General features: G+C 43.8%; 1 protein-coding gene across 2 annotated transcripts; it reads left to right on the plus strand.

The window, feature by feature from the left end:
- The first annotated feature begins 23,688 nt into the window (after positions 1-23,688).
- Positions 23,689-98,563, plus strand: TAF4 (TATA-box binding protein associated factor 4). Of its 2 annotated transcripts, none has more exons than XM_081196058.1 (16): positions 23,689-24,173; positions 26,304-27,377; positions 63,502-63,680; positions 66,892-67,011; positions 68,045-68,164; positions 68,913-69,035; positions 70,838-70,927; positions 72,521-72,763; positions 74,835-74,982; positions 75,372-75,486; positions 79,866-80,035; positions 81,499-81,629; positions 83,510-83,635; positions 85,675-85,731; positions 85,890-86,009; positions 96,790-98,563. In XM_081196058.1, exons 1-16 carry the CDS (start codon positions 23,750-23,752, stop codon positions 96,955-96,957), a joined length of 3,408 nt encoding a protein of 1,135 aa, XP_081052184.1. In that variant the 5' UTR covers positions 23,689-23,749; the 3' UTR covers positions 96,958-98,563. The 2 variants fall into 2 exon arrangements, with proteins under 2 accessions (XP_081052184.1, XP_081052185.1); XM_081196059.1 differs by having other exon boundaries at positions 63,502-63,662.
- Positions 98,564-144,179: the final 45,616 nt, after the last annotated feature.

Here is a 144,179-nt window from a genome sequence, read left to right on the forward strand (position 1 = left end):
CCTGATAAGTTCCGTAGACCGTGCTGCAGGCAACTAACATCTCATGTTAAACATGACTTGCTGGTCTTCTTTTGGCTAAAAACTCAGGGTAAGGAAAGCTCTCTCATGTCCAGTTTATATCAATAGTTGCCTACTGATCTATATATTTACTGATTTGGAAAAACTGGGGCAGCTTAGAGTTGGATCGGTGCTTAAAATACCTGGTAAAAACCAGTAAGGTTAATATAGGACTACTTGTGGATCCTGAGGATCTTGATATGTATTGTCTGGTCCTGGGTCCTGTTGACGCTAGCAACTACGTACATAAGAAGAGCCTGCAGGATCAGGCCAAAGGCCAGTCAAGTCTAGCACTCTGTTCTCACAGTGGCTAACCAAATTTCATGCAGTACTTGAGCATCACAGCACTCTTCCCACCTGCCATTCTCAGCAATGGGTATTCAAAGGCATACAGCTTCTGACAGTGGAGACGGATTCCAGCATAGTCATTGTCATATGAGCAAGCAGTTGATAACCTTATCCTCCGTTAATGGGTCTGATGCACTTTTAAAGTTGGAGGCCATCACTCCCGTTTGTGGGAGAGAATTCCACAGTTTAACTAAGTGTGTGTGTGGAAAAGGTGTTTTCTTTTGGCTGCCCTGAATCTTAACTACCAATCATCCATTTGGGGAGAGGGGTAGTAGAACATGTTGTTCATTTCACAGCTCACTTAGACCACATCGGTTTCCATGCTGAAAGAGATGATCTGGTATACTTTGGTACCTGAGAACATCCCAGTGGCATCACTTTGGTTAAAAAATAATATGGTAAGTGAAACAAATGATTTAATTTTTTTGGTCCTTTAAGGATGCCTCAAATATGCTACCTGAAGCAGGCTACCTCTCTCAACCTAATGGTAGGGGTAGGCTAGCCCAGTTTCCCAGAATTGCATTAGCTCTGGCATGGTGCAGATATTGCCTGTGACTGTGTTGATTAACTACATCTGGAAATGAATGATGGAATTCTACAATCACGCTAGGCAGGGATCTTTGATACCAATGATCAAGAGGTGTTAGTGATGCACCAGGAAAGCATAATCAGAAACTACCAGGGTATCTAGAGAAAAGAGGGCCTGAACGAGGTTCCTGCCCTCCTGCCCGCAATTGCCATAATAATTGAGAATATGCATGAATATGCCCAATTTCTTTTGTGTGGCGTCTTCTGCGTAAAGTATGCATGCAATTTTTCTTCATGCGGCATCCTGGGTTGCCCCAGGTGATGCAGGTGGTGTATGCGTTGCCATGGGGACCAATGCCTGTATCACTAGGTGTCATCATCGTTGTGGGTATTTTCCATCCACGTCCCAGTGGATGCTCTTGTGTATGTGCTGCATTTGCATGGCTTTGTTGTGGGTGCTTTTAGTGGTATCGCTGGTGAGGCCTAATTTAATTCAATCTGGGGATTTTGCAACTCCCCTGCAAATTATGTAAAACAGAAAATGAAGGGGAAATATTGCTCTAGTGGCCTCTGATATACAGGGTATTTCTCTTCTCTATCTCACATTTAAGTTGCATGTCAGTGGTTTGAATTTCACTACAAGTAAGATAGTTATTAATTATGCCCCCCCCATAATAAGATTTTAAAAACTAGATTTGGCTTGATATTATTAAAAATAATAATCTGTATTGTGTTTTTTAAAAGCATTCTTAATTATATTTCCAATCTTACTACTTTCATAAACATTATTTCCTGTATTAAGTGACAGCTGAAATTCCTACAGATTTAACTTCTAAGCTAAGTTATTTTTATTATAAAAACTATTCATAATATTTATTGCAGTAAACCCCAATAAATCAGAAGAACAGACCAAGGTTTATCATGCTAGATATTGTACACAGCAAAGCACACCAACAGGGAACAGTGGTTCACTCTTTTATTCTTAAAAAAAAAAAAAGAACAAAAAACAATGCATTTTTTAACATATCAACCAGCCATGTAATGCTCTGCAGCTGGAAGCAGTTATGGCAAATCAGAGACCTGTATCCAAAAAATAAATAAGAAGGTTCTGCATAACGATGCATAAGCGGTTTGTTGGGAGACCAGGAATGGAGGTAAGTTCTAACTGTTCAAGCAAGTGCAGTAAGTTAATATTATATAAAATTATACTTCGGCAGCAATTTAATTTTGAAAGTTTTAATTATATAATTTTGTCAGATTACTATGTCTAATACTTCGGCCTTGATTAATGAAGACAATAGGAAAATATCATTTGTGATTGTTCTTAGACTCAGCTTTCTGAGTGAAAGGCTTTAGATCAGGGTGATATTTTTAAGGATCCTCAGATCACCTTTGTTTTCTTACTGCAACCTCAAGATCTAGCAACCAGAGCCAGGTGCAAAAAGCTACATAATTAGAATTAAAGGGCAATGCTCCACTGAGGACATTCTGAGTCTGTGTGCACACTTACCCATTTGTAGCGCAAAGAATAGCTTTCCTCAAAACGGAATAATATTTGTTTGTCCTCAGTACTCCACTTTCGGTCCAGATTGATTCTGGATCCTTTTATTTGGTTAATTGATACACATTTTAAACCTCTCCACTTAATTAGGTTATCTATGCCTCCTTCCACACTTCACATGCCCACAGCTAGTTAAGAAGGAGGTGGTGATTGTGATCCTGGGAGCGGCCGCCGAGACCACATAACACCAGTCTTGAAAGACCTACACTGGCTCCCAGTACGTTTCCGAGCACAATTCAAAGTGTTGGTGTTGATCTTTAAAGCCCTAAACAGCCTTGGCCCAGTATACCTGAAGGAGTGTCTCCACCCCCGTCGTTCTGCCCGGACACTGAGGTCCTTCTGGTGGTTCCCTCGGTGCGAGAAGCCAAGTTACAGGGAACCAGGCAGAGGGCCTTCTCGGTAGTGGCACCCTCCCTGTGGAACGCCCTCCCACCAGATGTCAAAGAGAACAACAACTACCAGACTTTTAGAAGACATCTGAAGGCAACCCTGTTTAGGGAAGCTTTTAATGTTCAAGAGACTATTGTATTTTAATATTCTGTTGGAAGCTGCCCAGAGTGGCTGGGGAAACCCAGCTAGATGGGCAGGGTATAAATAATAAATTATTATTATTATTATTATTATTATTATTATTATTATTATTATTATTATTATTAGACTTCCCATAGGCATCTGGTTGGCCACTGTGAGAACAGAATGTTAGACTAGATGTGCCACTGGCCTGATATAGCAGACTTATTTATGTTCCAGGTACAATGGATAATAAAACAACTGGGTGAGGATTACTATTCTGATCACCTGGTTGATGGCTGGAGGCCAGCCATCATGTCCTAGCTGCACTTGTTTACCAGCTCCATCTGGTACGCAGGCTGAGACCCTATCTGCCTGATGACTGCCTCGCCAGAGTGGTGCATGCTCTGGTTATCTCCCGCTTGGACTACTGCAATGCGCTCTACGTGGGGCTACCTTTGAAGGTGACCCGGAAACTACAACTAATCCAGAACGCGGCAGCTAGACTGGTGACTGGGAGCGGCCGCCGGGACCACATAACACCGGTCTTGAAAGACCTACATTGGCTCCCAGTACGTTTCCGAGCACAATTCAAAGTGTTGGTGCTGACCTTTAAAGCCCTAAACGGCCTTGGTCCATTATATCTGAAGGAGCGTCTCCACCCCCATCGTTCTACCCGGACACTGAGGTCCAGCACCGAGGGCCTTCTGGCAGTTCCCTCACTGCGAGAAGCCATGTTACAGGGAACCAGGCAGAGGGCCTTGTCGGTAGTGGCGCCTTCCCTGTGGAACACCCTCCCACCAGATGTCAAAGAGAACAACAACTACCAGGCTTTTAGAAGACATCTGAAGGCAGCCCTGTTTTGGGAAGCTTTTAATGTTTGATGTATTATAGTATTTTAATATTCTTTTGGAAGCCGCCCAGAGTGGCTGGGGAAGCCCAGCCAGATGGGCGGGGTATAAATAATAAATTATTATTATTATTGTAGCATCTGCGTGATGCTCACATCTTGATTGCGGAGATTGGTCCATGAGGGTGAACTGCCCCGCAGCCAGCCTTCCTACTTGCAACCAGTCCAATAAATGGAACCTTCCTACTCTGTAATGGTTGCCCATGTAGAATTCAGCAGGGAGGAGGATGGAGATGATTCACACCCCAAAGTTTCCATGGGATATAGTCTAAAATACGCTGCTCGCAAAGTCTGAAATATTGGACATTTTTAGGTCTAATAGTTGAAGTACACACTTCATAATAGGAAGCCAGTATTCTGGCACACAGCCAATCAAAACACACCTACTTATGAACATTAGTTTACAGTACTGTATTAGGATAGTGTGTTAAGATTGTGGGTTGAACCCCCGGCTGGGGGAGATGTAAGCGCGGAGTCTATGTATGAAAGGTCAGCTGGAAGGGAAGGCTACTAAGAGTCAGAGAGCTGAGTTTTAGAACTCGGGAAAAGACTAACAACATCTTGAGATGTTGGCTGTAACCCTGAAGATATGATGGAGGCACAGCAGATTGTTGGGTGCTTGTTGGACTGCTAAACTGTGAATTTCCACCAGTGCTTAATCTCTATCTGTTGTGTAAAAACACTATCCTCACTTGTGATTCCAGCAACAAATAATCAGAAGTATACTGTCTCTGACAGCAGAGGTGGAATATAGCCTTATCCCCCATTAATTTGTCTAATTAATTGGAAAGCCATCTAAGTTAGCAGCAACCACTATGTCTTGTGCAACTGAATTCCATAGTTTAATTATGCGCTGTGCAAATCACTGCTTTTACCCTGCAGATTTGTCTGTTGTTTTATATTGGGCTTATTCCTTGCAATTTTATTACTTTGTACTGTAAACTAGCCTGGGTAATCTTTGTTTGAAGGGGCTCTGCGGAAATCAATGAAGCAAACATACAAACAAAATGAAAGGTTCCTAAGAGGTCCCTGAAACAATTGAATTCTAAGGACCAAACTAGATATTACATCTTTGTAGTTAAGAGTCCAGGCACTGGAAAAATGCAAATAGCATGGGCGAGGGGGGTGGGGCATGATAACAATCAGGATCATAGCAGTTGTGGAGGGGGGAATTAACCCTTTCCTTCCACACTGGGGTCCTGAGAAAAATCCCTCTTCCAAAGCTTGCATTTGCCTGTGGAGTGGGGAATCCCCAATTTGGTGCCAATGGGGGATTTCCTCTCCTTGCAAATTGCAACCATCACTAGATTTCCCACTTTGCTGCAGTCCTGAGGAAAAAGAATGAAATTGCTCTTCTACGCCTGCTATGAATCTGATAATTACCACCCACTCCCCAGCTGATGCTATTTGCTTGTTAAAAATTCTGCATGTTAAATGCAAAGAGACATTAATGTCAAGTAGAGACTCAATCACACCTCATCAGAGCTGGGCTCAGGCAGTCCTACTTAGGTGAAGTATTGCTGTGAGTTTGGGCAGTGGGGAGGACATAGGTTGTACGTGAGATCCTTCTAACCTCTGAATCCAGCAAGCCTTAAAATATAAGCCAGTCTAGCTTCCTGTGTTGAGGTGATAGCTTGGGTGATGGGCCTTTAAGGGACACAAAGAAAAGGGTCTTTGTGTGAAATGGCAAATGGGTGCCATAAGTTCATGGTTAGAAGGAGGAAGCCAAAGTCTGGAGTTGAAAATGCAGTGATGTGACCTGGAAGTAAAGCAGCAAACTGGAGTGAGTGTCAGAGAAATGTTTGATCTGTGGTTATGGGAGAAACAAGATCAAGCCAGGATAAGTGCTTGGAGCCCGTGGAATCTCTAACCGCTCAGAGACTGGGGTGGCAGGTAACATTATTCCAAAAAAAAATGGCTCTGTGATTGAACTGGACAGAAGTGAGAGGCTGTCTCTTTTATTGGCTGAAGCCTGTGCTCCTCCTTGTGATCTCCTCCCTCCATGAAGCTTTTAAAATGTGTGTTTTCGTTTTTAAGGGGAACTTTCACAGCCAGTCTCTTTGGATGCTTACTGATGGGTGGCTTCTGGCAAAACCCATTTATTGCTTTCCCATTCTAACCTACAATCAGAATTGCAGCTGAATCGCTGTAGCCCTTCAGGTGTTGCTGAACTGCCATTCCCATCATCCCTGGCCATTGGCCATTCTTCCTAGGACCAATGGGGTTGAAGTTGAGCAACTACAACTGGAGGGCCAAAGGTTCCCTGCTCCTCCTCTAGACTAGCTTGAGTAGTAGTACTGTACTTCTTCTCTGTGTACATCCAGCTAAGTTCCTTCCAGGTACAAGCTGTGCAAATTCAACAGTACGGGCAGTGTCCAATGTCGTTTGTCCATTAGTGCATGGGTTACTATTTGCACAACAGAATTTCCCCTCTCTCTCCTCTCTCTGCACCTTCTCCAAATCTGCTCCAGAGGGCTGGAGGAAACCCCAGAACAGATCGAAGTGGTAATACACAAGGAAAGGAATTTAGACAGCACAGCTGGAAGTCCTTGCACTTAAGTTAGGTACAGTCATACCTTGGTTTTCAAACAGCTTTGTTCTCAAATGTTTTGGCTCCTGAACCCCGCAAACCCGGAAGTGACTGTTCCAGTTTGTGAACTATTTTTGGAAGCCAAACGTCTAATGGTGCTTCCATGGCTTCCGATTGGCTACAGGAGCTTCCTGCAGCCAATCAGAAGCCGCACTTTGGTTTCCAAACATTTTGGAAGCTGAATGGACTTCTGGAACAGATTCCATTCGACTTCCAAGGTACAACTGTACTTCATTGGATACGACCCCATGGGTTTTTTGGGGGGGAGGGGCAAATGTGTACATTAAATACCCAAGCCTTAAATTGTGAGAAGTATGTGAATCGCTCTCCCTGGGGATTGCTCTCGTCTGGCACATTCATTACATATCTTTAGGCACCTGGTAAAAATGTTTCTCTTCTACTATGACTTTGGCTGATTACAAAATTGATAGCTTTTAAAATGTGTGTGTGGGGGGGTTACTTTTTGCTGTCGTGTTATATATTTTGTGTGTTGGTATTGGCTTTTGAAGGTTGTAAACTGCCCTGTGATCTTTGGGCGAGGGGCGGAATATAAATTTAATAAATAATAATAGTGTGAGAATGGGAACGGCATAAGGATTTGTACTGTAAAAGTGACACTGTTGCAGACAAAAGAGAAAGAAATTTAATACATTAGGAGGGCTGTTTTTACAGTGTCACAAATTTCTCTTTCTGTTCCTACAGAAAGCTACCCTCTAGAATCTGGATACTGTGCATTGCATTTTTTTTTAAGGGATAAACTTGGCAGGTGAGAGTAAAAACAAAGGAATGAGTTGGAGTGCATGCGTACACGTGGTACATTAACCATTTTCTTTTCAAAAGAGGATCCTGAACGGCAGTGGTGTGTAATTATAATTACAGTTTTAAAGGGGCAGTGGATAATGACAGGCATTTTAAGGACGGTAATTATTGTGTTAGGCTTCCTAGTGAGACAGTGTGTTTCGAGAGCAGCTTCTCAGTGCCAAGGCAAACCTGAATTATGGTTTGACCCCCAATCAGACATTGCACAGATGCACCATGTGTTAGTATTCTGGTGGTGAGTGTTTCCATATAGCAATTGCCGGGGCTTTTTTTCAGCCGGAATTTGGGTCCGGCACCTCTCAGGTGGGTGTCATTGCCATTGTAAGAGAACAAGGGAGGTGTTCATGGTGAGTTCTGGCACCTCTTTTTATAGAAAAATAGCACTGGCGATTGCAACCACTTTCTCACTGGTTTAAGGTTGCGCATCACCATGCTGGCACATAAGAGCAGATATCTCAAAGTAATAATCAAAAGTTGCATGTGGTATTATGATTTCAGGCCATGAGGATAATAACCTCTCACTCAGCCAATGCTGACATTGCAGGTCCAGAATCGCCACACAGGAAGGATTGGTATACCATTACCAAGTGTCTTGGATTAGGAAGGGAAGTATTTACTTTCTGGGGAAGGGGATGCATTTATTGGTCATGAAACTGTAGCAGCTGTAGCGGCATCCTATTAATTTCGAATAAGCTGATGCTACAGAGTCAAAAACCCATATTCCAAACCAGCCTAGTAATCCATAGAAGTATGGATTGTTTCTGTAAAATTGTTTCTGCTTTTATTATGCATTTGCTGTTTTTTTTTCTACAGTGGTACCTCGGTTTAAGAACAGCCCTGTTTACGAACTATTCGGTATACGAACTCTGCAAAACCGGAAGTAGTGTCCCGGTTTGCAAACTTTACCTCAGTCTAAAAACAGAATCCGAATGGTGGAAGGGCACCAGCGGTGGGAGCCCTCATTAGGGAAAGCACGCCTTGGTTTAAGAATGGTTTCGGTTTAATAACAGACTTGCGGAACAGATTAAGTTTGTAAACTAAGGTACCACTGTATTGCGATTTTATGTTGTGAACCAGCCTGAGATATATGGGTTTAGGGCAGTACAGCAGCAGCAGCAGCAAAGCATAGCTGGATTATACAGTGGTACCTCAGGTTAAGTACTTAATTCGTTCCGGAGGTCCGTACTTAACCTGAAACTGTTCTTAACCTGAAGCACCACTTTAGCTAATCGGGCCTCCTGCTGCTGCTGCGCCGCCGAAGCACGATTTCTGTTCGCATCCTGAAGCAAAGTTCTTAACCCGAGGTAATATTTCTGGGTTAGCGGAGTCTGTAACCTGAAGCGTATGTAACCTGAAGCATATGTAACCCAAGGTACCCCTATATAGCTTTTCGGCTTGGCGGGGTCTAAAGGTAAAGGTAAAGGGGACCCCTGACCATTAGGTCCAGTCGTGGCCGACTCTGGGGTTGCGGCGCTCATCTCGCTTTCTTGGCCGAGGGAGCCGGCGTACAGCTTCCAGGTCATGTGGCCAGCATGACTAAGCCGCTTCTGGTGAACCAGAGCAGCACACGGAAACGCCATTTACCTTCCCGCCGGAGCGGTATCTATTTATCTACCTGCATTTTGACGTGCTTTCGAACTGCTAGGTTGGCAGGAGCAGGGACCGAGCAACGGGAGCTCACCCTGTCGCAGGGATTCGAACCGCCGACCTCCTGATCAGCAAGTCCTAGGCTCTGTGGTTTAACCCACAGTGCCACCAGCGTCCCTTGGCAGGGTCTACATTTTGTTAAAGTGCGGTGCAAATGTGCTTTAGGATTAACTGAGCTCACAACTCTTTCTGACCCAAATCCCCTGGACCTTTCTTTATTTCAGTTGCCTGATTTAGAAGAGGGAGGGAAGCTTTTTTGTTATTGTTAAATAATTGGGTGCCAGAAACCCTTTGCTGATTTGCTGCAAATTGGAAATAAAAACAAGTACTGACTGTGAATCTATCTTCTGCCCACCCGCTCCTCTTGAAGTATGGTATAGCAAAATTCCCAGTTTACAAAAGGTTATTTTTCCATTGCTAGCAGTGGTTTCTTTTCATCTCATTCTCTCTCATTAGCTATTGACTAATGGCACTGTGTGGTTGTCAACCATTAGCACAGGCCCAGTTCAATAATGTGAGATTTAATCACAACATATACAGACTGATCCTAAACATATTTACTTAGAAGCAAGCCGCACTCAGTTCAAAAGGACAAAAAGGGCAATCCTAGGCATGTTTACTTAGAAGTAAGGCTCACTGGGCTCAGTAGAGCTTGCTCCCAAGTAAGTGTTTATATAGAATTGCAGCAGAGATTCCTTGTAAGTATACTTAGGACTGCTGCCCCTGACCTTTAGGTCCAGTCGTGACCGACTCTGGGGTTGTGGCCCTCATCTCGCTTTATTGGCCGAGGGAGCCGGCGTACAGCTTCCGGGTCATGTGGCCAGCATGACTAAGCCGCTTCTGGCAAAGCAGAGCAGCACACGGAAACGTCGTTTACCTTCCCGCCGGAGCGGTACCTATTTACTTGCACTTTGACGTGCTTTCGAACTGCTAGGTTGGCAGGAGCAGGGATCGAGCAACGGGAGCTCACCCCGTCGCAGGGATTCAAACCGCCAACCTTCTGATCGGCAAGTCCTAGGCTCTGTTGTTTAACCCACAGCGCCACCAGCGTCCCAGGACTGCTGCTAGCATCAGTTAAAAAACCAAGCCAAAGATACCTGGGGTAAACTTTACTTCCACGAGACCACTGAAATTAACGAGGATACCCAAAGTAATATCTTAAGCATCTGTGTTGAAGGATCATGAGTTTAGCTTTCCAGCGAACCCCCACCATGCATTAAGACTCTACAAAAAAATTAGCAAAATGCTACTTCCTTTCATGTGGGACTTGCCTTTGCTTATAGACAGTCCATCCATGCTAGTTATAAGTCACCACTAAACAAAGATTCTCAAACAAAGACTGACCCCTAGATAGGGATGCTGTAAAAATGGGAGTGTAAATTGCCACAAACTGCAAGTTCATAGGAAGTCTGGAATGGAAATCATGCAAGCCAATAGCAGTGGCATTGGCTATGGTGTTTTTCCTTTAAATCTGCAACATGATGTAAATAGTTATTGTCATGTTCTGATGTTTCCTTTCCATTCATACAAGATGAATTACATCAGTTCTGGCATCGACATAGGTTTTAGAAGAAGCAAAACTGTAGCAGAATGGGAACAGTGCTGATTGCAATGAACGCAGGGCAGTAATCACTGCCTCCTTAAGTCCCAACCCTTAGAACATATTTGCATACCAACTCTGCCTCCATACTTGTGCAGGGCAAACTGTAGGAGTGAATAGTATCAGTAAGTACTATGAAGGACTTCTTTGTTATTGTGAATATTCAGTTTTGGGCTGGTTTGCAATTTGTGTGTTGTACTTCGGCTCTGTATACTTGAAGGAGCATCTCCACCCCCATCATTCAGCCTGGAGACTGAAATTCAGCTCCGAGGGCCTTCTGGTGGTTCCCTCATTGTGGGAAATAAAGCTACAGGGAACCTGGCAGAGGGCCTTCTCTGTAGTCGCACCCACCCTGTGGAACACCCTTCCGTCATATGTCTAAGAAACAGACTGACTTTTAGGAGACATCTGAAGGCAGTCCTGTATAGGGAAGTTTTTAATGTTTGATGTTCTACTCTTAACATGGAGGTAAAATATACCTGTATGGTTAGTATCTGTTGACAGCAGCCTTATCCAAGCTTCTGAGGGTGCTGGAACAACCAAGAGGGTACCCTCCACCCATCTTAGCACCAGAGAGGACCTGTAGGGAAGGAGGCGGTCGTTTGGCCAGACACTGCCAGTACAGACCCCATGAATGTATATGCAAAATTAAGATTCTTTTTGTCCCAATGTGCCTCACTTTACACTTGCTTGCAATTTTACATTCATTCACTCAGTTTGGAGAAGTCCTTTTGGAGGTCTTTACAATCCCTTGTAACTTGACTACTTCACTGCTCACCCCTTAATCTAAATCAGAGCTTGCCAAACTTTTCAGGTTGGTGACACGCTTTTTAGACATGCATAATTTCGCGACACAGTAATTCAGTTTTACTAGCAAACCGGACATTAAATTAACCCCTTTCCAGCCATTGGAGCATTCACGTGACACACCGACACACTGTAGCCGACACACTAATGTGTTGCAATACAGTTTGAAAAGCTCTGGTCTAGATAATTTATCAACAAGCTGAAAAAGGACTGCACTCTCTACATCCCTCTGGTTGGAGAAATATCCATTTATTCCTACTCACTTCCTGTTTCTGCAACAGTTACTGATCCATAAGAGGAGAGTTCATTTTCTCCCATGACTGCTAAGCTTACTCAGGCGTCTTTGGTACGGAGTTGATTACAGGACATCAACTTTTAAAAGATTGAATCGGATCCCTTTCAAAACAAGAGACAATAATTGGGACCTGTTTATATTGGCAAACATGAAGCCATTACATCCACAAGAATTTTTAATGACACAAGAATGAGGAAAACCACTTATGGTAGATGATGAAACCAATATTCTTAAACGGCTGAAGATGAAGTTGATTTAAAAAAAAATTATTTAGTTTTTTATTGGACAGTATGCTGAAAAGTTTCAATAAAACTTTTTTAAAAGAAGAAAATACCCAGCAGTAAGGGATAGGTTCTTGTCCATTAAATGAGCTGCGGTTTTGGGGCAGGAAGTAATGCAAAATCAACAAGCACATTTGAAGAATAAAAATTGGAATAGTGCAAATGCAGCAAACACGTTTGCAAACACTTTAAGTACCAGAAACGTCTCCAAAAGTTAAATCACTTCTGTATCCTGGAATGGCACAAGAGGGGAGGAAAATGGGTATAAATTTCACACACCCAACATGGTTGGCTGTTAGTAACACAAGGCCCTCAAAAAGTTGAGATTTAATATGGAACTGGGAGCCAAGGTGGATAAGCTTTGTAGACTATCCCGTTCCATTTTTGATTGTTTAAATGACTTTAAGAGTAAAAAGCTGAACTGTTTATCTGAGCAGTGGCGTAGCGTGGGGGGTGCAGGGGGGGCCGGCCGCACCGGGCGCAACATCTGGGGGTTAGGGTTAGGGGGCGCAAATTACTTGCCTTGCCCCGGGTGCTGACAACCCACGCTACGCCACTGTATCTGAGGCCCTTCTTTGTGTGCCTTTATGAGAGGTCCGGAAGGTGGCAACACAAGAATGGGCCTTTTCTGCAATGGCTCCGTTTGTGAGATGCTCTCCCAAGGGAGACTCACCTGGCACATTCATTACATATATTTAGGCACTGGGGGAAATGTTTCTCTTCAACCAGGTGTTGATTGGCTTTTTTTAATGTGTTGGGGGCTATTGGTTTTTATTATGTATATTGTATTTTCATTTTGTATTTTTCTGTTGTGAACTGCCCTGGGACCTTCAGATGAAGGGCGGTATACAAATTTAAGTAAATAAAAATTAATGTGTTGAGCGCAATAAGAGTCAAAATATGAGAACTCGAGTTTTTTTAGATGTGTGTATTTGGTGCAAGAACCAAATTTGGCATCGGATAGTGACAGCTGGTAGTATCAGCAGCAATCAAGGTTATGGGCTGGATTCAACTACTTAGTCTTGTTAGTGGAAGCCAGCACGAAGACTCCAGTAGGGCTTTCCCCACCCTTTGCTCCCATGTACCCCACAAATCTGTTCTGGGGAGGTGGTCAGAAACCCCAGAACAGTTTGTGGGGAGAGGAGAGGAGATGGTTCTATTATGCAACCAAAAATGCTTATGCTTACTGAACAACCTCCTAGTGCCATGCTGATTTCTACCCAAAGTGTTTATCTATAGATCAAGTACAAGTTTGATTCATTGTAATTGTGGTCACAAAGTGTTTGCAGTGACTTAAAGAACTGTGTAACCTGGCAATGTATCTTCAAGACAGCTGGAAGCAGCAGCAACCAAAATCATACATAAATTGTTATTCAGAAACTGGCTGCTGTAGAAAAGTAGCAGCTGTGTTGAGAAGTCCACTAGGCTCAATGGCTTGAGACTTACGATGCAATGCTTTCTCCTAGACCAGGCATGGCCAAACTTGGCCCTCCAGTTGTTTTGGGACTACAATTCCCACCATCCCTGACCACTGGGCCCTGTTAGCTAGGGATGATGGGAGTTGTAGTCCCAAAACATCTGGAGGGCCAAGTTTGGCCATGCCTGTCATAAACTCTTTCAAACAGACTAAATGGTACAGTTGTAATAAAGTTACATGAAAGCAACATGGGGACAATACAATTTTACTTGATTTGTTATATTAATATTCGGTAGATCTTTCCTCCCAAGTGCTGCATGACAAGCGGAATGTGAAGTCTATGAAACCTGCAAAATTCAGTATGCGGTGTCTACGTTGCAATTCAATTCACATTTTTCCCATGCTGCAACTCAAACTTGTCACCAACATTCATGTGAACCTGCACAAAAATCTGAACACTTCCACTCCAATGGAAATGGAATGGAAAATTCAACCATAAATAGAACTTGAAAGCTGGAGTCAAATTTCAAATCTGGATTTGGAATTTCAGAATTAGAATTTTGCATTTTAAATGATCACATGCATATTTGAACAAACTCTTTGAAATTCATTTCAGCGCTACTATTGCTTTAAAAATCCTTCATTTATCCCTACTCTTGCCCAAGTTCTGTTCCTTGAAACAATAAAACGACTTTTTTAAAAAAAGGAAATATATTAATTGAACTCAGGAAATACTTCTTATGAATCAAAGGACTTGAGCAGTCCCATTTCCCCCTAAGGAATATTCCTTATCCAAACATACAAGCTTTGAATATGAACGTAAACAGTCTTCATTTATTTATTGCTTATACCATGTGCTTCCTCTAAAGACCTCAAAGCAACTTACAGATGGTTCCCAGGTGGTCTCCCATCCAACACAGCTTTCAGAGCCAGATTATAGCGTTTATTCTATCCAATGTTAGGGAAGGATAGCAGCTTTACTTAATAAAAAAGAAGAAATCAACAGCCTACTCGAGGTTTTCAGAGAATGTAGTGAGAACATGATGACACAATCTCTCCTCCCCCTTATTAATTGCAGAATTGTAATTCAGGAGGTACTTTCTGCATTCCCTGCTCCAATGTCTTCTTTAAAGGGCTTTTCTGGATACTACACCTTCAGGCAAATGTACTGGAAGTTATTGGGCTTATGCTGAAAAATAGGCAAGGCAAAGTTGAATGCACTTTTGAGACAACTTTAAAAGAACTAGGCAACAAGGCCTGAGGTTGTAGAATGCATAAACTGGTCTTTGGAACGTTTTTTTTCAGAACCAGCTCAACCACATGAAGAAACAGGCTTTTTGTGCCTCCATTGCTCTTGGAATCTACTGTATACTGAGATGATTCAGGCAAAGATGTCTGCAATGAAGCATCTTGTGACTCCTTAAAAAACTAACACACCAATATTGTGTATAAGGTATTCTAGCCTAGAGTTCTCTTCCACAGACACGTGAAGTGTTGTTCTCAGATGGCTGATAACTGCCAACTGAGGATAACATTTCATGCATCTAGTGAAGTGGGATCTAAAAGCTTATGTCAAAACACCCAATTTGCACATAAGGAAATTTAGCACCAAGGCTGAATCTATATTATTATGATTAACCACCCTTCAGCCTAAGGTCCCAGGGCGCGTCACAGCATCAAAACTATAGTTTTGGGTGCCATTAGATCTGTGATGGCTGTATTATGCATACAAACCACCCATTTTATTATGGTCATCAGGTGATGAAAATGTATGCGGAAACGCCCCTTTGGACAACAGGCAGACAAAGCGTGTTGAAAGCCAACTTTTTGCTGTAAAGATATCTGCATTACAAGTATAAAGGTTGGAAATTATGGTGAATGTATTTGAAACTACCATCTCCCCCAGTACTGTTAAACAGCTGTGGTTCTGCCGTGCCTTGCATCTCCTAGTCTTGCTGCCCAAGATCTATTTAGGCCGTGGCATGGGTTTGTTGTGGGACCCCGTGCATGCATGTGCTCTACATCTCAGAACTCAATTCCTCCTCTAAATGGCTGGCAGGTCATCAGCTATTTACCCAAAAATGTATTGGTGTGGTTAACTATTAAAATAAAAAACCACAGGCTAAAGCAAAAAAACCCCAACCAAACCCCACAAATACAAAACATCTAGCTTTAAAATATATTTCTTGACAATAAGAACCAATTAAAGACCAACCCGTAGGTTAAAGGGCAATATTGAGTTCACCTCAGACCAAAGGTTTGCCCCCAAAACAAAACTGTTATAGAACTCAAAATTCTTGTATGTGAGGCGATTCATGTGTTACTTTCACCGCCTTCATGCTTGGCTGCGGAAATTTTTGGAGCAAGAAGATATACCTGTCAGTGAAGCCGTACACACATTAACTGCTTGTAGCACAGAAATGTAGTGTTTCTCAATCCAGAAGCATTCATGCTTGTATTCAACATGCTGCTTTCCATTTAGATTGATTCTAGATCTTGCTATACCTAAGGGTGGATGTAGCTACTTGAAACATGTTCTAAAGCCCCACCCTTTGATTAGGTTTCCCATGCCTTTTGCTCTTTCACATGACTCAGGCAAATGAAGTGGCGATTGTGGCTTTTGTATATGCCCACCTACAATGTAACTGGGGCAGGTGTGGGTATGCCCCCCACTGACAGGGCCAGTGGCGTAGCGTGGGTTGTCAGCACCCGGGGCAAGGCAAGTAATTTGCGCCCCCTAACCCATGGATTTGCGCCCCCTAACCCTAACCCCCAGATGTTGCGCCCGGTGCAGCTGGCCCCCCCTGCACCCCCCACGCTACGCCACTGGACAGGGCCCTCGACACCTGCTTTCAAATGGATACATTTGGGGGTAGGGCAGACTCAATTTGCAATGAGCTTTTATTTTTAGAATGAATCTGGTTTTCTAAAAGTGCTTTTCGTGGGGGGGGGGTGGAATAGGGAGAAGATCTGGATTTTGTGTATATACTACACAGGGAAAAATGTACTCAAGTCTCTATTGATTCTATAATAAAATGTGTGCATGCAGCTGAAAAATGTCATGTGTACGCAGCCCAGAAAGTTGCCTAGGCTTGCAAGGTTATAACAGACACAAAACACTAGCACAAAATGCCCCTATGTAAGAAAGCCACAAAAACAGCCCACAATTCAATTCAGCATGGAATAAGTTTAACTCTGCTCAGTTTGATAAGGTTAAGCAAACGTTAATGTTGAGATTATGGCTAGTGTGTAAATTGGCAGTTTGATGTTCTCACACTTCGCAAAAAACTTCTTAGAGATAGAGATCCCCCCCCCCCAATTATGGTTCAATGACGATGCTGCCTTGGATTTGAAAATAAGTTGTGGAAAAGCCAACTCCTTGAAAAATCCTGATACTATGACCTAATGTAAGGGAATCCATAGGGAAGTCAAAAAATCGAAACTGAAAAGAACTAAATTATGGCCTCTTATTTTCAGCTTTTTGTCAGCTTGCAAATGAAATGAGGTTCTAAAGCTTTGGACTGTATCACTTTGGGCTTCATGTTGGGGATTGCATATTTTAAAAGAGTTATTTCCCCATATATAACTTTCCTTGCATAGACCATTGTATCAGAGATATCCTTTGATGTGCTACATACAGGAGTCTTGTGTGAAAAAGCATTTAACTATGACTCTCCCCATCCCTACACTCTGAAATGCAACAGTCCAAAATTTTACCCTCTACAGTGGTGCCCCACAAGACGAATGCCTCGCAAGACGAAAAACTCGCTAGACGAAAGGGTTTTGCGGTTTTTGAGCTGCTTCGCAAGACGAATTTCCCTATGGGCTTGCTTCGCAAGACGAAAACGTCTTGCGTTTTTTGCAAGTTTGTTTCCTTTCTCTTAACACCGTTAATACAGTTGCGACTTGACTTCGAGGAGCAACTCATAGAACGCGGTGTGGTAGCCTTTTTTGAGGTTTTTGGTGATTTTTGAAGCTTTTCCAAAACTTTTCCGACACCGTGCTTCGCAAGATGAAAAATTCGCTAGACGAAAAAACTCGCGGAACGAATTAATTTCGTCTTGCGAGGCACTACTGTATATTTTGCATGAGGATATAAACTTTCCCCACTTATACTGAGAGCACGGGACCAAATACAGCAGGCTCCACAAACCGGATGCCTGTCAAATGTCTAAAGACAATTCCCATGAGTCTCAGCCAGCACAGCAGGCGGGTGAAGGCTGCACTACAGCATGGCTCCTTCATGTGGAGCTGGTATAGTGCAGCATGTCCTGACCTATATAGGAGAAGCTCAGGGTGTAAAGTGCAGCAGCTGGATTTCTTCCATATATCTCAGGGTGTTTGCATGGGAGCAAGATATGTGGCAGCAACACACTACCAACATTAACAGAGGGCCTCAGAAGCCACGTTGCCCACCACTCTTTAAAATATCGCAAATTAAATATTTATCTTACTGGATTATCCTCAATTTGCAAAAAAAGTTTAAAGTAATTTTATGCTGCAAGATTATTTCAACTCAGCATATTCTTCTTTGCAAATACACAGGAAACAAGATTTGTTAACACATTTACTATATTTACATATTTAGGTAAAACATCTTATGTGAACATCTGCACATATGAAGTAGCCTGTAAACCTTGAATTGAGTATTATTTAGAACAGCCTACTTGTACTTTTAGGGACGTGGGTGGTACTGTGGTCTAAACCACTGAGCCTTGGGCTTGGCGATCAGAAGGTCGGCAGTTTGAATCCCCACAACAGGGTGAGCTCCCGTTGCTTGGTCTCAGCTCTTGCCAAACTAGCAGTTTGAAACCGCGTCAAAGTGCAAGTAAATAAATAGGTACCGGGAAGGTAAATGGCGTTTCCCTGCGCTGCTCTGGTTCGCCAGAAGCGGCTTAGTCATGCTGGCCACATGACCTGGAAGCTATCTGTGGACAAATGCTGGCTCCCTTGGCCAGTAAAGCGAGATGAGCGCCGCAACCCCAGAGTCGTCCGCAACTGGACTTAATGGTCAGGGGTCCCTTTACCTTACTTGTACTTTTAGGAAACTGCCTCAGAGTAAGCCAGGGATAGGCTGACTCTGATTATATATGGTCTGGGCGGGGGGGGAGAAGAATACATTTATTAAGGGAGCAAACAAAACAATTAATTAAAAAGCCCCTCTAAAAACAATCATATATACTCATAGTTAATATTTGTAAGGTTGCTGGGATCAACATATTTCAGCCTGGGTGAAGAGTCTTGTTTTTAATTTCCTCCCAAATGTTAGATAAAGGGGGACAGATATATCTCACCAATGTGGGCATTCAGTAAATACAGAATTGCAACCAAGGCGGCCCTTTCATGTGTGAACACCTACAGTATTTTACAGCCCCCGGGAGGAGTACCACCAACAGGGCCTCACCTGCAGATTCTAGGGCCCATAATGGTTGATGATGAGGGAGATGTTGATTTAGGAACTTGGGCCCCAAGCTGTTTAGGGCATTGTACACAAATGCTAACATTTAATTGGGCCTCGTAGCTCATTGGCAGCTAGTGCAGTGCTTTCAGGACCAAGTTACACATGGTTCCACTAGGCTGTAAATGTAGCAGCAATATATTTTGCTAGCAGCAGCTTTTGGACTGTTTTCAAGGGCAGCCCCTACGTAGAGTAAATTGAAGTAGTCCAGATGGGTGGTCAACAGAGCATGGACAACTGAGTCCAAGCCATCCGAGTCCAGGAATGGCCATAACTAGCAAACCAACCCTAGCTGTGTCAGGTTGGCCTGGGCAGTTTTGGTGCTAAAAGCAGACCTGAAACCAGTTTGAGTCTAGATAATCTGCTTCTTCCAGGCATACCTGATGCCAGATGGCCATCTTGCCCAGGAAGGGAATATTAGAAACTGGTAGTTTCCTCAAAAAACTGTATCTCAGGAAGATCTTTTCAGGCGGGGAATGGGCATTCTTCCCATTCATTTAACCATCTCATACTATATTTTGCTAGTCAAATGAGTTGGGATCAAGAGGACTATAGTCAGCCTCACTGCTGCAAGTGTTCCCTACACTTCTTCAGGCTATACAACAATGGAAATAGACCCCACAGGCTGTAACAGTATGATGGTCTAGAACCTCCAATGGAACTGCACTAATTGTGGCATCAAGTTCGGCACAGATCCGAGCAATTTTGATCTCAAAGTGCTTCACATACCTCTCACAGCTGGCTGAGTGGTTGGTTGTTAATTATGATACTGATCTGAGCCAGCCAACTTACTGTTTTACAAAGCAAGAGCACACTTAAGAAGGACCTTGCAGCATGTTATTAAGGTCCACCTAGTCCAGGCTTCCTCAAACTCGGCCCTCCAGATGTTTTGAGACTACAATTCCCATCACCCCTGACCACTGGTCTTGCTAGCTGGGGATCATGGGAGTTGTAGGCAAAAAACATCTGGAGGGCCGAGTTTGAGGAAGCCTGACCTAGTCCATCAAGAATCCCAGGAACTAAGCAGTGTTATCAGATATTGGCTAGCAGTCCACTGACAAGACCATATTCTACCTTGTTCCCATCTCTGGACTAAGCCATACTGGAAGTGGCTTGCACTCTTGGACAGCAGTTCTAAGCATACACGCTGGCAAGTACAGTAAAAGCCACTTAAATCAATGGTACTGCTTTGTAAACATGGCTATGATTGGTCTGTTTGTAAAGTAGTTTGCGTCACATAAACAGTGCATTTTTCCTCCTTGAGGAGCTGTTTAAGATTTTAGTGCAAACTATTCTACTTGCTGCACAGATCACAGAAGTGGCAAGGTTTTTTCCCCCTCCCTCAGAGGTGATTAGGCTCACTAGTAATTTTGCTGCAAGAGAGATAGACAGGGCAAAGGTAAAAGGAAGCAGAAGCAAGAATAGGCAAGAATGACTAGCAACTTGTAACTATTGCTTCCTGACAACCTGGACTTTGGTAAGTAGCATGTCACCCCTTATTGCCATTGCTGTCTTAGAGGCGTTGGGTGTTATGATTTAAAATATTAAGTCTTTTCTGTTTTGTAAGCTGCTTTAAGTTCATTTTTTTTAAAAGGCAAGGTATGTTGTACATTTCTGACCTGGCTCTTTCCATTTATTTTACTAAACAAAAAACCTCTACTACCTGTTGTGAAGGCAGAGATTACCAAGCAGTATGTGTTGCTATCCAAAAGACAGGCAGGATTTAGGGTAGGGTAGGGTAGTGTAAAATGGCCAGATTAAAAGGACAAAGGGACAATAATATGACGGACATAAAGTTAATTCATATTAAGAGTCTTACATTCAAACTTGGGAAAACTGGGTGTCTGAAATGTGTAAGGGAAGCTGGTATGTCTCAGACACCATCTCTTGCAGTGGTGATCAGAATCAAGGGCATGGCATGTGTTCCCTCTGTCAAGAGAAAAGAAAGCATGAAGCAGATTTATTTACCGTATTTTTCGCTCTATGACACGCATCCGACCATAACACACACGTAGTTTTTGGAGGAGGAAAATCCATAGGCATGCCACCCGTAGGCATTTCCTCCATAACACACACAGACATTTCCCCTTACTTTCTAGGAGGAAAAAAGCGAGTGTTATGGTGCAAAAAAATACGGTAGGTTATTTTTTTCTAGCCTATGTAAAGGTTTACAGCTTTTCCTGAGATGTGAGGGGTTAATGACTTAGTTAGGATGCTCTCAAGCCATCCTTTCCCCCTGCCTTTTGTTGCTGAACTTTAAAGGGCAGTCTGAATAGCTACTGATCATACCCCCCCTTTTCTTTTTCTCCCAAGGCTTTAATATAAAAAACCCTTTCTCTGTGTATTTACATAGCTTGCATAAAGAATGGGGCTATCAGTTTGCAAAGTTTTCTAAATTCAAAATCAAGAATTTCATTGTCTTTTTGTAGAAATTCTTGACATAGGTTAGCAGCTTCCATGTATGCTACCCATTTTCAGTACTTCCTCAGCTAATCCTTAATTGGGAACAAAACCAGTTACCTGCTGCAAGGAGTGCAGACCCCCTCCAGTTGCCCAGAGAGGCACCTGAAATACCTGCCGTGCACCGACACTGACTGATAACAGGAAAGATTAGCCTTCTGAACTCCTTAAAACCGAGATGAAATATGCTGTAAAGCAAAACATAACCCCTCTGTCTTAAAACTGGGAGTTGTTCAAGAGCTTGACGCCTGGTATTAAAAGCCTTGGTGTTGGTGGATTCTTTTAATTGTCAGGTTTAAGTAGATGTTTCCATCCCCTCTAATTTTCACCACTCTAAAAGTCTCATTAGAAGTATAAATTATAGAATAAAGTACTGCCACCCATCCTGAACCCTCAGGATGGGGTGGGCTAAGCACAGAAATAATTAATAAAGGGCAACAGCAGCATAAGGTATCTCGGCAAGGGAGACAGTGACTAGCACAGCCTGATAGTACATACTTTCCAGATTAAATTGGTTAAAGAAGGCAGGGAGAGGAACACAAAGAGAATTCTGAATGATTCCATTTACAACTGACTGGTGATAAATTGTGATACGTAGCAGCACACATAGCTTGCACCTCTGCCAATCTGAGGAAGGAGAGCTCTGAGATCTTCACAGGCAGCTTTACGCTGCAGCCCAACCACACTATGACAAGGGCGGCACTAACAAATGTGACTTTGCAATGCAAAAGGACCACTATTGGAAGCTTTGGTGAGTTGTTTTGACCAAAAAACCACACCAAAATCTGATTATAAGTGACTTTAAGCCATGTAAAGGGGGGGGGAGATGTTAAGAACATGAAGGATAGCATTGTGGCGGGTTGGACTAGATGACCCTTGGGGGTTCCTTCCAGCTCTATGAAGTGACACCGAAAGAGGAATTGTACCCATCCCCAGATTTGGGGGTGAGGTCCTACATTCCTTCAGTCTCTGCACTTTAAAGCCTCTCTGCTACCCTTCTCCTTTCAACTTACTTTAGAAACAGGAGTTGTCTCCTTCAGAGAAATTCTTTACATGCAAAGTGGAGATCTCTCCTCTCTCTCTCAAATAGCAACTTAAAAACTGGAAGGTATGACGACATGGCTGCGATGTGAGCAGCCAGCTGCTCTCAGGACAGCATGAAATAAGAAAAAAAATAACGTCTGCGAGGATCAATTATACTAGAGAACTTCCTAAATGGAAAGGCGGCGGCTTGACGTGGTGGGGGGAAAAAGATTTCTTGCCGGCCTCGCAGAGAGAGTTAAGGAAGCGATTTGAAAAATAAAGGCGGGAGAGGAGGAGGGCGCTGATTTTGACACTGAAGAGGACTCTTTAAAAATATTTTTAAACAATAGGGAGGGGGCGCATTTCAACTGGGGCGGGGAAGCTTGTGCGTGTGTCTGCAAAACGGGGAGCCCCATGAGAAGGATTGGGGGGTGTCGAGAGGATGTAAAGGCGCCGGGGGGGGGGGGAAGGGTTCCCCCCGGGTTGCCGTGTGAGAGATCTCAAACTCTGTTAGAAACCAAGGCTGAGGGAAGGAAAGAGGCGGCAGCCGGCATGGCTAGGAAGCGAGCGCGGGCCCTTCTTCCCCCAAGGCCGAGGCGAGCGGGCGAGACCCCCCATCCCCTCAGCTAAGAGGCGAGGCGGGCGGACTTCCCCAGCGGGACGAGGCCCTTCTCACCCACAGGCAGGCGGGCCGCCGCCGGGTCAAGCCCGGCCCTCTTCCTCTCCCCTCACCGCCGCCCCTTCCCGCGGGTGTATCGGTTACAGCAGCTGGCACAGGTGCGGCGGGGTTGCCCTTCAGACCCGCTCCGCCGAGGGAAACCTCAGGGGCGCGCAGGCAGGGAGGGAGAAGAGCGGGAGCCGCCGCCGCCGCCGCGGAACATGCAGCCATTTTGGGCTTCGCCAGACAAAGAACTGCGACGGCGGCTGCTCGCCTCTGAGGCAGCGGCGGCGGCTGTCAACAGTGCCGCCTCCGCCACGCTCGCAAACCCCTCTCCGCCAACCGCGCGCGCACCCGCCGCTCCTCCCTTCCCCCTCCCTCTCCTCCTCCTTCCCCCCTTCGCTAGGCCGCAGCCGTGCCCGCCGCCGCCCGTCCCCTCACTAAGCGCTCGCAGCCATTTGCCCGAGCTTTTATAGCGACCGGCCGTCCAATCGGGAGCCGGCGGAATCCCTCTCCGGCCGCTGATGTGATGCCTCGGCTGCCGGCCCGCCCCTCCCCTCTTCCCCCCTCCCTCGCGCGCATGCCCAGTGCGGGAAGGCCGGGGCGGGAGGGGAGCTGGGTGTATGTGTAAAATGAGTGAGTGAGGGAGAGAGGGGAGGGGTGGCGAGCGCGAGGAGGGCGGGGGGAGGGAGGAGTGAGAGGAGAGGAGGAGGAGGAGGAGGGGGGCCGGCAGGCGGTCGGTCGGGCGGGAGCCTCTCACAGGAACCCTCCAAAAAAAAGATGGCGGCGGGCTCGGATCTGCTGGATGAGGTTTTCCTGAACCCTGATGTGGACGAGAAGGTGGTGAGCGACCTGGTGGGCTCCCTGGAGTCTCAGCTGGCGGCCTCGAGCCACCACCACCAGCACCACAGGGCGCAGGAGCCCCTCAGGGCCGCTGGGGGGCTGCTGGGGAACCATGTTGTGAGCAGCAGCAGCAGTAGCAGCAGCCCGAGCCCGAGCCCTGGAGGAGTAGGAGGAGGTGGCGGCGGCGGAGGAGGAGGCGGAGGAGGAGGAGGAGGCGGCAGCAGCAGTGCTCATGTCCACACCGAGAGCCCCGGCAGCGGCACCGGCACCACCACCGGCGGAGGCAGCGGCAGCAGTAGCGCCGCCGCCGCCACCAGCGCCGCCAAGATGGGACTCAGTGGCCCCGAGATCACCAAGCCAGGTAACCTGGCGAGGCGACGGGGGGTGGGGGTGGGAAGGGGCTGCCCCCTTTCCTCAGGGGGCAGAGGGGGCTTCCCTTCTCCCCTCCCCCCTGCTGCCCCCGTTCCCCCCCTACTCCTGCCTCTTCCCCCCTAAACCGGGACTGCTGGCTCCCCTCCTTGCTCTTTTCTCTTTCCTTTTCCTCTTTCCCATTCTCTCTCTCCCCCCCCCAGTTGTTGTTATGATAGGAATTGGAGTGTGCAAGGGGGTGGCTGGGTGGAGAGGGTCGGGGGCGAGGGAGGCCTTCCTAGAATGCCAACCTCTCACCCTCCAACCCCCCCTCGCTCCCCTCCCCGCAACATACTATTTTTGGCTGGGACTGGCCTCCCCTCCCCCCCTTCCTACTACATCTAGAGTGGAAATGGATTATTAAGGGGTTTTGTTGTGGTTGTATATGTGTGTATGTATGGCAGTTCTCCTCTTTAACACCGTCTCCACCCCCTCCTTTTTAATTATGTCATCCCTTCCCCCCCCACTTCAATCTCCTGGTAGCTGGGGTATTTGGGGTGCTCCTGATTGGTCGGGAGGGGAGACCCTTGGCATTTGACTTCTGCGCCTCCTCCCCTCCCCCCTACCCACTGCCTTGTCAAAGAAATAAGAAATTGTGTTGTTTACAGGGGAGATTCACCCGTCCTCTCTCTCCCTCTCCCTCTGTATATATATAATGCTCTTCTGGAGCTGTCTGAATTCTTCCTTGCCCTCCCCACTCTCTGTAGCCAAAGTACAAGGATTTTTGTGTGGGGGGGGGCATTGTTATTAATCATGACACCAGCTTCCCTTGAGAAGAGGAAGTGATGGGGGGACGTCGGGGTCAGGAACCCTTTTTAAATATACCTCTTTGCAAAGGCCGGTCTGTTTGGCTGCTTCTCCTTCCGTTGTCGTCGGGGTTATACCTCAACCTTTTGAGTATCTTCTTTCTCCTTAAACAATATGCCAGGCTGTGTGGTTTGCTTCGAATCTGAGGACAAGCCCCTCTTGCCCGTGGGGTTGGGAGAGATGACAGCCCATCTGTGAATGTTTTCCCCTTTATAGCAAGACAGTGGACTGTGAGGGGTATCATAACATTTGGTCCTGTCTTTCATTGCATGGCTAGAGGAGCATTGTAAGGGAAAGAAAACATTTCTTCTCTCCCCTTCCACCACCATGATTTACACTCCCCTCCCCCTCTATATATTTTTCCCTCGCTTTTGTGTGACTGAAATATTACAGGGATGCTGTTGCACGTAGGACTCCAGGTTAGTAAAGGGGGATCTTGGAGGAATAACCCTCCGGTAGCCCTGATTTGTGTGACGTTATCTATCTGATTACAGTCCTCCTACTTGTGTCTTCTAAATACGGGGCCTGTAAAGTCAGGGATGGTGTAACACATAATGCCAGACTTTGCTAGGGTCAGTGGGTTTTCTGGGTGCAAAAGAAGCATCTTTGCTAGTATTTGTTTTCCTTTGTAGGAGCAGCAATCAAAGCAGCGGGGTTTAATGTGTGTATGTTTAAGAGGGAGGGTGAAGTCCTCTAACATTGCCTTGCAACCTCTTGCCTTCTATCATCTCTCTGACAGCTGCTGTTCAGTCCCACTTTTCCACGTTGTTCCATTCAACAGGAAACATTTAGCCACTAAGTTTTCCTGTAGCAGATGAGGGGATTGTATGGAGGGGGTTGAAGCCTCTGGGCTGCCCCCTATTTACTTTTCTCTTTTTTCCTCCCTGCAACTGCTAGAGCAGGCTTGCAGTAGAGTATTATCAAACACAGTGCTATAGTGTCCGAAGAAGGAAAAAGAAACACATAATCAATCCCCTTAGGAGCTGATTTCTTATTGTGTGTGTCATATATATATATGGCTTTGGTTAATTATTAAGTTTACCGTTTGTGGGGGGATGGGAACAGTGAGATGATTTTTTTATTTGCCGCTCTGGAAATATTTTCACCTTTTTCATGTCATTCAATATAGAGAGTTTAAGACAAAGGAGAAGATTCCCACTGTTTTAGCACAGTTTGGCAGATGTTTTCTTCTTGGCTTCTCTAGTCAAAAGACTTCTTGGCTTCTCTCTTATTTTTGTATGTTCTTGTCATTTAATCGCCTTTGTTTTATTTGCAGGTGCTGGTGGAGTGCAAGGGAGTGTTATCAATCATAACGCCAGGTCCCAGGGTTCTACTTTGGACGGGACCACCACAACCAGCACCAGCACCACTGCACCTGTCCAAGGCGGATCTGAAGCTGCTGTCACCCCAGGGACCCTTAGCCAGGGTAAATCAGTGGTAATCAGCACCATGGCAACAGCTTTATCTACCAGGAATGGTAAAATTGGGACCACGACAGTGCAGACCTTGAATGGGAGTAACGTAGTGATGAATTCTCACGCTGCTTTCTCGGCCACGCCTGTAACAGCAAACCCTACCGTAATCCCTGCTGTCACCCCTCTTGTTAACAATGGACCTGGAAATGTGGGGAAAGTCAGTACCGTTAACGCCGTCTTGCCATCCGCTTCAAATACCGTCATCCAGACTTCTTTCCTTGGCACTGGGGTATCCTCCGCCTCTTCGCCCTCCCCAACGGTGATCTCCTCACAGCAGCCCCCAAGTATTGGAGCTGGGGGACCAACTGTAGCATTGGTGAGGCCACCCATTCACACGGCAGGACCCTCCGTGGCTGCAGCCACCCAGAACGGGAGCAATACTGTGATCAATTCGACCATCAACGTGGGGAGTTTTCCTCCCGCGGCTGTCGCTGCAGCCACCGTGGGGTCTGGTGTTTCCCTCCAGACCACCCTCGTGAACAGCCAGCCAGGTTCTGGGGTACCGGCTGCACCCACCACGCAGGTCATCAAATCGGAGTCTCCTAAAACTATTGTGCAGACGGTAACTCAACAGCAGACTCTGGCTGCTGGTGGCCAGCCCAGTACTACAGGGGGTAATATGATAATCGGGCAAACTATGCAAGCTGGCCTGCCCAACGTGGCCCCTAATCCTGGTGGGGTTCCTCCTGCGCCTCCAGGCACCCCCACAGGCCTGGCCAAGGGTGCTGCCAACACAGTGGCGCAGAGCCTACCAAGGACTCCGACGGCAACTACAAGTGGAATCAGAGCAACTTTGACTCCCACTGTTTTAGCACCTCGTCTGCCTCAGCCTCCTCAGAATCCAACAAATATTCAGAACTTTCAGTTGCCACCAGGTAAGGAAAGGCTTGAAGGAGTCCCCCCCCCCTCTTTCTTTTTCTGCGCTGTTGGTGCCTATTGCTTAAAACGAAGCAAATGTTCCGGATTTTACTGTAAATGCAGGGTCGGACAGATTGTACTGTGAAGGTCTCTTTGGACATGGAGTTACATGTGCTCTGTTCTGCATATTCCAATTCGTTGTAATTGGCATTATGCAGGTAGCTGTTCAGGAACCAGTTGATGGACATTTTGCAGCATCTGTAAATTTGAAATGGTTCTGGGTAGATTGCGCTGCTCTGATTGCATCTAGTCTGTTAGCAGCTTTTCCTTTAGGCTTTCCTCTGCCACCATGAGGGCTAGAAACACAACTTTGCTAAAAGAAGCAAAATCTGAGATTCTTTGGATTCCAGTAGAAGGTTTATGAGTTGCACAGCTTTAAATCATATTGATCTTTTCCCCAGAGTAGTACATTACATCCACATGGAGTTTGGTTTTTCAAAGGACCAGAGCATGCTGGTATTGAACCCTAGGAGAGAATGCACTGCTAGGTAAATTTTTACTTGAGCGTTAAGTGAGCAAAGCAGTAAACCTGCAGTACAGCAAAGTGCTTTACTACTGTGCTAAGCGAAGGAGATATGTCCTAGCATCTTCCTACTTCTTCTCCTCTGTTTCAGCCTGCCACTGTTGTCACAGAAGCAGCCAAAAGCAAGTACAATTTGGGAGCAGATCTGCTTTCTTTTTTCTCTTGATTAAAATGACACAAAAATGCTGTGCTTATGGCCCTTGATGGTTTTTAAAACTGCCATGTCTGGAATAGCATTCCAGCCTCATTCTGTCCTCACTTCACCCTGTTGTGGGTAGTGCTGAAGCACATGTAGTAGCTAAGATCATGTTTTGGTACGAAGAGGCAACGTGGGAAGGAGCTTCTCTGGTCCAAGACCTAATACAAGGCTGGATTAATTTCATTCTGCTTTTCCTTCCTTTTGATCCCAAAGTAGTATATCCTACGGCTTCAATAGCTTCAGTTTGTGACTTTAACTGAGATGTTTTAAATAATTAGTAAAAATGGTGTGTCTAGCTTTCTCTTCTTACTGAGTATTACATGGGCAACATTCTCTTCTAGTTGTTGCCAGCCTTTCACAGTGATGCACCTTTCCCCTGACATTCTTTTGTGGTGTAGAAATATGACAGCAGTAATCTGAACTGGCTGTTTCAGACCTTTACACCTGTCACTTCCACCTGAATTCCACATGCCTATGAGAATATGCAGCTCTAATTGACTCTTATAGTTGAATATTAGTATTCCCCCCAAAATAGTATTTCTTATTGCAAGGTGGTATTGCTACTACACAAAGCACATCTAATTATTCTCCCCCCCCCCGTTGCTACCTAATGAAATCAATGCGGTGCATGCGTTCTGTGTGCTTCATTTCAGTGGATCTCTGAGTAGCAAAGCCAATATGTTGGTTGAAACATACTTGGCGAACTGCTTAGATTGATATGTTTATCACATAAGAGAGACCAGCGGCCCTATTATATTGCTGTACTGTACTTTTCTTCTACAGTAGCATTTTGTATGCAGCAGCTGATGCTCTTGCTCAGTTCACTGAAGGCTGCCTGTTATATCCTCTATAGAGGCTGGCTAGATATTCAGAAAACTTAGGGTATTTGCATTGGACAGAAAGATACTGCATAGTAAGCTTAATTATGTCCATGGTTCAAGGCAGTTTTGAACTGTGCAAGAAAGCTTTCCACACCATGTAATTGCTGTTCTTCATTGCATTCTTAATTTGAAAGGGGGTGGGGGAGTTATTCACTCTGCCTCTCCAAAAGTTCTGTCTTCATTTTCTTTCACATTATAAATGGCTTGTATAGAACAAGGGTGCTTAGCTGTTAAAAGAAGCAAAGTTCCATTCTGATAACAGAATTGCTGGGGTACAGTTTAGAAGGTAGGGAACATAGGAAGCTGCCTTGTACAGAGTCAGACCATTGGTCAGTCTAGCTGAGTGTGGTCTACACTGACTGGCAGCAGCTCCTGGATTTCAGACAGGTGACGCTTGCAGCCCTACCTAGAGATTCAGGGGATCAATCCTGGGCTATTCTGTATGTGAAGCAGACACTGTACCATGGTGCTATGGCCTGTCCCTGTTCCAGTCCTCCCAGTCAATGTGTTCCAGACCAAATGTATCCCTATATTTCTGGCCCCACACAAAACCAGATAAACCTGGGCCTTTGTATTGGGGATGAACAATGCATCATGAATGTATTGATTTTACTGCCACAAGATGTGGAGACGGCCACTAGGTTTCATAAGGCATAGATATACACAGGTTTTAGCCACGTGGTTCTGAATCTATATTCATTTTCATTTGTTTTACCTAGCCACTTTGATTAGTGCCTTTCAGAGGGGAAAGCGAGATTTTTTTGGTACTGTATAAATTTAAAAAATGGGGACAAGAAGCAGGGTGTGATTGCTATCTTCATTCCCAGCTCTGGGGGTGGAATCTAACTGACCACTGTTGGAAACAAATTGCTAGACTAAGTGGACTTTGGTGTGATCCCGTTGTGCTGCTATTATGTTCTCATGCCAAAGGCACAAACCCATTTTTCCTGAAAAGAGGGTGGCTCATTGAACATCATTTCATTTGACGTCATTTTCCTAGTTAGTAGGAGTTGCAAACATATTGCAACAAATGCCCTCAAAACACAACAGCTTTTTCTGCACTGAAATCTTCAAGGGCAGGCCTTTGAAGCTTTGCTGAGGACTTTGCTGCCACTCTTTTTAGTTGCCTATTGAAATGTGAAAAGCTGCCCCTGTGGGGCTAGTAGTGTTGCAGAAAGAAAATCTTACCTAAAAACAACTGTTGTGTACCTTTTCAATAATCCGTTTTGCGATTTTAAAAAGGCTGTCCATTTGCAAAAAATACACGTGCTCCAGATCATGACAAGTGTGGCTTGCTCTCTAGAAGATTTGGACTTGTGGTTACAGCAAAATCCAAAAGTGCCACGACACGCCTGTCTTGTGGGAGGAAAATTATGACTTCAGTTCTATGCACCCTTACTTGGAAGTAAGCTCTGTTGTACTCAATGGGTTTACTGCTGTATAAACACCCACAGGACCAGGCTGCAAATCACTGAGATGCAGTTCTTATACTGTACTCATGATTTTTATAGTGTAAAAAAATACTTTGTACGCATACCGTACAAAGAGGCAGTCAGTTTCATTGCTTAAATTATTTACAATATTTAATCATCACTTTTTAATGAAAATGCCCAAAGTGACATATAACCAAAGATTAGAATACAACAGTATGCAAGCACTTAAAAAGATAGAACCATTAAAAAGTTGCAATAAAACACAATTGCTGCTAAAAGTCAGATGGAATTAAGACACCAAAATGTTTTTCAGCAACTGCCAGGAAGCATATTGACCCCCCAACCCTACTTTGCTAAGCAAGAAAGCCCTAAAGTTTGGGGGCTTGCCTATAACTCAGTGTCAGAGAGCATATGCTTTTCATGCCCAAGGTCCCAGGTTAATTTCTTTGTACTAACAGTTAAAAGATCTCGGGTGGAAGGGCTTTGAGTTTAGAAACTAATGTCAGAAATGGGTAATGGTGTTTTTTCTTCTTTGGTGCTTGTGCATGTGCAATCATGAAGGGGAGTCCTGTTGCCCTTTAGGACCATAAGGCCTGATGTTCTGAGAGGGGGCTATATGTAATGCAAGTTGCAGTATCAAGAGGCTATAGCAAGTTTGCTCCCAGGTAGAGGAATCTTCAGTATTTTATATATTTATTTGATGCATTTAAATCCCACCTTTTCCTCCAAGGAGATCAAGGTGGTGTACTCTGTCCTTGTTTAATCGCCACAACAGCCCTGTGAGGTAGGTAAGGCTGAGAGGCAATGACTGGCCCAAGGCCGATTAGCAAGCAGTGTTAGAAACTCAGATATATCAGCTAGGCTCCAAAATAGCCCTTAAACCAAGGTTACGGTTGCCTAAGACGGCTCTAAAGTCTTATTTTTCAAATGATGGACTGACTGTGATTGATTATCTGTTAAGCCTCAACTAGTTCAGATGACAACCTTGAGCTAGGTAAAGGGCTTGATCCATGGACAGTCCACGTATATATTGGCATGTTCCTGCCTCTTTTTTCTTAATAGTGATAGCTGCTGCTCAGGCTGCACAGAAAAAGCATTTTGGTTCCTGAAATTCATTCCAATTACGCAGATGAAGCACAACAGAGAGAATTCTGCAGGATGTGGTATTTGTGTGTGAAAATTCTCCCGATCCAATGATCCCAAGGCATGCACCTCCAGATGGTGGAGATGTCAGGCATCACCTTGGCTCGTGGGCATCTTCACTTGGTTGCAAGTGGTTGATAGCCAGATGCAGAACATGCCTGGCTAATTTCGAACACTGCAAGTGAGGATTTGAACCCAGGCCTCACATGTCGTAGTCTGATGCTCTACCACCATTATAACACACTGCCTCTGGCGCATCCTCTGACATGGCAGTTTAGTGTGCTGAAAACATGGTTCCTCAGCCAGGTGCTCTTTTGATGTTTTGGACTACAATTCCCATCAGCCCCAGCCAGCATGGTGAGCGGAGTTGTGGTCCAAATCCTTGGGAGGGGTACCAGGTTGAGGATGGCTAGCCTGAAATCATAAATGGCATTTTAGATATGTGCATATTACCAAGCACAGAGGCCCCCTTTAATGAGAACATGAATTATTACTAAGTTCCATATTGTGAAGCACCTGCTCCCAAGGAAGGCACTGAAAATCTAGCTGGAGTGGGATTCAGAAAAGGGGAAAATGTAGCTGTTTTGCCTACTTGCCTACTACAGCGTGCTTGCTAAGTGTAGCAGTGCTCATTGATGTGGGAGATAATGGGCCCAGAACTACTTGGAGCTGAGTAGAGTGCATTGCAGGGTAGGTGGCACACTTCTTTGTCCCAAATGGAACAGGTACTTAAACATCCTGAAGAAATTATGTGCTGGGAAAACAATAATGCTGAGACCTTTTTTCACTAGTTGCCCAGAAAAGCTGCATTCTTAGGGTTCATGCCCCCCCCCTCACCAAAGGGCACATCAAGCTAAGGAATACTAGCTGCTAAGCATCAATAAATCTAAAATGCAAATTGGAAGCTATTTCTGGAGGCTAGAAATTTTAAACTACTGGAATACTATCCCTAGAGTAGATCCAGGTAGACAGAGATAGTTTGTTTGTTTTCAAATGGCACCTCCCCTTTTACTTGGAAAGATTCCCCCCCCCCAAAAAAAACCCCCACCTTTGAGTATTTTTATCTTTACTACATCTTGAACTGTTGGATAGAATAGGCTTGTAGCTGAAATACTGTTTTCTTGGCGAGGTTAGGAGGTTTCATTTTGCTTTATATGGTACCTAACTGGTCATGAGATCAGAACTGTCAGTTAGTGTGTGGTTTGTTTGAAGTCTTGCCTGGACCAGAGGATTTAGCTGATTGGCTCATACTATTTGCATTTTGATTTATCAGAGCCTGGTGTGAAGTCTTGGTTCCTGTACATTGTGTGGTACACAATGTGGGTTCTGGGTTAATATTTGGAGTGGGCGGGATGGCTCTGTTTTGCAGATGAATTTTTATCTAATTCTGAATCTTGTAGGGGGTTGGACTTTCATTCTTTACTGAGTTTTTGTGAAGTGCAAAACCGCAAGATACTTGGGGTGGCACATAATACTATAAATCTCCGGAGCTTCTGCATAATGCCTCACTTATGCAAGATATAGCCATAAATCTGCACAAAGCAGCGTTAAGGTTTTCTTTCTGAAAAAGCTGTCACTCACTTCTAGGGCTGTCTTTTGAGTGTCCTCTAGTCTCTTCTGAGAGCACAATAAATTTAGGGACTTAATTTCATTATTAACATAACAACTAACATTACGCATATTCCACTGAAGAAAGCATTTCTTGAACTTCTTGAAGTAGCAAGAAATTCTGAAAGATTGGACCCTGAAATATTTTAACATGGGTCAGTGAAGTTAGTAGAATGTTTATTTGCTCATTTTTTATCGGGAGCGCTCATCTCTTACAGTAGTTGCTCCATGCAATTATATTTTCATATAAAAGTAGGCCCTAATAATATCCCATCTTTCTGTCCCCATTTGTCGCCATACCCTTGCCTCCTCCAATACTTATCAGACCTAGGCCTCATTTAAAAGTGATGTCCAAAGTAATAATGCAACCAGGGCACCAGCTGCTACATGTGCAGATTTGGCCTACAGGTGTTATTCCTGTCTGGATTGTGGATTCCTCTTGTGCTAGCACAGTGCATGTGTAGGTAAGGATGTGAAGATCAAACCCCACATTTCTTCCACGGAGCCTTTGACTTAACCCTCTTGACCCATATTTAACCCCCAGTTGAAAAAATACCTACCGGTATGTACATGTAATTGAATTTGTAGGTATTAATTTCTGTTTATTTTCTCTCTGTTCTTCCCTTCCCTCTGTAGTCTTCATCACTGTCAACACTGTAAGCTATATAGTTTCCAATTTGCCTTTTCCTCCTATTTATTCTGTAAAACATTGTTTGTGACTCTGTATATTATTATTAGCAGTCATTCTCTTCCCCGCCTCCCATAACGAATTAACAATCTTTAGCTCTTTTCTCCAAAAGAATCGGGGTTAGTTTTTAATATCAAATGCAGGTGTACGGAGAGATTAAGTGCCTGGTCCCTTGGGCAAGAGGTTTCATGCTATGTTCTAGCAGTTGTTAATATTTTAATCAACTCAGTGAAGCGTTGGCTCCTAAAAATTTCAGAGTGGCTGCTAGGTATTGAATATATGTTTTCAGCCCCAGACAAAGAATGATTGTGAATATAATGTCTTTGGGGAGTTAGAGAAGAAAAGATTGTTAAAAGATTTGTCAGGTTACGCCAAGTAGAAACCCATTGTCTCATTTAGATGGCTTAAGTTGCATGGTGGAGTTCTGATGCACAAAAGGTATCGTGTTAAACAATGGTCCCAAACTGGAACATGCAAGACAAAGTTCAGACTTTTTGTGAGAGAGGATTCTATGTAAACTGGACACTTTCTATGGCTTCCTCAGCAGCACCTCTCTGTCTGTCTCTCTGTCTGTCTGTCTCTCTGTCTCTCTCCACCTAGCCAGGTCTTCCAACTGTCCTTGCCTCAGCTGAATCACCAAACTGCTTCTACAGATTCTTCGATGTAAAGAGCAATTTGTGTGTGCTTGGTATGGCAAGGGAAACTATGAATATGGGCAAGGAAGTTATATTTTGTTTCTAGCAAACTGTAAGCAGCATCTCACTTGGTGAACCTTTTAGTGATTTCTCTTACACTCATTGCTCCCAACTCCCCAAGTCTTCCCTGAGAAATTAGATGATTGCTCCAGTACTGTATTCTATTTCTTGGACGCTGTACTTAACATGTGCTTATGGTTGACACTGCCCTGGTTGCTGTTCATGATATTCCTGGGTCACACGGAGACTTCTGACCACATGGTTCTTTCTAATGGCGTGTTAAGCAATACACAGGTGAGAATCTTTGTTCACACTGGACTCTGCATGGGCGCAACCATTAAAGAGATGCTGATCATGGTGGTACTGTGCAGGAATGCATAAAGTGAGTCTAAGGTGCCCCTGCTGCATTTGTCTCTTGATAGTAGGAAGTCTACGACAGACTAGTGGTTGAATTAAATGAGAACTTGCTGGTTGACAGCTGCCTGCCTCTAGCTTAAAGAGGGAACTCCAAGAAACACTTTGAGGTCAAATTAATATACCCCAAGTAGGAAATGCTATGCAAATAATTTGCATAAAAGTCCTTGTAGTTGGTTCTCTGGTAAGGTAAAGCTAAAGGGACCTCTGACTGTTAGGTCCAGTTGCGGACGCCTGGGGTTGTGACACTCATCTCACTTTACTGGCCAAGGAAGCCAGCGTACAGCTTCCGGGTCATGTGGCCAGCATGACTAAGCTGCTTCTGGCAAACCAGAGCAGCACACAGAAATGCCATTTACCTTCCCGCCAGAGTGGTACCTATTTATCTACTTGCACTTTGATGTGCTTTCAAACTGCTAGGTTGGCAGGAGCAGGGACTGAGCAATGGGAGCTCACCCCATTGCGGGGATTCAAACCGCTGACCTTCTGATTGGCAAGCCCTAGGCTCTGTGGTTTAACCCACAGTTCCACCCGCATCCCTTTGGTTCTCTGGTAGATTTTACTTAAACCTCATGGTAGTAGTAGGCCTCGTTTGTAAAAGGTGTGGATCAAACAAGAGTGTGTGTGGGATAGCAATTTTCTTGACTCTATATTGAAGGGTTTAATTTTACACCATAGCTCATTGATTTCTGAAATGATGAGGCATGGTAATGTTTAAAGTGTAGCATGTTGGGTTTTGAAATTATTCCTATGATGCATGTTATTGGATCAATTGTCTTGGACGGAATGAGTGATGAGTTGTCAAGTTGCATAGAACTCTGCTTTTCTGATGCGCAGGAATATGTTGCTGTTCAGCTTCAGAAAAAGTGTGTCTCAGACAAGCAGTATAAAAGGTATTAGAACTCCTTTGAACTCTATTTGCTTTTCTGTGGGTACCATTCAGCAGTCATACTTATAATTGCTGTGTTTGGTTTGGTTAGCAAGCTGATACTTCAATCCCACATTTTCCTCAAGAGAGTTCATAGTGGCACAGGTGATCTTCCCCTTTAATCTTGACAACAGCCCTGTGAGGTAGTTCAGGTCGAGAAAGTGACTGACCCTACGCCACTCAGAGTTTGGTGGTTGGGTAGGGGTTTGGGACTCGGTACCTTCCCAGTCCGAGCCTGATACTCTAACCACTGTGTGACACTGGCTCTCATCTGTGAGAAAGCAGCTTTCTGAGTTTTGCCACCTTCTATGCACACACTTGGCTTCACCATTTGGAGTTTGTATCCTCCACTTAAAAAAAGCAAAGCAAAGCAAATTGAGGTATTAAATTGTTTCTAGAGGCCTGGAGTTTGCTTAGTAAAATAATCTTTTTTAGTACTAGATTCACACTCTGAAAGACATGCAGATACACAAATTTACAAGCCAATCATTACCTCAACAATATGGGGACTAGCATCCTTGTTGTGAGTTTCCCACCTGCTGGCTGTATCCTGAGGCAAAACTCAGTTGTGAGTTTGAGACCATTATACAAGGAGTTTTCCCAGTTCTGATCCACACTAGGAGTGATCAACAATAGGGGCAGGGAAAAATCAAAAGGTGCGAAATCTGCTTCATGAAGATTCATCTTGTATCAAGTCCCCCCCCCCCCATTTCTAGGTTCTAAGAAACCGTTAGCTCTTCTGGAACTTATATACCAGAGGCAAACAACTTTTTCAGCATTCAGGCTTCTCAGAATTGTGCCTTAAGATGATTGCAATTTGAGTATTTGCCAAACATTAGACTTTGCAAATCATTTTTATGATTGGATGTGTCAAGTTTTAGACATATTGCCCATATCATAAGCTATATTTGTTTAAGTGGGGCATAAATGGGAGGGCAGGAGAGAACCCTACCTGAGTAAAAAAAATAATGACAGTGAGGTGTGGAAGCATTCAGAATGGCTTTGATGTGGCAGCTGTTATGCGAATTGCCTTTCAAACATTGTTGTGGTAGAAATTGCAAGGTGTGAGAAGGGCAGCTTGTTTGTCTTGCCTGTCTGATACTTGGTACTTAACTCATGATACTAAATAGTGCAGGGACACTCTTTGGTTAAAGTGGAAGCTGGGCATACCTCTTGCAGGCAGGAGATTCTGCGGCACCTTGATGAGCATGCCTTGAAGAGTGTACAGGAAACCACCCATGCAATGCCCCTGACAGATGCTCCAGATCATCATCTGCCTGCAAGGAGCTACCCAGGTAGTGGAAAGACCACCAGCATTCCTAAGAGAGTGGCCACCTTTGGATGATCAAATCTCTGCTTATAAGCGCGAACATAATACACCCTTCACTCCCTACCTTGCTGTGTGAGTGGTTTTGCCTTTGAAGCAGGAAACTGTGATGATGAATGGTTTCTAAACAAGCCAGATTATATGAAGCCAAAAGGTTTAGAGTTGCTTTTAAGAAGCCGGCTTGTTTGGAAGCCATTAACTATTGCTCCTTTTTCAGATATGATGGGAAGCTATGGTTGATGGCAGCTTCCTGACATGTTTGCTTGCTCGTGCAAAGGGAAGAGTGAGGTGGGAGCAAAGGAGCTGGGTTTTTATTAAGATGAGCTTTGATTGTCAGAACGTGGTCATTGCGTCAGGTGTGGAGGTGCCCGGGGTGTGTGTGTGTGTGTGAAGAGGTTGGTAGCTAAAAGTCAGTATAATCCCAGACATGCACCTGAAAATCCTGGTAATCTACCCTGACCTTCGCAGGATATTATTTACATTTATTGCTGTTCAGTGGTTTTGGTTCAGAAGGTGTCATCCTTTCTCAGAAAGAGATGCAGTACTGTATTAGCTGCATGAATAAAAGGGCCACTAGGTGGTATTGTGAAGAGAGTAGGAGAGGAGTTAATAGAAGTGGGTGTTTAAGTGAAATAAATTGCATGCGGGAGCAGGATCTTTGTGACATTATCATTAATTTCCCTAGGCCAGGGGTGCCCTCCAGATGTGGTGGACCACGGCTCCATCAGCACTTGCCAGCATGGCCAGTGGTCAGTAGTAGTATTAGAAACCAGGATAAATAAGCTAATTGCCAAATGGTATCTTTCACCTAAGTTACAGTCACCACAAGAGAACGTCTAGGTGCCTTTTTTTTTTTTACAGTGAAATTTATTATTATTTTCATTTCTATACCGCTTCATATTTTAAAGGGAAAAAATCTCAAAGTGGTTTACAACACATTAAAACATCAAATAAAACAATCTAGGATAAAAAATTCAAGCTACAAGGAAAATATTTCAGATCCTTCTCCAAGTGATATTTTGCTTTCCCCATATTTATTTACCTACCCTTTTTTTATAGCTGGCCCCATAGCAGAAGTACTCAAGCCAGTGTGGTTAGATTGTCAGACTTAGGACCTGGTAGATCAGGGTTCAAATCCCCACTCAGTCATGAAGGTCACAGGGTGACCTTGGAGTCAGTTGCAGCCTTTTAACCTACCTCACAGGGTTGTTGTAGGGATTAACTGAGGGGTGTGTGTGAACCATGTACTCTTTGGAAAAAAAGGTGAGAAATAAATGCAATAAATAAGCTCTTCTGCTTACCTGCTTAAGAAAGCTGGAGGGGCCAGCCAGATGGAGATGTCAGTTGCCAACCTGGCATTCAGAGATCTCCATGTGGTCACAAAAGGACCTGCGCCAGTCGCAAAACGCACCTGGCTAGTTTCTAACACTGGTACCATGTTGTGTACCCCTGCTGTTTAGGTTATTTTGGCTGGGCAGGGAGGGCAAGATAGGCTTTATAGTATTCGGCTGTTTATGTAAATAACTACATTGGGCTCTTACAAACATAATGGAAGTTATCTCTTTAGCCATGGTTAATATGCTTTTTATCGTCTGCTGTCTTCGATACAAGTTTTTCCCACTTACAAAGACTCTCCTGAAGATCTCGGATATCGGGCAGGGATGTAATTGATCAGGTGGTCCTTGAGATATCACGGACCCAAGTTGTTAAGGGCCCTTTAAATTAATGCAAAGGACCTTTAATCTGGCCTGGTGACATGGGCAGCCAGTGCAATATTTTAAGCATCAGGCATTTGCTTTTTAACTACAGTTAACAGAGGTGGAAGTGACACTTAACCTTGCTTAAGGTGAGTAGGGAGAATTTGCCCTAGGTAGAAAGTATGCTGTACCGAGGACTACTCCCAGTCTCGTAACCAAAATTAAGAGATCAACTCTGTCATATAAAGGAAATGCATTTTAGGTTCATTAAAAATATGTCTTGATCGCCACATATATTTTCAGAGTTACTGGAAGCTTAAACTAGCTGGTGTTTGTGGCATATTTCCTGTTGCCCACCATAGAGAATCATAGAATTGTAGCATTGGAAGGGACTCCAAGGGTCATCTAGTCCAACCCCCTGCAATGCAAGGATTCTGCCCACAGCCATCCCTGAGTGGGCTCGAACCGCCAACCTTCTGGCTAACAGCCACGCCAACACATTGCGCCACAGGAGGGCTGGATCAGATTTGTCTCCTTTCATCTTGGTAAAACTATGCTAAAGTGTTTGACTTCCCTACCTGCAGGTTAAGTATGAAGTCTCTGTTTATATCAGATTCAGGTCTGGCAAGCTTTGTTCACAACAGCAGAATGGAAAATTTCAGTGTTAAGTGAAAGCTTTAACTTCTAAACAACTTGATGGCTCTAATCTGAGACTCCTGAGGGTTTTCAAAAAGGAAGGGCATCCCCCTCCCCCCCCACAAGCTTTGCTCAGAGAGACTACAGTTTAAGATAGCACTTGAGTATCTGCTTAAACCCCCCTTTAAGCAGCAGTACTGTGGGCATGTCACTTCTTAAAATATGTATATGAATTCCTTTGAATACGTATTAAGGATATACTATATTTGTTCCCATAAGTTTTCAATCGAGCTGGAAATGCCACTGATATATAATTTTTCTGCTTTTAAATATTTGTGAGCAAAGTTGCACCTATGCTGTGGATTTGCCTAATATGGATAAATAAAAGAGGGGTAAACAAATTACCAGCCTTTTATATTACCAGTCCTTGGAGGTGCAAGCCGGGTAATGGTGGTGGGCAGGTGCAGGTGTTTTGCAGAGGGTGGCTGGCCTGCGAAGAAGATTCACCTTGGACTTTAATCCCACACACCACTTCCTGCATGCTGCCTGGTGTGCAAAGGGCCTGCACCTAAGAGATAGAATCATAGCATTATAGAGTTGGAAGAGACCTTGAGGATCATCTAGTTAGTCTACAATCCCCTGCAATGCAGCTGCGACCTTGCTGTTATCAGCACCACACTCTACCAAGATGAACTTACCTTTCCTGAGTCATGAAGCACAAAGAAGGAGCATAGGATAAAAAAATTCAGTGCCCCCCAATTCACCCAAGACTTTATTTATCCAAGGGTGGGAGAGGGGCAGCTCTTTATCAGGGGTCAGCAAACTTTTTCAGCAGAGGACCGGTCCACTGTCTCTCAGACCTTGTGGGGGGCTGGACTATATATATATTTTTTGGGGGGTGGGGAAATGAACGAATTCCTATGCCCCATAAATAACCCAGAGATGCATTTTAAATAAAAGGACACATTCTACTCATGTAAAAACATGCTGGTTCCTGGACCGTCTGCGGGCCGGATTTAGAAGGCGATTGGGCCGGATCCGGCCCCCGGGCCCTAGTTTGCCTACCCATGCTCTTTATTAATTATTGTACTTCCCTTCCTGTAGCGTGCATATACTGGCAGTTTAAATAATCTGTCTGTTTGATGACTTGGTTACACCTGTTTGATTACATTCATAGTCTAACTCAGACACATTCATGTACCCATTCATAGAGTTGTAGAGTTGGAAGGGAGGGACTAGCTAGGCACATCTAGTCCAACCTCCTGCAATTCAGGAATCTTTTGTTCAATGTGGGGCTCGAACCCACAACCCTGAGATTAAGAGTCTCATGCTTTACTGACTGAGATAGCCTGAGTTTTTGCTTGCAAGTTCAAAACTACTAGTCTGCTGCTGGTGTCATTCTGGAAAGTTGCCTAGTTGTGTGTGGGTTACAAGTAGGGCTGTGGTGTACAAAATTTGCTATCTAACAAAACCTCAGCTTGTATTTTGAGGAATAGTGGTGCTTGAAGTCAAGTTTCTATCTCTTACGTGGTTGCCCATAATACTTTCAAGTGTGAGTGGTATGTTGTTGTTATTACATTTATATTCCCCTTTTCCTCCATGGAGTTAAAGGTGGTGCACATTGTTCTCTTCCTCTCTCTTGGGAGGTAACTAAAAATTGCAAGGCAGCGATTGGCTGGAAGTCACAGCCTTATCTCTCCAGGTAGTATGTGTATTGGTAAGCAGCTTTTGAGGGATTCAGATAAGGACTTTCCAGCCCATAAGCAGAGATCCCTTTTTAAGTGGAGATGCAAGTGCTCCACAGCTCTACCACTGTTATGGACTTTCCCCCAACTTCCCATCTAGTCACGCATGGACAGTATCAATATCGTCCAATACCAACTAGAGATGTGAATACTCAGGGGAGAAAAGAAGAAAAATGTGAAATACTGTATAGAGGAAAATCCCTCTTCTACCCATTTTTCTCTGCACCTTCATAACTTTAGTGCACTCATTTATCTGATTATGGACTCTTATCTGGCCAAAACGGCACCATCCACACACAATAGTGAGGTATCTGCTTGCTGAACAGGAACATTTCATACTGCAATGTTTGGTTACAGCTCTCACGTGCCTTATTTTAAATACCAAGATTGAAAAACAAGATTGTGAGGAGTGTCTATTATTATTATTATTATTATTATTATTATTATTATTATTATTATTATTATTATTATTATTATTATTAGTATTATTGTACCACCCTTCAGCTGAACATCACAGGGCGGTTTACAATATAAAAACACAAAAGTACGCAACACAATAACAAACAAAAACAATTACCCCCCCCCAGACCCAGTTTGAAAGGCCATAAATTGTTTTATTTAGCCAAAGGCCTGGGGGAAGAGGAATGTTTTTTCCTGGCACGTAAATATGTCTTAAGTACCTACAAGTAGAAATCCTCCGTTCTGACATTCATGGGCTTCACTTACAGTCCCCCAGTTCATTCTGCCTTTTTCCTTTTGCGTCTTACATTCTTTCCCACCATGTTGTTAGTGTCCCAGATCTATGCAGCTGCGAGAGGGCTTTTTTAGTTCCACCTGTGCTGCTGTGTCAAGGAAACAGTAGTGCAAGGAGATAGCGGTCCCTCCACCAACCTGAAAAGGCGATTGGAGGACGAGAGAGAAGCTGTGCAACTGCCACTGTAGTTTTCCCAGACAGTAGAATGAACAGCTCTGTGCCTTGACTTTAAGGGCTGAAAAGAAGCTTTACATAGCAAAGGGACCGTGGAGGTGAGGGAAAGGAAGGGTATAGGGGGAGAAAGATGCAGCTCTCTGGGACTTTGGCAGTTCAACCTCAGGCCTCTTCCAAGGAATTACTTGTGCCACTTTGTAGACAGGACAGTGGAAAGTTTTAGACATATGCTAAACTTATCTTTAAAAACCCCCTCTCTTCTCTGCATAGCTGTCGTTTGTCCTCAATGTATAGTCAAGGTCTCTCTTGCCCCATTTTCACTCAAGATATCAGAACACACTTGCTGTTCTCCAAGAAACGTGGCTTTTGTAAAGCCATATAGCGAGTGCCCTTGAAGCGCTTAGCTATTGACCTGAATGCGCTGTAAGGAATTTGTTTATCTCTCTAGATGTAAATGGTATGCAAAATATTAATAGAACACTGAATATTGAAATGGCATTGCACTCCTAATATTCACCTACCAAAGTTTATGCTTCTTTAGACTCCACATCTGCTCAGTGCTACTTGTGTCTCTGTCAAGTGTAATTGTTTTGAAAATAGCTTGCCCCACATTTTAAAGGCTTGACAGTTATGAAAGCAGCTCATTGTCATACAGTTCGCCAGAAAGGTGTACTCCAGACATTAATCCTTCATTACAACAACCATAGTCTAGATTGTGTTAATTTAACTTAAAACCAGCAACATTATAGTGGCAGGAAAATAAAAATAAAACCACACAGTATAGTGGACAGAATGTATGACTTGGATACCAGAACTGGGAGACTTGGGTTCAAATCCCTGCTCAACCATGATGTTTGGTGGGTGATTTGGGGACAATCACTGTTGTGAAGATGATGGGATGATATTTGTGTAAGGTAACATGAGCTTCTTGAAACAAAGAATACAAATATGAAATGTATATTGCAATTGACAATGTGAATTTGGGAGCCATAAGGCGACTTCTCTTTGGTACAACCAGTGGTCTTAATCCAGCAGGTTTGTACCTGGCTGCACCTGCATGTGTTGGGCAAGACCTTTCAATTTGGTTTCTGTACACCAAAACCACCCACCCACCACCTTCCCCAAGTTTTTGGAAGTTTCTTTTAAAACTTGAGGGGGCAGAAACAATTGCTTCTCATGCTGCTCAGAAAGGAAGGCTGCTGTTTAGAAACAATTTAAAAAAGCTCCCCATGCAACACACCTGTAACGCTTTCTGCAGATTTTTTTAGTTGAGGCCAGGAAATTGAGGAGATTTCTTCCTAGTCCAAACAGGAATGATCCTTGTATGGATTCTGTATTATGCACAGAAGGTTGCTGCTGGAGCTGGAGAGAGAGGGCTGTTGTATTCAGCAGAAAGCATGTGCTGTAGGGTGGGTTCTGCTTCAGGCATCACTCTGTGGTGGGGGGTGAAATCGGATGTAGATATTTCTGTACATCTCTGGATTAGGGGTTGTTACCCAAGCACAGTTGTTGTCCAGCCACAGCTGTTGTCTGGTGCCATCAGCTGTTGCACTGTGAACACACGCAGGGTAAAAGTGAAACAACTGTGGTCAGCTAATCCAGAATATTGTGCTGGCATGTGTTGCAGCAGGAGCAGCAGCCACCATTGCAAGACGCGTGCAGTTGTGTTATGCAGAACTGTCATGTATAGGTCTGAACTGACTGAACAGAGGCATGTTTCAGCATCCTAGAAGCACTTCTGCCAGCATAGCCCTGATTCACAGTTGTGCAACTATACGCATTGTCAGATCTGGCTCCTTTGCTTTCAAAGGCAGGATGAAGTAAAGGCCTGAGTTGTATTTTGGCAAGAGCAGATCTCCTAGTTGTTCAGATGAATGAGCAAGTTTGACCCAGAAGCTTTTATAGAGGTCAGTCGTATTGGTGCAAAGAGATTTCCTTGGTTGGTGTGGCTGGTCTCTGTAGGGCTAGACAGAATCTTTGCTTGACAGCCCTCACGTCTTCCAAGAGTTGCTGTGGTCTTGAGTCCTGACAGCACCTAATATTTTGCAGCAGTCCTTCACAATACTTTTACAAGTAAATTTAAAAGACCCCTGGACAGTTAAGTCCAGTCAAAGGCGACTATGGGGTTGCGGCGCTCATCTCGCTTTCAGGCCAAGGGAGACGGTGTTTGTCCACAGACAGCTTTCTGGGTCATGTGGCCAGCATGACTAAACCGCTTCTGGCGCAACGGAACACTGTGATGGAAACCAAAGCACATGGAAATACTGTTTACCTTCCTGCCGCAGCGGTACTTATTTATCTACTTGTACTGGAGTGCCTTTGAACTGCTAGGTTGGCAGGAGCTGGAACAGAGCAACGGGAGCTCACCCCATCATGGGGATTCGAACTGCCGGCCTTCTGATTGGCAAGCCCAAGAGCAGGGGTCAGCAACCTTTTTCAGCCATGGGCCGGTTCACCATCCATCAGACCATGTGGCGGGCTGGACTATATTTTGAAAAAAAACAACGAATGAATTCCTATGCCCCACAAATAACCCAGAGATGCATTTTAAATAAAAGGACACATTCTACTCATGTAAAAACATGCTGATTCCTGGACTGTCCACGGGCCGGATTGGGAAGGTGATTGGGCTGCGTCCAATCAGGCCCACGGGCCTTAGGTTGCCTACTCCTGCCCAAGAGGTTCAGTGGTTTAGACCACAGCGCCACACACGTCCTTATCTTTACTTTTACCTTTGCCTATTTTATTTACTCCTTTATCTTTACCTGTTTTTACAAATAGCAGACATTGTAGTAGGTAGGGTGGATTTTGGTGGCCACAGGATGTCACTGCAGCTACACCAACCTGATGCTCCTTGTGTGTGCTCTCGCTCCAATGTAGTTGGGATACTGGATCTGTTTAAATCAGTGCTTTGTTTATATTTGCATTTCCCTGTGTGGTCAAAACAGTCTTTTTCCCTTTCATGAATAGAAGAAACTATCTTTTATTTTGAAATAAAAAAAATTCCTTCCAGTAGCACCTTAAAGACCAACTAAGTTAGTTCTTGGTATGAGCTTTCGTGTGCATGCACACTTCTTCAGATACACAGATACTTCTTTTATTTTGGGCTTTATAGTAAAATAAACTTAAAGCTCTTTTACAAGAGGTACGCTACTTTGTGGCATTTTCCTTGGCCTTAGTAAAAGTGTTACCATCCTGTGGCTTTGGGATTATTTCTGCAGGGGAAGGAGTTTCTGTGTTTTTCTGTCTGAGTCAACTGAAACTAGAAAGCTGCATGATGTAAATATTATTTAAGCTAGTTGAGGTCTGATGTAGAAATGTAGCTACAGTAAAGTCTGCAATCCTGTACCCGCTTACTTACTTGGATGTTACTTCTGAGTTGACATTTATCGGATTGTCCTGTGAGAGACTTACTATGTTTTCACCTGTGATAAGTAGTGTCTGCACTAATTCAGATTAATTAAATCTTAAACCAAGCATCCATTGTTTTCATGGAGGTTAGGCACTGGGTTCAAAAAGTCGAGAGGTATAGAGACAGCTTGTTTTATGTAACAAGATGTAAACTGGTATTATGCATTGACCATGCTGAAACAATGTGGAAAAAGCATACTGTGTTAGAGAATGAATTTGTGGATGTTCATAATTACAAACTGGGAACTTGGAATAGTCACATATTCAGCAAGGTCCATAGTTTGGTGATTGGAGCATGTGGTTAGAATGTAGAAGGTCCCAGGATCATTTGCATGCTTAAACGATCTTTGATAGCAAGACTTGGAAAGGAGTTACTACTAGATGGAGGAAATGAACCAGTGTGCCAACTTGGTATAAGAGACTTTGTCTGCTCATATAAACATATTTAGCCTTGCCCTAGGCAGACCTGCCAGGGATTCCAGAACTTCTTGTTGGGCAACAACTTGTGTGAGGATGGAAGCTGCATTTACACAAAAAGAGGAAAAGAGGGCACTGTTTACATATGCTTTTCACTTGGTGGTACTTTTTCTCTTGAAAGAGGGTCATCCTCATTGACATCAACTGAAGGTACCTAGGGGGTCTCCTTTACTCTTGTCTTCCAGTGAGTAAGCAGGGTCTCTGTACTGGAAACGGGTGCCTTTGGAAGAGACACTCTCATGTGACATTTACACGGACTAACAGTTCACATAGAAATATCCTGTTCCCACATACTCCTCTTTCAAGAGAGGCCAGGACAGGAGTTAAAACACACTAAAAGATTTTGTGACTAGGGCTTGAGTGTTATTTTAGCTGTAGAAGCTGTTTTCACAGCTGTGGAAGCCTTAAGTAGTGCTAATAAAGGCAAGACTCTATGAGAGATGCATACCGTTGTCAGGAATTGACCCAGGCACCTGTAGTTTTTAATAAGATTTAATAAGAGTATTATGTACTGTAGGCCTCCCTCACCACACTATCTGCACTCCCTCTAAGGTTGCTGAATTTTTGGTCTACAATATAGAGAAGTGCCAACCTTAATGAAGGCTCTAGTCTAGTTTGTGAGATTTGGGAACAGAACAACGTCGCTGGAAAAATAGAATCATAGAATCATAGAGTTGGAAGAGACCACAAGGGCCATCGAGTCCAACCCCCTGCCAAGCAGGAAACACCACCAGAGCACTCCTGACATATGGTTGTCAAGCCTCTGCTTAAAGACCTCCAAAGAAGGAGACTCCACCACACTCCTTGGCAGCAAATTCCACTGTCGAACAGCTCTTACTGTCAGGAAGTTCTTCCTAATGTTTAGGTGGAATCTTCTTTCTTGTAGTTTGGATCCATTGCTCCGTGTCCGCTTCTCCACTTCATCCGTGTTCATCCACTTTATAGAGAATACATTTTCTGTTGGCATTTTACAATTATAATAGAAGTCTGAAAGTCTAAATACGTTTATGTTCAAAGAGGGTGTAGTGGGTTGTTTGTTGGTTTTTTACCATTTTCTATTGTAAAGTTGGCCTTGAACAATTATTTCATAGAATCATAGAATCATAGAGTTGGAAGAGACCACAAGGGCCATCGAGTCCAACCCCCTGCCAAGCAGGAAACACCATCAGAGCACTCCTGACATATGGGATGGAGATGATTTACTCACTTTAATTTTGAGGAGCATTCAAGTGCTTCTGGTCAGAACTGCTGCTTAGCAGCCATGCAGACTGGCGGCTTTGTTTTCTGCTAGTTTTTCATCCGGTAAAAGGCATTATTTTCATGACCTAGCATGGCTGTCCTATGCGCAAGAAACAAGGCTCCTTCTTTCAAAAGTGTGTATTGGACTTTGGAATGCCATCCCTGCCCTCTGCTAGTTGCTGACCTGGAACTTAGATCTTTTTGTGGACTGTTTGACCCAATAAAAGCAATTGGCATTCACTTTTAATAGATGACTTAAGGGTCTTTGCTAAAGCTAGCATGTTTTTTTTGTACCATTGCATCCCCACTCCCCAAAACCATACAGCAGAAAAATGCCACTGCACACCTAAATGGACAAGGATGATATGAAACAGAAACCAAATGACTGTGCAGTGAAATGCAGTGTGCAATATTTCCAACCTCTTTAAAAGTCTGCAGTAAATATTATCATGAAAGAGAACTTCATTTTCAGGTTAAAAACAAGAGGCGAAGAAGAGAGGGCCTTCATAGAAGCATATGGAGCCAAGTGGAAGCAGCTAAAAAATTTAGAGGCCGAAGGAAGCCTAAAGTGAATAGGTATTATTCACAAATTGAACACATTACTGGTATATTTAATTGCTTTTTTAAAAAACTGTATTGCAACTCGAGGAAGTAGAGTCTTGATTTTGGCACACACTTGCTACTTAGACTTAAATTGTCCAAAAATGTAAGCTGAAAACCTGCCCAAAGCTATGTGCTCTGCAGGTTCATTTTGAAACTTAAAGAATTGCACATGCATAACCATGCCTAGGATTTTAGCCATGGCTACCATGCAGAGTAATTGTTGGGCACCAGGAAAATTCTGCACTAGGATATTCACACTAAATAGGCCATAAGCAGCTAACTCATTCCACAGCCTGTGACTATCCTGCAACCTGTCAAATTGTTGAACAGTCTTTTCCTGAGTAATTACATACATTTATTTGATGGACTACCATATACTTTATGTATCCAGTAGTTCACTGCTGTCTGCAGGACAGCTCCTCCTTCCGTTCACAAGGATACCAGAAGTCTGCTCCACAGTAACTCAAAGCAGGACTTTCAGTGTGGCTCCCCGTGTTCTGTGGAACACCATTCATGTCTAGATACGACAAATGCCCACCACCCAGGAACAATAGAATACATTTTTGTTCAGGCAAGCTTTCCGAGTAGAATTTGCCATGGTTGTCTGATTTATATTGCTTTGTAGTTAATTTTCTGGGTTTATTCCCCCCGCTTTAAACTGTTTTTAGCTGTTTCTATGTGGCAGGCAGTGTTAGAAACTCAGATACAGTGGTACTTCGGGTTAAGTACCTAATTCGTTCCGGAGGTCCATACTTAACCTGAAATTGTTCTTAACCTGAAGCACCACTTTAGCTAATGGGGCCTCCTGCTGCCACTGCACCGCCGGAGCACGATTTCTGTTCTCATCCTGAAGCAAAGTTCTTAACCTGAAGCACTATTTCTGGGTTAGCGGAGTCTGTAACCTGAAGTGTATGTAACCTGAAGCGTATGTAACCCAAGGTACCACTGTATAAGTTAGGTGCCAAATGGCTCCTTAAACCAAGGTTGCAGTCGACAAAACAGAATGCCTACTTGCCATTTTTGACTAAGACGTCTTTAGGACATAATTTTCAAATAATGGACTGATCGGGGTGGATTATCTGTTAAGCATCTGGCTAGTTCAGAGGACAACCTTGACCTAGGTCAAGAGATCTGAGAACTTAAAGAAGAAAAGTCACTTGATCCAGGAACAGTCCACATATATATTGGCTTCTTCCGACCTCTTTTTCTTAATGGCGACTGCTCCTTCTCAGGCTGCACAGAAAAATAAGATAAAATGTGTGAGAAAAGAACCATCTACTCTTCCCTCCTTTCCTCAGAGAAATGGCAGGATAGAAATTTTGTAAATATATACATAAATAATAAAATATGTGCACTGAAGCTTCCTCATCAAGACTGGTAGGTATATTGTTGTGGAGCTGAAGAATGCTGTGAATGCCAACTGCCTTGAAAATATACCTCTAATGGAGAAATAGAAAATGATTAGGCTTGGGATAAACTGCTAAAATGTACAAGGCTTACAATTGGTGGCAGGGAGATTGCTGCTTTTATAAAAGTGTCCCCCCTTCTCTTTAAGTACATTTGGTTATACCAGTATAGGAAATCATGGTATGCTTATGTTCTTATGTTTAGATCTCTACCCTCCCACCATTCTTCTAATCTTCATCTCCATGGTGTATTGCAACCCACAGAAATTCAGAAGCTTAACATATTCATTATTGAATCTTAATGTTACTGAGACATGGTCAGAATCTTTCTGTTATTTGGGGCCAGTATATGAGCATCAAACCACCATGAAAGCTAATATTTTAATGGCCAGTCTACTCAAATGAAAATCACATCCATAGGGAAGTGGGACAGGAGAAGGAGTTACATTTTTATTGATAATGACAATCCTTGCCTTTTTTTTCTGGCTTGAAACTTGGTATAAATAATTACGTTGGCCAGGATCCAAAGAATTGCACAACTAGTTCTGTGCGCTCAATGGGGGCTTGGGCTTGAATTTCTTGAATGGCAGCCTCCCCCGCTACCTCCCATGCCACAGAACGGGCCACTTTTGGAATTGTGGGGACTTTCCAAAGCCCCATGTGACCTGGAATTGAGGACTGCAGATCCAAGAAAAAGTCAATATTACTCGGCATATCAAAGCCTATAGGGAGTTCTCCCCTTGCTCAGCTCTTGGCTTCTCGGGCCAACGTTACAACGAGGCAGTATAGGTCCCTTCCTCCAGACTGAAAGAAGTCTTCAGGTATCTTGTAGTTGAATATAAAAGTTCCATCTTGCCTGCGTTATTCAGAGTTTGTTCTCCTTGGTGTGACTGCTGCTTGCCTTCAGGTAAGAGGCCTCTCTGGATATGGCATGGTAGAATAGGGATTGTGGGCCAGCAGGCTTGCCACCCTTACCTAAGGTAAGAGCCTGGGAGAGGGAAAGTTTGTTTTGGTGGTGGTCCTCCGAGCAAGAGACAGGGAGAAGTGTAATAGTGACACTACAGTCTTCTGTTCGACAGTGTGGGATGTGCTTACTTTTGGCTTATTATCTGTGGCCCTAATCTCCCATCTATATATTGTGATATTGAGCGATGGTGCTAGGTTGGGTGGGTAGCAGAGAGTTACAAAGATATGGTGTGCCAGTTTCAGTGGCGTTGCGCAGATTCTAGGTGTTTCCTACTGCCAATCGGATTCAGTCAAATGTTATGGTGAAACAGAGCTGAGTGCTGCCCATGTTCTAATGGCACCTTGCCCCGATTAAATAGCATTGAGGGTAAAATAGTGCCCTGCAGCGGATCATAGCATAATTGTCAGGAGGCCAGAAAGCACTTTCCCAGTGACACTCTCTGGGCTCCGTCCTGTTGGTGGGAACAGCACAGAACCCCAATCCTCATTTCATGGAGCCAGTCAAGGATGATGATGATGATGATGATGATGATGATGATGATAATAATAATAATAATAATAATAATAATAATAATAATAATAAATTTTATTTATATCCCGCCTTCCCCAACCGAAGCTGGGCTCAGAGCGGCTAACAATCGCATACCATTCACAGCATTGGGTGGAGATATAAGAATTTGGCTTTTAGAGAGTTTTATTTTTTTAAAAAAATGGAGAATACAGATTGAGCTAATTTTGTTTGTGCTTTTGCCTAAATATTTCTTTTTGGTCTCTCCCCACCCTCATAGCAACAGCAAATATTAGGGAGTTTTGTTTGCCACATAGATATCCAGCCTTTCTTTTGAGGAGCTCAGAGCAGTGCACATGGTTATCCCAGTTTATCCCCACAGCAACCCTGAGGTTGGACTGAGAGAAGGTGATTGACCTAAGGTCACCCAGATTGCCCCATGTCTGAAAAGGCATTTAAAACTGCCTCTCCCTGGTCCAGGATGATAAGCATTTGTCTACTTACTGAGGAGGAAGACTGTCCTTGTAGGTGGCCAACACTGAGGAAATTTTACAGTGTAATGGGGCATTTTCAGCTTACCAGAAGTGTTTGATAAGTGCAAACCATTGTTCCAACATTTGAGAGAAGATGAAGAAGAAGAAGAAAAGAAAAAGGAAGAATAAAAGGAAGTTATGCCACGGAGAAGTCATCAGGCATTGTAGACTCAAACTTAAGAGGACTGAGGAGGCATCCAATATTTTGGAAAAGGGGTGGGTTCTCCCCCTCCCCCCTTTACCACTTCCTCCTGTAATTCTGATCTAGCTTGAGCTAAATATACGAACACGCTTGCATTGTCTTAAATGGCTTTATATTATTGTATTGTTCTTATGTGCCACAAATGGTTTATGGTGATATGTATGGCATTTGAGCTAGTACAAATTGCTGATGGCTAGTCATTTTTGTGAACTTGTACGTGGTTGCAGAAACAGGAATGAGTGGGGGGTGGGTGTAATCTATAGTTGCAGTACATTGGTGTTGTTTCCTAGCTTGGCAGGCCCATCATGGCAAACTAAGATGCTGCCTGGACTGTTCTGGCATGTTTGATCACAGTGGGAATATGCTCAGAGACTTCAGTGTACTGCTGATGGACTTACAGTGATGAAAAGGCAAGTCTTCTTTTTCTAAGTCTAGCTTTGAATCTGATTGGCAGTGGAAAACGCTGAGCCAGGAGGGTATAACTTGGACTCTTTATTCACGAATCAGATTCCATAATAACACACACTGTACATTGGACACCTCATCTGGGTCTGTCATAACCATGCTGTCCCGATTGTCACAAAGACAAGTGACTTTGTCCTCAGAGTGCCTTGCAGGTTTCTGAGAGAGAGGTCCAACATTACTTTTGGCTGGGGTGGATGTTAGAAAAATCCTGTACCATTCAGAAAAACTGCTTGGTGGCTATTTGGGGATGGGATGGAGGCAAAAAAGTACAATTTCTTGTCATCTTTGTTATGAGTTTGATTCCGTCTGTGTTCCAGATGTCCTCTGGCTTGTTTCATTATCCACAGCTCTCCAGAAAACCAAGAAGCAATGTAGGCTCCTCTGTGTTAGAGAGGGCACTCAGGAGCAAACATGTTCATAGCACAACACATCTTTCTAATCTCTTGATTCCAAAATTATATTTTGCTGTCATTTTTGGTTTCAGGCTTTCTGTTCTCCCAGGCATTTTAAAACTAGCAGCGTTCAAAGCTTTTAGTTCTTTTAAGCTGCCTTGAAATCTTATTGGTTGGTGTTTTAGTCCTGTGCTGCGGTTTTGTCATTTATTTATTTATCTAATAAATCTGTATGATGCCCTGCATCCAAAGATCACAGCATATTTCTTAATTGTCATATTTGTATTTTGGGAGCACAGCCGTGGGATATGATTTTTAGAAATAAGACTAATAAATAAGAACATTTTGGCAAGGTGATAAAGCTTCTGGCTTGAAAGGCTATGCAAGATAAAGGGAGGCAGTCTTGTTTTGTGTTAGTAAATGTGCTTGTTGCGGGGGGGGGGGGTCAGAAATAGTACCTGGCCTCCTTTTCAGAGGGTCAGAAATAGTACCTGGCCTCCTTTTCCTCAGCATTTGCTTTATGCAGTTTTTCTTCACTTACAGGAAGTGGCAGGTGTGTGAGTGCCTTTCCAGGTGGCATGACATATTCTGTATTTCAGCTGTGCATCTAAAAATGTAACAAGGGAAGGTTGCAAGCGCCTGTTTACCAGTGTGTGTATCATGAAGCTGAATAACCAGGGAACAATTTGTTTTAAAAAGTTGGGTTAACAAGTGGTAACTTCCATGGCCTCATCATTTATTTCATGTATTGCACATATTTTTCACTTTAGAGCAGGGCTTGTCAACCTGGTCCCTACCGCCCACTAGTGGGCGTTTCAGGATTCTAGGTGGGCGGTAGGGGGTTCTATGACTCAAGCAATCCTCCTTCCATTGAGCACTGGTGGGCGGTAAGGAGAAAAATCAAGAAAAATGCATTAGTGGGCTGTAGGTATAAAAAGGTTGACTACCTCCAAAACGGAAAACTCTTTCGTCTAGCGAGTTTTCCGTCTTGCGAGGCATTCGTCTTGCGGGGCACCACTGTAAGTAGCCAGTTTTGGCTGAGTAAAACACTTGTTTTTGCAATTTTGTTTCTTTTTCAGATGTTGCTCTTGTAACATATTTTGGGGGAAATGATGAATGGAGGTGTTTGAGATATTGCCGCAAGTGGCCTACAGGAAGTACTGTAAAATATGAGAATTGTTGTGACAGAATTCAGACGTCTATAATTAAAATGAAGGACCATTCCTGACCAATTTGGGTAATTCTTTTTTAACGGTGAGGCTATAAATTGGCATTAATTCAGACTAAAGAACTAGGCTTTTAAAGTCTCCACTGTGTCTGCTTCATTCTAATGGAAAGAATCAATTTGATAACTAATTAAAAACGTTTTCTCTCTCTTATGCTTGCTTTAAAATGGAGCTGGGGAAGAAAACTACTGTAGTGCTCACATCTTAAATTCAACAAATTTGTGACACGCATGGACATTACCTGAGACTTGGTTAAATGTGTTGCATTTTAAGCAATTACTGAATAGAACAAGCACTAAGTATGTCTCCGGGATGTTTCTTATTCGGAGCTAATAGGAACAAAAAGGGATTTTTTTATTTGTTAGGGGGTGGTATATCTGGAAATTATTTTTGAGAACGGGGTGAACAGAGAAAACATTTGGGAATGGCAGCCTTTAACGTTTTGATCTTACAACTGCGTACTCAGAATTCAGTTCTATTTGATTCCAGTGGCACTTGCTCCAAAGAAAGATGTAGCCTAACTGGATTCATAAATTTTATGACCCAGTCCTAAATATGTAAACTGAAATTTACGTCTGAGGTTCATGTGCACTGGACTCTGGCCCTAGAACTTCATCCACACACTACATTTTAGTCAAAGAACAGAAAAAGTGTATGGCAAAAGATGTAGAGAGTCAATGTTACATGTTTTCAAACATTTATATAATATAGGGTACTCATCAAGGAAGGCAGGATTGGATGATCTGGTGACTTGTGGTTTGTTCTTCATAACATGTGAAATAGCTCTTGCTGTCACTGAACTTGGTTCTGCTTAAAACCAAATAATTTGGATTAAAATAGTTAATCATTTGGACTGAAGCTTCTTTGTTTGGATGTGAAATATTATCTGGAGTAGACTTGCAGTTGCTTTTTATCAAGAAATTAAAGATTTATTATAAAATGTAACAACAACAACATATTACTTATACCCCGCCCATCTGGCTGGGCCTCCCGAGCCCCTCTGGGCGGCTTCCAACAGGATATTAAAAACACAATAAAACATCAAGCATTAAAAACTTCCCTAAGCAGGGCTGCCTTCAAATGTCTTCTAATAGTCAGATAGTTGTTTATTTCCTTGACATCTGGTGGGAGGGCATTCCACAGGGCAGGCGCCACTACCGAGAAGGCCCTCTGCCTGGGTCCCTGTAACCTCACTTCTCACAGCGAGGGAACCTCCAGAAGGCCCTTGGCGCTGGACCTCAGTGTCCAGGCTGAATGATGGGGGTGGAGACCCTCCTTTCTAAAGCACATTGCAATCCTTTTGTGATGGGGTAGGGGCAGCAGGAACCAGCGAAGTGAAGAGCTTAACTTTGGGGATGCATGTAGCAAATTCAGGTTCAGTTTTCCTTCTGGGCTTGAAGTTCACTGGATGCCTCTGAGCAAGCCTTTCTCTGCCCCCACTTACCTCACGGGCTTGTGGTGAAAGTGAAATGAACACCCCATGTCAGCTGCTCACACAGTTTAGAAGAAGACGGATACAGATTTGGCCAATAAAAGTCTGAAAAATGAACAGTGATGGTTATCTGAGCAACTTCTAGTGAGTTAGTTGAATGCATTAGATCTGTTTGGTAATTTGCTGCAGGCATCTGCATGTGCTCAATGTTGGTAGCAATTAATAAATTCCTTGCTATGTTATGTAAGGGGGGATTTGTGTGTGTGTATATGTGCATATATTGTGTGTGTAGTGCTCTCCCTCTCTCCTGTTCCAAATTTCTGGACATAAAATGCATCAGCATCATTTAGGCTGGTTATGTTTGACCTTATCCTAACCTTGTCAGCCAGCCTGTCCCATCAGTGACTCTTTGCCTTGATCCTATTTTACTTGTAACTCTCCACTTGCTCTTTGTTTCGCTTGGAGCCCATCCTAAATTTGGAAACCTTATGCCTGCGATTGGCTTGGCTGTTAACCCTTCTTCCCATTGTGGTTATGGAGATTACAGTGATCAAGATTGTTTCCAAGTACTTCATGGGTAAAGTCACCCCCCCCCTTTTCCCCAGTGTAACAAGTGATATTTTGAGCACCAGAAGATGCCAACTTCTGTGTTGTTCAGTGCTCTTCAAAAGGCAGAATGGCAAGGCTGCAAATTTCATCACAGATATTGTATCTTACGTTGGAATTTAATTTAATGTCTCTTAGGGAGTGAAAGTTGCCTGAAAAACAGGGTACTAATGCATATAGCAATCTGCAGCTGCATAGAGAACAAGAGTTGTTAATAGGGGCATATGTTTTAAGTTTGGGACTATGGCATCATCAGCCACAGCGAGCATTATAGAAAGATACAGAACTGCAGTGATGGGAGCCTCTGGGGTTGCAAGATAGGCTTGGAGAGCTGCTTGGATCATCTTGGCATGTTACTTTTTGAGGAATAGTGTCCAATGCAAGCAAGTACATTGGACAAGAAGAGTGTCCAATGCAAGCAAGTATTGGGAGCACATTCACAAGAACATTTTACCTTGCAAAATTTGAAGTTTTGTGGTGACTTCTCCACTTCAGAAATCATAGAATCATAGAATTGTAGGGTTGGGGTTGTATGGTAAATTGTCCCTTATCTTGTGGGGCTAACATGGGACAATTTCCTGTGTCATATCATCACTGGTAAGGAATGCTAGTGATTTTTAAGCAGTGTAACCTGAAAATGGGTATTTTCTCTGTCTCCCTTTTCTGTGGAGTGCCCATATATGAAGAAGCAACTGTCAGTTGCTTCAGATGTCTTGTGAAGAATTATCTTTTTAACAAGGCTTTACGTGTTTTACACATTTGAATCCTGTGAATTTGTTTTCCCCCCACTTCCATATGCTTTTATGTGTGTTTATACTTTTATTGGTTTTAGGTTGTGTGGTTTTTTTTGTTTCTCATGTTTTAATGATATACTATTGGGGGTTTTTTAGACTGTGCACAGCTTTGAGTCTTTTGAAATATTAAGTGGCTTATAAATGCTTATAAGTAAATAGAATAGAAAAGCACCAGCAATGCTATTTGAGGAGGATTTCCACAGTCAAACCTCCTTCTGAAGTAGATTATTATCTTTGAAATTTAATGTTTTGTATCATATCCTTATATGGCAATAGCAGCCAATCCTTTATAAGAAGTTTCAAACACTTTAAATTTAACATCATGTTGAATTCATGTTCTATAATATTTTCTATAGGACTGTTTGAAGTGGGTAGCGGGTCCTGTAATTCTTAAAGTTATGAATATAATTTTATAACATCAAGGTGTGTATGCCAGTTTATGTATATCCTCCTCTTAATTCAGTCCAGGAAGAGCTTTGTTTTGACATACAATATGATATTTTTGCCATATATGACTACCTCTCCATCAGTGTTCCAATGCAGCTGAACCATGTAGCAGCTTTGAAACAGTTTTCAAAGAAGAATTGCTCACTATGTTGAAATTAAAGACAAATTTTAAATCCATTAGTTAAATGACCAGTAAATTTGGATTGCACTCTTAAGCATTTAAGTAATTGAAATAAGTATTGCAGCATCACTATCTTTATTACAGTACAGGCCTAAGCATGTTTGCTTAGAAGTAAGTTCCACTGAGTTAATTTACTACCCAGTATGATTGCTGAGAATCATAGCCTAAACGATTTAGTACAATCTGGATTAAATTAGTTGTTAGTGCATCCCAGTACTCCGTTGCAGGCATCTGATGCCCTTTACCCATGGCCTGGAATATGCATATTCTAGTTGTGAAATGTTTTTCAACCAGTAGTTTTCAGACTCTGTTCTGGGGAATCCAGGGGTTCTTCAGTGAAAAGATACTGCATTTTTTTCCTCTATAAAACTCACTTTTTCCCTCCTAAAAAGTAAGGGGAAATGTGTGTGTGTCTTATGGAGCGAATGCAGGCTGCGCAGCTATCCCAGAAGCCAGAACAGCAAGAGGGATTGCTGCTTTCGCTGCGCAGCAATTCCCTCTTGTTGTTCTGGCTTCTGAGATTCAGAATATTTTTTTTCTTGTTTTCCTCCTCCAAAAACTAGGTGCGTCTTATGGTCTGGTGCGTCTTATAGAGCGAAAAATACGGTATCTTGGTAAGCTTCCTTGTTTGCTGCTATTGATCTTGGCAAGAATGCTAAAGGTGCGTTTAAGTTCACACAGGGCAATGGTGAACTACAGGAGTCCCAGGCAGTGGGTGAATCTGCCTGCACTGGAATATGCCCCATAATTCTTGGCAAGGTAGAGAAGTTTCATTGCTGACGCTGAAGGTATCCTGAGCAGAAAAGGTGAGACGGAAAGCTAGAAAGCTTGAAAAATACATCACTCTAGGAGAGATGCTGAACCCTGAAGGCTCTGCATTGATTTCATATGTCCTAGACATGTACTGTATTTTCGTATATGTTACTACACTTTCTAACTGGAGGCATTTGTGTTTTCCTCTAGCCCTTCCAGTTTCACTTTGGGAGAATTGCTAATTCCTCTCTGAAGTCTTAGCATTGGTGACAGTTTTTTTGGTTTTTTTTTTAAAGTGCCACTTGATACGCATTTTCCAGAGCAGCAGGTGTTTGTTTTCCATTTTTGAGTATGCTGAAGATCTGTGCTGATTCAGTGTTTCGTTTTAGGCTTAATGAAGGCAAGAATATGACAGAGAAATGGGCAAAAAGTGTTTGTTTGCTGACTGTGCCATATTTATATGTTGGAATAAAAACATCAGATTCTGGGGATGGCAGGGGCGCTAAAGTTTTTATAGTTAACGCTTGTGATTTGTTGTACTCGAGGAGCAGAATCCAGGAAAAGTTCGGCACTTCCAAATCCCACAGATTTCAGTGGGATTCATTTAAGCATTTTTGCATCGAGACCAGTGTGACTTAAAAGTGGTTAACTTTGCCTGGTTCATACCCTTTGTGACTTATAATTACTAATTAAAAGAGGGCAATTTTGATTTTTGCTGAGAAAGCTGCAGTGTGTGCATATTGTACCATGATTAGAGAGAAAAACAAAATGATATTTGTTACCAATTAAACCTGGCTGTGGTTCAGTTTTCTTTCCTTCCTTTTCCTAAAGATTCTGGTAAGCATATTCCAGAAAATCCAGTATATTAAGGATACAATCTTATGCACACTTACATGGGAGCCAACTCTATTGACCACAGTAGAATTTTATTGTCAATTACCAGTCTTGAAGATTTCAGAATTATCCCAGAAAAGAGTTAGGGGGAAGGTCATTCACTGGCCAAATATCTTCCTTTGTAACTACTTTTGCATGGAACACATGCTTGTTGAAAATTATTCCCATTGGAGCTTTCTTTCTGTCATTCTTTTTTTAAATCAAGCCCTCATGGTTGCAGAGATATCCCCAAAGATATACTATGCATTGTTGGCATATTCTAAATGCTTAGGGCTTGAAGAGAAAGTAATATGAATCCTCCATCTGATATTTTTCAAATATTCGTTTCCCTGAGTTTCAAGTAGGCCATCTGTAGTATTTGTACATTACACTTACTCAATAGATGTTATAGTAAAACATCCCATTATTAGTGAATTTGCTTCATTTGCAGTCATTCAGCATGTTGAGCTTGGTATGTTAATTGCGTGTCATGAGGTGAGGGGGGAACGTGATGCTCGTGCCAAGTATGTTGCTTAGCCCTAAATTAGTGGAAGATGCTTAAGGCTGCTGTTCAAACATTTCAACTTTATCAGAATATCTGCAAGGAACATAGCTAATGTTTCTGTATGGACTGTGAAACTGATGGAGCTGATGGCCTTTTTTTTTGCTGACATGTGAAGGCTAATACAAATTTGAAACCTCCCTTTACCAATGCATGGCTACCAGTTTCAGAATATTGACTCAGATGGAATGATTAATGCCACTTTTCTTCCTAATTGTTACCAATGAACAGCCTCTGATCAATGGATGAGCTAATGTCCTGGAGATTTTTCGTTAGCTAAGGCAGGTGTTGAATTTTGACGAGTATTTTTGACGAGTAGAATGGGCTAGATGTCATTAGCTAAGTTACTTTCAGGGCTGGGGTGTATGTCTAGGTATGAATGGAGAAGATTTATGGTTAAATGATGTGGGTGCTGCCAGAATCTAGAAGCAGGTGGGTAGGATTTAGGAGAAAGATGTACAGTGGTACCTTGTTTTCGAACATCTCCGTTGACGAACGTTTCGGTTTTCGAACACCATAAACCTGGAAGTGCCGTATTTTTCTGTGTATAACACAGCCCCCATGTATAAGACGACCCCTATATTTGGGGACCCAAATTTAAGAAAATGAGAGAAGTACAGTAAATGCATCGGTTTTTGAACATGCCTCGGAAGTTGAACATGACACACGGCTTCCGTATTGAGTTTTCTGTATTGAGGCTTCTGTATTGAGTTTTCGGTTTTCAAACGTTTTAGAACTCAAATGCTCTTCTGGAACAGATTACGTTTGAAAACCGAGGTACCACTGTATTTAGTCATACAAAATAAGAATTATGTTCCAAGAAAACCTGAATTATGTGACATGTATACATTATGCAAATTAAGAACAATTGGGACTCATCCACACTGGAGTTTATTGTGGATTTGAAACTGCTTATTTATTTATTTCCCCCTGTGTTCACACAAGGTCCTTATTCAAGTGTCAACCCATACTTTACCTCTGCTAAATTCAGATTTTCCCAATCCGTGGATAATCCAGTAAGGGAAGAAAACCCAGTATAAAATTTCATTTTGCCCCTTGAAAGAAAAACGAGGAGTAACAATAAACAGCAAAAGAAAGAAGCAATGCCTCTGGATGGTACTGGCGGATGATATGGATAATAATAAGAACACTCAACACGTTCTGATTAAGACCTTATTCAGGAATGTGGGAGCATAGTTTTCCCTAGAAAGTTTGCCTTGTAAATGAGTCCACCAAACATACTAGCCTGTGAAGTTTTTTCACTAGCCTCCTGATAGTTAGCAGAGGAAGGCTAGAGATCCCTGTTGTTCCTGCAGCAGCCCATCCCCTTTCTACGCTGTGGAACGGGCAGTGGGAATCTTGCGCATCACTTGGTTTTTATGCTGAGCACAGAGGTGGGAGGAAGCATTCCAGCCCACTCACTTGCCTGCATGATGAAAATCCTTGTTGCCTACCTGGCTACCAGGAGGCTGCTTAAATACGTTTATTTATAATCTGCCCTTCACTTGAAAGTCCAGGGCTGAAATATACACAAAAATTAAACCATAATTAAACCATAAGATTGAAACAGCCTGGAACAAAATGCAGACTTCAATTACAGAAAAGCTGGGAATGTCCCTTTCTGGGTCATCACCCTGTGATATTCTGTAGTGCCATAACAAAAATTTCCCAGACCACCTGAGTGATCTTCTAGGGCTATACAGCGCTGAGCAGCACTTTGGGTGACCTAGCTAGCACCTAGCTAGCCACTGTGGAAAGTAACAAGCTGGTCCAGATAGATTTTTGATTTCACCTAGCCGGGCTCTTACATTCTTCTACATCAAGAATATGGAGGTGTTTCACAGGCTTCTTCGAAAAGCTGAGTTTTAAAGAGGGGCTTGAAAGAGGTAAAGGAGGTGGGTGCATGAAGGCATTCTGGGAGGCAGTTTTAGATCTAAAAGCACAAAGGGCAAAAGATTGGGAGTCATTTGAGGGGGAAAGAGACTTTTGAGTGGCGGAAGGTTGCGGGGAGAAGAGGCAGGTGGCTTTAAAGGTAAGGATGAGATGCTTGTTCAGGATTTTTGAGTGGACTGAAGAGTAGTGTAGGGATTTAAAGAGGGGCATCACATGGTCAGAGCCACAAGAAAGATGAATAATAATACCAAGTTAGGCAACTTATCCTGAGCTTGGTTGCATCTAGAAAGTAATGTTAGACTTTTAAAATTTGGGCAAATTCCTGTGGTCAGAGATAAAGGAGAGGCTCTCTGCTTTTTTAGTTGGGTGGTGTGCTTTCTGTGACTTTTGATGGATATTGCTATTGGCTGTGCTGATTATTGTAGAGACTCCCCAGGCCCCATAGAAGATAGCATAAAACTACCCTGTATTGCATTATCTTTGTCCTCCATCTAACCCTGAACTGGCGGTTTGGGCTGATAGAAGCTCTCCAGAGACTTCCACCTTCCTTTAGTGCCTGAGATCCTTTGGTTGCGCACACGGAAGGATGAGCCCTGATCCTTTAAGTGCAAGGGAGCATTTAAGCAAGAGGGAGAAGCAGGGAGAACTCCTCTCTTTAATACGTTAGGTTAAAAATGCTTTTAAAAAGTGAAATTGGAGAGCCTCGTGATATATTCTTTGTCAGATATCTTGTTTCTCCCTTCGATGTAGATAATGCTTGTCAACAGCACAAGCCATCCTTCTTCGCAGCCACGCTGAGCGTGTTTGTGCAGGCATGCTTAGACACTGGTTTATTACTCTGCACTTGATTATTTGTGGCTGAATGTGTGAACTGGCTCCATAGAAATTTTGCCTTGTTTTCTGAGGCGATGTGCAAATTCTGTCTGTTAAATAGGGCTAGTTCAGACATGCATGCTCATCATTTGCTCCAATTATTATGTGTGAACGGAGCGTGACGTATTTCTTTAGATGAGTTTCAGTGAATGAATGCTTCACTAACTGTGTTGGATTTGTTACATCCTAGTTCTGCCCAAAAGAACTGAGAACAGGTGTGAGTTTTGTTTTCAGCCCTTTCCCTACTGTAGCTGTTACAGCAGGTTAAGAGTGTAGATATGTGTGGTTAAGCAGGGAACGGCAGCTTTATTTGCCTCGTCCTTTTTATTTTTCTTTTGGGATGTAATTCAGCACTGCGCCGTCTGTTACAGATGCACTGGAGGCCAGTTATGGTTTTTATAACCACTTTTGTGACTAAATCTGTTATGGGAAATTAATTTAGAAGTTAGACAATTTGTGTTCCCTTTTCTGACGAAAACCTCTGTTTAATTGGTTGGTGGCTTTTAAGGCTGCCCTAATAGAGATTGAATTTAATAGTAGGTTTTTCCTTCTGCTGTTGTTTTCACAAGTGAGTTACAGGGAAGAAGCTCAATGGCTTTTCTAGACAAGTATCTACATAAGTATGAAAACTCACACAGTCTCCTAAACAGAATGCTAGACTTGGACTGGGGAGACCTGCATTCAGATCTGTTGCTGCTGCCAGTGCTGGGCCCGGTGGCAGCGTTGGCCTGGCTCTGCAAGGCATGGGGTGAAATCCACCCCAGTGCCTAGCCGAGCATGGTCATCTGGTGCTGTTGTCTTGCATCTAGTCAGTAACTAAGTGCCTACTCAGAAGACAGCCACACTGAGTTCAGTGGGCCTTACTCCCAGGTAAGGGTGTTTGGAGCTACAGTGTTTTATCTAGGCAGCCAGGGCTCCTCTGGATGACAAGATCTTTTTGCACCAGGTCAGTGAGGACCACTTGCTTTTTAAAATTCTCCCATATATACAAAACTCCCTGTGTGTCTTTTGGACTGTATCTGTAGATTTCCCCCTCTGTGTCAAATATCTGGGGTCAAATAAGTGTTGTTTACTTTTTATAATACATGGAGGATGGATCTGCCTTGGGAGGTTCTTGACTCTCTAAATGAAGGGGCTGGGGATTGGATTTGGGTCCTTCTGCATGCAAGGCACGCACAGTGTCATTCGACCATGTTCCCCATTGTGCAGTCTGGTAATGGAAATATTCTTTGGTTAATTTGAGCTTAACTATCCTGGGAAAACAATGCCAGAATCGCATTGAAACTCTTTTCACTGAACGGTGTCCCAAGTTGCATCTTCATTGATCCCGCATGTGGAATGACTTCCTGTTTCCCAAGGCAATCCTGACGGGCACTTTCTTCCCTCCCTTTCAGGCATGGTTCTTGTGCGTAGCGAGAATGGCCAGCTACTGATGATCCCTCAACAAGCTTTGGCGCAAATGCAGGCCCATGCGCAGTCCCAGCCTCAAACCACCATGACTCCTCGCCCTGCCACCCCTACCAGTGCTTCTCCGGTCCAGATCTCGACTGTGCAGGTCAGTTCACTGAGAAACGTAAGTAAAATAAAATCTTAAATTTCCTTACATTTGAGGGTATCCAAGCTGGCTGCCTCCAGGTGTTTCCCCTTGACATGCCCTGTGTTGTATTCTGCATGCCTGCTAAGTATGTCTGTGCTGGCTCTAGGTGGCAGGATTCTCAGTCCACTGAGAGACCTGCATTTACCCACCAGCCTTCCAGTGAAGCTTTTATTCCCGAAAACAAGCAGCTCCTAGTTATATCCTTTGCAAGTGCTTCCCATCCTAGAGCTTCACCCGCTGTGTTAAAAGCGGTCCAGGTTTCCATGGCCCTGAATCTCGAATTTCATAGCTGAAGCGAATGATCCAAATGTGGCAAATTTGCAAGGATTTGCTTAACATGCATACATAATATTGTTTGCATAGCTCGGTATTGCATTCGGCTTTTCATACTGTGAGCCAGTCGTAAAGGAAAGGGGAAAGCGTGTGCATCTGGAGACATGCATTTCCTGGCTGATAGTCGTGTCATGAAAACTCCCAGCGCCTTACGAGTGGAATTCCTGTCCAGAACTTTGTTTACGGCAAACACTTTCACTATGTAGAACCCTAAAGACTAGCAATGTTGCTTTCCTTCTTCATTTGTTTGCAAATTAAATCTGAGGCCTACTGCAGACTTTGTGCTTGGATCGTGACCCACTTTTCTGTAGTTAGATGGAGATCAGTTTGTTAATTTCCTCCTCCGAATCACTCCTTTTAAAAAAATAATGTGGAAGTTAATGGTCTGAACATGAAATGTGCATGAATATAATTGGCTACTGTGGTCAGAAGCAAGCATGAGACTTCAGGACTCCGACTGAGGCCGATGCTAGATGGTTCATGGGTGGTGCATGCAACTGTGTTATCAATGTGCTTTCTTTTGTTTGGTTTTCAAACAAAAAGAAAAGGCCGTAGGAAGTTGCATTTGGAAGTGGATGAATGGTAGAGAGGTGCTTGACCCTCTCCCCTCCACTGTGCTTTTTGCTCAGAATTGCCCCCTAGGTTAAGGCTACCAGATTTTTTTCAATGAATCTGGGGGCCCTTTAATTAATTAATTAATTAGTTAGTTACTACACGTTCTGGATGTTGATGCTGCAGCGACGGCAGTGACAGAGGGGCGGCCGTCGCCTTGACCTCAACCGCCACGTTTCCCCTTCCTCCGAGGCTTCTATCTCCTTTCTCCATGAGCCTGGGCAGCCCCTGAGTTGTTGGTTCTTCGGTGGTGGTGGTGGGGAAGCGGTGCGGGGTGGGTCAGGCATGGAAGGTGGAGAAGGAGGGCTGAGAGCGGCAGCTGCGGCGGTGACCTCGGAGCAGCCCCATTCCCATTCCTACTTGCGTGCAAGCAGGAGGGGGCGGGGATCCCTCAACTGAGAAGCGAGGCTTCACACTGCCTTTCGGAGCAGCCCCATCCCAACTCCTGCTTGCCAGCGTGATGCTTCCCTTCCCATCGGAGCCACCCCAATCCCATTCCTACTTGCATGCAAGCAGGAGGGGGCAGGCTTCCCTTTGCCTAACTGAGAGATCTCTGCCCCCTCCTGTGAAGCCTGCCTTCACAGCTCAGAGATCCCCACCCCGCTCCTTCTTGCACGCAAGTAGGAGTTGGGAGGCTGCTCTGATAGGCAGCATGAAGCCTCCCTTCACAGCATCTTCACCGATCAGAGTTTTATCTTTTTTTCTGTGCTGTATTCAATGCTTCTGTACGATTTTGTTTTTATTGTTTTGTAAGCAGCTCTGGGAATGCTAGCTGTGATATAAATTACAAAAATAAGCAGCCCTACCTGCTGCCCCCCACAGCTGCCTTTCAGTAAAAGAAAACGAAAACCCATTGGTGATTCTTAGCTTGGCCCTGAGCTTCAGGATTTTGTGCTGAGTGCCATCTGGGGTATTCTAAGGGAAGCTGAAACCCCTGGCCTGTGTTTAGTGTTGCATGATTTCTGTTCACCTCTGGTTTTTTTAAAATCCAGATTATGTGCTAGCAAACTCACATTCCTCAATTAACCTGCTCTTAGTTGTAGAAGTGTGCTTGCCTTAATTTCCATTTTTACAATCCATTGCAGTATTTAAAAGTCTGGGTCATAATTTAAAAGTCTTTGGCCATAATTAAGGATATTGGATATGTGGCCATAGTTTAGGGATGGATAGATAGGGACTTAAAGTTGAAGCAAGGATGGGGAGGTGGGGCTACTTTAAGGATCTGAAAGTCTGGATTTGGATAATTAATCATCTCATGTTTTCTGATTCTACCTCAACTGTTTAGTTAATACCTATTAGAACAATGCTGATTTAGTCTTAGAGCCATAACATTTTTATGCAAATTCAGGCAAGTGAATTAAACCATGTGATTTTTTATTTTATTTTTTTAAGAAAACAATAATACATTGCAGCTTCAAATTAAGATTAAAGGAGGATTTTTTCCAGCAGAAAATCAGCCTTTATCTCAAGGTTTTTTATTAGAGGCTTGGAGACCCGACATATTGCTTTTGGAATTTTAATAATAAAATAGCCTAATTAATAATGCCAGTTATCAAGTTCAGACTTCCCTGAAGTTACATCCTGTACTCTGTTAATCTTCACAGTAACTTTTGATGAAGATCTAACTTGCCATATCAATGTTGGGATCAAGATAGTAAGAGAAGCCCTGTGACTTTTCTGTGATTCCAGCCCTATAGCCCACAGAATCATGTAGAACATTGTCCAAAACTGGCTTGAAGTCCATATCATGATACTGGTTGTGTGTGCATGTGTGTGTGTGTGTGTGTGCATTCGTACTTGTGTGCTATGCAGAAATCACAATGTGGGGAAAACCATGAAGCCAGTCAACCTCTCTACATAGCTCTATCCTTATTTCAGACATTGTGATATATATGATGATTAGCTGGTGATATATTACAATGTTGAAAACCAGATATCGTCCAGCCCTAGTGGGTTATAAACCTGTTGGTTTAAAAACAAACAAACAAACAAAACACCCATGAAAAATCTAGACTAGATCCAAAGTTATGAAGATGTGCAGCTGAAACAACTCAAAGCTATAACTATTCGGGACTAAGTACTGGGTGTGGATTTGCTTTAAAGGATGCAGAACTGAAGAAAGTGCTGGGACTTAAAATTTCAGCCCAACTTACCTTAGGTTGGATTCTTGGTTAAACTGGGCATGTTATCTATTTATATGTGGCTACTTCTCTGTGAATGTACCTGGGATTCTTTTTTGCAGGCTCCTGGAACGCCTATCATTGCGCGGCAGGTGGCTCCAACCACTATAATCAAGCAAGTGTCTCAGGCACAGACAACTGTACAGCCCACGACAACGCTACAGCGGCCCCCTGTAGTTCAGGTAAGGTTGCCAACATACGTTTGCCGGCTAATCCTAAAACAGAACATTGGCTGAGACCCAGGGTGCTGTTTGGGCGCCGTTCATTTTTATGAGAATAGATGATAGAGATGTAAAACTAAGTGACACTGGGGCCAGTGGGGCATTCTCCCAAGTAGGTGAGTGGACGCCATCAAACACGGTGAGGCTTACATGTAGCTTGTAAAGGAAGAGTAAGTGCAATAATAAGTGCAAACAGAAATTACTGAATAGTCCAGCCCTTACTGAGGTTTAAAAAGCTGGTGCATTCAAATGATAAAGTGTCTTAATTCAGAAGGGATGTGGACTTTCTGCAGGAGCTGCACAACTATAGCATCGCTGAAGATTCTTTACACCTCTGAAATTATGTTACAGGTGGCCCAGGTTAGTACTTGTGGATAGTTATTGCAACTACTTTAGACTTTTGGGAGTCAGCGGATAGGTGGAACCAGCAAAGAGTTTCTCTTTCAGTGACTACGCTTCTAAACATTTCCCCCCGATAGCAGCTTTTAACTGTGCAATTTTTTCAGTGTGTTTTGATTTGCACCGATTCTTCCTTGACATATGTTGACTGTGTTACTGATGTGGGATGCAAACCATAGTCTCTCCCCCCCCCCCAAGATTTTACCCTCATGCTTGTTCTGTCTGCATGCACAGTGCCCTTATAATAATTGGGAGTGATTATTAAGAAGCAGAAGCAAAATAGATTTATTTCGCTGCACCACAAGGTCTGTAGCCCGTTTCATAGGCCCTGTGTTCTGCCGCCTTCTACCTTTTGCACCAAAAACACATGCTTTGTTTAATCAACTTCCAGTGTCTTGAATTCTGAATCCATAGGGCTTTGTGCCACCTGGTGGTTGTTTCATTTAACTGCGCCAGACGGGTGGCCAGAGCAAATCTCTCTCTTTTTTGGAGCCTGTTTTAACATCACTGTAAGGAGGATATTGCGTCTGATAAAATGCATCCTCCCTTCATTTGCAGCTCTGTATAATTGTCTGATATCTGTGTATCTTTGCAGCCTCAGATTGTTCTGGGTAATCCTGCACAAACGACAGCGTTAGGAACAGCAACTGCTGTGCAGACTGGAACGTCTCAAAGGGCGGTGCAAGCAGCCGCAATAGCCTCAGCTGCGGCCACAGTAAGCTCCCAATGACTGTTTGTTGCAAGTCAAAAGCCAAATCTTGCCAGCTTCCAAGAGAGGAACCCATTAACTTACCACCAAGTGCTCAGTGTAGGGCATACTGACTACTTCACTGGCACAGTATTGACACTCCAGTTTGTACCTTATGGGTATGAAACTGCTAAGTGAGGCAAATGTGCTGTGATCGTGTAAATGTTTGTGGGAATTATGGTAAACTTTACTGTGCCACACACATGCTGTAAAACAAAATAAGTACAAGTTCTGCACCAAAATGACCTAATTTCTGTGTTGGGGACAGCTGGATTAAATGATATAAGCAATTTGCTTATTTTGATCTTAATTTGCACAATTTATTCTACTCCTAGTGGTGATGGGAGAGGCAAAGAACTGGGCAGGACACTGAAATCGCTCAGCTTCTCCTTCTAGCTTCTAAGATTCAACAGGCATTGCCCCATAAGCTATGAAACATATTTGTAGTAACAAGGGCCATAAACTTTCTTTAAGACAAAAACAAGGAAGCCAGAATCCTTGAGAATCTGGCATGTTTCCATTATCACATCATGTGTTTTTTATGCATGGGCACAGAATAGCCACACCCCTGGCCAAATACAATTTGAATGGCAGTGTTGCCAATCGATAGGGTTGAAAGGGATTCTATAGTGTTCAGATTGAATTCAAATACATTTTTTTTAAAAAAACAAACCCTCTCCCTTCTCACTTTCTTTTCTATCTTTCCCTCCAATAGGAAACCATGGAAAATGTGAAGAAATGCAAGAATTTTCTCTCCACGCTAATAAAACTGGCCTCTTCTGGAAAGCAGTCTTCCGAGACTGCCGCTAATGTGAAAGAACTAGTTCAGCACCTGCTGGTAAGACAGACACCGGTTTAGTTCAGATCCTCATCTGAAACATAGCTTGGCTGACTGAGAATGAGTCTCTCCCCTCTCCTTTGCCTTTGCATATAAGAGAAAGAGAACAAAAGCTTCCGATTTAAAATAAACCACAGTTCACATGTTGTCTAAAACCCAAGGAACAGTGGTTTGTTCTAACTAAAATCAGTTAATAAGTCAGGATCTGAAACCATAGTTTAATCATTTGTTTTTAACAACTTCGCTTGGAACAAACCACTGTTCCTTGAGTTGAGGTGCAGCACAGAACCGCAATTTCTTCTAAAGCAAAACTTCCACTTTCCTCCTTGCATGTATGAAGGAGAAGATGGGGATGGAGGCCTTGGGAGCATGAGTCTTGCCGTATCTCATCTCCAGTCTGCTGGGTTGTCTGAACCAGGCCACAAACATACGGTTACGAAACGTAGTTTGAAAATAAGAGATTAAAATGTTGACTTTCAATACTGTTAGGCGAAACAAAGATTTGAGAAGCAGTAGACATAACAAGATGCTTTTCATGTGTTTACTCCTTTTGCTTAGGAAGAAAAGGGTTAATCCTTTTAGAAGCATAGCATACAAGCACAGAATTGTAGAGGTGAAAGGGAGTGTGAGAGTCATCTAGTCCAACCCCTTGCGATGTAAGAATCTTGTAGCCCAATGTAGGGCTCAAAGCCATGAGAGTCTCATACTCTACTGAAACTCCTAACTCTTGTCATCCTTGACTATTTGCCATGCTGGCAGGGTCTGATGGGAGTTGGGAGTTCAGCAACACCTGAGGACCACAGGTTAGCTACCCCTGTTGTAAAACCCGAAGAGCAAATTCTGAAGTAATGTACAAGGTGTTATGGATGCGACTCAGAACATCTATTTTTAGATATAAGGCCAATGAGCAGAGAAAGCTACAGAGAAGCAACCTGCTTCTCCACAGCAACCTGTCATAATTTTCCAGCGTCTTATTGCTATCCATTCATTTAAAACATGTCATCTTTTTTTAAGGTGAATTAAGGAAATAATTTCAAAACATTAAAAAGATTGACTGCTTAAAATGAAAATATGGGACTTTTCCTCCCCACCCCAACTTTTTTTTATTACAACAGTCACATGTGTATGGAATAACAAAACTTAGGCAAGATTATACCCTTCATGTGAAATGAAAACTATATGGATGTTCTCATTGCTGTCCAGTATTGAAAAACCACACTATTGAAAAAGCAGAGAAATAAAAACAATCCAGTCAAAATAACAGCTCTACCATTTGATGTAAATATACACTTTTTTGTGACTTTTTGAATTAGCATTCTGCTTATGAGCATAGAAAATAAGAGCAGTTCAAGTGTATTAAAAATGTATTTAAACTGAACTTCCTAGCAGATGTGTTATTTGTATTTTAATGTTGGATGAATATGTAGCATTCTTCTTGCAAAATGCCTTAAATAAATTTACCCAGTTAAGTACAGTGGTACCTTGGTTGTCAAACTCCATTCGACTCCCAGAATGGTTCAGAAACCAAGGTGTGGCTTCCGATTGGCTGCAGGAGCTTCCTGCACTCAATTGGAAGCCGTGTCGGACATTCAACTTCCAAAAAACGTTCGCAAACTGGAACACTCCTTTCCAGGTTTGTGGCGTTCTGAAGCCAAAACGTCCAAGTACTAAGGCATTTGGCAACCAAGGTACAACTGTATCTTGTTAAGAAGATATGTCCTTCTTATACATTTAAATTGTTGAGGGCTTAATATCTGGAATTCATTATCTGGAAAAATCTGAATCTGAATTTTATTCTTCAGGATGGAAAAATTGAAGCAGAAGATTTCACCAGCAGACTGTACCGGGAACTTAATTCTTCACCTCAACCTTACCTTGTGCCTTTCTTGAAGGTAACAACCTCTCTTCATTCTAGTTGCATCACTTGGCAGAGAAGCCTCTTGCCCTTCTCAGTAAAGAAGCGGGAAACACTATTAAAAATTGGTACCAAATTAAAGTAGTAAAGATGACTGACTACAAGAACAAAAAAATCTCTTTCTGTTCCTTCATAAGAGGAATCACAGGGGAATTTTCTTGATGTAAAAACCATAGAGTGCAGCTGTGACAATATTCTGTATGCAGAATATTGAATTACTGTGTTCACACAATCACTGCTGGAAATCTGGTAGATGATGTGTGATCCTGGGTATACACATGCATTCTTGCTCTCAGCATCCCTTCCTCCTAAAAAAGGTGTATATGGAGGAACTATAGGAATTTAACATGTGTGAATCCCAAGTCATATTGTATTGTGTGTGCAAGGTGTATGTAAACGTGGATTTTCAAGCTTGATATTATATCACTTGTTCTGATTTCCAACTAGCAATTATTGTGAAATGCCCTGGGTATGTTGTGAGCCGCTTTGGGATCTGCGGATGAAGGGCAGTATGCAAATTTTAGCAGCAGCAGCAGCAACAACAACAACGAATAATAATAATAATAAAATAATAATAATAATAATAATAATAATAATAATAATAATAATAATAATAATAATAATGGGAAGAATAAGAATTCTATGAGCCAGTTCCATTGGTTAAATATTAGCTAGCACCATACTGTTGGCAACCAAGTCAGATGGGCAGGGTACTACTACTACTACTACTACTACTACTAATAATAATAATAATAATGCAGTATACTCTGCTGATGCAGTATACTCTGTTTCTGCTGATAATGTGGTAAAATCCACAGTATTTCCAGTCCGTCTTAGGGGATCTGCACAGAAATGTCAGATTTTGCACTCATGAGGCACTCCTTGTCTCAGACGTCAGTGCTTTGAGCATTCCTGTCAAGCCTGTGCAGTCAAGAGTTGCAGACTGTAGATTTTATTTCCTCTTCAAGGATGGGCTTTTCCCTGCTTTGGGACAGATTCCCAAGTACTATTTTCACCCCAGGGTATTAAGAGGTACGCACAACTCTAAGTTGCCTTTAGCGTTTCTCACGCTGCACAGGCATCTTTACAACAACTCTGCAAGATGGGTCAGTATTATTACCCCCACTTGTCCCTGCAAATGGGGGCATCACTGTGGTCAATTCAGTAATTGGAAGGCAAAACCGGCACAGTTTTGGGCTATTGATTTTCCCCTCTTGTGAAATATTGTAGCCAAGTTCTTCGCTCAGCTGGAGTATAGAGTTTACTGTTCCACAGAGAAAGTTTGTCCCCTTTGGACAAGTAAGTATTGCAAATACAACCTAAGATTCCTTGTTTGATAGGGATTTTTATCTTTGGATAGCAAGGCTTGAGATAACTTCTGATTCTTGACTGTGTTCCTTGTCTTACAGTATGCTACATGGGAGTGTCACTCATGTCAAACTACTGCACATTTCCAAAGCTTCTAGGGATAACTGAAACTGATGCTATTTTTTTGGGGGGTGTGTGTGTGTGTAAGCATTAGCACTTGCCACACAGCAGTGTGACGTCACTTCCTCTTTTGTTCCCGTAGCGGAGCTTACCTGCCTTGAGACAGCTGACTCCAGATTCGGCGGCTTTCATTCAGCAAAGCCAGCAGCAGCAGCCCACGACGCAGCCCACGACGGCCCTGACAGCGGTGATGCTGAGCGGCTCAGTTCAGCGTACAGCAGGAAAGACCCCTGCCACCGTAACAAGTACCTTGCAGCAGCCCGTCATCAGCCTAACGCAGCCGACGCAAGTTGGGGTTGGCAAACAAGGGCAGCCCACGCAGGTGGTGTGTAAACCAAAATGAATCAATCCTACACTTTACCTCCCAGAAAACTGAATCCTTTCCATCCTAACGCCAGTCAGTAATGGGCATAAACTGAACGTAAAACCAGATATCTTGTCGATATTTCATGCCTGTTTATCAGTTGGTACAAATGTGTGTTGCTCTGTAGTCAATGGTCTCCTTTTCCTTCATCTCTGGAAAAGCTTATTCAGGAGGTGGGCATGTAAAACATTTGTGCTTAACCCTCTCCCTACCCATTTTTCTGCTCCAAATTGCTCCCAGCTGGATTTCGGCTGCAGGGGAAAATAGCTTTGGTGTGGAGGGAGGAGGGGAGAGAGCAATTCAGAATGGAAAAGCTGTAGATGTAAAAAGAGTTGATGATTTCCACCCCCCAAAGCTGTTTCTCTGCTTCACATGCCCTTTACCCATACCTCCTTTTTCTTGATAAAGAAAAGCTCTATCAAGGATATATTACAAACCTTTGTGCATTGGCCCTGAGCTGCATGACACAACTTCTATCCTTACTCTAGCAATTGCTGTGTGTTGTTGCCATCGCAGCCTCTCTGAAAACGAAGAGTTTATTGGCAGTAGGTACAGGAGAAATTAAAGGGAGGTACTGCTTCACACAGGCCAAAAGCAACTTCTTGGATTCATTTCTGCAAGATAGCCAGGAGCAGCAGGTAGCTTTTAAAAGTTCATGGAGAAAAGTTCTTCGAACTACAACAGTTAAAACTTGCATGTTCAGAATCAGCATACAATTGATTTGCCAGAGGCTAGGGGCAAGTATTAGGGGATAGCCATATCCATTGTACCATGATTGCAAGCTTCCTAGGAGCATTAGGCTGGCTACTGATAAGAGACCAAACAGCACACTAAATGAATGGCAAGACAGTTGTTGCGTATGTGCATTGATAACCTCTCTGAAAGAGGTTCTGCTGTCATTTACAAATGACAGTATTCTTTAGTTTGATTTTGCTAGTGTCTAATGATTCAAACCTGTGTTGGATTTGACTACCCGCACTTACCTGTCAGCATTCCTGCTCTTAGTTACTTGAAGAACTAAGCTGTTTCTCTTCCTGTACTTGCAACTCTGAGGATGGGCTACTCTTAAACCCACTGCTCCTGTGCTGCAGGGGAATGGGGCTTTATGGCAAGATACACTCATGATCCACAAGGTGTATCTAAATTATGCACTAAATGGGGGGGAGGCTTCTGACAACCTTGTACCCCAAGTGTGGCAGAGCAACATCACCCACAAAAAAATGGAATGGTGTTCATTCTTGAAAAACTTTGGACAGGGCTGTAGTGGTTGTATAAAACAAGGGGCCACTCCAGGGCTGCATAAAGCAAATCTTTTATCGTGCAACTCTAGACTGTATTAGGTTGATGTGGAAAATACCCTTTTCACATATGGCCTGCTTTAATTTGAGAGACTAGCAGCATGGTTAAAGGCAGTGCTATTTTTCTAGAAGAAGAGGTGCCAGAACTCACCATTAATGTCTTCCATGTTCTCTTATAACGGCAATGGCACCCACCTGAGAGGTACTGGAGCCGAGTTCCAGTGAGTTCCTGCTGAAAAAAAGTCCTGTTTAAAGGGTTCCAAAAGCAGTCAGCTGAATTGGCATTCTTAGTCAACTGCAACTACTCTCAAACTTTTTATTCATTTCTTACGTTTCTCTGCCACCTTTTCCTCCAAGGAGCTCAAGGTCAGTGTTCGAAACTCCTATTGCTCTAGGCTCATTTTGCGACAGGGAATTTAATTAGCACGAGCAGTTTCTGAGTTCTGGGTGCACTACTGCGCCTAAGATTTCAGATTAAAACTGCAGAGTGGAAGGAAAGGACCCTTTTTTGCCTCTAGCTACTCTCTGAAGACTGGAGAAGAGACCCTCTTAAGAATATTAGGGGCGTGGGCAGGGGTTAGGGTTAGGGCTGAGACCATGTGAAAAGTGAACATAATATTTTAGCTGCAATTAATTCATTTCCAGCTTTGTATTCATGTTATTAAAAAAGTGCGCCTAGGCTTTCTTGTTCTTAGCCGGTTTATTGAAACGAATGTCTTTTCAAATGTTTTCAGGTTATTCAGCAGTCTCAAAAGCCAGGCACGTTGATCAGGCCACCACAGGTGACATTGACACAGACCCCTATGGTAGCCTTGCGGCCACCGCACAACCGTATTATGCTTACTGCTCCTCAACAAATTCAGCTAAACCCACTTCAGACAGGTAAGAGAGAAGCATTCTTGTTATTTATTGTAATGGGATTTTTTTAATTTAAAAAAACAGCCATCTGATGCAGTGTCATAACATTGCACTTGGAAAATAATGTTTTCAGTCACGGGGCCCCTTAATGGTACATGATTGTTTTGGAGAAGTTTTTTTATCGGATTCTTGAAAGTCAGAAAACCCGCACAGGAAATATACATTCTTTCTGAGCTAGCATCTCAGGTAGCAGATTTATCAGGTCATGGGGCAGGACTACTTATACTCTATGCTTAACTCCCTCTCCTCTTAATTCTGCTTCAGGTAAAGACTTTGCACCGTTCTGCTGGTTTTGGTGTGTTTGTGTGGATTCTGAATTACAGAGCATTTTTCTTGATTTCCTTTCCTTGCAGTCCCTGTGGTAAAACAGACAGTATTACCTGGAACCAAAGCTCTTTCTACACTTTCAACTCAAGCAGCTGCTGCTCAAAAAAACAAACTCAAAGAACCTGGGGGAGGTTCTTTTAGGTAAGTAATCCTGTGCATTAGTGCAAAGAGATTTGCAGGAGGAGGGTGTCAATTCTGGAAATGACACCTGTTCCTGCGGCAGATACTTCGTATTTGTGTGTGTGTTTGGGTTATGCTTTATGTTGCTTTCTCAGTAGCTGCAGATTTGCAGCACCCAGGGAATAAATACTGATCTTTTAAATATCTTCTTATCTGGATTAGCAAATATAGTAGGCTCATTCTGTCTTCCATGCTGAATTGCATTTCTGTATTTATTATACTGCCCAGTGTCTCTCAAATCTTTCTGGAATCCAGGCAGGCGGACCCCTATGCAACTTCTGAATGTCGCCCTCTATATCATGGGTCAGCAGACTCTTTCAGCAGGGGGCCGGTCAAATGTCCCTCAGACTATGTGGGGGGCCAGACTATATTTTTTGGGGGGGAATGAAAGAATTCCTATGCCCCACAAATAACCCAGAGATGCATTTTAAATAAAAGCACACATTCTACTCCATGTAAAAACACGCTGATTCCCGGACTCTCCGCGGGCCGGATTTAGAAGGAGATTGGGCTGGATCCGGCCCCCGGGCCTTAGTTTGCCTACCCATACACTATATGCCTCCCCATGTTTGATAGGTTAAAGCGCAGAGATCCTCATGTGTAGATGCCTTCTGGCAGCCTACTTTGATGGACTAGGCTCTGTCAATTTGAGCAAAGGGGTTCAAATAATGCTGGATCAGGACCTCTTCTCCCACTTCTGTGAGGCAGCAGCGACGGGGGAAATCCTGGGAAGAACCCATTCTCTGGTGGGGGTGCAAGGTACAGTGGTGCCCCGCAAGACGAATGCATCGCAAGACGGAAAACTCGCTAGACGAAAGAGTTTTCCGTTTTGGAGGTGCTTCGCAAAACGAATTTCCTATGGGCTTGCTTCGCAAGACGACAATGTCTTGCGAGTTCCTGCTGGTTTTTTCCCTTTCCCCCCCTTTTTCTAAGCCGCTAAGCCGCTTATCAGCTGATCCGATCAGCAGATAAGCCGCTAAAAGCCGCTAATAGCGCTAATCCGCTAATCCTTCAATGGGCTTGCTTCGCAAGATGAAAAAACCGCTAGACGAAGAGAATCACAGAACGGATTCTTTTCGTCTTGCGAGGCACCACTGTATCCTGCCAACATACCTTTAAGAGAAGGAGAGATGGAAAGGTCTGAAAGCCCTTCCTGATTTTAGGGGCAACAAAGAGAGAATAAACCCCAAGCGAGATGGGAACCAAGGAGGCATTCTTCTTTTCTACTCCTCCATCTCAACATACCACTAATTTCCCCTCCCCACAGATATTAGGGGTGATGGAAGTGGTCTTCAGTTTCTACCCCCATCCACCTTTCTCTCTTTCTCCAGGTGGCTTTAGTATGAGAGGGGATAGAGGAGCCCCTATCTTAAGTCTCCCATGAAAAGGTCGACTTACATGCATTGGCTATAAAATGCACAGCTGGAACCAGAAAGCAGCACATCTTGCCTATTCTTCTTTCCTGTGGGAAGGAAAGGGCAGTAGTACCAGCATACAGGAAGCTAGGTTTGACCTGGGTATCCTCTATATTTTATTTTGTTGCTAGGCAACAGCTCCCCCTGCTGGACCTGGGGAAGTCAATGAGCTGAGCCACCCCATCTCTTCCTCCTTGATTCCTGACCCCCAGTCTGTTATACCGTTCTCTCTTCCACCTGTCTCATTCCATCTACCCTACAGTTTGAGAACGGCTAATCTAGCCTGTGGATGCTGAGCTCTGTCACCTTCTGTCGGTGTCCACATAACATTCATGTTGTGGTTGTTATTGTTTAGTCGATTAGTTGTGTCCGATTCTGCGTGTCCCCATGGACCAGAGCTCGCCAGGCATGCCTGTCTTCCACTGCCTCCTGCAGTTTTGTCAAACTCATGTTGGTCGCTTCTGTAACACCGTCCAACCATCTTGTCCTCTGTCATCCCCTTCTCCTTGTGCCCTCAATCTTTCCCAACATCAGGGTCTTTTCCAGGAAGTCTTCTCTTCTCATGAGGTGGCCAAAGTATTGGAGCCTCAGCTTTAGGATCTGTCCTTCCAGTGACCACTCAGGGTTGATTTCCTTAAGATTGGATAGGTTTGATCTTCTTACAGTCCATGGGACTCTCAAGAGTCTCCACCAGCACCACAATTCAAAAGCATCAATTCTCCGGCGATCAGCCTTCTTTGTGGTAACATTCATGTTGCCAGATCCCAAAACAATAGAGATTATGAACCGTGTGCAAAAAGCAATAGATGCTCTTCAGTGAATTATTTTTTAGAATCCCAATAATTCATGTAACCCATGACTCACTCCTTTTACTCTAGCAGGATGCGTTAGAGGAAAAGTGATGCTATTCTTGTTGGCTTATAGGAAGAAGAAAAATTCAAAACCTCTGCATTTAGGGCAATACCTTTATTAGGCCAAACTGTTATAAAATAGCATGCAAGCTTGCAGGATTTCTGGCACTCTTCATTGGGCTAGATGGTAAAGAAGGGAGAGGGGAAATAGTTAGCTGCTGATAAAGCTGATACTATACCTTGTTGTGGCGATCACACACAGGGCCTCCGGACGTTTGACGTTCTATTGACCCTGTGTCGCCACTGCGTTTGCTTTTTCCGCTGCCACCACCCCATATTTCACGGGGACACACGGAGTCCAGTCAGTTGTTAACATAAACAAATAATCATGTTTATTTTTAAATGCAGGAACAAGCTTATGGTTTCAGTTAGTTTTTCTTGACAGATTCTTATTCTTAGTTCCTAACAACTCCAAACTGATTATTCCAACTATCTATCTGACTCCACCTAACAATTCCTCTCACTCTCTCATAATACAACTCTACCAGCCCACACCTAAATCTCCCTCTTCCTTCTTCAACTCCCAAACCTCAACTGACTTTCAAAACCTCCCACTCATAACTTTTATTCCCCCCTTGCATTCTCACTGGCCTATTTCACATCACACCTATTTTAACCCTTTCCTTATGACCCATCCTAGGAGGCAAACGCCACACTTGTCTCAAAGTGGAGTGTGAGGGAAGGCTCTTTAAAGGTTTCACATTTTTTCCTGCATAGATGCAAACTCGCAGCTTTACCATCAGCCGAATCTCTCTCTCCGCCCCTCTGATTTTCTCTCCCAACCACCACTTACCTTCTAGCATAGCCTTTGCTAACTTGCTGCCCTCCATAATTTTAGGCCATAACTCCCATCAGCACTGAAGGGAGTCGTAGTCCAAATTGATGATGGCAGATCTAGACTGATGATTCCTGCAGTGCTTGGACGTTTAGTGACATTTTACTTGGCCTATTGAAGGTGTAGCTCACGTATGGATTTTAGAATGATACGTTAGGTTATTTTCTGATCAAATTTATAATCGTGTCACTATTCATCTTGTGGAAAGTAGACACTATCAAACACACAAATAGGCATTGCACACAGGACCCCCATTGTTGTTGTTGTCGTCATTATTATGGATTGTCTTTCATTATCCCCCAGCCCCCCTAAATTTATTAATGGGAAAATCTACTGACGCGTTAATGCCTTATTTGCATAAATTTGAACCACGCCTTTTGATTATTCATATTCATTAAGGTTTCTTCCTTCGACAACAGTCAAGAAATGTCCACATTTCATCTTTCAATTAAGTTCTGTAGTTCTGTTGGATTCAGTTTACTTTTCTTTGAGATTTGATACTCTCAATATTTTACTATGGGTTGGATCCAGAGATAGCCAAGAAGATCTCCTTTCATTCAGTGGGGCTTTCTCGAGTCTTCCGTCCAATTGCCATTCCCACTTGTCGAGGGAGTGCTGGAAGCTGCAATGGGGAGAGTGCTCCTGTTCTTGAGTCCTGTTTGCTAGTTTTCCACAGGGATCTAGTTGGTCACTGTGAGAAGAGGATGCTGGACTAGATAGACCATTGGGCCTGATCCAGCAAGCTCGCCTTCCATTCTTAAGACCAGGCTTCCTCAAACTCGGCCCTCCAGATGTTTTGGGCCTACAACTCTCATGATCCCTAGCTAGCAGGTCAGGGATGATGGGAATTGTAGTGTCAAAACATCTGGAGGGTCAAGTTTGAGGAAGCCTGCTTACGACCCTCTGGAATGTGATAAAATTTGGAGAGAACCAGAGTTGCCTTGCACCAAGTGGCAGTGTCTCCAAAAATATCCAGATTTGAGCCAATACAATCACATTTAAATTCCGTATTGTTTTGCAAAATGCCCTTCAATTTGTTTTTGCTGCCCCCGCCCTCCCAGTATCTATTCAGCTGCTCATTGAATACAGTTCTCTGTTTTGCAAATTCCTGGCATTTTTGGAAATTTACAGATTAAAAAAAAATACTTATTTTGAATCTACTGTTCCCTCTTTCTGAAGGGATGACGATGATATCAATGATGTCGCATCGATGGCAGGAGTTAATCTATCAGAAGAGAGCGCACGTATATTGGCCACGAATTCTGAGTTGGTGGGCACATTAACAAGGTCGTGTAAAGACGAAACCTTTCTTCTCCCGGCACCTTTGCAAAGAAGGATACTCGAAATAGGTGAGTTGCTGTCAACCTCGGCAGCGTAATGGCCCAATTGGTGATACGAAGCGACTCCATCCTTTTATGGTTCCACGTGATGACGTTACTGTTCCAGCAGTGGCGGCCCGTATTGAGCACAGCTTAGATGTGACACACAGATTCATTCTGTTAAGCAAAACTGGATAGAGAATGAGGGGTGGATGGGACAAAGGCACCAGTTCTCTATGTGCTATCTTTAAAGGCCACTGAGAGCCATCTGCAATAGGCACAGTGATTCAGAGACTCTTTTTATATAGTAGCTTTAAAAATATTCCCATGTTTTACACACCAGAAAAGTAGCTTCTGTGTTTCAGACATCCTGTTGTTGTTGTTTTAAAAAACATGGACAACCTGGTTTCAAGCTATCAGGAACCCAAATTGGCTACAGCTTCCCTGTGGAGGATATCAATATGGGATAACATGTATTTTACTGCTGTAACTTCGTGACTTGCCCTGTACAGAACAATTGCACCTAACAGGCAGCAAAGCAGAATGAATTTGTGCACACAAGTACAAACACACACACACACGTACCATTTCCATTGGATGTTATGTCATAGCTGTGTATCAATCACCAGCTAAGCATAATTATCAGGCTTCTATAGCAGGCTACCAAGTGTTCCTTCCGTCTTTCCCTTTCTAGCAAAAGTTATTGCTTGTTGTAAACAACTTTTCAAACTTGGAGAAATAGATTGTAATGCAGAGTTGTGGGCTTGGGCCTAGGAGATCTAGGATTAAATTGCTGCATAGCCTTTGAAAAAAATCTGTAAGCTGCCTCGAGTCCTGTCAGGGAAAAAGGCGGGGTATAAATATAATACTAATAAATAATATTTGGGTAGGTCAGTCGCTAGATATTTGCCATCTTTAAAATGAGGTCATAGTGTCCTTCCTCACACACTTCTTTTCCAAAAAGCAGCACAATGAGATTCATGAAGCCCATTGCAAATAAAAAGAAATGAAATGAAACTAGTTAATATCGCTGTTAAGTAGCACACACACTTCAATAGATGCACAATCTGCTTGCTTAGGAAACCCAAAAACATTAGCTCGGTTAGGAAACCAAAAAACATTGGTGCATAGTACTATAGTAAATTGCTGAGCTTTGTTTGAGAAAAGCAGCTGCGTGGGGCTCTTGGGTTGTAAGTCACATTATGTGAATGGTTTGGGGGGGCTTTTTGTGCATGCATAGCCATCGCTTTGGGGGCTGCAGTATCAGGTGGTGTTAAATATGTAGGAAAGGGCCATCACAGGTCAGACATCATGGGTAGAACTTTTGAATCACCATAAACTCAGTGCTTTCCAGTGGAGTCGTCTCACACATTCAGTGGCAAGTCAACCAGCAAGAAACCAAGTAATGTGATTCTTTACATGAACTCGGCTCTGACTCAGCAATGGCTGCTTAGGTTTCTTACTGAATGCCTTTGCTTTTGTTGGAAACACAGGTAAGAAGCATGGAATAACGGAAATCCACCCTGATGTAGTTAGCTACGTATCGCACGCAACGCAACAAAGGTTACAAAACCTGGTTGAGAAGGTATCGGAGACCGCCCAGCAAAAGAATATGTCTTACAAGGTAAATAGTCTTACCGACAGTGAGAAGGTTTGGCAACTTGTATTCTTTTGAGCTCTGGTTTAATGAACTCAGATGCAATCCCAGGAATTCTGTTTCTAGCCAGTGATTTACAGGTTTTGTAGCCTTCGTAGCAGCAGAGAACCTCATGGTGGTGAACAAAAGCATCCAGGCCTGAAGAAATCAAGTGTGTCTTCTAGACACGGTCTTTGCTGTCACAATGGAGGCATTATGGGAATAAAGCAACAACAGGAATGTTTTTCCTCTTTAATAACTATGCCAGGGCTGCTTCTTGGGACATAAAACACTGTTGCATGGACGGGGAAAAAAAGGAAAAGCTACTTTGGGTTATTGAAACCTGCTATCAAGTTAAATTCTTAAATTTCTTTTGAAGTCTGCATGCCTTTCATTAAATAGATAAATAAATGGGCAGATTTAAGCAATCATTGGCTAGGTTTAGCTCCTGTTTGGTCCTTTTTGTGGCAAATTCTTGCACTTTGAAATGAAACCAGTGGAGGTGCTGTCAGGTATGATGACAAATCAGATAGATTTATCCACTGCATTAAGAAGAGGGCAGTGCAGGGTGGATAAAATTGGGAGAGGGTGATGATGATTCTGAATTTCCTCCTAAAGTTTATATTTATGTACATACCCTAGTTTAATCCTGGCTTGAGGGCAAACCATAGTTTGATATATTCTGCTGAAATAGCAAATGAGAAGTGGAGGCTTCTAATCTCCTCCCCTCACGTACAAAGGAAGCAAGAAGGATAGGAGGGAATACACAAGCCTCACAACCTCGTAATGAAAAGCCATGGTTTGTCATTCTGGGTGAAGTGAATCTCTAAGAGATTTCTTTCTCACTGGCCAGCCAAATGACAGATTTTGTGTAAAACCTCCCATTGATGGGTGTTCTTTTGGCAGCTCTGTTACCTTCAGCTCCCCCCCCCCCCAATTCTCACAGTTCCCTGAGTTGCAGGTGTATAACATGGTGCCGTTTTCAAAGTTTCATTAACTATGAACTGTTATAGTCTAAGAGGGAATAGAATGGGTGTGTTGTTTGGGGTGGCAATTTTTAAATTTGCTTTATTTCTATACCCAAAATTGCCTGGTTAATATTGCCTCCTGTAGTCCTGCCCTCCCCTCTATTCCCTGCCCCCCCAACAATACTGTATGACGCTGAATGGTGGAACTTATTGCTGCTGGAATTACTCCATGGAAAGGACTTAGGGCAAATACAAATATAAAAAGCTATTGGCAGAGAAGGTCAAAATTGGACTTACTTTGGTTAGAGTATATCTAAACTTAATTTGGCTGAACACTGGACTGGACAGGAGATTAGGAAATGGTTGTCTTGATATTCTGTGCCACTACATGCTTTCTCAAAATCCACCTCCAGCCATTATCAGACACAAAATAGAGGAACTGATGAACCGTTAGCCTGATCTACTGGCTGTCCTATTTTTTCCGCCTTAGACCAAGCTCTGGAAATGAAATTGTGTAATATATTAAAAGAAGGATAAGTTTCAGATATTCTTGAGTTGGCTTGACAGGTTTCCATCACCTAAAGAACTGGGCTTTTAGGGGAAAAGAATCTTTTTGAAAAAGGAAGCTGAAAATATCACTTGAACGTTCATAGACCCTGAAGAGATCATAGAAAAGATTGTTGAATTAAAAAAACAAAACAACAACACGTTTTTAGCCAGCTGTATGAGTTTAAAGATTAACTTGCTGTTTAAAGACAATTAAGTGAACATATTGAGCTTTAGTGTGTGTGTGTGTGTGTGTGTGTGTGTGTGTGTGTGTATTCTCTCGTTTAGCTGTGCAGTACAATTGCACCCCCCCCCATTTTTTCCTAATGAAAACCATTTCCCCACATTTTTTAGGATGATGAAAGATACGAACAAGCAAGTGATGTTCGGGCGCAGCTCAAATTCTTTGAACAACTTGATCAAATAGAAAAACAGCGGAAAGATGAACAAGAAAGGGAAATTCTAATGCGCGCAGCAAAGGCAAGTGCTTTGTTGTTGTTTTTCGCCCCTAATAGATTGACAAGTGTTGCATTTGACGTTGAAAGAGCCGCGGTTCTTTTGTTCTCCTGGCTGTGAAATGAGATGGGAGGCTCTTCTCCTAACCCTAAATGCCACACAGTGTGATGCTGCTCTTTTGCACGCTGTCTTTAGTCCAGAACCACAAAAGGACTGTATGTCGAGCTTCATCCACACAGTGCCCCCCCACCTTTTTGGGGGGAGGGTGTGTCAGTGTCCTTCATCATCCGGAAGCCACTCCCAGCAATTTTTGAAATCGCCCTCAGCAGCAGTCTGGTAGAGCATGAGGCTCTTAATCTCAGGTTCATGGATTCGAGCACCATATTACAAAAAAGATTCCTCTTGGTCCCTTCCAACTCTACGATTCTGTGATTCTGTGAAAACAGCTGGAGGATTCTGGTGTGGATGGGAATACTTCCTCAGGTCTAAGTGGGCTCCTTGGATCCCAGCCTATAACTGTAACCCAGAAACTGAAGTGGATAACGCTTTGTACTCCCTTGAACAGGGAGATTGAACCGAATAACATTTTGCACTCTCAATGATGGCTCAATGGATTTTGTAAAACCAGGCACAAAAGGGGTAGCGTGGAACCTCCTGCTTTCTCCTTATGGAGGCGCAAATCCAGTGAGAGCTTAGCTGCTTGGTTTGAATCCAGACTGAGCCACGAAACTCCCTGGGTGACTTTAGGCCAGTCACCGTGGGTGATACCCAACACTGCGTTAGTAGAGTTCCACTTGCACTCTACTAACTTCCTTGTCCTCTCCTTTCCCTGTGCTGCCCCCCAGATCGTCCTGCAGCCCCCCAGGAGCAGATTTTGTGGGTGTGCAGGGCCTGCAGAGGAAGAGAAAATTCCATTGCACAACTGGAAATTTTACGCATGTTTCTCAGCCCACAGGGTTGTGAGGGTAATCAATAATAATAATATTTTCCCCAGCCGCTCTGGGTGGCTCCCAACAGAATACTAAAAATATGATAAAACATAAAACATTAAAACCTTCCCTAAACAGGGCTGCCTTCAGATGTCTTCTAAAAGTTCGTTGTTTATTTCCTTGACATCTGATGAGAGGGCATTCTACAGGGCTGGTGCCACTACTGAGAACGCCCTCTGCCTCATACCCTGTAACCTCACTTCTCACAGTGAGGGAACCACTAGAAGGCCATCGGAGCTGGACCTCAGTGTCCAGGCTGAATGATGGGGGTGGAGACGCTCCTTCAGCGGATAACCCCCTGTATGCCACTCTCGGATCCTTCACAGAAGAGCCAAGATACAAGGGTGAAAAATAAGTAACTGCTAGACTTCATTGCTGTGTATAATGGAGAGCCCAGCAGCCTGTCTAATACCCAAAGCGTGAGAGACATTGAGTTCCACAATTTGCTAGGAGATCAGAATACCTATATTAGGTTCATTGGATCTGAAGTCATCCGGACACCAGAAATCACCAAGGAATTATCAAGAGAAAGGGGAAAACCCTCCATTCAGACTCCTTTCTTTCTTAAATAGAACTATGCCAGAGCTTGAGGTGGGTGCCTGGGTATTTGGCTGGATCCAGTCTGTTTCTTCCTCACTCTCCCAGCCACCAGTGTGGTAGCTCATCATCTTAAATTTGAAAATCTGAGCATGTGCTAGTGTTGGACTAGGACCTAGGCGACAAGGGTTCAAATCCCTACTTGGCCATGAAGCGCTGTGGGTGAAACTGGGCCAGTCAGTGCCTCTAATCCTCAGCTTTCTCACCTACCTCACAGGGTCGTTGTGGAGATTAAATGGGGGTGTGTGTGTGTGAAACCATGCATACCACCTTGAGCTCCTTGTAGGATTAAGTGCAAGATAAATACAATAACTAATAACTCATTAATCCATGTTTGGAATATAGTTAAAATACGAAACATATGTTATAGCCAAGAACACATTTTTAAAATGTCTCTGATTTATTCTCTTTCTTTACTTACTTTGTCTCCCCCTCTCCTTCTCCCTGCTGCCACTTTGAAATTCTTCATCAACACAGTCTCGATCTAGACAAGAAGACCCCGAGCAGCTTAGGTTGAAACAGAAAGCCAAGGAGGTATGTTTTTCCCCCCAAACCGCCCGTCGTATTTATCGTCTCGGTGCTGCATTTGTTACATTTCCACCTGCGTAATAATGACTGCGTTCCAAAACAAGCATAGGAGAGAGTAAAAACACCGAGGAAAACGGTGACTTTTTCTGTTTTGCCAAACACAGATGCAGCAACAGGAACTAGCACAAATGAGACAGAGGGATGCCAACTTGACTGCCTTGGCTGCAATAGGACCCAGAAAGAAGAGGAAAGTGGATTCCCCAGGCTCTGGATCAGGGACAGAGGTACAAGACTACAACTCTGTTTGTACATCATTGGATCCTAGACTTCTGATAGCTCTGGTACAGTTTCAGACTAAACTGAAATTGGAAGCACATTTCACTCTTGCCCAACACAGATTTTCTTGTTGCGGGTGTAAGAGTTAGAATTAGCCACCCCAAGTTTAACAAAGCGTGCACCACCTTTGCAAGTTGCAAGTCTCATTGCTGATACATTTTCCTGCCCCCCTGCTGCACATCATTTAATTACCCTTGGGTGCCTTTTGCTATATATCTTAAATTTCTTTAAACCTATCTGCCATGTTCTTTCTTACAACTGTGTAAGTTCTGACAGGCATAATATTTTAAGAGGCTTTACTGTTAAGTTGATCTCAATGTCTTTGGACTGATAATTTCAAGATGTGTTGGAGCAGATTCTTTTCTTCATCTGTCTTTTCTTAGTGGTGCAGAATGTGCAAAAAATAATAATCTTTCTTGATGTGAAACAGGATATAAAGTTGGCATTTTGTGTGTGAGATGTAACCTCAGGAATGCTTCATAATGGTTGTAGTTCCCTTAAACAAAGGGTTGGAGCCTCAATATATCTGATCTGCAATTCCAGATGCCTCACAGAAAACCTTTATTAATATAAAAGCAGATATCTCTGCCAATTTGTTTTCTTTATTGCTGTAGCAGCAGTGGAAGAAAATGGGCTTTCAAGTTCATCTTCTTCCGCATAGCTCTTGACAAAAATGATTTTCATGTTGCAGGCTTTCCTGCGAATTTTCTCTTCTAACGGAGACTTTAATTAGAGGCAGAATTTAAGCAGATGCACTCTTCTAGTTCTGTAGTGTGTATTAGTGGAACCTGTTGAATTCCTGCCTGGGGCAGAGCGGCAGTTGCACGGTATGAGACAGTAGTAGACGGGGTGAGCTCCCGTTGCTTGGTCCCTGCTCCTGCCAACCTAGCAGTTCGAAAGCACATCAAATTGCAAGTAGATAAATAGGTACCACTCTGGCGGGAAGGTAAAGGGTGTTTCCGTGCACTGCTCTGGTTCGCCAGAAGTGGCTTAGTCATGCTGGCCACATGACCCGGAAGCTGTATGCTAGCTCCCTCGGCCAATAAAGTGAGATGAGCGCCGCAACCGCAGAGTCGTCAGGGGTCCTTTTACCTTTACCATTACCCCAAAGGCCAACAAAAATTATTTTGGCACATGGGGTAGAAAATCCCATAAGCAGCTCTTTCCCCTCCCTGCAGTAAAATATACAACAGCAATGAATTAACTAAATTGTTGTCCAAAATCAGCTGCTTGAGGTAGTAGTCTCACTTTTTTTTTTACAGTAGGACTGGCCCTGGTTGAAGGCACAAAATGAAAGCGCAGAAGCTGATAAGCCTATCCAGAAATATCTCTGCAAAATTCCCCCTTTCTAGTAGCTGCAAGTTTCTCTGGCATGTGTTTATATTGTTACTAGTAAATATTTTATAAATCTTACATAGCTTTTATAAATCTGAAAAGCATTTACATAGGTTTTATAAATCCATTTGAGTCCAAACGCCCATATCTAAAAGGGCATTGCAGTGAATTGCATGGGACTGTGTCTGTGAAGTCCTGGGGAGAAGGGAATTGAGTTAAATCAAGCTCAAAGCTTACTTAATTTTAAAAACTTAAGTTGCGTTCTCAGCAGTAGTAGCACGTAGAAAGATGTGGAAAAATAGGGAATGCAATAAAATTATCATTACTCAAACTTGGAGCAGTGATCCAAAATAGCATTCATTGTGTCTAAGTCCATTAGGTGTGCTGAGCAAATTTAGAAGTAAGCTGTGTTCAGTTGGGCTTACTCCCTAGTTAAGTCTTCTTAGGATCAGAGCCTAAAACAATTTACTTCCAAACCTTACCAGTAAACTTGCTCTCAAACCCTATCAGTCAGAATAATAATAATAATAATAATAATAATTAATAATTACTATTACTACTACAATTTATATACCACCCTTTATCCAAAGATCCCAGGGCGTTGCACAACATTAAGAACATAATTTATGCAGCATAATAAAAAACAGAATACACAGCATAATAATAAAACAATCATGATAACTGCCCCCCCCCAATATACATTTAACAGACCAAAGATTATTTAATTGCCAAAGGCCTGGGTAAAGAAGAATGTTTAGTTTTTATTGAGCAATAGCACCTACTCCCTGATTGGAGGTGGAGAAGTGATCTTTTTTAGTTTGTTCAGGATAAGGATACTGTTAAAGAGAAGGACTTCAACATGCCCATTGCGTCATTTTGGAAGTCTGTGTCCAGCTGCTTCATGCTGTAAGCCACGTTCCAGTGGTGGGTGGTGCCAGGGGCAAAAATGGGTGGAGCAATGGGTGTGAAGCTTGCTTTCTTCGGTACAGTATAAATGGGAGATTAATGTTCACATGGGACGTGGGTGGTGCTGTGGGTTAAACCACAGAGCCTAGGGCTTGCCGATCAGAAGGTTGGCGGTTCGAATCCCCGTGATGGGGTGAGCTCCCGTTGCTCAGTCCCTGCCCCTGCCAACCTAGCAGTTCGAAAGCACGTCAAAGTGCAAGTAGATAAATAGGTACCGCTCCGGCGGGGGCGTTTCTCTGTGCTGCTCTGGTTCGCCAGAAGCGGCTTAGTCATGTTGGCCACATGACCCGGAAGCTGTACACCAGCTCCCTCAGCCAATAAAGCGAGATGAGCGCCGCAACACCAGAGTCGGTCACGACTGGACCTAATGGTCAGGGGTCCCTTTACCTTTAATGTTCACACATCTCTCCATTCAGGCAAGCAAGAGTCTTAGCACAGTGCCAGCCAGGCAAAAGCAGCCGAGGACCCGAAGCAGGATTGACTGGGGGAGGGAGCATGGCTTAGCCAGAGTCTCAAAGGCCAGTCAGAGATTTCTGGAGGGTGCCTTTGGACCCTGGACCAGAGGTTCCCCAATACCTGAGTATAGCATTGGTCCCCCAAGTACATTGTATCATGAAGCCCTACCACAGTTGTTCCTCTCCAGGGGCAGGTCACTTCTAAGTGGACCTACATTGCTGTGTCTGAAAGCAGTTTCATTTAGTTCCTACATATTTATCCAAGGTAGATTTAAAATACTATGCGGGCTATTAGGATCACACACACACAAACCTGCAGGCATACAGTGAGATCTCGTGTTACGTACTGTCCTCCTTGCGAATGCTTCGGGTTATGTGCTCCGCTAACCCGGAAGTAGATGCTCCAGGTTGCGAACTTTGCCCTGGGATGCGAGCAGAAGTCGCGTGACGGCAGCAGCGGGAGGCACTATTAGCAAAAGCGCACCTCATGTTACAAGCTGTTTCGGCTTAAAAACGGACCTCCAGAACGAATTAAGTTCATAACCGGAGGTACCACAGTACACACGAACATTTCACTTCATATGCCCTTCAGTATATGGAATCTGCTTTCCATTCATTAGAAATTCTTGTTTGCATGTCAGCAAACTGTGATCAATTTAGTTACCTTAGTTTAATCTGTTACTGGGTAGCCAAATGTCCTAAATCGAAGCTTTTGTTTGCTTAATTAAGAACCAGCTGCTTTGGATCTAATTGACTCGCAGCTGTGCAGCTGCTGCTGCTGCAGTTGACATTTTTAAATTGAGCTCCCCTTGTCTCTTTCTCGGTGCATGCACACATGGTAGGGGCGTTTTTCTTGCAGTTAAAGCAGTATTACCAAAACTGGTTCCGATCAGGCTAGCGTGCTGATATCCAAGGAATGTCGGACCTTAATAAGTCACCTGTAAGCAAAGCAAAAAAAGGGAAGGGGGGGGGAGCCAAGAAAATGTAATTGCACAATTAGCTTGTGGATATGATGTTCAATATCCGAGATAATGTCAAAAACCCAGGTTTTACCTGGACAAATTAATTTGTTGCTTTAACTCTTCAAATTCAGCTGTTTGAGCATTTCTGGGAAGCTTAAAAATATATCGTGACAAGATTGCCTGATTAGCTTAAAGGCTCTTATAATATACCTCATGGCATTCTTGGCCATGACCCAGTTTGACCCCACGAGTGACTAAGAGGTTCTTACGCTATTCCTTCTCTCTGCCTCTCTTCACCACACACCCCCTAGAGTTATTGAGAGGAGCCGTCAAACAGGATGCTCCTCATAGTTTTAGCTCATACATGAGGAGGCAGCCCTTGAGTCGGTATTTGGGCAGATATATGCAATGTTTCTCAAGGCTTTTGAGTTTGTTTCTACAGTGGTACCTCAGGTTACATACACTTCAGGTTACAGACTCCGCTAACTCAGAAATAGTGCTTCAGGTTAAGAACTTTGCTTCAGGATGAGAACGGAAATTGTGCTCTGGCAGCGCGGCAGCAGCAGGAGGCCCCATTAGCTAAAGTGGTCCTTCAGGTTAAGAACAGTTTCAGGTTAAGAACGGACCTCCGGAACGAATTAAGTACTTAACCTGAGGTACCACTGTACTTTTAAGCATGCTGCTTTCTGGAAGCGGGGTGGTCCTGTCTAAAGCAAGGGGCTTGGAGTGAAGAATTTGGCAGGGATAGATTTGAGGTATGTGAGCCTTTGGTCACACTGTTAGACGAGGCTGCACATTGAAGAAGGAGGGGGCAGATGGATCGTGATCCTGGGGGCTGGAGTGGTGAATGAACGGGACCCTGCTGGGGCACTACAGTGTATCAGGAAAGGAAGGGCTGAGAATCAAGAAGGTCAAAGAGTGGGAGGACAGTACTACTGTGCACTAAAAAAAAAAAATCCCAATATTTTTCTCAAATATGACCCTGCTAAGGCAAATGGTACTAAACCGCAGCAGCTCAGTTTGTGCAAACTGCAACTTCAACTTGTACACCAATTAGCAGACTTTCCAGGTGGTATATCTCCCTTGGTTCTTCTTCTTCTTTTTAATATACAGTGGTGCCCCGCAAGACGAAATTAATTCGTTCCACAATTTTTGTCGTCTAGCGAATTTTTCGTCTTGCGAAGCACGGTTTCCCATAGGAATGCATTGAAAATCAATTAATGCGTTCCTAGGGAAACCGCTTGCCAGGCTGGCGGTGCGGAGAAGGGCTTTTCTCCCCACCGCAAGCCTTCAGCACAGGTACGGGAACAGAGGGGAAGGCGCGCAGCGCTTTCCCTCTGTTCCCGGGGCTTGCGTGGGAGGAGGGTTTTTCCTCCCCACCGCCAACATTCAGAACAGCATTCTGAATGTTGGCGGTGGGAAGGAAAACCCTTCTCCCACCCCAAGTCTTCAGGACAGCCATCCGAAGGCTGGCGCGGGGAGAAGGTCTCTCGGCCGCCCCCCACGCCAGGCTTCGGTGCATCCTTCAGAGGCTGCTGCCATAGTCACGCGTCACAACTCCAGCTGGGAGAGGGTCGCGGGGCTATGGTTTCTTTAGCCCCGCGCGCGCTCTCCCGGCTGGAGAGGTGACGGGCGCCTATGGAGGTTCCTGCCATATGCGCGCGTCACAACTCCAGCTGGGAGAGGGTCGCGGGGGGCTGGTTTAGCCCCGCGCGCGCTCTCCTGGCTGGAGAGGTGACGGGCGCCTATGGAGGCTCCTGCCATAGGCGCGCGTCACTTCTCCAGCTGGGAGAGGGTCGCGGGGGGCTGGTTTAGCCCCGCGCGCGCTCTCCTGGCTGGAGAGGTGACGGGCGCCTATGGAGGTTCCTATGGAGCTGTTCCTGGAACAGCTTTCCGAAGTGGAGCGGCTGGGGCAGGTGACCCCGCCCCCGCCCCACTTCGGAACAGCTGCAAAAGACGTCAGGGGGAAGCGGGGAAGCGAAGCGCTTCGCTTCCCGCTTCCCCCGGACCTCTTCTGAAGCAAGGGGCTGGGGGGAGATCGCTATCTCCCCCATCCCCTTGCTTCAGAAGAGGTCCGGGGGAAGCGGGGAAGCGAAGCGCTTCGCTTCCCCGCTTCCCCCGACGTCTTTTGCAGCAAGGGGCTGCAGGGAGATCGCTATCTCCCCCCATCCCCTTGCTTCAGAAGAGGTCCGGGGGAAGCGGGGAAGCGAAGCGCTTCGCTTCCCCGCTTCCCCCGACGTCTTTTGCAGCAAGGGGCTGCAGGGAGATCGCTATCTCCCCCCATCCCCTTGCTTCAGAAGAGGTCCGGGGGAAGCGGGGAAGCGAAGCGCTTCGCTTCCCCGCTTCCCCCGACGTCTTTTGCAGCAAGGGGCTGCAGGGAGATCGCTATCTCCCCCCATCCCCTTGCTTCAGAAGAGGTCCGGGGGAAGCGGGGAAGCGAAGCGCTTCGCTTCCCCGCTTCCCCCGACGTCTTTTGCAGCAAGGGGCTGCAGGGAGATCGCTATCTCCCCCCATCCCCTTGCTTCAGAAGAGGTCCGGGGGAAGCGGGGAAGCGAAGCGCTTCGCTTCCCCGCTTCGCCCGGACGTCTTTTGCAGCAAGGGGCTGCAGGGAGATCGCTATCTCCCCGCAGCCCCTTGCTTCAAAAGAGAAGACCCGCTGTCCCCGGGGCAAGCTTCGTTTTGCGAAGCAAGCCCATAGGGGAATTCGTCTTGCGAGGCAAATCGCGGACGAAAAAACCTTTCGTCTAGCGAGTTTTTTGTCTTGCGAGGCGTTCGTCTTGCGGGGCACTACTGTAGAAAAATCAGAGCAGAGACAAATTCTCTGGTCTATATATGCCACCTGCTGGTCTCAGCTCATTACTGCCTCTCCACATGCATTCCAGGACAATGAGGAGATGCTGCAAAACCTCCTGTCTCTTCCGATGCGATAACTCACTCATATTCTTTGTTTTTGTTAAGTTGACTTACCTTTTAGTAATTATTTTATGAAACAAAAGCTATGTGCTGCTTCTGTAGTCTTAATCTGCGGGTGAAGGGCGGTATGCAAATTCAATAAATAACAACAACAAAAACAACAACACAATATGAGAAGTGATGTAATCTTAGTATATGACTTCCAAAACTGTGCCATTATAGCCCCAGCTGTTCCTTTCACCCCCTTTTAAAAAATGCAGAGCTTTTGCTAAATAGTATACTGTTAAACAAATTTGCCCTCAGTAATTGATAGTCATGTTTATTGTGGATTGGAGCAGTTGCTTCTGCCTGACATTTACCATATTTTTCTGTGTATAAGACGTTCCCATGCATCACAAAAACCCAAAAGCATCTGCTTGCTCGCCACCGGCAGCCAGCAAGCACATGCACAATTGCCGCAGCATAAGCCAATCCACAGCAGCCCTTGCCGCAGCCACCAATCACCCACCCAGTCGCCGCTGTCAATCTTCTGCTCACGGCTGCAACCAATCGCCCGTCTCCCTCTTTGCACTACTCATGTATAAGACGAGCCCCGATTTGGAGCATTATTTTACAGTAAAAAAGTTTGTCTTATACACGGAAAAGTACAGTATTTGCAGAATGGTCATGCTCTTAGCCAGAAGGGTTGCGCTCATAAAAGGCTGTAAACATGGGGCACCAACTATTTGAATAGTTTTTCATATCATAAGCTGGTCACTGAAGCTGGCTGTAAACTACCTAGGTTGGTTGAAAGTGTCCAGTTGGCTGCCCGGGATGTATAGAAGCTGAGATGTGGGTGGAGGCCAGGGACTGAGGGAATTTTTTGCACCTTCCCCAAACAACTGCTTGTGCCTCAAGCTCGCCTTGTGCTTTGTGGCTTTTACAAGCACATCTGCGTCGGCTTCGAATGGGCTGATATCTTACAGCACAGGTTCAATGTCTTGCCACATCCATACATTCAGCTTATAATGCCAGTGATAGCGATAACCAGAGCTCCCCAGTCTCTGACCCTTCACCGACTCAGGCACTCAGCTTTTTACTCAGCTTTGCAAATCTTGGGCCCGCCACTCCCTTTTGCCGTTTGCTTATTAGGCCAGCCTTCGCCAACCCGGTACCCTTGAGATATTTTGGACTACAACTCATCAACTCCAGCTTGAATATAGGCCTGACCTCTTTGGAAGCAGAAAGCTGAGACTCTTGCAGCGAGCCAGATAACTTCTGTTCTCTTCAAAGACCTTCTTCGTTGAAGGTTTCTAAGCAGAGGTTGAATTGGCCATCTCTCATGGATGGTTTAGCTGAGGTTCCTGCATTGTAGGGGGTTGGACTAGATCAGGCATAGGCAAACTCTGGCCCTCCAGATGTTTTGGGACTACAACTCCCATCATCCCTAGCTAACAGGACCAGTGGTCAAGGATGATGGAGTTGTAGTCCCAAAACATCTGGAGGGCCGAGTTTGCCTATGCCTGGACTAGATGACCATTGGGTCTCTTCCAACTCTACAATTCTATGATTCTAAGTGCTATAGATGCACTCATAGGTAGGCCTTTGCTGAAGCATTCTCACTATCGGGGTGGCGGCGAGGGGAATCATCCAGTAGTTGCAGGATTCCATTCCCTGAAGACCCGGAAATTGTTATGTCGCCTCATTTACCTTGTACATAATACTACAAAAATGAATGTTCAGTGCTCGTTAAAAAGACACCCCAGAGGATTGAAAATCACAGAATGTGCCTTAGTTTTCCTCCGACTCCTATGTGGATTCCGTGTTCCCATGATGCTTTGGGTGTCTGGGGAGAGGCTGCCCCTATGAGTGTGTCTTTATAATGACTTATGAAACAGATGTTGGTCCGCTGATGCTAAGGAAGACTAGCATCATTCTAAGAATGGTTCAGTTCTGTGCCAGCAGGTATTTAATCTGTGCTGTTCATGTCTTTAGCGTTCTGCAAAATTGCATTAGCTTTTTACCTGCTGTCTCTGTTCCCCACTTTATTTCTTTTTTAATGGTTTTAATTATTTCGCATCACTTTTTATTGTTACAAGCCACCTTGCACATCTCTCTTGATACACAAAGTTCAGGGTAGAAATTACTCCAGTAAAACAAACAAACAAACAAATTGACCACTACGCGAGGTGGGATAAAAGTCCAGAGGTCTTCTAAAATGTTGATGGATGCTCACGCACCCTGGAGCCAGTCTGGTGTAATAGTATATAAAGTGTTGTTTGTTTTAGGTAGGGCCAAGCTGAAACCTGTCCATTTAGAGAGCCTTGAGCCAAGTCATTTGTATTACCATAAAAGTCATGCAGAGAGTCCTGCGGTCTAATCACTTTACTGGGTTGTTGTCAGGATAAGAAATGAAAGCTACTTTACTGAAAGGGGGCTGCAGAAATGGCAAGGAACCTAGAAGGCATTTGCATAAGAGGCAGCAAACAGGAACTGCAGGTGGGAAGAACTAGCTATAACAACAACAACAACAACAACAACAACAACAACAACAACAACAACAACAACAACAACAACAACAACATATTTATAAGCCACTCATCTGACTGAGATGCTCCAGCCACTCTGGGTGGCTTCCAACAAATTAAACACAGTAAAACATCAAATGTGAATAATAATAATAATAATAATAATAATAATAATAATAATAATAATAATAATATTTTTTATTTATATCCTGCCCTCCCAAGCTGAAGAGTGGCTAACAATAGTAAAAATAACACAGTTTACATAAAATCACAATCAATTAATTGAAATACATTCTAAAATTAATTCATTCTAAAATCAATTCAGAATCAAATTAATGGCAACCATTGGGCTAGAGTTCTATGAATTCTATGAGTTAAAAATTCCCCTATCCAGTCCTTCCTTCAGGTGTCTTCTAAAAGTCAAAGATTGTTTATTTCCTTGACATCTGACGGGAGAGCGTTCCACTGGGCAGGCACAATTGCCTGTGTGCCTGTATGTTTCCGAGCACAATTCAAAGTGTGATGCTGACCTTTAAAGCCGTAAACAGCCTCAGCCCAGTATACCTGAAGGAGCGTCTCCACCCCCATCGTTCAGCTCTGTCTTTTAGAAAACATCTGAAGGCAGCCCTGTTTTGGGAAGGTTTTAATGTTTGATGTTTTGTCGCTTTTTATATATATTCTGTTGGGAGCCGCTCAGACTGGCTGGGGAATCCTGCCAGATAGGCAGAGTATAAATAATAAATAAATTATCATCATCATACCAAGAGGGCCCTCTGCCCGGTTCATTGTAACTTCACTTCTCTTAGTGAGGGAATTGCCAGAAGGCCCTCAGAGCTTGGACATCAGGGTATGGGCTGAACGATTGGGGTGGAGATGCTCCTTCAAGTATGTAGGGCTGAGGCCATTTAAGCTTCCTATCCCTGACATAGAGGGAATTTTCTAAGAGGTTGTTGTTGTTTAGTCATGCCCGACTCTTCATGACCCCATGGACCAGAGCACGCCAGGCACTCCTGTCTTCCACTGCCTCCCGCATTTTGGTCAAACTCATGCTGGTAGCTTCGAGAACACTGTCCAACCATCTCATCCTCTGTCGTCCCCTTCTCCTTGTGCCCTCCATCTTTCCCAACATCAGGGTCTTTTCCAGGGAGTCTTCTCTTCTCATGAGGTGGCCAAAGTATAGGAGCCTCAGCTTCAGGATCTGTCCTTCCAGTGAGCACTCAGGGCTGGTTTCCTTCAGAATGGATCGGTTTGATCTTCTTGCAGTCCATGGGACTCTCAAGAGTCTCCTCCAGCACCATAATTCAAAAGCATCAATTCTTTGGCGATCAGCCTTCTTTATGGTCCAGCTCTCACTTCCTTACATCACTACTGGGAAGACCATAGCATTAACTATATGGGCCTTTGTCGGCAAGGTGATGTCTCTGCTTTTTAAGATGCTATCTAGGTTATTCAGCTATACTGCTAGCTCAGAGAACTAACCCATTGCCCTGTTCACACACACTGTATTCCACACAGCTTCTGCCGCCGCCGCCTCCAATGCTTCTCTGAGGGCTTGGAAAATAAACTAACTTCTCTTCTTTCTGTTTTCAGGGATCCAGCACGAGTGTGGCAGTGCCAGGCGGCTCTGGAGTCGGAACAGCCAGGCAGTTTACACGACAAAGGATAACGCGGGTGAACCTCAGAGACCTCATATTATGTTTAGAAAATGAGCGAGAGACAAGCCATTCACTATTGCTATACAAAGCATTCCTTAAGTAAAAAAAGTGGAGAACATCAAGGTATTTTTGGCGGAGAAGACACCTGAGGACACTTTTTTTTATATATATATTTGCAGATTACGCCTTTTTGTAACGAGCATATGGGATACTGTTTAAAAAAAACACCCACCCCATCAACAAACCATCACCACCACCACCACTCTGAGACAACCACCTCTTTACAAGGAACCGTTTTCTAGTCCCATTTATTATAAACTCTTTGGTGTAAGAGAGAGATCCCTTTCTTTGACAGTAAGGAGACTTGCAAAGGCCTGAGGAGTCGATAAGAGGACAATTTAAAGTTTAACTCATCTCTTTGATTGAGTGGCCTTCTTGCCAAACAAGCCATATTATAGAGACTGATGGAACCGTTTAGCAAATAACCAGCTACTCTGTGTCAGATCCTGTAGCAATTTCAACATTAATTGTGCATTTTAGTTCAGTTTTACTTAACGAGATCGATTATATAGGTATATGTCTACAGCAGATGACCTCATTTTATTTTAGCTTTTAAATGGAGTCAGTTAGCAAAGCGAACTGATTTTAATAAATATTTATCTTTTCCTGCCCAAAATTGTTCAGATCCTAGATTACACTTAATTTTAAGCGTAACCTCAATTCTTTTAATCTTGTTATTATCGCTTATTAGAGGCAACCCCCCACTCTGAAGGCCCACAAAGGAGGGTTACTTCTGAATGTTGTATCAGCATCTGTAAAAATAGAAAAAGAAAAAAAAGAAATGCATTTTATTTGCTATAGTTTGTAAAGCTGTAAAGTTTAAAACAAAAAAAGGAAAAAAAGAAAAAACCTTTTCAGCATAAATATATTTTACTTGCACTGTGTTTTTTAGCGAAAGTGAAAGCTTAGATTAAATAAAAATCAAAGTTGAGAGGAATCATCAAAAAAGGCAGTTTCTCAGTGTGAAATCAAGTGTTGAAAAATGGTTGGTGTATTTTGTCAGTAAATGTACATAATTTTTGGCACATAACATTAAAAAAAAATGGCTATGTAAACTATAATTATTTTGCTAAAAGACTGTATGCAAGCTATGGGCTTACTTTAAAGACGTCCAGAGCAAAATTCCCCTCTTTGTACCTATTTTTTTATTACAAATATACTAATTGGTTCTTTATATTTTCAGAGGTTATTGTATTAAATTGTCTATTGATAGTACTTTTATGACTGTAAATATGTCGGCTTTCTTTGTGTGAACTCTCATGTTAGATTTTAAGGGCAGGGGCCACCGTGAACACTTTTTGCGCAAATCCTGTTGAAGCGAAGGGAGCTCTGCAACATGAACTGGCATTGGGTTTCAAGGGAGCCTTGTGCGAGAAGCGTTTCCGGTGGATTGCACCTTAACTCTTTTTGTGTGTAAACTGAATGCTGATCAGTATTTTTATCAAACACCCTACAAACTGTTACACCTTTTTATTTCGTCTTTTAGGGAATAAAAATCCTGTCTTTCCATTTTATTTTCATGTAAATTTTGCACAGTTCCTTGTTCATATGTAAATATTTTACTTTCAGAAATGAAGTTTTTAATTGCTATTGTTTTATATAGGATTGAAAGAAAATTAACTCCTTTATTAAAAACAAATTTATCTGTATCTGTGTATGTATTTTTGCTCTATAAAAATACTTCTGTTTCTGGATTTATTTAATTTCTCCCCACCCACCACCCCGTCCCTACACTGCTACCCCCCTCCCTTTAAAAAAAAAACATTCGAAGAAATAACCTTTCTTGGTTTTAATCAGTGTTGGGAAGATAACAATTCATCAGGGTGATCAGTGCCTGAAATAAAATTACAAACTGTATGCCAAGGAACCTCAGCTTCTGCACTTGGAATAAATTATGCTAGTTATATAAACCTGCAAATATGTACTTTGCCTAATCAGTTCTGCGTCTATAAGATTCAGGTACTGTGGTATAGCGGTTAGAATACTGGATTTGGGAGAAGGAAAACTGGGTTCAAGTCCCTATATCAGCCTTCCTCAACTCCAGCCTGCAATCTGTAGACTGCATTTCCAGTTGAAGTTTCTGAATTGTAGAGCACGTTTACAAAAGTTCAGTTCAGATGTCATCGGAGCATGCACTATTTGCTGTACTGCCTGGGCTTTGGGATTTCTGGTTCCAAACAGCAGGCTGGGCTTGGCTGCCCTGCTAAGCGACCTTGCACCAGCCACGTTTTTAGAATCATAGAATCATAGAGTTGGAAGAGACCACAAGGGCCATCGAGTCCAACCCCCTGCCAAGCAGGAAACACCATCAGAGCACTCCTGACATATGGTTGTCAAGCCTCTGCTTAAAGACCTCCAAAGAAGGAGACTCCACCACACTCCTTGGCAGCAAATTCCAGCAGAATTTTCCAGCAGAATAGTTGGGAAAATATTTATGCCAACCTGAGTTCAGGCTGCAACGGAGGGAGATAAATCCAATAGGTAAATTTGGCTGCTTGTTTATTTATATGACCAGGAAAGAGCATGCAAGACGAGGAGGGAGAGAGAAGCACGGAGATTGGATAGAAACACGTAGGCTTCAAGCGAAAGAAAAGAAAAGAAAAAGGCAGGGAAACAAATTATAATTCTGGGATTTAAAAAGCTGAATCCTGTGTCAGCTATGAAGTACATTTGCAATGTATGCCAATTTTCCATAATTTTGTTGGATGTTGGAAGGATATAGTGTGATGGAAGGCCACCACCACCTGGGAAATGTGGCTTCTGATATTTTCCTAGGTACCTACATGATGGCAAGTTTACATTTATAGTTTTAGGAACTAGATATCTAAAAAAACTTTTTAAAAAAGCTTTCTAGGACATTTTCAAGGATTCTGACCTTTGGCCTAATATTATAGCCTGGATAGCTCAGCTGGTTAGAGCATGGTACTGATAACGTCAAAGTTGCAGGTTTGATCCCCACATCCGCATATTCCTGCGTTGCAGAGAGCTGGACTTAGATGATCCTCAGGGTCCCTTCGACTCTACAGTCCTGTGATTCTATGTATTTGTGTGTACGTATTTATTTCTGTGCTTCAATAAGTGTTGGGGAATACACACAAGTTCAGGGCAGAGGTACCTGACAGATGGGGATGAATAGCAAGCCATATGATTGTGTCTGAGCTCCGTAAGACTTTCTTCCGAGTAAACCAGTTGCTTGAAAGGAACTAGTTCTAATTCAAGTTCTAGTTCAAGCTTATCCTGCCCCAAAATGAATTAGTTCCGGTTCATGTTCGTCCTTTTACAAAACGGACTAGTTTAGTTCATGTTTGTCCAGTGAACATTTTAGTTCATAAAAAAATCATTCCTGGCAAAACAGTTTCAGCATTCATAATTTTACAAGCTACTGTGCAGAAGTGTAAGGTCCAAGGGCTTCCTTTTTTTAAATTTGTGCCAGATGTACAGCTGTTAAAGGTACAAGACATCATTTTCCCTACAAGAGCATATCCCTTCAGCAAGGAAGAGACAGGAAATGCTTCACATTCCTTCTGAATTCTTAGCAGCAGTGATTAAGCATCTCTGTATCTGTCTAATAAGGCTTAGAACATTGCCTTCACTTTTTGCTTTCTAACTTTATACAAATCTGATTCATGCTTCTTTTTTAATGAAAGCTAAGATTGGGCTTCCTCCTTTCTTGGTGGAAGAAATTAATGCAAAGATGGACTAGAAATCATTCAAAGTTCTGCCCCAAAATGAACTTAGTTGCCAGATAGACTAAAGGCAATTTTTTTCATTTTTGTTAAAATTAGTTTTCCAATATTATTCCAATAATAGCCCCATTATAACAATGCCAATTCATATCTAATTAATACAATTATTAATACAAATTAATCAAATACTGGATTATACATTTTAAAGTGACGCTGCTCTGCGTGTTAGATTTGGTGCCTTTAGTTAGTTGGTGGCTTCGCATGTCTTCAGACCCTACACTGAGACACACGTGACATCAGGTTATGCCAGGCATAGACAAAACTCCGGCCCTCCAGATGTTTGGTACTACAATTCCCACCACCCCTAGCTAACAGGACCGGTGGTCAGGGATGATGGGAATTGTAGTCCCAAACATCTGGAGGGCCGGAGTTTGCCTATGCCTGGGTTATGCAGAATGAGGGATGGGCTATATAGCTTGAAAGTGGAACAACTGGGTCACATGCAACAGGTAAATCCCCAGCACCTGTCAGTCCGTGACAATACTGAGCTAGCATTGCTTTTCTGACTCAGTAGAAGCAAGTTTACTGTGCTTTTCCTTCCTTGCACAAGGAGACTGGAATGGATACAGGTGAGTGGTGCATGTTATAAAAGGGAAGGGAAACTATATAATTATGCATTTAAAAAAGCACAAATCCAGTGGTCTGTATATGCCATGTATATTCTTTTTAATGTACCTATAATTGCTAGGCACTGTGCAAAATGGAATGAGGTAAAACAACGTCTGCAGCTATGAAGTGAAGACACGGTAGGGAGGAAATTAAGGGGGGAAAGAGTCACTTGAATGTAAAAACAAATGAGAGTTGGATGTCACCTGGAAATTTTATTCCTATGATAGGGAGCTTCAACAGTAAAGAGATGCAGGCAGGGGGTGGAGAGAGCAATCATGGGTTTCAAAAGACAACAAATTGACTATAAACCTGCTTATTTTGCTAATTCTTCTAGTAATCTCCCATGTGGCAAGAAGCCTCCAGTTGACTGTAGCAGCTTAAGGTTTCAACAGCTGCTACAATCACTGTTGGACAGCCCCATCTCCTCCCTCAGTGGTGATTTCCTGTAATAACACATTTACCTGTTCTTCTTCTGTAAGTTGTAAAGTCACAAAAGAATGGGAGAAAAGAAAGGAATAGGGTGAGTTCAGTCAAAACAATAAGCCACAAAATTTAGTAATTACTGTACTGTAGTATTCAGTATTCCACAACACCTCAGGCTTTCTAGCTCCCATGGCAGTGATGATAGCAGGATTTCTACTTTTGGGTGGGTGGGTAAGGCTTCCTTGTTGCTGTTTTTCTTTTCTTTTTTGTCTAGCAAGGCTGCTGTGCCTGTTCAGTCTTCACTGATTTGAAAAATTTGTTGCCATGCCTTTCGAGGCTAAGGATTTCCAAGGTTAAATACAATAATGGGGGGGAAAGCATTTAAAGCAATACAGTGGTACCTTGGTTTAAGAAAAGCTTAGTTTTTGAACAACTTGGATTAAGAATGCTGCAAACCCGGAAGTAGGTGTTTTGGTTTGTGAACTTTGCCTTGGAAGCAGAATATGTTCCGCTTCCTGTTGAGTGTGTTCCATTTGTAAATTGAGTCCCCTGCTGCTATGGAAAAGCATGCCTTGGTTTAAGAACGCTTTGGTTTAAGAACAGACTTCTGGAATGTGAAGGCGGTGAAGGTCCTGCGTGAGTGTCTGGAGGCGGTTGGAGGATGGATGGCGGCTAACAGATTGAGGTTGAATCCTGACAAGACAGAAGTACTGTTTTTGGGGGACAGGAGGCGGGCAGGTGTGGAGGATTCCCTGGTCCTGAATGGGGTAACTGTGCCCCTGAAGGAACAGGTGCGCAGCCTGGGAGTCATTTTGGACTCACAGCTGTCCATGGAGGCACAGGTCAAATCTGTGTCCAGGGCAGCTGTTTACCAGCTCCATCTGGTACGTAGGCTGAGACCCTATCTGCCTGCGGACTGTCTCGCCAGAGTGGTGCATGCTCTGGTTATCTCCCGCTTGGACTACTGCAATGCACTCTATGTGGGGCTACCTTTGAAGGTGACTCGGAAACTACAATTAATCCAGAATGCGGCAGCTAGACTGGTGACTGGGGGCAGCCGCCGAGACCATATAACACCAGTCTTGAAAGACCTACATTGGCTCCCAGTACGTTTCCGAGCACAATTCAAACTGTTGGTGCTGACCTTTAAAGCCCTAAACGGCCTCGGTCCAGTATACCTGAAGGAGTGTCTCCACCCCCATCATTCTGCCCGGACGCTGAGGTCCAGCGCCGAGGGCCTTCTGGCGGTTCCCTCATTGCAAGAAGCAAAGCTACAGGGAACCAGGCAGAGGGCCTTCTCGGTAGTGGCGCCCGCCCTGTGGAACGCCATTCCAGCAGATGTCAAAGCGATAAACAACTACCTGACATTCAGAAGACATCTTAAGGCAGCCCTGTTCAGGGAAGTTTTTAACGTGTGATATTTTACTGTATTTTTAGTTTCTATGGAAGCCGCCCAGAGTGGCTGGGGAGGCCCAGACAGATGGGCGGGGTATAAATAATAAATTATTATTATTATTATTATTATTATTATTATTATTATTATTATTATTATTATTATTAAAGTTTGTAAACCAAGGTACCACTGTACTGGAACAACAGAATAGCAATAAAACAGCATGTTTAGCATACAGCTCAACAATGCCAAAGACTGCATCTCAGGCAAATAAAAAGGCCTGTATCCAGCCATCCGCTTCCAACGTACATTTAGTGCCAGGCGAGCAGGGGCGGAGGAAGGGGGGTCTGGTGGGGGCAGGATGCCACTGAGCGGGTGACAAAATGCCGGGCGGCACTCACCGTGGGGCCTGCAGTGGGCCCGATCCATGTGTCTCTCCTGGGAGTGACACGGTGGTTTGGGTGCCCACAAGCTCCACGCTGTCCAAACAGTCCACCCGCTGCCTCCCCCTCAGCTGTAGGGCGGCTGAGTGGGAGCAGGCAGGCAGACTCCTTGGAGGCCCTGTGGAGCGTCCTGCCCCGGCTGGCCCTGTCCCCGTTGGTGGCTGCAGGCGAGCCTCTCTGGGGTGGGCACTCCCATGATGGGATGCCAAAACTCAGAAGACCCCTTTCTTCATTTCCACCCGTTCCACCTCTTGACTGAAGGGCAGGGCACCTCAAATGACCATTTCAACAATTAGGTTAGTTAATGTGGGGTCAGAAGGTCCTTTTGAGTGCGGAGATACGTCAACAGCTGTAGTTCTCCCTGTCTCTGCATCTCGGCAACTGCAGCTGTTAGGCTCTGGTAAAAGGTAAAGGTACCCCTGACCGTTAAGTCCAGTCGCGGACGATTCTGGGGTTCTGCGCTCATCTCGCTCTATAGGCCGAGGGAGCCGGCGTTTGTCCACAGACAGTTTTTCCGGGTCATGTGGCCAGCATGACTAAGCCGCTTCTGGCAAACCAGAGCAGCGAAAACACCGTTTACCTTCCCGCCGGAGCGGTACCTATTTATCTACTTGCACTTTGACGTGCTTTCGAACTGCTAGGTTGGCAGGGGCTGGGACCGAACAAGGGAGCTCACTCCATCATGGGGAATCGAACTGCCAACCTTCTGATCGGCAAACCTTAGGCTCTGTGGTTTAGACCACAGCGCCACCCATGTCCCTGTGTTTGGTACTGGTGTGCAAAGAGTTATAAAGCTCAGGATCAGGATGTTGGTGCATAGACATCTACTCTCGGGTTTCTGCAGCAGAGTTCCTTTTACAGAAAAGTTTTCCTTCATCTTTTTCTTCTTTACAGCAGCAGCATTCCAGCTCTCTCTTAGTGCAATTCCCATTACAGGAATAAACACCACTGGGTTCTGTTTCTCAGAGCCTTTATTATTTACAAAACTTTACACTGGTCATTAATAAAGAAAGGAAAAAAAAACAAATAGAGGAACATAAACTTTTTCTCTTTTTAGCCATCTGGCCAGAGAAATAATGCTGACTCATTCACATTCAGTGGTACCTCGGGTTACAGAAGCTTCAGGTTACAGACTCCGCTAACCCAGAAATAGTACCTTGGGTTAAGAACTTTGCTTCAGGATGTGAACAGAAATCGCGCGGCTGCAGAGCAGCAGCAGCAGCAGGAGGCCCCATTAGCTAAAGTGATGCCTCAGGTTAAGAACAGTTTCAGGTTAATAACGGACCTAATTAAGTTCTTAACCCGAGGTACCACTGTACTCATTTACACTGACCCAGACTTAGTTGATTGCTTGCCCTGATGAGGACACCTGTTGCTGGGGAAATTTTCCGTTGGAATATTTCAGCATTGTCTTACTCCTTCTGTATCCAACTGCTCATTGTTCTCTGTAGGGGGGGGGGGGTCTCCTGCTGATAGCATCTCATCAGGAGGTCTGCTCTAAATGTTAGGCACCCACCCTTTGGAACTCCTTCCCATTACACACCAGACAGCTGATGTCTCTATTGTCTTTTTGGCAGCTATAGATGAATTTTCTTATGTACCTGTACTGCAGGCTTGGGGAACCTTTGGCCCTCCAGATGTTGCCGACCACCAACTCCCATCATTCAGCAACTCCTGGAAGGCCAAAGCTTCCCGCACGTGCTGTACCGATAATGTTTTTACATATGAAACTGCTTTATAGATCCATGCTTAGTGTTGATATGTTTGTGTTAAATTGTACGTTTCATAGGAAACAGTTCGTGAATGGAAACGAATAAACAACAAGCTTTGCCTTATACGAGAGCCAGCTCTGAATTTCTCATCTCTCCCGAATCTGCAGCCAGTCAGTTTTCTTCTCTACAAGGAAATGGTTGTGGCACCTGGGGCTTTTTAGTTTTGAAAAAGGTGACTAAGAGGTGGCATGATGGAAGCACATATATGTTCCCAGAATTATTATTATTTCGTTCTACCGACTTCCTGCCAACTCCGCATGCCTTTAACTGTTCATTTGCTTAGCACACTATTTGATTCAATTTCCCGTTACTAATTATCAGAAATATGGTATTTTCTTACACTTATCCAATGTACCACAGAAGTTATTCAAAGGCTGCCACAGACATCATGTTATTACAGTAATCCTTAAGGTATTATTTTGTACATGCCCCATTTCCTAATGAAAGTTTGGTCAGTATGGTCTCTTACTTTTTCTGTTAATTTAGCCAACTCTACATACTCCATCAATTTATGTTGCCACTCCAACTTTGTCGGTACTTTTTCAGTCTTCCAGTTCATAGCTATTAATATTCTTTTAATATTAATATTCTATTAATATTCTTGCAGCCACTGTGGTGTACAAGAATATTTCCCTTGCATTCTTGGGTATATCAGAGCCTCGTATCCCCAAAAGGAAAGCCTCTGGGTTTTTTTAATAAACAAAACCTTAAAGATTCTTTTAAGCTCCATGTAAATTACATTCCATAACTCCCTGATTTTCTTGCATGCCCACCACATGTGCAGCATTGAGCCTACTACTTCTCCACATCTCCAGCATTTGCTTGAGACGCTTTTATACATTTTGGATAATTTTAATGGTGTCAGGTACCAGCGGTACTGCACCTTCATAAAAATTTTCCCTCAAGGTGTATTCTATCTATTAAATCATAACCACAATATCATAATCTCATTACTTCTCTTACTCATCGCTAGGGTTGCCATATTTGACCCTTCTTGTTGACCCTTTGGGGCAAATCGCAAAAAAGAAACATTTTTGAGAAACGACACTGCCAACATGACTTGCCATACGTCTGGATTTTCCCACACATTTTGCTGATTTCCGTTCAGACACTGCTTCTGAGTGCAGTATTCTGGGTATGTCCAGGAAATTCCGTATGTATGGCGACCCTACTCCTAGCTCAAGCGCTGCTCGCAAGTTCATCATGCTATAATGTTTCTTTAGATATTCCAAAAAAGGCAACCATTCTTCCATAAAACACTCATCATTCAATTCTCTTCATTTTGCTGTTAGTTTTGTTCGTTCTGCACAGTCCATCATCTTACTTATCCATTCTTCTTTTGAGGGAATTTCATCTTCCTTCCATTTCTGCGCATATAGAATCCTATACACGCATATAAACAACTTTAACCCAGAATTATTGTATAATGGGAACATAGGAAGCTGCCTAATGCCAAGTTGTTGCATCTCGTTCAGCACTGTCTACAATGGCAGGTGGCATCTCACCTGGGTTTCAGGTAGGACCCCTTCCCATCTCTGCCTGCAGTGGTAGCTGGTGGACTGTTATATACTGAGCTGAATCCTTGAACAATAGGATCCAGAATGCAGCAGTCTGATTGGTCCGCAAAAGCCACCCAATCCAGCTCCAGGTGGAAGTGAATCAGCGACCTTATTGGCCTGCAGGAGCAGCCAATCAGGCTCCTGGGTGAAGTGAATCAGCAACCTGATTGGCCTGCAGGAGCAGCCAATCAGGCTTCTGGAGGAGGTGAATCCGCAACCTGATTGGCCTACAGGAGCAGCCTGGAATTAGCCAGTCACGTGGGGGCCATTGTGTAAATAATGTATATATAGCTAGACGTTTTGGGGAAAGTTTCATTCATTGCTACTATGAGCTGAATAAAGAGCATGAAATTCACACTTGACTCCGAGTATATTTCACGGACCTTGAACCAGGCAACAAGGGTTCAATGAAAATGCCCAGGAGGTCACAAAGGTGGCCTGAGGAGGTTGCATAGGAGGGGCCAGTGGGCAATGAAAAGGTTGTTGGTTTTTTTATCTTATAGTGGTCAATGATGCTACACAGGAATGGGGTGGGTTAATTGAAGCTCACAGGTGTATGTTTGCAGTTTGACCTACTTAGCTGTACACCTGTGGTCTCTTGACTATTTGACTAATTAAAAGGGGAGTTTACTTTCTGCACCAGATGCAGGAAGAGATGTGATAGGATAATTGATTATCTGAAACTGTATTTAAGTTGATTAAATGTTTTGTAAGCTGCTGGTGAGGAGGAGTGATGGCTTGCAGCATTTGGCTGTTATGTTTTTGAAAATAAAACTAAGCAAAGATATTGCGGACAGCCTTTTATTTCTAGTTCCAGTCGCTGTGTACACTCAGTGTTGGTGAAAAAGTCAAACAAAGGTGCCAAACAGGACTCTTAAAACAGGCCTCCACAAACTCCCAGACCTATGGAAAAAGATTATTCCCCTCCTCCAGGTTATTCACTTCTGGGCCTACTTTCCAGAATATGGTCTGAAGTGGTGGGATGTGAGTTGGACCAAGACCTGGGAGGACAAGATTAAAACCAGCACTGGGCCACGAAGCTCATTGTGAGTCTTTGGGTCAATCATTGTCTCTCAGCCTTGCCTACCTCCCAGGGTCCTTGTGAGGATGACACAGAGAAATGGAAAGCCAAGAGTACCATGTTGAGCTTCTTAGAAGAAAAACGGGGATAGAAATGTAAAGGGAGAGGATGTCATTCTGCTTGTGTGTTTCTGATTCTAAAGGGATGTGGAGTTTAGGTTTGGAATCATACAAAAAAAGAAGCAAACCTAAAAACCAAAGGGGGGGGGGAATCTGGGGCACAACCAGAATGTTCTGGCCCACAAACATTTGTTTTTACATGCAGGACCTTGGCAAATCCAATGTGTGGATGTCTTCTGGGACAACCTTGCCTAGTGGGTTGTGGGAAAGGTGAGCTTCTTCCAGAGAAAATGTGGCAACCTCATGTTAATATCAATTCAAGTAGCTGAGGAAGGAATTTCAAACTGACACTTCTGTATTTAGAAACAGAGGAAGGTAATTGAAAACAAACAGGATACGTTTAAACAATCTCGCTTTATCTGCTGGTGTTGTGGAATGGTGTAAGTTTTCTAAGCGGTATTGAAGCAGAATCTCTCTGGGGTGTTTGCAGAAATAGCTCAGCAAGATTTTAAGTTTAACAGTATTTTTACAAGATAAGAGAGTCTGTGTTAAACTATCATCTCCTGGAAGTTTCTGCTGCTTTTGGACTGCAGGTGGTGCTATCAGCCTGCACATAAAAAAATAAGAGCCAGTGCACTCTGCAAAACTTATTTTTTCTCTATCAGTTACTCCCTGGCTCCCTTTTTGGTAAGAAACAGCTTTGCTGAAAAGGAAAGTTTGCCTAAAAAGGATATATGACAAACATTTCATCTGTGGTAACAGAGACTGGAACAGGAATGTTCAAAGTTTGATACCACCAGGGGAGACTTCAGCCAGAACATTGTTTTCAAACAGTCATAAGAACATAAAAAGAGCCCATCAAGTCCACAACCAGATGCCTATAGAGAGCCCACAAGCAGGACCTGGGGCAACAGCACACTTCCCACTTCTCACGCCCCCAGCAACTGCCATTCATATTGCCTCCAGCAGTGGAACAATGGAAGGGAAATAAACAAGAATAAACTACACTAGCGTCAAGTTTGGCACAACTTGCTCTCTGTTTTGGAGGAATGCTAAGGGGGACTGGGCAAGGTGTCTTCTTAGTCTTCTTTCTTTCTTCTTTACTAAATTTCTATGCCACCTTCCATCCGAGGATCACAAGATGGTTTACAATTTAAAAACACCAAAATACATAACATAAAAAGGTAAAAGACCACTGACAGTTAAGTCCAGTCACGAATAACTCTGGGGTTGCGGCGCTCATCTTGCTTTACTGGCCGAGGGAGCCGACATTTGTCCGCACACAGTTTTTCCGGGTCATGTGGCCAGCATGACTAAGCCGCTTCTGGCGAAACCAGAGCAGTGCACGGAAACGCCGTTTACCTTCCCGCTGGAGCGGTACCTATTTATCTACTCACACTTTGCTGTGCTTTCGAACTGCTAGGTTGGCAGGAGCAGGAACCAAGCAATGGGAGTTCACCCCGTTGCGGGGATTCGAACTGCCAACCTTCCGATCAGCTCTCTTTCTCCCCCATCCCAGAGAAGAAAATTCCATGCTTCCTATTGGTGCCAGGGTGCCTTTCCGAGAGTGTCCTGCTATAATTTTTTCTGATAATTGTAAGCTGCCTTGGGATTTCTCTCCGAGCTGAGAGCAAAAATTTCAAATCGAGCAAAAGCCAAAGGCGGCGAATGCAATATGTTAAAAGAGAGAATCTCAAGGAGATTGGGGTGAGGATCGTCGTTCTGGCGATGGATGCGTGTGGTCCTTCCTTCCACGGATGCCTTGCAGTTGAAAGGGAGAGCCGTTTTCTCAGGGTTGCTTCCTGTATTGTGTTTTTATTAAGGTGGGGAGTGGCTGCGGCAGATCAACTCTCTGCACCCACAGGTGCGTTGCCTGAATGAGCGAGCCAAGTGTTAGCTTATTAGGTAGCAAGAAAGCTTTGAACAGGCTCTTGTTAAAGCATCAGCATCAGCAACAAAGCAGAGGAGGTTGGAAAGACTGGTTGGAGAAATGATGTCTTAGCAGGTCGAAACAACTTGTGAAAGCAACAGCAGACTTTAAAGAAAATAATGATGCTACACATTCGGAGGAAGCAAAGGCAGTGAATAAAACATACCAAGTCATGGCGTTGGAACAAGGCAGTATCGGAGGGAAGGGACTGTAATAATCATGATCATAAACAAACTTGTCACATTCTTGTAAAAAGCTCTTAAGAACTTTAGAATCAAACAGGGACTCTCTTACTTGCAGAAGATATTTCGGTCTCTTCTTTTTGGCGGTGTAAACAATTGGGATTGTGGCTTGTTAAAGAGACATATAAGGTTCTTAATTACCAAATGGGGAAATTGTGATAGCTGTCTTCACTTGCACAAGGTATCACATTGATAGATTCTATTATTATGCCACAGTAACATAAGAGCTTCAAAATTGGGTTTAGGACAAATTCCAGCTGAAGTTAAGCACCCCGTCCCCCACTGATTTTAATGGAAGACTTAAGCATCTGTTTATAAATGTGTATAACAACAACAACAACCTTCCTGAAAACAAATTGAGATCAGCACTCAGTAAAGAGAGAAAATAATATAATCGTCATGCAAGCTTTGTTCAAGCAAATCAGGATCATCAAAAAAGATCATCAACAAAAAAGATCATTGGGAGGAGCCCCTGCTTAGTTTCAGAAAGGAGCCTTCAGACCATACTAGGGGGTAATCCCACAACCAAAGTTTCAAAACAAAGATTTGATTCATTTTTCCAGATTAATAAATTCCCCTGACTTTTATTTCTTGCATTAAAAAAACCTAACACCCTACCCATCATGGGGGTCTGTGTCTCCAGCTATCCCACTCCTTGCCCTTGATAGCCTTATAAGTTGCTGCAGGAAAGGGACCATGAGTAGAATAATAGAATCATAGAATTGTAGAGGACCCCAAGGGACACCTAGTCCAACCCACAGTTGTCCCTGGATGGGCTCGAACCACCAACCTTTTGCTTAACGGCCAAATGCACTGACCCACTGCACCATAAATCATACATACATAAAGCACCAACTGTGGACTAACATCATGGGAGGTGTTCTAGGGCTAAGGTGAAACTGCGAAGCTCCTTCGTTATTTTTGCTACTGGATGCTGCAGTTTGATTACGTAATCTTGTTATATTTATAGTAGTGAAATGTGATTTTTTGTTTTGTTATATTTTCTGTGCTATGAAGTTGTTGCTGTTTTCTTTTTTCTTTTTGCTCTGTTATTGTGACATTGTTTTAATCGTGTTTGCTTAATGCACTCCCGTCTCTTTCTTACGATCTGTTTCGAGCCTGATTTTGTGCGTGTAAAAGCGGCATACAAATAGAAGGCGTGCATGAGATTGAAGCACCTTTTTTTCCTCCTGAAGAAAAGCAAGCTGGCTGGATCTTCCGCAGCCTCCGCATACTCTCCTGGCAACCAAAGACACCTTCACCCTTGTCATACCCTCGTTTCAAAAGGGCTCTGCTGAGAGGTAATCTTATTTGTAATATAATCAGTCTGTTTACTGGTTGGGGAAATATCATCAAGTATTACTTTAAGATACTTAGGGGATGTGACATAGTCTCAAGTAGAAGCCACCCCTTTAGAATGTAAAGGTATTAGTTGGCTGGATTTGCTAATAGAAAAAACAAGCTACGGTTTTATCAAGTCTGACAGTGGGAGAGCAGTTTATTACGCTGGCTGATCACATACACTGTTTCAGAGAGGAAGGGTATTAGAGAGAGATGGCACATCATTAGCAGTAAGTAGAGGTGCGTTGCCATCTGCATACATAAATCACTCCCAGCAAACACGGAACATGATATTTCCTTCTCTTGGGAGTCAGAAAAGAGTGCAGGGTATATAGTGCCAGGGGCAAGGCAGGTGGGTGGGTACAGGAGAGGCTGGGGCAACTGCAAATGAGAAAAATCATGCATTTGGGAAGCCTGCAAGTTATTTTCACACCTAGATCCAGCCCTCGTTGAATTTTAATACACAAATGAGGACACCTGTCTTTCCCAACCAGATGTTTTGGACAACAATTCCTATCAGCCCCAGCCAGCATGGTTGGCTCAAATTCCACAAACTGGGACTTCCCAGGAGGAACAAATCCCTTCTTTTGTCTCCTTCAAGGCATCTCCAAGGTGGTGGGTCCCTCCCATCTCTAAGATTCTTTGAGATCTGGGTTTAGGATGTGAGGAAGGTCTCTCTTCTGAGGGCTTGGAGGCTGTGCACAGCACCAAAGAGGGGCAAATGGGGGCAGGTGTTCCCCACACAGACCAGCAGCTTGCTCCCCCCACCCATCTCTTCCATTGCTAGATCCATGCGGTTACTTAAAGAAAGGCACTTTTCATATGCAGATTATAACTAGGAGTGTTCATGTGTCCTGCTTTACAGAGAACAGTCATCTATTTGCAGGTGTCTTTGGTTTTGAGGGCTGTCCAGTCTGGCTTAATGACAAGAGGCAAGATTCAACAAAGGGGCCCTTTGTAGCAGAAATTAGTGTTAGGATATAGTTCTGTTCCACCTTTAGAACAGGCATGTGGAGTTCTTGTATGTCACATGTCTGTTTACTTCCAGCACAGTCTGCTAGGAACTTCTGTTGTATATAGCTTTTGCCTATTCTGTTTGCTTGGACACGAAGGGAAGCAGACATGTTTTCCTTTGTTCTAATGCTGAATAAATGCTTGTAAATATGCTTACATATGCCTCTGTCTGTTGCTTCTGTTGCAAAGAGTTCTTATCTCTGCTGGTTTGCGTGCTCAGTCTCTAAAGGTCTCTGAGGCTTGAGTCGCCGTTTTGAGTTCACCTGGCTGCCTGCCGGTGGGCTGCAGCCAGCTGGGGGCCTGCCAATTGCCCCTGTCTCCCTGACGCATCCCAACAGTTAGTGCAAGGATTTCTGCTAGCGCAAACAGGGCTTTTCACTCCCTCCTGCAATGGCAGCCCCATGCCCCCCCATTGCCTTGGGGTGCATGTCAGGGAAGCCCTCGGAACCATGCACAGGGGGAGATCATTCTGCCTGGCGAGCTGGAATTCTTTTTGCTGGTGGAATGATCTCCTATGTTGGATTCCTCCCATATAATGGCCACCAACCCAAGTCGATGGCCACCAACTTGGATTAGACAAATTCAGGGAGCGCAAGGCTATCAGTGCTACTAATTCTGATGCCCAGCAGAAGGAGAGAGTGTTGCCACTGTGAGAACAGGATGCTGGACTAGATTGGTCACTGGCCTGATCTAGCAGACGCTTCTCACAATCTTAGAAGGGGAGAACAAGGAGCCTTGAAATTTCCCATTAAGTGTTAGCAGCACCTGATCAGAAGACGGAACAGGCACACAAGTCATGTGGTGTTTTCCCCAATATGGAGAGGTGTACCATATTTCTAAGGCACGCGGGTGGCACTGTGGGTTAAACCACAGAGCCTAGGACTTGCCGATCAGAAGGTCGGCAGTTCGAATCCCCGCGACGGGGTGAGCTCCTCTTGCTCGGTCCCTGCTCCTGCCAACCTAGCAGTTCGAAGCACATCAAAGTGCAAGTAGATAAATAGGTACCACTGTGGTGGGAAGGTAAATGGCGTTTCCGTTTGCTGCTCTGGTTCGCCAGAAGTGGCTTAGTCATACTGGCCACATGACCCGGAAGCTGTACGCCGGCTCCTTCGGCCAATAAAGCAAGATGAGTGCCGCAACCCCAGAGTCGGTCACAACGGGACCTAATGGTCAGGGGTCCCTTACCTTACCATATTTCTACTCAAATTCTAGAAATTATTTCCAATTTGTGTCTACGCATTTAAATCACCACATATTTATTTTTAACATTTGTACACCACTTCAGCCTTGAAACCTCTGAGCCATTTACGTAGAGCATAACATTTACAGAAGAATAGTTAGTAGAAGTCAGAAAAGCAAATGTCATGCAAATTGGTGCCCTGTTATGTCTTCTTTTTTTGGCGATGCAATTCTTCTCTTCTTCTTTTTGGCAATGCATAATTGACCACCCTAATGATAACTGAAACATAAGCTGGAAATAAGACTCTAAGTGAGCTCACTCTGGCAATTTAAAAGCAGCAACAAAATTGATAGGATTTGCAAAGCTTGCCTTCCTCTGAAATGCACTTTGCCGGTTCTGTGCCCATATATATATATGAATATTTCTGGTACTGCCACTAGAAATATTTGGGGGAAACAGGTGGTGGGGCTGGTCCCCCAGGAATTGCCTCTCTGCCCATCTCTATTTCTCACCCATCAGACTTTGGTAACAGCAATACTAATGATTAAAAGGCTAGTTGAGAAGGTCTCACACTCTGAAGCAACCATTTGGCTGGACTTTGCAGACCTTTCGCCCTCCATCATGTCTGGTTTTTTTAAAAAAAACAATCAAAAAGAGACTTTGGGTTCAGAAAGCATGGCTGCGTGTTGGCTGAGAGACAGTCCAAATTAGTATGCAGAATCAGAACAAGCCTTCTCCCCCCCCCCCCGACAAAGGAAAATGTTACAAATTTTCATGTCTGTTTGAGACATGAATCTTGATATATAAGGAATCCAGACTAAATGAATCAATAAAACTGTAGGTAACCATCACCATCATTTTTAAAATTTCTTTTGGTAGACCTTGTAAGTGCAACTGTTTAGGCATCGGACAGAATTTACTTATTTATGGACACATCATCAATAGGTCTTTGTCTCTGATGTTTCAGAGGCAGTAGTGCAGCCAATCTGAATTGGCTGAAGCAAAGTTTATCAGATGTTTAATATAAGGATAAAGCAAAGCAAGGTACAGCACCAGATTTAGAGTGGTGCATGGAGTTCTCCGTGGGACGCGGGTGGCGCTGTGGGTTAAACCACAGAGCCTAGGACTTGCTGATCAGAAGGTTGGCGGTTTGAATCCCCGCGACGGGGTGAGCTCCCGTTGCTCGGTCCCTGCTCCTGCCAACCTAACAGTTCAAAAGCACGTCAAAGTGCAAGTAGATAAATAGGTACCGCTCCGGCGGGAAGGTAAACGGCGTTTCCGTGCGCTGCTCTGGTTCGCCAGAAGCGGCTTAGTCATGCTGGCCACATGACCTGGAAGCTGTACGCTGGCTCCCTCGGCCAATAAAGCGAGATGAGCGCCGCAACCCCAGAATCGGTCACGACTGGACCTAATGGTCAGGGGTCCCTTTACCTTTTCTTTTATGGAGTTTTCCACCCTAAGACCCCTCAGGGCACTGAGTCAAAGGGGGCACACAATTGAGAAGATCCAAATTTTGGCCTTGCACAGGGCACAATATTATGAAAGATTACTATATTCCACTTCTTTCTCCAGACACAATCTCAATACAAATTGCTCCCTAAACAGCAGTTATCATTACAAAATACCCCCCCCCCATGCTAATTGCTCTGAAGAGGATAATTCCTACTGAGATTATGGCTGGGGGAGAAGATGCAAACCTCCCCCCCAGCACGCTGTAGTGTCAATGCCCCCGTCATGCCTAATTTTTTTTTGCGGGGGAAACTCACAATATGATTGCTACTCATGTCATTAGTGCAACATGTGGTTAGGATCTACCTTAGTATTATTATGATCATGCCTGTTTCAGATGGTGGCGCTGGAGGAGGAGGAGGACTAGGGCAGAGTGTCATTTGCCCAAGGTCATCATTGCAAAGGTGAGGTTCGAAACAGGGACCCAGAGGTGGTTTTAGGATAGTGTGACTGGTTCTCCACACTGGGCACCAAGCCGAGAGAGTGCTTAGTAGGCACTTGGCCAGCTATGGGAAGGAGTTGTCAAATAGATGATGCTTTCATTTGAAGACAACGTTTGAGGTCAAGAAGACTCAAAGCATCTTGTGTGTGTGGCTGAGTTTTATGTTATTTTATTTGTTGAAAAAAATCAACATGTTAAATTTATGTGTATCTTAATGTTATTTTCTTTTAGGGTTAAACTCCCATGCAAAGAAATGGAAGAAGAAGAAGAAGAAGAAGAAGAAGAAGAAGAAGAAGAAGAAGAAGAAGAAGAAGAAGAAGAAGAAACAGAGGAGGAGGATAAGTCTCTTTTGGACAGGAGCACCATGGACCCTGTTCAGCAAGTGGATCCTCTTCTCCTTTTTACCGGCTATGCAAAACTCCAGTGCGGTTGAAATGTGCGAAAGAAGAATGTGTTAAATATGAGTCTGCAGCAAAAGGAGTAACTCAGCAGGGAGAATTTCTGCAAACCTGGAAGAATCGGCGTCTGCTCCTCTCTGACAGTTTTCTCCCTTGCCTGGTCAGCATTACGTTTTAAGAAGGTAGGTACATTCTGGCAGGTTTGACATATGGGTGGCGGTATGATTAAGAGTGGCAGCTTTGTCAAAATGTCAGTCTGGATGTGGTGGCTTTTGAGATGTGGGAGTTGGAAAGTGACAGACGGAGATAGAGAAGACAAAGGCGGCAGCAGCTATCTCGTAGCTAAAATGCCCAGCACCATTCACTTTTAGAAACACCTCTGGGTTTTTGTTTTTTTTTAAGTTTTTGGGACTTGGGGAAGTGAGTTGTGAAAAGTTTGAACAAGATTTTCTTCCTTCAGTTTGAAAAAACACCCTATCCCTTTCCCGGGTCTGGTGTTTCACTGCAGATATATATATATATATATGTGCAATAGGAGGAATAAGCTTCTGCAAAGCCCAGTGCCTCTTGGATGCAAGGAGGACGAAACGGAGAAAAACTGATGCATATACAGTGGCACCTTGGTTTAAAAACAGCTTAGTTTATGAACAACTTGGATTAAGAATGCTGCAAACCCAGAAGTAGGTGTTTTGGTTTGTGAACCTTGCCTTGGAAGCAGAGCATGTTCCGCTTCCTGTTGAGTGTGTTCCATTTGTAAATGCTGCTATAGAAAAGCATGCCTTGGTTTAAGAATGCTTTGGTTTAAGAACGGACTTCCGGAACAGATTAAGTTCGTAAACTAAGGTTCCACTGTAATGAGGAAAGGTCACCACAAGTTAGGTCAGAAAGACAGTCTAGGAACCCCGGAGGTTCCCCTCTGCCTCTCTACTTTCTCCATATGCAAACCCACAGGACAAGGTGAGTTCCATCCTACAGCTTATTTCAGGCTGTTCTCTTCCTATCCCCATTTGAGACTTTAAAACATTTATTTAGCATGTGTAGCTTATTTAGCTGCAGGAATCTATGCCGCTGTTTTAGTTTTTTTTAACTGGTCTATGTTTTAAAAGTGTGATCTCGTGTTCGTCTTACTCAGAGTAAACCATTGAAATCAATGCACTTACTTAAGTCTGTTGATTTTGATGGGTCTCTTCTGAGCAACATTAGCCGTGTTTAGCATCCTAATAAGTTTATCCTGTTGTCGTTTAGATTGCCTAATTCGCAGTCTGTTGAGAATCACATGTAGGCTGCATCATGTGTGCTATGTACCCAAAAGACAGCCTATAAGTAAGTGCATATCTAAGTAGCAAAGGAGTTATCACAGTCAATCTGCCCACAATGAGATTGCATGATTTGCCATGCTGCAATTGTGTCATTCAGGTTTTCTTTGGCCCCAAAGTGAGCCCCTCACATGTAATCGGTTGTGTAGATAAGACTGTGAAATGGGAAGGGCTAGTATTTCAGTGTGTAAAAGAGCTTTGGGATACATTAGGTAGGATAACAATTTTACGATGGATATAAACCCCCGTGCTTCAAGATAGAAGCCAAGCACTAACTGCTGGGGTCAAGAGGAAACATCTCCCTGGGGCATCTTCGCACATAATTGTCCATTACAGAAGTTTTACACCTTTCTTCCAAACTTGCCTGCACACTAGCTACTGATAAAGAAAAGGTTCTGCGGCAGACAGTAGACGGTCCACTAGTCTGGCCTAAGATGGGTCAAAAAAAGAGAATATATGCATTATTCCCACCACAAAAAAGAAGTCAAAATACGGCGCAGATTGGCATAACAAATTGCCCATGCCAATTTAGATGCATGTTTAGAAATAATGACTACAATGCAATGCATCTCACTACAGTCATGTATTCAATTTAGATTTCTGCTTGCTGTTCAAGCTATGATTCCAGGATGGTTTACAATGCATTAAAATGCACAAGAGCAGTACAAATACAATTTATGAAAGCAGGAAAAAAGAAGCAAAATCCCCAAAACCTGGGACAACTCTGGGACTTCCAACAAAGGCTCCTTGCTTTTTACTGGTCATTTTGTTGTTGCTGTTGTTTAGTCATGTCCGACTCTTCGTGACCCCATGGACCAGAGCATGCCAGGCACTCCTGTCTTCCACTGCCTCCTGCAGTTTGGTCAGTTTGGTCAAACTCATGCTGGTAGCTTTGAGAACACTATCCAACCATCTCGTCCTCTGTCGTCCCCTTCTCCTTGTGCCCTCCATCTTTTCCAACACCAGGGTCTTTTCCAGGGAGTCTTCTCTTCTCATGAGGTGGCCAAAGTATTGGAGCCTCAGCTTCAGGATCTGTCCTTCCAGTGAGCACTCAGGGCTGATTTCCTTCAGAATGGATTGGTTTGATCTTCTTGCAGTCCATGGGACTCTCAAGAGTCTCCTCCAGCACCATAATTCAAAAGCATCAATTCTTCGGCGATCAGCCTTCTTTATGGTCCAGCTCTCACTTCCATACATCACTACTGGGAAAACCATAGCTTTAACTATACGGACCTTTGTTGGCAAGGTGATGTCTCTGCTTTTTAAGATGCTGTCTAGGTTTGTCATTGCTTTTCTCCCAAGAATAACCCACAATAGCCAGGGCAAAAGGTCTGCCAGGCTTGCGTATTGAGAATGCTGCTTTATAGAAGTGAGTTATAAGTGCCTTGAACCCACCAGGAGTGATGCCTCAATGCCTTCTATATGCACTGTGTCAGGAAGGTTTTGGGCATCACATGGCTGGACCGAGTCTCAAGCAAAGATGTGCTCTCCCAAGCCCACATTCCCAGCTGATACATACTCCTGTCCCAGTGACATCTATGCTGGCTTGGTCATGTACACAGAATGGAAGATGGCAACATCCCCAAGGATGTGCTCTACAGGGAGCTGGCTTCAGGCACAAGAAGACCAACTATGTGTTACAAAGATGTCTGCAAATGTGATATGAAAGCTGGCAACGTCAGCCCTGCCATGTAGGAATTCCTTGTTGATGACTGAAGTGCTTGGAGACAGATAGTCAGGTTGTGTATTATCCACAGCAGTGACCAGAGAAGAAATGATCACTGGGAGGAACTCAGAGAGAAGAAAGGTCAGGGTGCATGTGTAACAGTGAAACTGGAGGAGAATAAGAATAAGAATAAGAAAAAATGCCCCAGCTGCAACAAAACATGTCTCTCCCATATCGGTCTTTACAGCCACAGCAGGCACTGTAACTCCACCAATAGTTGGACTTTACTCCTGATGGCTCACTCCTCCATTGTTTCTTGAGATGGATCGATACCAACAACAACAGGCATGACAAAAATGTGAGCTCTGATCTTACTTCCAGGAACAATTGTGGGGGAAACTGATGAGGAGACATGCGAATTTGTGTGGTGCAGATGCTAACTGCTGATGGGCAATTTCGAGGCTCCCGCTCTCCCTCCTTATGGTTCATTATCTTCCCAAAATAAATAAATTCAAAAGTAGACAGGCTCTGGTGCTTCTGATAATCAGCTGTTCATTTTGCTCAATGTGCTTTGGAGAAATCTGCTTTGTCAGGAGCTGCAAAACCATTCAATTTATTAGCTTCAACAAATCGGGACCCATTAGGTCCAAGCAGTAACCATTTTTTCTTGAAGCATAACCCCATGGTTAACTCTAATCTCAAGGTGACACTCCCGCTCCCACTAGGATTTTGTTAATGTTTAGACCTAATGAATCCAGATTTGTCGAAGCTAAGAAACCAAATTGTTTGAAATTGAGCAAATATGTGCATTTTTATGCACATTAAAAACCCTAGGACCCGCAATACTTGGCTGGAGAACTGCACTCCAAAATGAGTGCAACTTTCCAAGGATGGCTGCTATTTGAGCTGCGTATTATTTGAGAAAGTGTGAATTAGGTTGGTTTAAATGTGAACCCTTTTCGATTTCTCCTCCATCCCTAACTGCAGTACACCCCATCTTCTCCAGCAGTAAACATCATGCTTTAATTGGCCAAAGAAGCCACTTTGAGGAACAAGAAGGAAAGAGAGAGAGAGAGAGAGAGAGAGAGAGAGAGGGAGAGAGAGAGAAAAGAAAACACAAGGCAGATTTTGTTATATAAAGGAGGACTTAGTTGAGATTCATGTTTCCAGAAAACTCGTGCTCTTCACTTTTTAATGAGATACAGTATGTGAGAAGCAAGGTTATGTGTGTGTGAGAGAGAGTGCGCGCACGAGGAAGAGAGAGGCATCTTCGTGAGGCTCCCACAAGTATTTCCTTAGCATGTTTAATTAAACAAATGGGAGGAAAAAGGAATTCCCCTTCCTCTCAGGCGCGGTGGTGTCCATGTTCCTTCTCACTCAACAAGCTGCTAGACCCCTCTGGGAGAACAGCCTGAGGGCTCCCCGAGCAGAGCACAACTCTTTTTCTTGTAAAAGCCACAGATACTGCCTGCCTCGTTGTGCAATGCGCCGCTGTGAGAAGTCTCTGTGGTCCTACACAAGAAACACAGCTGTGGTGGGGGTTCAGCAGTTTAGGCTGCAATCCTAATTCTATTTATGGTAAAGGTAAAGGGACCCCTGACCATTAGGTCCAGTCATGGATGACTCTGGGGTTGCGGAGCTCATATTGGCCGAGGGAGCCGGAATACAGCTTCCAGGTCATGTGGCCAGCATGACTAAACCACTTCTGGCGAACCAGAGCAGCACACGGAAACACCGTTTACCTTCCCGCCTGAGCGGTACCTTTTTATCTACTTGCACTTTTTGGTGTGCTTTTGAACTGCTAGGTTGGCAGAAGCAGGTATTGAGCAAGGGGAGCTCACCCTGTCTCGGGGATTCGAACCGCCGACCTTCTGATCAGCAAGTTCTAGGAAGTCAGGAGGACTCACTGTCAAGTAGACATGGGTAGAGGATTGCATTGCAAGATCCTCAACGGGTGTGCCCTGTTGGGTTCTGCTGTAAAGTCTGAGGCCAGGCAAGGACAATCTCAGTGCCCTGCAATGTCCTGCATTTGTTGTTTGGTTGTTTTTGTTTTGATATATTATGGTTTTTATGTTGATCTTTTCTGTGAACCTCCCTGAGACCTCCAGGTATAAGGCGATATATAAATTCAATAAATAATAATAATAATAGTTGACATTTCTGCATTGCAGGAAATTGAACCAGATGACCCTCAGGTCCCTTCCAACTCTACAATTCTATGATAATTGTAGACTGTTTTTTTTCTGATATGCAATGGAATCCCACCAGCAACCTTTCACTCAGCTCATTTCTAGGGAAAATTCCTGTGCATGGTGAAGGCGAGAGCCTCAGAGAACTATGGAGTGGAATAGAAGCAAATTTTGGTCAAGAACTGCTGGCTCATTGTTATGTACTGAAGTTCTCCCCCTGGGCCAGCAGGGGGATACTGTCCACATATAGGTCCACATATGCAAATAAGGGATCGAAAGTGACATTCAGTGATTGGATAGTTACAGAAAGTTGTTACAGTTACGTTGTAGTGGAGCTCTATACAAGCGGGCTGGCTGAACCCTTCAGTTCAGTTCTGTTCTGATCTGTGAATAAACAAGAGCTGTTTGGAGAATTGCTGTGTCGTCTGATATGTTCACCCACAACTTAACACTCATGGCTTTAAAAGGCCTGATTCTTTTGGGTGAGGTCCAGATTTTGCCATTCCAATTTCAAACACTTCCCCCCCTTTTTGTCTGAACTAATTTCCCCCTTTGGATCACTCTGGATCCCAGATTCATATTTTTCAGCTTTCTTATTGAGTTTACAGGACCCTGTTCCTTCGATCCCTTCTTGGACTGGTAGTTATAAATCCCGTTCTTTCTTAATCTTGACGTTATATAACTGGGAATTTAGTAGGTTTTTTTTAAGCTAGTTTGTACTGGAGGAAGTTTCAAGAGGATGCAATTTAAGTCTTAGTAATATACATGATTTATTGGGTAATTATTTTTATTTGCCAATCCCATCTTGCTCTTTTCTGTTTAAACATTGCTTTTTTCATTTCATGTATACATTATTTTTATTCTTTATTCTGTTTGTTCTTATATTTACTGCTGAGTTTGTATATTTTCCTAATTTCCTTGCTTTCATTTAAATAAATCTTTCCCACTTACTTTCATTTCTGGCCCAGTCTGTTTTCGGTTGCCACCACTAGTTCCCAGAGTCAAGCTCAAGGGAGCTAAAATCAAGGACCTATTCGCACTGACCTATTTATCTTGCTCTAATGGGGCTTGACCCTCACAAGGGAAGTGTTAGAAATGGCCAAAGTCAGTCAGGTCAAGGCCAGACAAGTTGACCCTGCTAGCTGAGCTATGGGAGATGTTGCCTCAGCCAAGGATCAGAGTTATCTGGAGGCTTAAGAAGACTGGCAGAGCTTCACCTTCCAGTGGCTCCTGCCCTTGGGGAGAGCTGTATGGAATCCTGACTGGTTCTACAGTCACATGATGCAGCTTGTCCATGAAGCAGGAGAAGCTGCAGACAAGTCTGCTGATAATGAGAGAGCCATTTCCTCAGGTGCTGAGGGCTCCCCTCCCCTAACAGAGATGAGCTGTGTCCAAATCTCGTTGGGGTGACACTGGGACCCTGATGTGGGAGACATGACCAATTTTAATCATGCCCCTTTGCTCCGCCTCTTCCTTCTTTTCCCCATCACTTCCTCTTTTAACCACACCCCTTTATGCCACCGCTTTTGTCATGACCTTTTAGCTCCGCCTTTATCCTCAAGATCAGGGGTCAGCAACCTTTTTCAGCCGTAGGTCGGTCCACCATCCCTCAGACCATGTGGTGGGCCGGACTTTTTTTTTTTGGGGGGGGGAAATGAACAAATTCCTACGCTCCACAAACAACAACAACAACAATAATAGTAATAATTTATTTATTTATACCCCGCCCATCTGGCTGGGCTTCCCCAGCCATTCTGAGCAGCTTCCAACAAAATAGTAAAATACACTAATGCATCAAACATTAAAAGCTTCCCTAAACAGGGCTGCCTTCAGATGTCTTCTAAAAGTCTGGTAGTTGTTGTTCTCTTTGACATCTGGTGGGAGGGTGTTCCACAGGGTGGGTGCCACTACTGAGAAGGCCCTCTGCCTTGTTCCCTGTAACTTGGCTTCTTGCAGTGAAGGAACCACCAGAAGGCCCTCGGTGCTGGACCTATAACCCAGAGATGCATTTTAAATAAAAGGACCGTTCTACTCATGTTTTACATTCTACTCATGTAAAAACACGCTGATTCCCGGACCGTCCGCGGGCCGGATTGAGAAGGCAATTGGACCACATCCGGCCCCCAGGCCTTAGGTTGCCTAACCTTGCACAAAACTCTGCAAAGAAACAAGATAATTGTGCAATGAAGTGTCCTGCTTGTGGGTTTTCCATGGGCATGGGGCTGGCTACTGTGAAATTAGAATCCTGGTTGAGATGGGCCCCTGACCTCACCATGTTCTTATGAACCAGGTCTATGCTTCCTGCCTTTCACCACCTTTTGGATTCTTCTGTTTTCATCCCATTCCACCGCTCTCTGTTGCTCTCGTTCCTTGATGGTTTCCCATCATGTGTGGTTTTGGTCCTTCAGCCTTAAATGCAGAGACTTTCTGGAAACCAGTAAGGCCAAGATATGGAAAGCAGAGACTTCTTTACTAGACTCCAGCAGGGACACCAGTTAAAACGGTGGGAAGAAAAGAACGATGCATTGTGATCCCAATACATTTCTTTGCCATCCTTCAAAACATTGCTAACTGGAGACTGACACTTCAACCTTATCTGGGAAAATAAATAAACAAGCAAATAGATGCACTGAGTGAAACATACACCAGCCCAAACTCTCCTCTTGTCATTTTAATTGAATTGTGTCATCTTGGTTTAGTTTGATAAAAGGGGGGGGGGGAGAGTAATCATAATAATAGAGAGTTAATTAGCAGTTCACAAAACCTGTGGGCTGAGAACAGTCTGCCAGCCATAACAGGGACATCTCATGTAGATTACATTAATTTAGTAACCGTGGGTTGCCTTCCTTCCCGCAAATGTGGGAGGGAGAATAGCATAATAAACTATAATAGCCTGACATGCAGATAGGATTGTGACCAGGGAGGAGGTCAGCTGCATGAGAATTTGCAGCCACCTGCATGTTAACAGCTCCTGATGGTTTCTCCTTGCCTTGGAGAAAGGTGAGGGCTGGCTTGGTTATGTGGGACCTTTTAAGAAAAAATTAATAAATTGAGATTCCTTGCTCCCACAAAATGAAGTTGAGCAGGTTGGAATGGGAGGGGAACACAGTCAAAGCTCCTGTAGCAGTGGAGACGAAGAATGGTCAAAAATGCCTACCCGTCAAGTGTCCCTGTTTTCCTGGGACATTCACAGAATTGCAGAAGCAAGCCTGGCAATCTGGGATTGTCTCATTCTCCTCCCTCCAGTGCCACCATCTCTGAGCATGGGAGGAGAATGGTCTGGTGCTCGCAGCTGCTGCTTATCAAGGGAACCTTCGTGAAGTGGGACCCTTGTGCTCAGGGGAGGCATTTCCTCGTGGAGCAGAGGCAGAGGACATGCACGATGCTCGTGCTGGCTTTTCTCTGCTGTCGCCAAAACTGTCACCACCATCATGGGGGCATGAGGCGCAATGCAGGCACAGGAAGGAAGCAAGGAGGGAAGAGAGTGAGCAACTGCCAGGTATGGGTTGTGGCAGGAGACTTGTGCATCATTTGGTGCCATGCTCCTGTATGAGCAATGCCAGCCAGCCAGCTGACATGTGTCATGATTTTCTGCTGAAAAATGTTGGAGGGTATCAGGGCCAGATTTAGGTTTGAAGGGGCCCTAAGCTACTGAAGGTAATGGGGCCCTTTATATGTCCAGCAGTCCTTCCTCAACAACAAATCAACATATTTTTTTGCTGTTTTTTGTGTTGAATATAAGCTATATGGTAATTTATGGACCTAATAGGTATCTGAAGCCATTTGCACATGCAGAATGTAGGCACCCTATATATAGAAATGAGCAAACCAGTGATATTTTAGGGAGCAGGCTAGCAGGCGGGGCCCATTGCTTACATCCTAGGAGCCTACACAACACAAAACACTGTTGCTGTATGTAGGTTTTATTTATTTTTTATCTTGTTGTTGTTTAGTCATTTAGTCGTGTCCGACTCTTTGTGACCCCATGGACCAGAGCACGCCAGGCACTCCTGTCTTCCACTGCCTCCTGCAGTTTGGTCAAACTCATGCTGGTAGCTTCGAGAAGACTATCCAACCATCTTGTCCTCTGTCGTCCCCTTCTCCTTGTGCCCTCCATCTTTCCCAACATGAGGGTCCTTTCTAGGGAGTCTTCTCTTCTCATGAGGTGGCCAAAGTATTGGAGCCTCAGCTTCACAATCTGTCCTTCCAGTGAGCACCCTTCATGGATCACTGCCTTGCCGTGGTGAAGGGGCTTGAATAACTCAGAGAAGCTATGAACTATGCCGAGCAGTGCACCCAAGATGAAGAGGTCATAGTGGAGAGTTTTGACCAAACGTGATCCACCTGGAGGAGGAACCGGCAAGCCACTCCAGTATCCCTGCCAAGAAAACTCCATGGATAAAGACAACAGGCATTTTTTATCTTATATTTTGGAAATGTACATCCAGTTTTTCCCCCTTTAATTTTTTTGGGGGCCCCCAAGAGAGTGGGGCCCCAAGCTATAGCTTGTTTAGCTTATATGTAAATCTGGCACTGGAAGTGTATGAAAATGGGGTTCTGAAAAATTTCAGAAGCACACCCACACCCCTAAGTGAAATGTACAATGTGTCAAGAAAACTGATACCCATTGACAGCTCTCATGCGGACCTCCAGGAAGTTCTTCACAGGAGAATGTGGCCTGTTCCTCACTCCTGTGTGATCTAGCCAGCCCAAATTGTTTGGGCACACTTTTCCAGCTTGTGAGCCACCACTTGGCTACCCCTGTTCTTGCAAAGTGTGTTTATTCTTGGTCTGTGTGCCTGGAGCCAGACCAAACAAGACACAGCCAGATGTATATCAAACACAATTGCCGTACTAAAACCTCAAATTTACTGCCATGACATCGCGAAGCTAAAATTGTTTTGTGGATATTTTATTTCATTGGGACTTTGTCACTGCTAGCGTTATGATTTGGTGATGAAACCTGGCACCCTTTGTATTATGTCATTGGTTCTAAATTGTTAAAACACACACACAAACACACACACGAAGCATGAGCCAAAGGGAGGCTTTTTGTTTTATTTTTATTTTAAAAAGCATTTTGGAGACCGAGAGAGGAAAAGAAAGGAACGATAACAAAAGCAAAACAGACCGCTCCTGGATGTAGAGAAAGATATGGAAAATACAGTGGACAGATAGAAGTCATAAGAACTGGTTTTATCCAGCAGAGGAACGGCAGAGGTAGAAGAGAGATGGTGGCCAAGGGGGGGGGGTGACACCTAGTGTCATTTACCCCAAGCTGCACACCCCCTTAGGGATCGCTGTGGAACTAGGCTTTGCATCAATTTTCTTTTGCAAGCTCATGGATAGGGTGGGCGATATATCGATGTATTGTCCAAAACCGCTTTGAAGTCCATATCGTGATATTGGTTTCATAATTTTTGACCTGGCAATATTTTGCAAATCATGATATACGTGTGTTGTGTGTTGTATGTGTGTGCTATGCAAAAATCATGATGCGGGAAAAACCGGGAAGCCAGCCAGTGCTCCACTGCGTGGCGAGTTCCTGCCTCCCCCCAGTGGAAATAAAGACACATGACACAAATATTTAGGTTAATGGGCAAAAAATGGCCACAACTTTATTTGTTACAGGAATGAGCGGTATTGGCTTAGGCATTGGTCCTAACCGACTATCTGGCTTCAGCCCGATTGCTTGAAGACCGGGAAGGGTTAACCACCAGTAGGGGGAGTCCTGCTGATGCACATCAACTAGGAACTCCCCCGGGGTTACCGCTCGGGGGTGTGTCTTAGGCCCTCAGCTCCATATGCTTCGGACAGGGCCATGCCCCCCAGAATCCTTTACCGGACTACCCTTCGATATTTGGGGGAGGTGGTGGCGCTTCCTTCCCCCTCATTTGCATAACAATACCCCTACCAATGCCTAACCGCCAATGCCGAGGAAGTTGTGACGATTTGCTACGAGGTAGGAGAAAAACCAAGTGGCTGGTGTCAATTTGCCAAGTGGAAAAATTCCTACCAGGCCCCTTAACAGCGACCAACATAGGTCCATAGCAAGGTCAAAAGGAAAACCTAAAGGGCAGGAGGGTGAGAAACCCGTTGAGCTGAGGTGGCAAAAGAGGGAGATCCCCGGCCGCGCCAGTGTGATATTGCGCAAGCCACGCCCCCCAGGCCAGCCGATTGGCTGGCCAGGGGATGACGCGGCCAATCGGAAGCCACGGAAGCCCCATCGGACATTTGGCTTCCAAAAATAGTTTGCAAATCGGAACACTCACTTCCGGGTTTGCAGCGTTTGGGGGCCAAAACGTTTCAGAACTAAGCTGTTCAAAAACCAAGGTACGACTGTATATCGTGATGTTTAGCTGGTGATATAACATGATGTTGAAAACCAGATATCACCCAGCCCTACGCATGGATGCGTTTAAGGCTTGTAGAGGTGCTGCGAAGGCAGCCATCTTTCCCTTCCTGATGACAAAATATGGGGGCTTCCTTCGATAGCTTTGATTTAGATTCCATGGCCACAGATTTCAGGGATGTTCGCAAAGCCAGTTCCCATCCCTTCCTGCTCAAAAATTTAAAAAAGTGAAAAAAAGGATCCTGTCCACTACACCTTCCTTGCTTTTAGAATGAGCAGAAAGGAGAGCTTGCTGACAGACCACTCATTTCACAGTGTATCAAATTACAGCCATTCCTGGCTTTGTATCAAATGGCACTGAGATATCTGCTTATCTGTTCCAGGTGCCTGCCAGGACAGGAGCTGTTCCTTTTCAAACCACTCATAGCCACTTATTTTTGCAGGAGCTGCTCACAGCGCGCTTGTCATCACAAACTGGGCTGGCTTGTTTGGTGCAGCAAGAGGTTGCGCAGGAGAAGGCAGGGAGCTGGAAGGGGGAGCAGGCCTCCTGTCACTGCTTCGAAGATGGCTATTAAATCATATCCTTGGCAAAGTTTTTGCCCGCCGTTCGATGGCTTTTCTGGAGGCTGTGCACAGGCTGGTTCCGCTTGCCCATAGGTAAACTGAAGCATTTGTCCCAGGAAAGGAGCAGTAGAGGAAAAGGCCCTGGAGGATGGGGTCACTCAGTGTTTTTGGCATGAGTGAAAAACAGCATCCCTGCCAACCCAGAGCTCTTTGTGCTTCAGCCCACATCTGGAGCTCCCATTTGGAGTGTGCGGCTTTCCCTATTCACTTTAGAGAGCCAGCATGGTGTAGTGGTTAAGAGCGGTGAACTCGTAATCTGGTGAACTGGGTTCCCGTCTCCGCTCCTCCACATGCAGCTGCTGGGTGACCTTGGGCTATTCACACTTCTCTGAAGTCTCTCAGCCTCATTCACCTCACAGAGTGTTTGTTTTGGGGGAGGAAGGGAAAGGAGATTGTTAGCCGCTTTGAGACTCCTTAGGGTAGTGATAAAGCAGGATATCAAATCCAAACTCTTCTTTTTAATGGAGGAGGCAGGTCTGTTCATATGCCTCTTTGGGAACAGAATGGTAGTCTTATAGGCCCATCACTGAATTTTCAGTTTTCACCATTTTATTTTAAGAGCACACTTCTAACCTTTCATGCTTTAGAATGGAAATACCTAACAGAAGTCTTAACAGAAGTACTGTGTCTCTTTGGATTGCTATGGTATTGGAGTACGTGTTGTTAATTCTTCACTTTTTTAGAGTAAATTTGTCTGAAGATTTGTATGAAGTTGGGGCCAAATTTCATGTTGTTGGCTAATACTTCTATTAGGTACTATGTTTTAGCAGACTTAAGAGGAAAAGCCACCTGGCACTCTTGACTCAGGAATTGCAGGTCTTAATTTTGGGTTCATGGGCACTTGTGCAAACTGGATAAACCGCTGCTGGATAAACCATAAACACATGCAAGCACCCAACACCCACTAACTCACCCCACCCATCAGCAAATGGGCTTGGCAAAAAGTTTTTGCTTTTCTCAGGGTGTGTGTGTGTGTGTGTGTGTGTGTGTGTGTGTGTGTGTGTGTGTGTAAGACAGACAGACAGACACACACACACACACACACACACACACACACACACCATGAGAAAAGCAAAAACATTTTTCCAAGCCTATTTGCTGATGGATGGGCTGAACAAATTAGGCCTGTAAAAAGACTTCTGTTGAAGCAAAACAAAGCTTCTTTCAAGCCCAGCTGCATTGTGGAAAGGGCAGGGCAGAGCAGGGCTGGTACAAGGGAAAGTCTGTGCAGGAGCACCCAAAGGTGCAGCGTTGACAACCCATGCTTTTCCTTCCTTCTTAATAAGAAACGAACTTCCTCCTGCCTTTGATGTTCTGGCCGAAAAAGGAAAGGCTACGGACCAAATGAGAAACACTACATTCATTTCTAAAATGTTACTAAAATTACTATTTATTTTTATTTTTTTGCAGAAAAATCACTCAGTACATCAAATCACATCAAAGTAACTATGATGGCCAATTATATTCCTGTTGCTTATTGTTTGAAAGTTGTTTTGGGATTGATTGAATGGGAAAGTGGCATAGAAATACAGCCAAACCAATCAGTCTATCAAATCAAACGATCTTATAAAGTGGCAATTTCTGTTTCACATTAAGTTATGTTACCAACACCCAGCCACCAGTCCTAGGTGGGTAATAAACACTCTTCATGGGTCACCATACATGATGGGGGCGCGGGAAGAAAATCTGTTTGGATTGGTACATCAGAAATTGTTCAGGGGCTGCCTTGATGAAAAGCTCGCAGTCTCTGTGTGGCTCTGTGCTATATTTATCTGCAAAGCACTTTTGAGCTCAGACAAACCTCCAATCTGTGGTTGCAGAATCAATACACTTTATTCATCACCTCTGGGCATGCCATCTTTTCTCTTATTAGCACTTGCCATTTGACAATCTAATTAAGGTCACCAATCAGCAAAAAAAAAAAAAAAAAAAAAAGCTACTTAGAGAACTATTTTCTCCCTCCCCATCTTTAACCAGCAGAACTAATAACCTTGTAAGTTGCCAAATACTCTTCATTAGGTTCTCCCCCTCTGGCAATGCTTCGTGACCTAGAAAAACAGGCAAAACAGAAGCTGGCTTTTATCACAATGGAGGTGGGTCTAAATGCCAGAAAATGTGATATTGCCTTTTTAATGAGCAGGTCTCACTGTTCTCCGTGTTTACAAACCACCAAAAAGTGTCAGCGAGAGGTGAATCTTGTACCTGACACAAACACTCCTACTTCATCCATCCATCTATCATCTATCTATCTATCTATCTATCTATCTATCTATCTATCATCTCTCTATCTCTCTATCTCTCTATCTCTCTATCTCTCTATCTCTCTATCTCTCTCTCTATCTCTCTATCTATCCATCCATCTATCCATCCATCCATCCATCCATCCATCCATCTATCATCTCCATCTCTAACACAGGCCTGCTTCTCTCAATATCTTCTCTCCTTGACTACACATACATGGAACAAAATACACATGGATCACATATACAATATGCATTCCCCAAGGGGTGGAAATCATTATTAATACAATAGGAACAGCACATGTGTCCTTTTTTCTTTTTTGCTGTTCCATCACTACTTCTAAATACATGGAAATGCTTTCAGAGAAAGGATCAAGGCCCTGCTCACCTGTACTTGAATGGGAAGAAAGCAGAGAGCAATACGTTCATGCAAAACGCATATCTGATATTAATAATGTGACTTTTCTTCTTGATAATGTGTGCACTAGAGTACAAGAAGCGCAAAATGCAGCCCGGTTCAGCTGAGAAGGCAGAGGCCACCCACTTCTTCTAAAATGTAGGAGCAAAAGTAATGAATTATCCATAAAGGTTGCATTCTCTCTTTCTGACTCTCACTTTAATAGTTTTTGCTGGTCTCTGTTCCTTGTCCCTTTGGGGCTTCATAGCATCATAGGAAGAAGTTACTGTATGAGATACGTGGCTGGGATTGTTGTTCATAGAATTGTAGCATTGGGAGGCTTGTCTAGTCCAAGACCTCTGCTATTCAGGAATCTCAGCTGAAGCATCCATGGCAGATGGCCACCCAATCTCTGCTTAAAAACCTCCATTACCTTCCAAGGGTGTCTGTTCCACTGCTGAACAGCTCTTACTATCAGAAAGTTCTTCCTGATGTTTAGCTGGTATCTCCTTTCTTGTAACTTGAAACCACTGGTTCAGGTCCTACTCTCTGGAGCTTGCTCCATCTTCTATGTGTCAGCCTTTTAGATATTTGAAGATGGCTATCCTAGCTCCTCCCAGTCTCCTCTTTTCCAGGCTAAACATACCCAATTACCTCAATTGTTCCCCGTAAGGTTTGGTTTCCAGACCCTTTATCTTCTTGGTTTTCTGCTTGTCAACATCCTTCCTAAATTGTGGCACCCAAAACTGGCACAGTACTCCAGGTATGGTCTGACCCAGACAGGATAGAGTGGCACTATGACTTTCCTTGTTCAATACACTATAGTTCTATTAATGTAGTCTGGAATAGCAATAGGGTGTTTTTGTTTTGCTGCAGCAGCACGCTGTTGACTCATGTTAACAGTTTAAATAAACTCTGGATAACCACCACTGTCAATGAGCAACTGAAATTCCAGGGAGCAGCTGGGCAACTTTCTAAAGTGTGTCCTGAGTGCTTTTGCTACCATCTCAATTTTACTCTCAGATATCTTAAAACATTGGGTTGTATCTGGCACTGGGCACACAGAGTTCAGCTCATGCAGTTGGACTCTGCTCCCCATGTGCCCACAAATTCTGGTCCATAGGGGCCTCCAACCTTGTTATCTGGAAATATGATCATATTAATTTAGATGTTTATATTAGAATTAATGGACTATTCATATTGTTAATCTCAGCTGTTATCTCCTTACTTTCCCCTTTTTGTTACAGATAGGTAGCCGTGTTGGTCTGCCATAGTCAAAATAAAAAAATTCCTTCCAGTAGCACCTTAAAGACCAACTAAGTTAGTTCTGCAGTCCTATAGACCTATTGCAGTCATTAAGAGTTGTCAACAGGCTCATCTCAGCTATCTGCCAATCTCCCATTCCCACCACCCTTCTGAGTAATACCCCTCTCCACCTTCTCACTATATAGAAGCGTCTGGCAACTTCTGTTTCAGTGTATCTGAAGAAGTGTGCATGCACACGAAAGCTCATACCAAGAACTAACTTAGTTGGTCTTTAAGATGCTACTGGAAGGAATTTTTTTATTTTCCCCTTTTTGGTATATGTTCAAATAGAGCATATATTAGGGGGAAGTGTGCACAGCCACACCCATATGATGTACATAAATGCATTACATTAGGCTTACAAAAAATGTTCAGTAGTAGATAGGTAGCCGTGTTGGTCTGCCATAGTAAAAAAAAAAAAAAAAATTAGATTAGGATGAATGTGTGTATTAAGAGAAATGTTTATAAATTTTCATTATTTCCCCCCTTAAGGTTTGCAAAGTGATGTGGAAATTGGGTGAACTAGATTGGAAAACTGAGAAAAACCAAAATGGTCCCTCTCTACCTAGAATAAGCTGATAATTTAAGATTCTGGCTTCAGGACCCACTAAGTCATGGGTAGGCAAACTAAGGCCCAGGGGCCAGATCCGGCCCACTCATCTTCTAAATCTGGCCTGTGGGATTAGCGTAATTTTACATGAGTAGAATGTGTCCTTTTATTTAAAATGCATCTCTGGGTTATTTGTGGGCCATAGGAATCCGTTCATCCCCCCCCCCCAAATGTAGTCCGGCTCCCCACAAGGTCTGAAGGACAGTGGGCCGGCTCCCTGCTGAAAAACTTTGCTGACCCCTGCACTAAGCGCAAACCAGGCTTCAGAACCAAGGACAGATCACAAGAAACTACGCCTATCCAGCCCAGCACTGTCCACTCTGACAGATGTCTTGATCCTAACACCAACTTCTTGATTCTAACTGGAGATGCAAGGGATTGAACTTGGGACCTTCTACATCCAAAGTGTGTGCTCTGCTGCTGAACTTCGGCCCTTATGTTCAGTAGGCAATGGAGCAACTGCTTGCTATGGGTTCATGATGCAGCAACAATTTATGCACAGATTCAGGTAGGTATCCGTGTTGGTCTGATACAGTTGAAATACATAAGAAAATTAAAAAATTGTCCAGTAGCATCTTAGAGACCATAGGAAAACCACACCCATTGAGTCAATCACCCACCTCCTACTACCCTTCTGAGAAAAACCCCACCCTACCCTCCCACAATATATAAGGGCCTGGTGACTTCTCTTTCAGTGTATCTGAAGAAGTGTGCATGCACACGAAAGCTACTGGGCTATTATTATTATTTTTTTTAAATTTATGCATGGCAACTGAGGCCAGTCTGAAGCACCTGGGCTCCTGGCTGAGGGCTAGATTTATTGTGAAGGAGGAGGACCATGAGAAGAAGAAGAAGAAGAAGAAGAAGAAGAAGAAGAAGAAGACGACGACTCGATGGACTCGATGGCCCTTGTGGTCTCTTCCAACTCTATGATTCTATGAAGAAGAAGAAGAAGAAGAAGAAGAAGAAGAAGAAGAAGAAGAAGAAGAAGAAGAACAACAACAACAACAACAACAACAACAACAACAACAACAAAACAGGAGTTTGGATTTGATATCCATCTTTATCACTACCTGAAGGAGTCCCAAAGCAGCTAACATTCTCCTTTCCCTTCCTCCCCCACAACAAACACTCTGTGAGGTGAGTGGGGCTGAGAGACTTCAAAGAAGTGTGACTGGCCCAAGGTCACCCAGCAGCTGCATGTGGAGGAGCGGAGACGCGAACCCGGTTCCCCAGATTACGAGACTACCGCTCTTAACCACTACACCACACTGGCATGTTCTGTTGTTAAAAAAATGTTAATAGCAGCCATTTTGTGTGTGCATGTGGTGAACATGCATACTTATGTATGTGGGATAGAGGAGTTCAGATCCGAGTCACAGTTCCACAGGAGGGGAGTTAAGCTTTCTCTTGCGCCAATTTCTTGAGGAACATTCCTATCTGAAGCTGCCGTTTTGCAAAAAAGCAAAATGTACAGGTTTCACAAAACCATCATTTTATTATTATTAGTTATTACTTCTGTACCGCCCGATACCCGCAAGTCTCAGGGCAGTTCACAGGATAGAATCACAACATTAAAACATGAAATACACAATCAAAATAAAAACAAAATACCCCCCTCCCCAATGTTTTTCCCATGAAGCAAAGGCCACCCCCTCTTCCCCTCACAAACCTACCATTCCCAGAGTTCCCTGGGAAGAGGGATTGGATGTTAATAAACTATTGTGAGAACTTTAACTCTCTGAGGGGAACAGGAGCTCCCATAATTCTTTGAGGGTAGCCATGGCTGTCTAAAGCGACCATAACTGCTTTAAATGCATTGTGCGAATTTGGCCTTAGATGCTCTAGAAAAAGAACTACGCTGCGGCAGCGACTTCAGAATAAGAGGTCTGCTGACTGAATACTTATTGAGATGAGTTTGGGCCATAGGCAAAAGCTGACAATGAGAAACAACATTTCTAGAATAAAGCCTGATATAGTGTTGGTGCCTTTGCAAAGTGCTGGCCCCTGGAAAGTATGCTCCATACCTCCATGTGGCTGGTGCACAGCAACAGTTGCACTTGCCCCCTTAATTTCTCCTATCTATCAACGTTGCCCCCTCCCAACATAGGCACATACAGCAGGCGCTGTCAGCTTGTTACCCATGACATCAGGCCTGTTCTTTCCAATTATTATGATTTTTTATATTAAAAAACTGAGATGGTTCCATCTTTCAGCACTGTGCTCCACTTCAACAGATGTCTCAGTTTTCATGTGTGTTGGTGTTTGAAAATTACGCTCTCTGCGGCAAAAAAACCCCCTCACATGGAACTTGTCAGAGCAACTCAACATGATCACAATAAAGTGCCGATTGCACTTCACGTTAGCTTCCCTCTGCCAGAGTCAAAGCGCTAGCAGAACCCTAGAGAGGCAGCAGACTGTAACTCCCCCTGCTTTGGGGGGAAAACCAAAAAACCCTTCATTTTACCCTCTTGGCTTGCCTTTGATTTCATAGATTATTTTTGGCCATTGGGCTGAAACTTGGCACAATTTCAGAAGAGTTTAATGCGGCGCATCTGAAGACACAGCATAGGGAGCTCTGAAAGAGTCGTAGGGGCTTGGCACTGGATAGATCTTCCTCACTAGGGGACCAATCAGGAGTTCATGGTTGGGATTGAGTGGTTTGTTGGCAGTGTCTTCTTCCCACCGCTATATAATAATAATAATAATATAATAATAATAATTTATTATTTATACCCCGCCCATCTGGCTGGGTTTCCCCAGCCACTCTGGGCGGCTTCCAAAAGAATATTAAAATACTGTGATACATCAAACATTAAAAGCTTCCCTAAACAGGGCTGCCTTCAGATGTCTTCTAAAAGTCTGGTAGTTGTTGTATGTTTGTATATCTGGCTGCCGGGCTCCTCTCCTGCCAGGCCCTGCAGCACAGCCACACTGAACCCCACAGGGATGCCTCTCCCTCCTGACTGCCAAGGTGATGCAATTGATTGCTGTATTATTGATTGCAGTGGATGTACCTGCCAACAGCTATTGCTTGTGAAAGTTTCATGGGACCTTCAGAGGAAGAATGTCTTGATCCGATTCTGGGGAGTGTTAGAGCACGTGGCTTGCACTCCGAGAATCCCAGGTTCCAACCTTGGCACCTCCGGGTCAGGCTGGGAGACACTCTCCTCTGAAACCCAAGAGAGTCATTGCCAGTCAGGATCGATGGAGACCTATCTGTGGCCATCGAAATGCTGTTAGACTCCAGCTCCCATCAGACCCAGCTAGGATGGCCACCAAGGATGATGGAATTGTTGCCCTCAGGTTCTGCTTGTGACCTTCTCGAAAGCATATGGTTGGTACTGTGAGACCAAGGATTCCCTTTTTATTTTTATTTATTTATTGTGGCTTAGGGCCCTCGTATTTACGGGACCGCCTCTCCTGGTATGCCCCGCAGAGGACCTTAAGGTCCATGAATAATCATAGTTTAGAGGTCCCGGGCCCTAAGGAAGTCAGATTATCCTCCACCAGGGCCAGGGCCTTCTCAGTGATGGCTCTGACCTGGTGGAAGGCTCTGTCCCAGGAGACCAGGGTCCTGCAGGATTTAACTTCCTTCTGCAGGGCCTGTAAGACAGAGCTATTCAACTTGAACTTACCCTGATCTTTTATTCCCCTTCCATCCCCCTTTTTATGAAGATTACCAGCTCTGGGATCCCACAGCTAATTCTCCCCTGGTCTCCTCGTTGGCCCAAATAGGACTAATTTAGCCAGCTAGCCCCGGTGATCATCTAATGTTTATTGGATGGATTTCCCCCCTAAATTTATTTTTGAATTCTGAATTTATTGTTATTCATGTTTTATACCGTATTTTATGCTGTTTTTTGTTGCATCAATTAAGTGTTTTAAATTTGTTCTTAGCTGCCCTGAGACTGGTTTTCTGAACCGGGAAGGGCAGGGTATAAATAAAATTATTATTATTATTATTATTATTATTATTATTATTATGCTTTTATTTATACTTTTCAAATTTATACATTTCATTATTTTTACAATCAATTTAACATTTCAGAGTTTGACTTCCTTCCCCATCTTTCTGCGGTTCCATAAATTTATTTTTTAATATCTTCTGCATGTCCAAATTCATTTAACTTGCTCATTTAATTATCTACAGTAAATATTTACTCTTATAAAACTGCAGGTTATTACAGTAATCCTGCCAATGTTTTTATCTGTTTACAATTTATCTGTAAACATTCAATAAACCATTTCCATTCTTTTATAGAAAGTTTGTTATCTTGATTTCTTATTCTTCCAGTAAGTTTCGCCATTTCTGCTTTTTCCATAACTTTTTATATCTATTCGCAGGAGTGCCCAAACCTTTTTCAAAGAGGGTCAGATTTGATGAAGTGAACATGTGTGAGGGCTGACCAAAGTTGTTGACTTTTTTAGGATTGAAGTTGGAGCTTTTTTTACAATTTTACCCCAAAGTTGCTGAGTTTTTAAGGATTTTACTCCAGGACATATACTGCCACGGGGGCCGGATTAAATCGACCAGAGGGCCGAATTAGGCCCCCAAAATAGACTTTGGACATGCCAGCTGTTTACTGGGACTTCTGCTTCTTTCCACTTTTGGGCAAGTAAATTCTTGCTGCTGTAGTAGCATACATAAATAAATTTTGATACAATTTAGGTAGTTCTGTCCCTATAATTACGATACAATAATCTTTATTGTCATTGTCCCATACAGAACAATGAAATTGAAAAAATCTACATCAGACATTCAAAACCAACAAGCCTGCTATCCCAGCTATCCCAGCCTGGTTAACCCCCTAAAAACTCTGATACCCCATAATTAAATACAATATACTCACACAGAGACTACCTTACACTGCATTTAAAACCAAAATCTCATTTGGATAAAAACTGTTTCTCAGGCAGCTAGTCCTAGTCTTTATAACCCCTGTACCTTCTTCCAGAAGGCAGAAGCGGAAAGAGATCATTTCTGGGGTGCGCACTATCCTGCGCTATCTCTGCAGCTTTCTTATGACACCTGGAAGCATAGATTTGATCCAAAGTAGGAAGAGTGCACCCAATTATTCTCTCCATCGTCTTTACAACCCTGGACAGCATTGTTTTTCCCCTGGACCGTGCAGCCAAAAGAAAAACTTCTGGTTTTTTTAAAATAAAAGTTATTTTGAACATCCTTTTCAATTCATTATATATCATTTCCCAGTAAGCTTTAACCTTACCACAAGACCACCACATTGACCCTTGACCTCACCCAGCATGGCACTTCTCATGTTCTTACATTTCCAGACACCTCCTCACCATCTTGGCCAATCTCCTCTGGACATTCCCTAGCAGGCCAGTGTCCCTTTTTGAAAAAAGCATGGCACCCATAACAACAAAACGTAGATTGTCTTCTAACCCAAGTCACACCACTGCCCTGCAATCCCCAGAGGAACTGGTATCATTTCAGTGTGATCAATCTCTAACGTGCGGAGCTATGATCAACTATCTGGCACCGAACAATTATTGTCTTTGGGAGAGAAACATAGTACAAGATCAATGTCTCCTGTTCTTGAAATAGAAACTTGGCTTCCCTTCTGCCTTTATATAACAGCAGGAGAAATCATGACCCTAAGATAATGCCCTATTTCATGGACATTATCTCTGAAATTAGATTTGGCTGGTGCCAAGTAAAAGTACAGCTTGGAGCTCTGAAGTGATATGCATGGCTTTCGTTCCTTCTGCGGCAGGCACACAGTAACTAGAATATGTTAGCAATAGTGGCGAGAAAATAGGACCCCTGGAATGAACAGAACTAGCAGGAGAGGACAGGGTGGGCAGCCAGATATAAACATGTTTCTACTAATTCCCAGCTGGAGTTATTGGCACAGCTGCAAACGTAATCCAGTATATCTGAAGGAGCGTCTCCACCCCCATCGTTCTACCCGGACACTGAGGTCCAGCGCCGAGGGCCTTCTGGCAGTTCCCTCACTGCGAGAAGCCAAGTTACAGGGAACCAGGCAGAGGGCCTTCTCGGTAGTGGCGCCTTCCCTGTGGAACACCTTCCCACCCGATGTCAAAGAGAACAACAACTACCAGGCTTTTAGAAGACATCTGAAGGCAGCCCTGTTTCGGGAAGCTTTTAATGTTTGATGTATTATAGTATTTTGATATTCTTTTGGAGGCCGCCCAGAGTGGCTGGGGAAGCCCAGCCAGATGGGTGGGGTATAAATAATAAATTATTATTATTATTATTATTATTATTATTATTATTATTATTATTATCGATAGGCCTGTTGATACAAGGGTATTCTGTTACTTTGACCCACTTCAATGCTGGGGCAGGGAACCTGGGGTCTTGGGGGCTAAATGCTCTCTGCCCTGTCAAATTCTCTGCAGCTCATGCTCCTTACTGGCTTTTCTTTGCCCCAGGTGTTTCTTTCTAGCTGGAATGTGTCCCTGAATTCTGATAATGCCTCTTGCTTGTCTGGGTGGATGTGGAAGGGCACCTACCGGTAGTTAGGGAGTCATTCATCAAGAAACAGGGAGAAGATTCGAGAACAGTTGTATATAAGTGGGAGTGGCACTCTGAGCATGCGCAGCTTCAGCTGGAAGTGCCGATAAATGGAGAACTTCCGTTTTTGCTTTTTTGCAGATGACAGACCAATGCTGCCTGCAAAAGGCTGCGTCATGAGTGCCGATAGACTGTGTCTGCCTATGTCGTTGCTAAAGAGAAAGAGGGACTGGAAATTTAAGTATGCCGTTACAGCTATTGCTATAATGATGGTAAATAGTGCTACTGTGATGCATTTAGGACCAATCAAGCAATAAACCCCTTGACTGAGTTGTGAGTGTTTCATCTCAAAGTGTAACTTCAGTTGCTGACCACTGCTTCCAGAAACTCTGCTAAATGGACGAAAGCTTCTAACGAGGTGCCTACACATGAGTATTCTCACGCAGCGAAAGAGTGATGGACTGTGACCTTTAATACACCTAGCCTAGTGCACAAAGGTGAGATTTGCACCTGTGGCTCCGCTCACTTTTGTGCCTGATTCTGACAACCAGCTGGGAGGCGTCCCTCGGAAGGTGGCCCGGAAGAGAAAGAAAAAGAAAGAAAAAGTTGCTCTTGGGCTGAAAAAACTCTGAAAAAACAGTACCCCTGCTTTAATGTCAGACTTCCATGTGAGAAAGAATCTTGTGCATTGAAACCACTTTCCCAAAAGACTAGACTTTTTCCTGATAAGGAAAGTGGTCGGATAATGCAATGGAGAGTGTGGGAGTAGCAATGCTTTGGTGCCATGCCATCTAACCACCCTGGAAAGAAAAAGAATGAATGCTCAATAAGTAGATACCCTGAAAATATATATATTTTCCTGGCCCACGTAGGACCAGTCTGGATAGTTGGCCTTGGTGAAGATTTGACGTTTTCATCCCCAAAAAGTTTTTGATTTGAGTTTCTACTAAAAAGAGGCTGCATTTTAATGTTCTATTCGAATCTTGTTTTTAAGCTGTATTTTAATCAATTAGTGATGTATGGAAGTGAGAGCTGGACCATAAAGAAGGCTGATCACCGAAGAATTGGTTCTTTTGAATTATGGTGCTGGAGGAGACTCTTGAGAGTCCCATGGACTGCAAGAAGATCAAACCTATCCATTCTGAAGGAAATCAGCCCTGAGTGCTCACTGGAAGGACAGATCCTGAAGCTGAGGCTCCAATACTTTGGCCTCATGAGAAGAGAAGACTCCCTGGAAAAGACCCTGATGCTGGGAAAGATGGAGGGCACAAGGAGAAGGGGACAACAGAGGACGAGATGGTTGGATAGTGTTCTCAAAGCTACCAGCATGAGTTTGACCAAACTGTGGGAGGCAGTGGAAGACAGGAGTGCCTGGCATGCTCTGGTCCATGGGGTCACGAAGAGTCGGACACGACTAAACGACTAAACAACAACAACAATCAATTGTTTTATACCTGGTGTTAGCAGCCCTGAGCCCAGTCTTGGCTGGGGAGTGCGGGGTATAAATAAAACAACTTCTTCTTCTTCTTCTTCTTCTTCTTCTTCTTCTTCTTCTTCTTTATTCTTCTTTATATCAGGGTTAATGCTCAGTAAGCAGATGGACTGCAAGCCCCCCGAGTTGCCTCACAAGGAGCAAGCAGCAGTTCTTTCTGGAGCAAAAGTACATAGCAGAACATAGGAAGTTTCATCATAGCAGATCAGATTATTTGCCCATGTCATGTGTCCTGAAGCATTGTCAGGCTCCAGGATGGAGTGGCAGGCTGAGATGGACAAGGAGGGGCAACAGGAGGCTGAGACAGAAGAACAGGGGCTGGAGCAGGTGGGTACTTCTCTTTGCCAGGAAGTCTGGAATTAGGACTCCAACCATCCTTCTTCCCTCGCATGGAGAAGAGCAGAGCAATGGAATCTTGCAAGGGAAGCTGGGGAGAGCATCAACCCATCACTATGGCAGAGAAACCAGGGGTGGGCACAATCTAGTCACCTGGTGGGGTCCCCATCACTGGGAAAAGACCCATTCTCCTTGACGCAGCGATCACCTGCATGCCTGACAGTTTTGCAAGGCACACAACGCTGAGTGTGCCAATCTGTTGGGACAACCCTATTGCTTCTGCGCAGTTTTCAACCCCTTGCCCTGATCTTGGACTCTAAGCTGGAACTGCTGCTGCTAGATCAGTCTCATGTTTCACGTCACTCAGCCTGAGGATAGCAGTGCTGTGACTCACTACCAGCTGCTGAGCCTTCACCTCTACTCCCCCTCAATAAGGATCTCTTTCTTACTCTCAAGTAGGAGCCTTTGCCATCAAAGTCTGGGTTGGAGTCAGGGCAGCCCAGCATTGTCTCCTCTGATCAGCAGTGACTTTCCAGGATCTCAGGCCTGGACATTTCCCATAATCTGCTCTCTGATTTTGTAATAGGAGGTTCCAAAGATTGCACCTGAGTACCTACCACATCCAAAACATGTGCTCTAACCTTGAGCTATGTCTTTCCTAAGGGTGAGGTTAGCACCTCTAGAATTTTGGCACTGTCTGCGATTGCCTAGCTTGCTTGGACTCACTCTGCTGCATTCTTCCCATGGGCCCCTCTCCTGTGCACACACATTCCCATCACTAGGGGGATTTTATGAGGCCATCTCATTTGGTATGCACTTGTCACATCCATAACTAGAGATGCGCAGTGACAGGCATCTTCCCTCTAATGGAGATCTGATGTTCTCTTTTGCAGGACTGCTTGATGGGCTTATATAATTCCATAAAATCAAAATGATTTTATATTATTAACTAGATGGGCCTTCGACAGGCTGCTTTAACCATGGATAAGTGAAAAGGAGATACAGTGGGCAGGGGGGAGGGAAGTGTGAAGAGAGAGGAAAAGTTGGGGGCGGAAGCAAAAGAAGAAGGGAAAAAGAAATAACATGAGAATGTAAGAAGAGCCCTGCTGGATCAGGTCCCTGGTCCTCCTAGTCTAGCATCTTGTTCTCACAGTGGTCGACCAGATGATTTTGGGAAGCCTGCAAGCTGGGCATGAGCAAAGCATCAGCCAGGCTACCTGCAACTTAGAGCTCATCCACAGTTACTTTTTGCCCCTTGCTTTCTAGGCACAAGTCCACTCTTTAAAGCTCCATGTCTGACCAATTTTCCCTCCTCCACCACTTTCCCTGGGAAAACCTGCTCTTTAATGCTGATTCGGAACAAACAGCAATTTAGATTTTCTGCAGATTCCCGTTTGCTCTGATTCAGCAGTAAAGAGCGGGGTTTTTGCCAGGAAAGCGTTGGAGAAGCAGAAAAAGAAAAGAAAAGTGCTCAGGCATAGATATTTAAAAGGGCAGACTTGTGCCTCGAAAGTGTGAGGCAAAATGAAGTCTTGATGATCCCGAAGATTCAGAGGCACAATGCCTGACAGTGGTGGTAGAAACTGCATGAAAGACATTGATGGATGCAGAGAAACCCAATCCATCTGCCTGCTCCTGATGAAAGGCCCATGAATGAAAATTTTCCTCAGTAGTCAGATCTCCTAATTTCTGCAACAATTTGCATTTTTAAAAAAAGGCCATCTGAAAATTCACCAGTATTTAGTATGAATTATTTCTATTAAACACATTTTTTGGGGGGTGGGGGTGGGGGCAAGTATGTTTAACACACACATTTTCACAAAGCAATTGCCCTTAATATAACATATTTTGGGATGCTGTTTTCCACTAATGTCTGCATTCCCGTGCACATTTTCCTTGAAATATAATGCATTTTTGTATACATGACCTGACTGGAGAACTGCATTGCAGAATTTGGAGAAGGGTGAATTTCAAAAGAAGCCTGAATTTCAGTTTGTGTCTTGTTTCAGAAAGCGAAATTAGGAATGTTCACCTTTAAATGCAAACTGAATGCAGTTTCCTCTCCACCCCTAAAACTGCATGTTGATGGACACAGAGGAGCCCAAACTCTGCGCGTGCTCCCTACAAAAGGTCACTGAATGAAATCCATTCCCTCCAGCCGCCTGAATCATGCTAGATTTTAGGCTGCTATCCGATGTGAGAACTTGCTCTTAAGTATTAGCTGTGATTACTATCCATAGTGTCAGATCCAGCCCAGCAGTGCCAACAAGACGGGAGTTTTTTGACATCAATTACTGTGGCTCTGTCTCCTCTCTGGGTTTCACAGCAGCCCACAGAGCACATTTCCAAGAAGCAGAGATTTGAATTGCCAGATGTTATGTAAAGCAGCACATTTCAAGGCAAGATGCCGAGTTGAATGACTGGCTCCCTTGCTCCAGAAGAAAGCAGAGGGCTTTAGTATATAGAAAAACATTATCATGTACAGGCAAGCCAGGCTCCTGGAACAGTTCTTGGAAGGCCAGAGATCCTGCTGTTTGTAATAAAAGACAATGTCTTTGGGGCTTAGTAGAGAAATGCACACTTGGTGAGGCTGATGTGGGAATCTAAGGGGTCTGGGAGCATTGCTGATGAAAGTCACCTCAGCAGATAACTGACTTCTCCTGAGATTTACTTCTGGCACAGAAGAACACCTCATTTATTTTAAGTTTTGATATCTCGGTTGCAGTGTACAGAAATGGAGAGTTTTGGGAATGGGGTGGGGTGAGGAGTCAGAAATGGACCTTCCCAGTTCAGAAATCCCTGAGCCATTGGGAGTTGAGCTCAGTCCTACTCTGAATTTTGCCCCAGCTCAAAATAGCTCAGTTCTACCCTTCTTGCCAACCCATTTCCCACCTCCTCCTTTACACATCCTTTCCTAAAAGCACTGGGCCACCGTTGTGGGTGGTGAAGGAGCGATGGGTTGAAGAATAACAGGTGCTGTGACTCAAGTTGAGTGCTGCTTCTAAGGTACGGGTCACCAGCCTTTTTGGGTCCATGACTACATTTGCAAACTGGAAAAATCATAATGAGCACCACACATGAGTTTGTGTGTG

Source organism: Podarcis bocagei (assembly GCF_964188305.1).
Source record: "Podarcis bocagei genome assembly, chromosome: 5".
Classification (NCBI taxonomy): Eukaryota; Metazoa; Chordata; class Lepidosauria; order Squamata; family Lacertidae; genus Podarcis; species Podarcis bocagei.

Bases quoted from the DNA above. Each gene is read 5' to 3' on its own strand.
- TAF4 (XM_081196058.1), top strand. From the start codon at position 23,750: ATGGCGGCGGGCTCGGATCTGCTGGATGAGGTTTTCCTGAACCCTGAT. The intron at 27,378-63,501 runs GTAAGGAAAGGC...CCTCCCTTTCAG, and splicing joins GAACTTTCAGTTGCCACCAG to GCATGGTTCTTGTGCGTAGC. The intron at 69,036-70,837 runs GTAAGACAGACA...TTTATTCTTCAG, and splicing joins AACTAGTTCAGCACCTGCTG to GATGGAAAAATTGAAGCAGA.